The sequence below is a fragment of the Polypterus senegalus genome, chromosome 2 (assembly GCF_016835505.1).
Source record: "Polypterus senegalus isolate Bchr_013 chromosome 2, ASM1683550v1, whole genome shotgun sequence".
NCBI lineage: Eukaryota > Metazoa > Chordata > Cladistia > Polypteriformes > Polypteridae > Polypterus > Polypterus senegalus.
The window spans coordinates 102,906,556-103,050,734 of record NC_053155.1 but is presented as its reverse complement, the minus strand read 5'-3'; positions in this window follow the sequence as shown (position 1 = coordinate 103,050,734).

Sequence of the window (144,179 nt, the reverse complement as noted above, 5' to 3'; positions counted from 1 at the left end):
CACATCTTTGTCACTCACTAAAGGATTTTGCTTTGACTGAATAGTTTATGACCATAAAAACGAATTTAACAGATTTTAACACAGGGGTTCATTAGAATATTTACAACGGGTTTGTGTGGATACCATAAAATGAGTGAACTGTGCATCTGTTTGCAAATCTTGCAAATGGTATCTCTAATATATAAATAAAATCAGAAACAATTGATTATTCAGAAAAAAATATTTTAGTTGAAAAACAAATACATTATCCCACAAAATCGCAACATATTATCCATATAATCTGTAGTATAATACAACATATGATCCACGCGTGCTATTAATACATGTGGTCAAGGTTTAGATGACTTTTTAAGGTAATGAGTATTACTCAAAAAAAAAAAGCAAGCAAATTGACTTTCATAGTTTTTTAGTCATTTATAGTGTTAGAACAGATTCTGTCATTGCATTTTATAGTGTACTTGTATGATAATTTTCCAGTATGTATGTGTATAAATGTTATGGAACCAAGTAGTTTAACATTGTGTAAGGTGTTTAAATTAAATCACTGTATTAATCACTTTCTAAATATAAATGTTCTTTTGCATTAATATAGTTAAATGCAACAATTACAGTTTTAAGTGTGCATAATTAATCTGATTATGCAAGTAGTTAGAGTATAATTACTTTTATAGTGCAATTAGTCATCCACAGTATTCATTTTTCTTTAATTCAAGTATATGAACATACCAGGTTAACAATATTTGTTCCTTATAAAGAAGTAACTTAGGTTACTGAGTTAATGGCCAAAGCTGGATGGTAATAAATAAGAAACTGGTGAGATCTCAATAAAAGCCTATATTTTATATATTACATTGATTTACATTTGCATAAATTATATCAGTTACGGATTTAGTGCTCAGAAATTAAGTTATTACTTTCTTTCAAACACAATATTTCACTGTCTATGTTTTCATCAGATTCACTACTAATTATTTTACTTTAAGGTAACAGTTGTGTAAATACAGCCAAGGCACTTTTCTAATAAACACACTCAAGAAGAAGCTGGAAGTTTCCTTTTGAAAAAAAGTAGATAGATAGATAGATAGATAGATGTTATGATTATAAAATTTGCTTAAGTACACAGTGACACTCAAGTAAAGCACAAATGGTATTAGAAAGTCTTTTTCAGTAAAACGTTCCTCACAACATTACACTACGACCACCAGTGTGTACCATTGACAACAGGCATTATAGATCTACAATTCATGCTTTTGTATATTAAATTCTGACTCTGCTATCTACATATTAGTGCAGAAATTGAGATTTGTCACATCAGGCAACATGTTTAAAAATATTCTATTTTCCTTGTATTTTTATGTGCCCATTTTACCCAAATCTACCTGTTCTTAGCTGACAAGATTAGATTTCAATGTGGTTCTCTACTTCTATATCTCATTTGTTTCAAGATCCAATATGTCATGCGTTCAAAGTAGTGTTGATTGGTGAAATTCACCAAAGCATCTTTCACAGTCCCTGAACTTTCCCTGAAAATTTGCCGTGCGGCCGACTTAGGCAAACACTTTTTTCCCACTGCCTTTTGTGAGACTAGCATGACATTGCAGAGCTGTAGCAGCCAATGTTAGAAGGGACAGCCCTCTGAGTATTGTAAGAGATGGCCGGCAGTTCAACCCAGCCGGGACACCCCTGAAATGGGGGAAGGCAGGTTTTCCAGGACACTGCCTCCCCAAAGACACTAGATGGCAGCTTCCCTGGACGGCGGTGGTGCCCCGGATTCCCACAGGGCACTATGGGACATGGAGTTCGGCAACACAGCCCACCAGGGGACACTGTGGGAAGATGGTGGGAGACGAAGTTCTCACCTAGCCTGTAAGAACTAGGGGATCATGAGGACAGAAACTCTGAAGTACTTCCGGGCTAATCAAAGAACTTGAATTCTCCTTCTGACCCGGAAGTGCTGACAAGTTACGTGAATGGAAGAAGAGAAGCACTTCCAGGTCAAGGACTTTATAAGGGACTGCTGAAGACCCATCAGGCGAGCATGAGTCGGTAGGAGGTGGACAATGCTTGGCTGGAGGTGTGGAGGAGAAGAGAGAAGAATATTGTGATTGATTTAATTTTTTATTGTGGCTGTGGTGCTTATATGTGACATATTTTATCTCAGAGAGGCACAGTCAGTAGTGCAGAGGTTAGTACTGTTACATTTAAGCTCCGGTCCCCTTTTTTTGCCACAATAATGTCATGGAAAAGAAATTTTTCTATCTTCAATAAAGGCAGTCATGGGGCCCAGATGAGAATGCAGAACATTTCTTTCTTTCCCAGAGTTATGCACAGATGTCTCAGTCCATGGAGTGACTAATCAACTGAACAATTCATCAGTTTTTATATTTTATTTTGGTTACATCACTTCATCTAATATATCACATTATCCATCCATCCATTTTCCAACCCGTTGAATCTGAACACAGGGTCACGGGGGTCTGCTGGAGCCAATTCCAGCCAACACAGGGCACAAGGCAGGGACCAATCTTGGGCAGGGTGCCAACCCACCATATATTACATTATCTGACTTTTAATATGCAGACTTTTATTACCTCCTCCAATCAACACCACCAGTAATTTATAACTCATGCCAGCTCCTCCATTATTCTGAACAGCATTTTGTTAAGAGGGGTGTTTTGCGGATTATCGCTACTGAACTTAGCACTACTAGGAGGGGTGTTTGGGCTTTCCCATCAGATTATCCCCGCTTTCTGGAGGGGTATTGGTTACTCACATATCTCACTCTACCCTTGGAAAAATATGCTGGTATCCTCTTTAAGAACATGTGCTTTCAGCTTTAAGTTGCATTATTTAACCCTTGAGTTAAATTCAATCATTTTCTTGTGTTTAATAATTTATTCTGTAATGCTTCATATATACTTGTAATAAAATGTAAAAGATTATTATATACTAACTAAAAATTCAATAATAACCACTTCATCATATTGTGCAGATGCTTCCCTTACCCTCATGGACACTTAAAATACTGTTGTATCGTTACAATTCATTCAAACCTACTTCAATTTCTCCTTCTCTATTGACTTAAATGCACTTCACTGAGTTCGTTTAAATTACGGAAACCTTTTTTGATTTTGTCGAACTTGAGGAAAAGCACATTCAGCAGGGTTCACTCATCACTATCTCACTGCTGTTGTAAAGGATTGATATTTGAATATTTCTAGACTTCCTGTTGGCATGAAAGAAATTAACCTTACTCATTACGAAGGTATTTTTGACTGCAGAATTACTGATATTTTCTGTTGATTGCATCACTTTCTATAGTAAAGAAAATTCACAGGTGTAGAACTATTTCTGAGGTGTTAAAACCACCAACAACCTTTGTCGCAGTATTTTCAGAAAAAAATAAAATGATTTTAAAATGAAAGAATAGGAAAGATTAAAATGATACGTGGCAGTGAATATTTATTTATTTTGGTCTATTTTTTGCAGTTCGAGTTCACTGTGTGATTTATTGTATGTTGACTGATGGTTTAACACTAGAATTACCAGAGCCTATTAAAAAACATGTAGATCCGTCCCACCTTAAAACGCTTTGCACCTCTCCGTCAGCGTCTTTTGTCCTTTAAATGTGTTGATAAGCAGCAAACAGCAACAGCCTGCTATCACATCACCCACCCCACACAGTTTTCTCAGCTCAAGTCCGTTTACCTGTGTGTCAGTTGCTAAGAATTGTATAAAAGAGTGAGAAGTCAAGCAAAATGACACCTTTTATAAATACTACTAGCAAAATACCCGCGCTTCGCAGCGGAGAAGTAGTGTGTTAAAGCATTTTGAAAATAATGTAACATGATTGTCAATGTAATTGTTTTGTCACTGTTATGAGTGTTGCTGTGATATATTTTATATATATATATATACACACACATATATGCATATACATACATATCTACAGTACATATACACACACACACACATATATATATACAGTATATATATATATATACCCTTTGGGGTGCGAGCAGCTGTTGCTGGGGGTGCCAGAATCCATCAAGGAAGAAAAATGAAAAACATTTGTACAAAATCTTAATTTACCTATCCATTCCTAAATAATTAAATAGGCAGGCTATTTCATAGTGCAATACGCTGCTTGTTAAAACAGATGACTCCTGCTCTTACGTGCACTTAGTGCTGCATGGGTATTATGAACTATCGTATCTGTTCAAGTTCTATTTAAATTTTAAATATAAGTAATTTTTATTTAGTCGACAGAAACATGTTTGGTAGGAATGCAAGTTAAATTTAGTCATCATTGCATACATTTTTCTTCACCATAGAAATTTAAAGACTAAATTCAACTTACATTACTACCAAAGATATTTCTGTGGACTAAATAGAACCTACTTATATCCAAATAGAACTTGAAAAGATATATTTTTTCGAATCTGATTGCGTATTTTAGATTGACTTGACGCGCACTACATTGAGCCTGCGAGCTATTGAGCTGTCGCCTGCCTGCCTCAATAAGTGACTCTCACTTCGCTCTTACTTTTTTACCGTTCATTTAATCATGGCAAATAGTTTCACTGTCAAATAATGCAAACAGTACGCGGCACATGTTTCACCCTAATTCTGGGCTCATCAGGTGTACACACTTAATGCACCCCCTCTCGGGAATCGAACCTCGGACGTCAGCGCTAGAGGCAAAGCCTCTTGTGTTGCGCCACAGCGTGTGGTTCGTTTATTTGACAGTATGTAGATCGGGGTATATATATACAGTGCATCTGGAAAGTATTCACAGTGCATCACTTTTTCCACATTTTGTTATGTTACAGTCTTATTCCAAAATGGATTCAATTCATTTTCTTTCCTCAGAATTCTACACACAACACCCCATAATGACAATGTGAAAAAAGTCTACTTGAGGTTTTTGCAAATTTATTAAAAATAAAAAAACTGAGAAATCACATATACATAAGTATTCACAGCCTTTGCTCAATATTCTGTCGATGCACCTTTGGCAGCAATTACAGCTTCAAGTCTTTTTGAATATGATGCTACAAGCTTGGAACACCTATCCTTGGCCAGTTTCGCCCATTCCTCTTTGCAGCACCTCTCAAGCTCCGTCAGATTGAATGGGAAGCATCGGTGAACAGCCATTTTAAGATCTCTCCAGAGATGTTCAATCGGATTCAAGTCTAGGCTCTGGCTGGGCCACTCAAGGACATTCATAGAGTTGTCCTGAAGCCACTCCTTTGATATCTTGGCTGTGTGCTTAGGGTCATTGTCCTGCTGAATGATGAACCGTTGCCCCAGTCTGAGGTCAAGAGCGCTCTGGAGCAGGTTTTCATCCAGGATGTCTCTGTACATTGCTGCAGCCATCTTTCCCTTTATCCTGACTAGTCTCCCAGTTCCTGCCGCTGAAAACATCCCCACAGCATGATGCTGCCACCACCATGCTTCACTGTAGGGATGGTATTGGCCTGGTGATGAGCGGTGCCTGGTTTCTTCCAAACGGGACGCCTGGCATTCACACCAAAGAGTTCAATCCTTGTCTCATCAGACCAGAGAATTTTGTTTCTCATGGTCTCAGAGCCCTTCAGGTGCCTTTTGACACACTCTAGGTGGGCTGCCATGTGCCTTTTACTAAGGAGTGGCTTCCGTTTGGCCACTCTACCATACAGGCCTGATTGGTGGATTGCTGCAGAGATGGTTGTGCTTCTGGAAGGTTCTCCTCTCTCCACAGAGAACCTCTGGAGCTCTGACAGAGTGACAATCGGGTTCTTGGTCATCTCCCTGACTAAGGCCCGTCTCCCCCGATCGCTCAGTTAAGATGACCGGCCAGCTCTAGGAAGAGTCCTGGTGGTTTTGAACTTCTTCCACTTACAGATGATGGAAGCCACTGTGCTCATTGGGACCTTCAAAGCAGCAGAAATTTTTCTGTTACCTTCCCCAGATTTGTGCCTCAAGACAATCCTGTCTCGGAGGTCTACAGACAATTCCTTTGACTTCATGCTTGGTTTATGCTCTGACATGAACTGTCAACTGTGGGACCTTATATAGACAGGTGTGTGCCTTTCCAAATCATGTCCAATCAACTGAATTTACCACAGGTGGGCTCCAATTAAGCTGCAGAAACATCTCAAGGATGATCAGAGGAAACAGGAAGCACCTGAGCTCAATTTTGAGCTTCATAACAAAATGTGGAAAAAGTGATGCTCTGTGAAAACTTTCCGGATGCACTGTATATATAACTCCTGCAGCCACAACCACGACACACATAAAAAACATCAATAATAACCCATAAACTTGCAATATTATTTAGGAAAATTGCAAGATTTTACTCACCAAAAATTCAGATTATTTGTAAACAAAATCCATCCTCCTCTCTTTCCTCAAAAACAGTTCAATTACAGATTATCTGTGCGCTTCAGTTCCATCAAAATATCCCTTTCTATCGCCATCGAAGCTAATGCTGAAAGACGAATCCGCCCTATGGTATTTCTGGCATAAGTTTGAATTCGCTGTAGGGCTGAAAATGGCCGCTCGACAGAAGCAGTGTACACGGGAATGCTCACCGCCAAATATACCAATGTGAACAGCTGCCCCATGCTCTCATTCAGATTTTTCTGATGAAGGAAGTCAAGGAGATCAGTGGGAGATTTTCCTGCAAAATCATCCATGGCATACATTACAGTCACTTCTGTTTTTAGCTGAGACAGAACAAAAAGCACTCTGTGGCTCTTGTGTTAAACTGGAGAAGGCTGCATGCGTGAAATTTTTCTTGTATTCCCGAAACTTCTGGGGCTCGAGGAGCGTGACAAACATCAGGTTTTCGTGGTCTTGAAATGTGGTCTGTGTCTGGCAAATACTATTGTCCAGAATCCTGCCATGGAGTTGGCCGTAGTGCGCACGACAATCTTTCGCTTGGAGCGTTTGCGGTGCGTTCAGTGGCCTTGTAGAGTTCCTCATATCGGCTTCTATCCAATCAATGGGTCTGAATACGGCGACGTTGCCGTACGCCTGCTAGAGGGCCCTACTGACACCAACTCAAAATCTGATTGGTTGAAGCAACAGGTTAATCGACATTTATTCTGTGTTAGAGTGCCTGCACAACGGATTGTGAAAGCCTCTCTGCCTGGCAACAAATAAAGGCTGAAATGTGGTTGGTTAAATGCTTTAATACGAAACTCCGCCTCTCACGGCTATCGAGCTGCAGTCTATTCTCTCTGCCTGGCAACAAATGATGGCTGAAATGTGATTGGTTAAATACTGCACCCATCACATGACAAACCAACTCACGATTCAGATTAGGACCCGAGTGCAGCCATGCAATGGGTGACACCTCAGCACATTAGTTCAGATGGAGTGGAACAGTGTGAAGTTTTTTATGGTGGCTGGAGTGCCAATTCTGCCACCAACCCCCAGGTTTTCCCTGCAGGTTGGAGGACCTACATGCAGGGATGGATACAGATTAACGTCATACCCAGGATGGAGCAATTGCAGGTTAAGGGCCTTGCTCAAGGCATAGGAATATTCATAATTTTTTTCACCAATATGTTATTTTATTCTTTTAATCAGTGTTTCTCAATCTTTATGGTATCAGAAGCCAGTTTTTCCTCCCTAAATGTACTCATGACCCCAAAGGGTTAAACAAGCATGAATGTCATAGGTGGTGGGGAGTTGGTCCTTGTGAAACAGACATGAATGTCAGAGCAGGAGTTGGGGATAATCCTCAATCAATGCAGACATAAATATCAAGTGGTGACCCACTCATGACCAACTGCAACTAACTAGTGCACCCACCGATGACAACCTGAGACACATCACCATCAGCCTGTAACCCAGTGGTTGAGAAACACTGTACTAGATTGCAACAATACACTGTCCTAAATGTTATTTGGGCTTAATGCTGTACATTGGATCATAACAGCATATCTTTAGATACATTTGGTGTCCACTATTTTGACCCGCTCAGGATTAACGACAAGGAAGTTAGATACAATTTTTTGAAAATTGCATTGTGTTTTGTTTTTTATATAATGATACCTTGCATTTTATTTTAAATATCTTAAAAGTTGCATGTGTGTATAACGAGACCTTATAAATAAGAATACACTATATAAAAAAATAAATAAGAAATAAATCATACCATATTTATACATCTGGTTCCTTACCTGTCTTGGTCCAATGTTCCCCACTTAAGAGAATGTATTATTGGTGGATAAAAAAAGTATCAGTAAATAATATGGCAGTTTTAATTAAGGCTTTCCAAATGAGGCTGAAAGGGATAAACGCAACAATTCTAAAGAACACATAAAACGCAATGACTATATCCTGTTAATTTAAGAAGGGTATACAGTATAACACGGTTTTACAAAAATAACATGAGTTTGAAATAAAAATTAATCATGAGCATGTTTAAACAAATGAGATGCCAGCAAAGTTAATTGTGATTTTTTTTGTTTAAATTGAGTCCCTCGAGACATGATATCATCAAGCAAGACACATTAGTATACATTTTAATGAAACAACTCACATGCAAGATGATGTGAAGATTAAAATGCAGCTGAAAGTGTTGCTCACCCATGCTACTATATTAAGTTCAGTGTGACATTCAACTAATGAATTTCCTTGATGATTAAGTACCTGTTTACAAGGCCTTAGAAATAGAAATGCTGTGACCCACGAATGCTAAGGTTACCAAGACATATTCTGTAAATAACTGTTGGTAAAGTTGCTTTTTGATAATCTAACCATTTATAAAACAAGTTTCACAATATATGTGTAACAAGAAAGACTTATAAAAAAGTATTGATTCAAAAATGGTTAAATTAGGAAATGCAATGAGTAAGCTTTTTATGCAATGATGACAACAACATACATTGAACATACACTGATGCTTTTCAGAAGTACTGCAGAATTAGTATCAACAATCTTTGAGTCATGGCAACGAAGAAGACAGTAATGTTGGGTTTTGAACACATGGTGCTTGAACTTGTACTTTAGCAAAGATAGAGGAAAAAAATGAGATTCCTGGCATGGCCGATAAAAACATAAAGAGAATTTATTGAAATTCATACAAATAACACAGAAATGAGAATATGTTAGAGCTAAAGGAATCATACTTATCTGAATAAGTATAAAATAACCAATTTCACCAAACACTCAAACATATTCTTTGAACTAGTGCAAAAGAGTAAGGCTACGATTCTAAGTTAATGCATCTCATAGACCGTAGGTCAGTACTGTTATGAAACATGGTGATCCTATTCTTGATAGGACTAGGCCATTTACCAGACTGGAGAAGAATTTATAGAGGATAGGCAAGATGTGAAGTGTCAGATTAGATATTTAAGGCTTTATGTTTTAGTCTGGAAGAAAAAAAAAAATCATTCATATTGGATTGATTACTTCCTGTGACTTTAGATGCAGTGTCAACAATTTTCTCTAACTGTTTCATGTCCTTGGATCAGGAAGATCAAAACAGCTTTAATAAAAGATTTGTAGAACAGAATTGCTTTCTGCGACAGTCCAAATAACTGAAGAAATGCTTCAGTCAACTTATTTTTAACTGTAATAAATGCCTTCATTCCCCAGGTTAGAGTGTTTCACCATCTCCATAACCAAGTCATTTAAGGATAAACTTTATTTTTTTCTGCTTAATAACCACCATCACATTGTTTTGTTTCATTCAGATTTATTTCCAGGTTATTTAGGTCACACCATTTGATTAGCTGTTCAAATTCTGTTTCACACCCATTTTAATTTTAAAAGTTTCTTACAACAAAGGTGTCATCAACAAAGTTAATAATTCCTACAGAATCTACTAGTGACTTGAAATCATTCACTGACCTTTAATAAAGGATTTGTGCTGACATACCACTTTGTAGGGAACTGTGTTTAGGTTGAGGAGATTTGAGAGCATCCTTCAGGTTTACCAACTCCTTTCTGTGATACTTTAATAGCACAAAGACTGGTTGATGCACCTGCCTATCAATTTATTAAAGACTAAAAGGGCTTCGCTTCCTGCTTGCCTTCCTCGCCACCCCCCCCCCCCGGCCTGGGCTAAGCGCTAGCCACTTCACGTCTCTGCCGCTTGCGTATATGGATTTCATTTTCACCAAAAACAAATCTTTTAATTCTCGCAGATATTCCTGATGGCAACACGAATTAGACAATCTATAAGTCTTCGACTTAAAGTTTAAATCCAAACAATATATACGATCTGTTTTTACTGTTCCGTTATTTCACCGAGTAATAATTTCTGTTTGCGATCTTTACTATTATTTTTTAGAGACTTTCTAATTTTAGTACTTTTATTATCTCTAACCTGTTCTGCATGTGTATTGCGCCAATGTTTTTGAATTCTTTACGACGTTCTACTTTGTCATCTACTCTTTGTCTTTTATTTCCGGCCCCGGGTGTAGTTAAGTCTCTTGGCACAAAGTCTCGTTTTGCGGGACATGAAAGTATCTCTCTGAAAAAGTTAAGTCTCGTCCAAGGCTAAAAAGTCTTGTCTCATCCCAGGATTTATTTATTATAATAGAGGTACATTTCAGAGGGAAAACTAAATTACAAGCAGATCTATAATTTATAATGGGGATTTAGACATAAATGTCAATTTATTAAAATTTTTTAAATAAATTATTTTATCATACGGTACATTATATTACCTATTGGCAAACAGGTACAGATCCAAAGGCATTTTAGAATGAAAGGTGACCATGTATTGCAGAAGTACTCAAGTGTGATGAAGGTTGAGGTTTTAAATCTATTGTCACTGAGGCAGCACACAGTGGATGTTTTTGAATCAAGTATTACTGTAGCCATCTTAGATCACTGTGAAACATTTTTCTTATTATTTGAGAGATTAGAATAACTGTATCTGTTAGGATTATACGCAGTTGATTGGCACAAGACTTCCACAAGCTATTGAATTAAGGTCAGGCCCAAATGCTTGTCCACTAACACGCTGACAGACTAAATTAAAAAGAATATATGGTCATATTCAAATGTATGTCACTGACTCTGTTATGTTGCCCACAAAAAGAAATCACAAAATGTCAGCAAATTTAAATGAATTTGAATGGCTGGCTCTGTTCTGAACTCTTGGAGGCAGCTGCGTTGAGAAGGATGTTGGCTAAGTTAATGGCAAGTATGAACAACATTTCACACCCTCTGAACAATGTGATTGCAAATTAACATGATTAAGAAGGAACAGATTGTTCACAAAGTGGGAGAAATATGAGTTTCATAAAGCTGGTGGCACATTACACAACTTCTAGTCGAAGGGGATGTAAAACATGACAAATGATGTTGCTGATTTTGTTTCTTGTTCTTGTCAGGTTACATGACTACAAATTCCAGGACATGACAAACTACACACTTCTGAGACAACTTGCCAGAACAGCAAGAGTCATTCATACATTATGAATGCAAGTGAAATAGAATACCTTTGTTCTGCAGTGACTAGCCAAAAATCTATTTAAAGCTTATAGGAGAGACTCTAAAAAACAAATTGGCAATACAACATATTTTTACCAAAGTTTAAAATTTTTCATCTAAAGTCATTCGTGTTGTATCATCACCTTCTCTGTTTGCATGCAAAAGCTGTTATTTAACCTCCTAACCTTGTGATGAATAGGCAGGGGAACCTAAAAAGCTAAATATTTCCACTTCAACATGATACAAAAGAAATCTGATAATATCCTGGACATTTCTTATTTATTATTCAGCATATTATTGTTAACAAGCCAAATTTTTAAATCAAGACTTAAAACACACCTGTTTTCAATTGCTTTTAACTGTTGTGGCGGACGGCCGAGACCCATGCCCAGCCGGGATGACCCTTTGTCACTAGATCCGGGTTAACCATGGGAGCCATGCTACGTCCCTCGGAATCTTTGTTGGCAGCCCCCCTGGGTTGCGTCGGGACCACTTTCGTGGAACACCGGAGCTCGTCTTGTTTGGGCTCCGTGGCCTCCGCCAGGGGGAGCTACATAGATCTGCACAGCTTAACAAACCCGTCTGGACAGGAGCGCAGCTGGGAGTAGGTCAATGAGCACCTGCAGCACTTCCGGGTGGGCTATAAGAGGAGCCTGCAGCCACAACTCAGGGCGCCAGAGTCGGGAGGAGGACAAAGCTGCCCTGGAAGGAGTGGAGGAGAAAAGAGTGTGATTTGCGGTGTTTTGTTTGTGTTTTGGGACTGTGTTAAGGCTGGTGGGACAAGGGGAAGACGTGTCCCATGGCTGAAGAAGAAATTAAAAGTTCTTTTTGGTTTATTTTACACATGACTCCATTGTCAGTCTAAGTTGGGTCGGCACCAACCAAGTCTCAGTACAACACTGTAAATGAGTAACTCTGGTATCATTTTATTAATTTTTTATATTTACTGTTTTTCTGTTAATTGTTTATCTGCTAATTGGTTCCTTTAACTTATTTATTTTAGTATTTATGTAAATTGTTTTGTTTGTTTATTGTTTGTTTATTAATTTACTATTGATATTTTTTATTTTATTATACAGACCTTTATAAATTTGTTGCTTTTTAAACAACTCTTATCTTTTCCTATTGACATAGAAAAGGTGCTGTGTACAGTTTGTGGAGGAGATTTAAAAGTAGGAAACAGCAGGGTAGGAAAATGACCTTCTGTGATGTAGTAATTAAGGTTTTTTTCATGCTTTTTTATTATCCTGAAAAAATGCTGCATGCTTATTTTAATTTTTGAATTTGATGAAAAGTTTTTGTTCAGAGACTTATTACATATCTGAGATCTGCACTTGGGAACAGAATGTGAACTACAGTTCTAAGGTTTTGATGATTGTAATTCGCAATGAATGTCTCAAGTAACTGAGGGTAAACTAGCCTGATGTGATTTGGTCTCTGATTTAAACTATTTAAATTACAAGGTGTGACCAGGGAGAGCATCTTTCAGAAAAAAAGCAAGACTCTCTAGTACAATGTGTCTTGCATGGCAGATATTTAAAAACACTAAACAGAAATCACAGTTTAGAAGTAGAAAAGGTCAAATGATAAAGTGAACTTTTTGATTAGAAGGTGGACCAGAAATCAAGTGTGCATGGATAGTAATCTGAAATTCTCGTCAAAACCTTTCTTTTATGTCCTTCCCTTTATTTTGAAGTAAAGTAAAATAGTAGACAGTGTTTTATTGGAATGCTTGGCTCTTACATAGGTTGCATGTGATTCATCCAGCAGTTTTATAGCAAAACACTTCAACAAAGAAGTGTTTTTGGAAGTAAAATACAAGATGAAAAAAACAATGATATCAACATGTTAACAAAATAAGAAAAGAAACAGTAAATAAAAGCATTTTGCAAAGAAATAAAACATGGAACAAATCTCTGGAAAGCATCTTAATGTATTTAATTTTTTGGGGATCCTAATATTATGAGAGACAAAAAACACTGATGCAGATGGAAATCTCTCCTGTCAGGTTCTTAGTCTGAATATTCCAGTGATGCTATCTTAAATTGCAGGCAGTGTGGCATAATGGTTAAGACCCTGGGCTTCAAACCATAATGTTGTGGGATCAAATCCTAACACTGTGTGACCATGAGCAAGTCACTTAACCTGCTTATGCTCCAGGTGGGAAAACTAAAGAAATGAAGCCAATGGTATCTCAAAGGTTCTAAGTTGCCTTGGATAAAGTAGTTGCCAAATAAGTAAATGTAAGTGAATTTAAGTTTATATTCCAAAGAACTCATATAGAACAGGCATATTCCGCTTTATGCTTAAGAAGCATGGTGTTATCTTTATTGTTGTATAAAGCATCTTTTCATTCAGCTGACAGCATGCTTATACTTCAAGGCACAAAATCCCACTATTTCCTGCAATATTGTTTTGGGCCATGAAGATGTTATGATAGTCTTTTAATGAGCAACATGGTATTAACTTATATTAAGCAATAAGTTATATAATTTAATACTTGTGAGATAATGTCCGTGCAGATGCTTGTTGGTAACACTTTTGTTGTGAACAATTGATCTGAGAGACAACAGTGCTAACATACATAGCAACCTCTCAACAGTGTAAAAATACATTTTTATTTATTGCAGTCTCTTTCTCTCACAGGTATCCTAGGGTTTCCCCAGCTGTAAAACATTACCTCTTTTTTAGTTTTAATGCATATGTTAATACATTTATCTCTTGTATTCTGAACATTTGTATTAAGTTAATTTTCCGTGAACTCCACCTTTAGGTGTTATCACTTCCACTATGTTTATTTGAAAATATTGTAATGTATTAAATGTGGATATAAACTGCATGTTTTTGCACTTGTGTGTTACTCATTTATAATTGTAAATCAATTTAAGCACAAGAGCCTCTGCTCTGAGAATAATACAGCTATTTAAAATAATCGAACTGAATCATTTGTTGACCATCTACTTATGAAGTGTAGCTTGCTCGTAGAGTAGATCTTGCTTGTGGGATTAGAAGAAGTTTTTTTTAGGTAGCTCCTTTGGCGATGAGTATTTGTTAGACCAATGCAACTTCAATCCTGGAATGTATTTTCACATTCTGGTGTATACTGTACCCATATATTACTTTTTTTCAGAGGAATCTAGATTTATGTAGACTTCAAATGCAGGTGTTGAAGTGTGAACTAAGCAAACAGACACTATATAGTGCTTGGTCACATTAAAGGTTAAATTAAGAAATACCAAATTAAGTAGTTAAAAAGACTGTTTAAAATACGGGCAAATACAGTGCCCTCCATAGGTTTTGGGACAAAAACACATTTTTTCTTGATTTACCCCCTTGCTCCACAGTTTACAATTGAATATCAAACAATTCAGACATGATTAAAGTGCACATTGCTGACCTTTAATTTAAATTTATTGGCATACATTTCGGTCACACCATTTAGAAATGACAACACATTTTCTACATGGACCTCCCCATTTCAGGGCACCATAATGTTTAGAACATACTGTAGCAATGGTCAATATATTAATGCATTGATATTTATTACTTTATTGCATATCCCTTACATGCAATGACTACTTGAAGTTTGTCATTCATAGACTACACCAGGTGCTGAGTATCTGCTCTTATGATGCTCTGCCAAAACTCTAACTCAACCATCTTCAGCTCTTGCTTGTTTTGTGCACTTGTCCTCTTACCTTTTCTCTTCAGCATATAGAAGCCATGCTCATTTGGATTTAAATCGGGTGTCTGGCTTGGCCATTCAAGAATTTTCCATTTTTTATATTTGAAAAACTCCTGTGTTGCCTTAGCAGTATGTTTTGGATCATTATCTTATTGTAGGATAAAGCACCTTCCAAACAGTTTGTTGGGATTTACTGGAATTTGAGCAGATAAGATATTTCTGTACTCCGCAGAATTAATTCTGCAACTGCCATCATCAGTTATACCATCAATGAAGATAAGGATTCCAGTATCTGTTGCTGCCATAGAGTACATATCCAAGCTATAACACCCACACCACCATGTTTAACAGATGAGGTGGTATGCTTTGGATCTTGCAGTTCCTGCCTCTACACCAGGGCTGTCGAACTCCATGCCTGGAGGGCCGCAGTGGCTGCAGGTTTTCTTTCTAACCCTTTTCCTAATCAGTGACCAGTTTTCCCTGCTAATTAACTCCTGTTCCATTCATTTTAATAGCCCTGTCCTTAAGGATTTGTTCCTCTGAATTGATTCCTTTCGTCATTAAATGGAGGCCAAACAGAAATGAGGCATGAAACAAGCCAACAATTGACCAGCTAAATCGGGGCGTCAGACTCCAACCATTTTCACAATGAGAAGCAGATTCTTGCTGTTAATTAAACTCGTTATTTAATTCCATGGCTTGTTGGTGCTCTCATTCTGCCACAGCAGACATTTCCAGAACTGTTGATTTTTCTGTTTTTTCTAAGACCACCCTCACAATGTCACAATGGTGAGCTGAGAGATCAGCCTTACTGAGACCTCCATCTTTTTTTATTTTCACATATTTTGTGATGGGCACAGGTGAGCTGGTCATATGGATTCTTGTTTTGTGTCTCATTATTGTTTGGTTGCTAATTAAGAAAAAGGAGGCAACTAAGGGGTCTGAGTCAAGGTAATTAAAATTAAAGCAAAAGAAAGTAATTATCAGCAAAAACTGGTCACAAATTAAGAAAATGTTTAGAATGAAAACCTAAATCCTGCAGGACTGGAGTTCGACACCCGTGCTCTACAGTTTGCTCTTGCCATCACTCTGATGCAAGTTCATGTTTGTCTTGTCAATCCACAATTACTTTTTATAGAATTCTGCAAACTTTTAAGTACTTTTTTGCAAAATGTAATCTGACAAGCCTATTTTTGTGGCTAACTGGTGGTTTGCATCTTGCAGTGTGGACTTCTGTAGATAGTAGTCACTGACACATACACATCTACCTCCTGAAAACAGTTTCTGATCTGTCAGACTGGCGTTTGAAGATTTTTTTTATCATAGTGAGGGTTCTTCTATCATTAGTAATGGAGGTATTCCTTGGCCCACCAGACCCCTTTGCAATTACTGAGCTCACCAGTGTGCTCTTTCTTCTTAATGATATTCCAGACAGTTGACTGAGGAAATCCTAAGATTTTACAGATGCCTCTTATGGTTTTATTCTTGTTTTTCAGCCTCATAATGGCTTCTTTGACTTTCTTTGAAACAGCTCATGTTCTCATGTTGAACAGAGCAACTAGAGACTATAAAGGAAGTTTGTAAGAAGAAGCAAGCTTAGTTATGTTATGCCTGCTCTAATGAAGCAATGAAACACACCTGAGTAATCACAAACACCTATGACACCAATTGTCCCAAACATTATGGAGCGATGAAATGGGGGTGATCATGTATAACATGTTGTGATTTCTATGAGAGAGAGAAAGAGAGGTTAGGAGCACACACTGATACAGTGCATTGCCGCACCCACCACATGACAAACCAATACAGGATTCCAGATTAGGTGTGACCAAAATGCATGCCAGTGCCCTTACATGAAAGTCTGCAATGTGCACTTTAATCATGCATGAATTGTTTCATTTGTAATTTTATACTAACGTGCAGAGGGGTATAATCAAGAAAAAATGTGTCTTTGCTTCAAACATTATTGAGGGCACTGTAGTTATATAGCATTAATTGTAATGAAACAGAACACCGTTGGAGTGTTTGCAGACTTGACATTAGACATTCATCATTTTTGTCCTTGACAGAATCCTGTCACAGAAACTTTAGTTTTATACAAAGGACTCTGCAGTATTTTTCAGCTTACAAGAACTATGAAAAAAAAAACTGTATATGCATGCTGTTTTACACACAGTATGTCACTTTCGTGAAATCCAATATGTAATGACAATGACTTATCACACTCTGGGGAGATCAAATAGATTTGCCTTTTGTTTGCATACCTAGAAGAACTTGACATTATTTTAAAAACAAGTTGCATAGTGTTCTGCATTCAGTGCCTGTGGTGAACCACTGTTGCACCACTCACACTTACTTCTGGAATGAAAGCTATTATTTATTTCTAAATGACTGATTTAAAACATGCTGGTTTTGTTTACAGAGCATGCATTCATTGTAATGTATACTGCTTGAATCTCTCATTATGTTCACCTTATATGTAGGCCTAGTACATATAATATCTTAAAAATCTTAAAATATCTGTTGATGCATATACATTTCACCTTGGCATCAGATCCTGTTGTTCAGGGAATTTCCAATAATGAGCTAAATGTTACTCAGGATAGGCATTTTAATGTAATGTTATTGTTATAGTGGTTTTCTTTAGTCCATCAATCTATTTATTTTGAAATCTGCTGAATCCATTTCAGGGTTGAAGGGGGCCTGAGCCTCCCCTGGTGGAAACGGGAACAAACTACTGTAGCCCTGACAGGGTGACAGTCTCTACTGTTGTGATTAATATTTGTAAAATATATAATTACTGTACATCAAAATCATTCAAAGGTTAAGATGAATTTTGTTCATGAAGATCATAAAGTTCCATGATTCCCCTTCATCCATCATTTCTTCAATTTCACATTGACATTCCTTCTTCTTTCCTTTACTTTTAACCACAGCTTTGCTCAACTCTAAGTACCTGTGTGGTCTCACTCAGACCTTTAAAAGTTTCTTCTCCTTTCTCAGAAAGCCAGTTCAGGTTTTTATTCATCCATCCATCCATTTTCTAACCCGCTGAATCCAAATACAGGGTCACGGGGGGTCTGCTGGAGCCAATCCCAGCCAACACAGGGCACAAGGCAGGAACCAATCCTGGGCAGGGTGCCAACCCACCACAGGACACACACAAACACACCCACACACCAAGCACACACTAGGGACAATTTAGAATCGCCAATCCACTTAACCTGCATGTCTTTGGATTGTGGGAGGAAACCGGAGCGCCCGGAGGAAACCCATGCAGACACGGGGAGAACATGCAAACTCCACGCAGGGAGGACCCGGGAAGTGAACCCAGGTCTCCTAACTGCGAGGCAGCAGTGCTACCACTGCGCCACTGTGCCGCCCGATTTTTATTCAGGGCTACATATATTATGCTACAACATCGTCTTGTCTTTTTTGAGTAGTCTTATTCACCTCAACCTCTCGTCTTTGCGGTACCATCTTGAAAAATAATTGATATTCCTCAAGGAAACTCAGCCATCGGTTTACCCAGTTTTAATATGTGCATAGGCTTTTACCTCAACTCTTCCAAACTACACTTAAAAGGCCATTGCCTGGACCTTCTTTTCCATCTTCGCCCCATTGGTGTACCTGACACATTTATGAAAATGTACAGTATTTATCATGCTGTTGTGCCTCTTTGTTCTGTAATTTCACAGTCACTTTAATATTACGAGTTGTTATTCCTCATTTTCCATGGCTCTTTTCCCAATATATTCTACGTTTAACAAAAAGTGTTTTTCTCACAGAGGAGAGGCAACAAAAGTGCACTAGAGTTTACTACATTTACTAGAGTTACTGGTATATTAATTTTATTGGACCATAGTGCAGAATTAGATACTTTCAAGAATGATATTTTACTGCCATAATGGATACCAGTCTTGGTATCTCTGGCACTACCCACTAGTGATTTATGTCAGATAACCAATAAGCAAGAATTTGTTAGTCTTAGCAACAGCAGGATCAGCTCAGCACCAGTCACACAAGGAGCTCTTTATGAGTCTGTCCTCGGGCCTCTGCTCCTCTAGATGCTTGCCCTTGACCATATTATTCATAGCTTTGGACTCAGTTGTGATTTTTATGTTCATGATACTCAGATCCATTTCAGTGCTAAAAATGAAAGTCCCTCTGAGATTTCTTAGCTCACAGCATGCCTCATGTGAAATTAAAACCTGGAGGGAATCTAACTCTTTAAAATTAAACTGTAACAAAACTGAAGTCATGCTAATTGGTACTAAAGATCAGCTTAAGAAAGCCAAACCTTCCTACAGCAAGGGCTCTTTTTGTTCTTTTTGATTACTGTTTCGTATTGTACCCACATGTATCACTTTAAGAAACTTTCTTTCTTCCACTTCCATATCATATCCCAAGTTCAACCATTTGTCTCCTGTTCTAATGCTAAGAAATGTGTCTGTGCTTTTATTACATCCTACATCAACTACTGTAACCCCCTACTGGCAGGTGCCCCTTCTTATTTGTTAGCACAGCTCCAGTTAGTTCAAAAATCTGTGGCAAGCATCTTTACAAAAACCCACAACAGCAAATGCATAACCATTCTGCACCATCTTCACTTGCTCCCTGTGTCTTACAGGACTGAATATAAAATTCTGTTACTAATCAATAAAGCTTTAAATGGCCTCGCACTGGATTACATCAGTAAACTCCTCCATCACTAAGGTCCTGTCTCTCGACTAAGGTCCACTGATTCTGGTAACCATGTTGTGCCCCAAACTAACCAGATTTTGGAATTACCTCCATAAATTAATTAGATCAGCTGACTCAATTAATTCTTCCAAAAATAACTTAAAACACATTTGTACAGAAGGCATTTAACTTACCCTGACATTGTGACCCTTCTTTCAGTTTACCATCTATGTCCAGATGAATATGATGATTAGTATTTGTATCACAAAGTAAATTTTTTTTTCTGGGCTTTCTTGTAGTATTTAGTATATTTTGGATTTTTTATTATGATCTATTGTCTCTTATTCCTATAAAAAGCCTTATGTTTCCTGTATTAATATTTATTTAATGTTTTATGTGAATATTATTTATATCCAATGTTGCATATGTCCAGTTGTTCATTCTGAATTTCTGTGAGGAGCTTTGAGCATGGGAAAGTGAATGGGATTTCCCTAGACCACTCAGGCCTGACTCTGTCTGTGCACTGTTGCAGGTGTATCTACTTTGGCAAAATACTTGCTAAATTCCAGCTTGCTTCCATATGGAAGAACATTGAACTAATCACCTTGAAGATCTAGTAGTCCTCTCTGGTTGGTAGGTAGGTATGGATGTTGGATGCAATTAAGGTTTGATCATTCAAACGTTTTTTTGACCAACAGGAAATAGTAAGTTCAAATGTACTTCCATCTCTCTGATTGTCTCCATATTACTACTGGTATCCCTCAAGGCTGTATACTCCCTACTTTATTCCCTGTAATCAATAACTGTAGGCCCATTGACCCTTCAGTAAAAATCATTACATTTACAGATGACACAAACATCATTAGACTAATTACTATTGAAAATGAAAGACCATCCAGAAGGGATGTGACTTGACTTTTGTCTTGGTGCGCCACAAATAACATGGTATTCAATACCACCAAGACAGTGGAAATGGTAATTGACTTTCGCAAACAGCACTTACAGCCTCTCTTCTAGTAAGTAATGATTCTATAGTCAATATGGTGGAATCCTTCAAATTTTAGGGCACAATGATCTCAAGTCTACTGAAAAAATAATTGCCTGTGCTATTCCATCTGTTGCAGACCTGCATACATCTAGTATCATAAACAATGAAAAAGTATCAATACTTACTGATCTCACCTACATCACAGCACTTGTTCCAAAAACGCCCCTAAGGTAAACACTTTAGGTTAATTAAAATTAAAACTAGTAAACACCTAAACAGTTTCTTTTCCAGTTCAATAGCTATGAGAAACCATTCATTTAGCTTGTATTCCTTACTTTTTTGTGTGTTCTTTGATATATAAAGTTATGAGTGTGTGTATATGTATATGTACATATAAGTGTATGAGTATGCACATATACTAAACACACACACGCTATCATTTGCACATCTCCTTTGTAGCTGTTTATAATGTATATTGCTTAACTCATATTATTGTTTATCTGTATGTGATGAGTTATAAGCAGCTCCAATACTACCAAGCTAAATTCCTGAACACTAAATACTGGTAAATAAAAGTGATTATGCAGGTAGTTCAGAATGCAGCAGAAAATATTTTAACCAGTAAAACAAAATCTGAGCATGTCTCAACCGTTTTAGCATCATTGTCATATTAGTTGTCTGTGTCCATTAGAATCCACTTTAAAATACTATTAATAATATATAAATCTCTTCATAATCTTATATGACCACTAGTTTGCCACTTATCCCAAGAGCTAAGTGTAAAAGAAGTGGTGTAGCCTTTTGCTGTTTTGTATCATGAATCCATTGAACATTAAACAAAAATAAAATACTTTTTTTATTTTGACATTTTTATAGCTGAATTTTAGTTTCACTTCTAGTAGATTGTATACAGTATGTATTGAAACATTATACACTTTATGGATTTGCACTCATTTTTTACCGCAACTTTTCTCTGTTTCCTTTTTTGGTTTCCTGTGGTGACATTTTGTGCCACCATCACTTGATCAATGTACTTTGCAGCTGCCGGTGAAGTTGAAATTGATGTGGACACTCCGACTGTCTACAAGACCCACTGCATCATATCTTTTAGGACAAAAAAAAAAAACAATAAGGAATTACTTAAGTATGTGTGAGGTAGAATGTTCACTGTGGGGGCTGGGTGGGACTTTGACATTGGAACCCCTGCGGATTTTGTTTCTCCAGTATCTCACTGACAGACTTTTTTATATTCTGACCAACTGACCGTAGCATTGGATTGAGATATACATAATATCTATAATTAGACACACAATTTTAATACTTTTTTCTTTTTTTTGAAATTTTATTAATTTTATTGCAATCATTCCATACAAATCAATCAATTTTTACAAAAAGTAGGATTGAGAACAACTCGACCCCCACCCCTGACAAAAAGAGCAAGGCCAACGGAGTAAAACTTAAGGCTTGTAAACATATCTAAATTGATAAGTTTGATAAGCCAATAGAGATGAATGGAGAAGAAAAAGAAATACAGAAATAATTGCTTCCTCTGTGCTTTAAAAGCTTATTCTAAAATATTGCTGATTAGATCCTGCCTTGTTTTGAAAAAGATCTGTACAGATCCTCTAACTGAGTATTTGATTTTTTTCAATTTCAAATAGTATAAAACATCGGGTTCCCACTGATTAAAAGAGGAGAGTTAGGATTCTTCCAGTTTAGCAAAATAAGTCTGCGTGCCAAAACTGTAGTGAATGCAATCACAATTTGTTTGTCCTTCTCCACTTTAAACCCATCTGGAAGAGCCCCAAACACAGCTGTTAATGGGTTAGGAGGGATTGTGAGACCAAGGCTGTCTGAAAGGTGATTAAATATTTTGGTCCAGAATGATGTTAATTTGGTGCAGGCCCAAAACATGTGACCCAGTGAGGCTGAGACTTGATTGCAGAGTTCGCAGGTTGGATCTTGCTCTGGAAACATTTTGGAGAGTTTTAGGTGAGGCAGATGTGCTCAATATATAATTTTGAGTTGAATAATTGTATGCTTTGCGCATATGGAGCTCGAGTGAATTCTATGCATTGCTATTTTCCTCTCCTTTTCCGATATATATAGAAGTTTATGTTTGCTTGTGATATTTACCCCGAGGTATTTACACTGATCTGAAATGATAAAAGGTAGGGTGTCTAATCTAATATTATATGCTTGAGAATTCACTGGAAAGAGTACACTTTTATTCAGATAAATTCTGAGACCAGAGATCTTTTGAAATTCTGTAAGTGCTGTTAAGACTGCAGGCACAGAATTTTGTGGGTCTGATATATACAGTACCATATCATCTGCATAGAGAGAAATTTTCTGTTCCAGTCCCTCTCTGATAATCCCCTTTATTTGATCAGCATTTCGACAGTGTATTGCCAGTGGTCCAATGGCGATTGCAAACAGCAGCGGTGACAAGAGGCATCCTTGTCTGGTACCACGTTCTAGTTTAAAGTAGTCTGAACAAATGTTGATACAAATGGAAGCTTCTGGATTGGTATACAGTAGTTTGATCCATGCACAAATGTTCAGGCCAAACCCAAATTTCTCTAATGTAGTAAAAAGGTATTTCCATTCAATCATGTCAAATGCTTTTTCTGCATTCAATGATAATAATATTTCTGGGGTGTTTGACTCAGTTGGTGAGTATATTACATTAAATAGGCTTCGAAGATTTGAAGGTAAGTGTCAACCCTTGATAAATCCAGTTTGACACTTATCCCAAGAGCTAAGTGTAAAAGAAGTGGTGTAGCCTTTTGCTGTTTTGTATCATGAATCCATTGAACATTAAACAAAAATAAAATACTTTTTTATTTTGCCATTTTATAGCTGAATTTTAGTTTCACTTCTAGTAGATTGTATACGGTATGTATTGAAACATTATACACTTTATGGATTTGCACTCATTTTTTACCGCAAATTTGAAGGTAAGTGTCAACCCTTGATAAATCCAGTTTGATCTTGTGATATTACCAAAGGGAGTACTTTCTCCATCCTTCTAGCTATGATTTTTAGAGTATTTTAATGTCATTATTCAGAAGTGAAATTGGTCTGTATGATGCACATTGTAATAAGTCCTTGTTTTGTTTAGGAAAAACGTGATTAATGATTGGCGAAAAGTTTGAGGAAGAGTTTGATTGTCTCTGGCTTCTGTAAATGTTGTTAATAGGAGGGGAGCTAGCTGAGCCTAAGATTTCTTATAAAATTCTACAGGGTAGCCATCAGGGCCTGCTGCTTTCCCACCTTGTAGTGACTTTATAGCATCTAGTAATTCTGATAATGCCAGAGGTTTATCGAGTTCCTCCAGACTAAAAGTGTCTATTTGTGGTATCTGTAATGTATCCAGAAATGCATTACATTGTGTGTTGTCTTCTTTAAACTCAGTAGAATATAAGGATTTATAGTAGTCTCTAAATGTGTGCATTATATTTCTGTGGTCGATGATTTTGTCTCCATTCGTGTTGGTGATTACTGGGATTGCGTTGCGGACTTCTTGCTTGTGAATTTGTTGAGCTAAAAGCTTATTAGCTTTCTCTCCGTGTTCATAGTAATGATGTCTGGATTTATAAATTAGTTGTTCAGTTTCTTTAGTTGTCAAGAGGTTGAGTTCTGAATGCAGAGCCTGCATTTTCCTATGTAGAGCCTCGCTTGGAAGCCTGGCATGTTCTTCATCTATTCTAGTAATTTCGCTTCTTAGCTCTGATACTTTCTTGGTTTCTAATTTATTTCTGTGGGAAAGATATGAAATAATCTGTCCTCTTAAGAAGGCCTTAATAGTTTCCCAGAGTATTCCTGCAGAAATCTCTGAGGATGTATTTGTCTTTAGAAAGAAACTGATTTGTTTGGATATAAATTCTGTACAATTCTCATCTGCTAATAGAAGCGGGTTGTAACGCCATCTGTGAGGTGAGTGTGTGGGGCATAATGAGATCAGATGATGTGGCTCCAAGATCAGAGGGGCATGGTTAGAAATAACAATAGCATCGTATTTGCAAGATTTAATCATAGGCAAAAAATTATTATCTATAAAGAAATAATCAATTCTTGAGTAGCAATGATGTACTGGTGAGTAGAAAGAATATATTCTTGAGTTTGGGTTTAAAAACCTCCAGGGGTCTGATAAGTTGTGATCAGTTATAAACTTTGTAATTATCTTTGCAGTGTTAGATGTCATCCCCCTGTGATAGAAGTCCCATCTAAGAGTGAATTTAAAACAAAATTAATGTCCCCAGCCATTATAATTTTATGAGTGTTCACATTGGGAATGGATGCAAATAAATTTTGTATAAATTCCTTATCATCAACATTAGGTGCATAAACATTTATCAAAATCATTTTACAGTTAGATAAGTTACCCATGACCATCACATATCTCCCTTCAGGATCCAATACTACATCTGATGCTACAAATGAGACTGTTCTATGTATGAGAATTCCCACACCTCTAGTTTTCTTTGTAAAGCTAGAATGGAACATTTCACCAGTCCAGTCCTTTTGCAGCCGTAACTGATCCTTGCTTAGTAAGTGGGTCTCCTGTAAAAATACTATTTTAGCGTTTAAACATGTTAGGTGAGACAGTACTTTCTCTTTAATTCGTGATTCAGGCCTTTAACATTCCAGCTTACAAATTTAACTGTCCCATCATGGAGACATTGATTCTGAATTTTTTATGTCATTTTATAGTCTTAACTGGAAGTGAGACAGCTTTAACCTTAATTTCCTATTTCCCCAAGAGTTATTGTTATGCAGGCTATTGTTACGTTGGTAGTTATAATTATAAAGATTTTAAAGGATAGATTAGATATAGCCTGCTCTCTTTCTCTCCCCCCCTTAACCCCCCACCCTTCCATTTTGCCTCCCCAAGTGAGGCTAAAGCCCACTTCACACAGTTGCAGTCGTCTGAGATACCCAGAGACAGAGCACATCCAAAGTAAAACAAGCCCCCACGCAGTGGGGTTTTAGGATTAATAAAATAGAGATATCTATTGCCAATATAGTCTAAATACTAAATGCCTAAAATATAATTATTAACAAACTATGAACTTAAAATATATATAATCTTCAGCAATCTTAATGTATTAAGATAATAAACCCGTGGAATTGTCCAGAATAAGCATAGTAAATCTTAATGCAATAATAACAATAAACCAAAGGTATGATGTTAAACAGTCTCTTTTAGGGCAGAGAAAAAATAAATAAATAAGAAAAAAAAATTAAAAAAAAGAATTAAGCACAAACGTCTCTAACTGTAATTAAAACATAAACAGCATCCGAGTAATAAAGAGGATATATAATGATAAAAACCCGTATCTTAACAAATAGATCAGACAGTAGGTTATTTATCTTTGCCATGTCATGACAGGCTATGACTCACTATTGTGTTTCAAAATAATGTCGGAATCAGCTTTCTTAATTCCTTTTCTGCTTCTTCCTTGCTGGCGAAGACATAAAATTGACCGTGCAGTTCCACTTTCAGTTTGGCAGGATACAAGAGGCTGTATTTGATATTGGCTTGCCGTAACCGCTGTTTAATGTTGTAGAAGGCTGCATGTTTAGTAGCTGTTGCAGGAGAGAAATCAGGGAAGATACGAATGTGGTTATTTTCATATATAATCTCTTGCTTGTGTCTAAGGAGTGCCACCACCTCTAGCTTAAATAATAATCTCTTGAAGCGAATAATAAAAGATCTAGGCCTAACGGTATTTGATCCGCTTACGCGATAAGCCGCTGCTATCTCAGAATCTGCTTTAAAGTCCTCTCCAATTATTTTAGAAAATAGATCATCTGCAAATTTCGCTGGGTTTGGTCTTTCTCGATTCTCAGGTAGACCTTCGATTCTAATATTATTCCTTCTGCTTCCATCTTCCAAAGCAGCAAGTCTGTCTCCGAGTTTTTTGCACTCGAAGTTGGTAGTTGTTGCTTTTTCTTCAGCACTGGCAGCTAGATTTTCGGCTGTTTCAATCCGAGTCGTGAATGTCTCCTTGAAATCCTCCAGTAGATCAGCAGGTGCGCTCACTTTAGACGTGGTTTCCTGAATGTGCTCTTCAATTTTACCCACCATATCTTTAAAGACTGCCTCAAAGCGAATACATATGCGTTTCTCCAAGTCTTTATTATCCTGCTGCCGCGTCTGTCGCAGCTTCTCATTTGCATTTTTCCTTGCCTTCTCATTTGCCTTCTCGCTTTTATTTATATCTTTCTTTATCAATTGCTTGAGCTCTGATTGAGCTTGCTTGAGCTCAGCAATCATCACCTCCAGTTTAGACAGATCTTTTCTTCTTCCGTGCACCGTAGGTGAGGCAGTGGGCTCTATTGCAGCTAGTGTTCCTGGATCGTGTGGAGTAGTTGAAAGCGTGGACTGCAAGGCCTTTTCCAGTTTCAGATGATCTTCTCCAATCGGTGAGCTATCGTGACCTGTGTCAATCGTACTCGTACATTCGCTCCCCATTTCGCTCTCAGCCGGAGACGATGTAGAGGACCATGGTCCCGAGGCTGGGTTTTCGCCCATCTGACCCAGGTCAGTCTCTGAAAGGCTGTATCTTGAGCTTGAACTTGGGTTTGCCAATCTGAACTTGGATGTAGCTTTAGTTTTCATTTCTTTCGTTTCTTTCTGAGCCCCTTTCTTGTTGGCCATGTTTATATATGCTTGCATATACTGTGGTACTGCCCCTCAGGTTGGATAAATACAGGATATCTCAGGATAATAAGAAGATAATATGAAAAATAACACCGCTGCTAGCGGAGCTTATCTTCAGACATCCATCACTCGCAACGGACGAGACCAAATCTTCTAATACTTTTTCTTTAAATTCTTGTAAAATACTTTGAGCTACATGCCTTTTTTGTTTTTGTTGCTTTGTAATGTATTCTTGTACACTTAGTAAAGTACCTTCTCAAAAGATGTATTACAACTTCAGAGTTCTTGGTTTAAGCCTTGCAGCCAAGGCTACAGCCATGTGGATTCTACAATTTCCTTCTGTTTGTTTGGGTTTTTGCCATTGTACTTCAGTTTTTCTCCCACATGCAATATGTAATTTCAAATTAAAATTCATACAGCATTTATGCTTATGAGTATACTCTGTGGTGAACTGGTGATCTGTCCAAGGTTATTTCCAGCCTTGCAAGACAACTGTATACACATATATACATACAAAATACAGTATTTTGCGCACCATAAGGCGCACTGGATTTAAAGGCGCACTCTCAATTGCGGGACTTATTTCTGTACTTAAGCCATACATAAGGCGCACCGTATTATTGGGCGCATGAAAAAACAAGGTAACAGAAGCAAAACAATGAGTTTATTCTACTATGTATTTAAAAATACACTCACATTGTTTTTTGATCAGTCTGTTGTCACAAATCCATCGAAGTCCTCACCTTCTGTATCTGAATTGAACAGATGGGCAAGTTCGCCATCAAACATGCCGGGTTCCCTCTCGTCATTGTCGGAGTCAGTCTCGTTGCCGGGTGGCTGTTCAGCAATGATTCCAGCTTTCGCGTAAGCTCGGACAACAGTCAAAGCAGACACCTTAGCCCAGGCATCCACAATCCATTCACATATGGTGGCGTAACTCACTCGGTGCTGCCTCCCAGTCTTAGTAAAGGTGTGTTCGCCGTCTCTCATCCATCGCTCCCATGACGCTCGCAACTTCACTTTGAACGCCCTGTTTACGCCGATGTCCAGTGGCTGGAGTTCTTTTGTTAATCCTCCCGGAATGATGGCAATCTCCGTATTCATTTGCTTCACTTGTTTTTTCACAGTAGCGGTGATATGGGCACGCATGGAGTCGCAGATCAACAAAGACGGTGATGCATGGAAAAACCCGCCCGGTCTCTTCACATACACCTCTCTCAGCCACTCTCTCATTTTCTCCTCGTCCATCCAGCCCTTTGGATTGGCCTTAACGATGACTCCGGCTGGAAACTTTTCTTTTGGCAGCGTCTTCCTCTTAAAAATGACCATAGGTGGTAGTTTCTGTCCATTACCGTGGCAACCAAGAACAACAGTGAAAGCCGACTTCTCATGCCCGTGGTGCGTATGGATACAGTGCTGGTCCCTTTTTCTCCACAGTATGGTTCACGGGATGTCAAAAGTGAGAGGGACCTCGTCCATGTTGGTGATGTGGTTGGGCTGGATATTTTTGTCGGTAATCTTGTTGCTGCAGTAGGTGCGGAAGATGGTCAGCTTTTCTTTGTAATCCGCTGGCAGTTGCTGCGCCACGGTAGTCCGTGCGCGGATGGCGAGATGGCGCCTTTTCATAAAACGAAAGCACCAAGATGGACCTCCTTGAAAGTGTTCGAGCTTCATGTCTTGTGCTATCGTTATTGCCTTCAGTCGAATGGTGACTGTAGAGACGCTTCTCCCTGCTGCTCTTTGTTCAAGAATCCATTGTTCAAGTTGGTCTTCCAACTCTGGCCACCTCGCCTTGTTCCCGCGGAAACTCTGTTTTGTCTTTTTAACTTGGCGCAATTCATTCTCCTGCTTCCTCCACTTCCGAACCATAGATTCATTGATTTTGAATTCTCTCGCTGCTGCTCTATTCCCATTTACAACCGCGTAACTGATAGCCTGTAGTTTGAACTGTGCATCGTAAGCATGTCTCTTCTTTGATGCCATTTTCAGGGTCCTTAGCCAAACAAATGTTGTTTCACAGCGCACCAGTAGAACAATATACCTACCTGCCGTAGGCGTGGCGGAGGTAAGCGTACGTCTGTACGTGGCTTTACGTAATGTTCTGCAATTGGTTTATCGCTGCCAGCGTACGTACCGGTAGTGTATGTATTACTACGTTCCTATGTCGGCAGGAGCGTCAATCAAGCGGGCGCTTACTAAAATGCAACAATTTTGGAACTCAGTGCACACATAAGGCGCACCGGATTTAAAGGCGCACCATGGATTTTTGAGAAAATTAAAGGCTTTTAAGTGCGCCTTATAGTGCGCAAAATATGGTATACAAAATACATATATAAGCACAGGGTCCCTAATTTGCTTTATACAGCACTGCTCCAAATGGTTCTGCACTTGTTTCTTAGGACCAGTTAGCAGTGGTAGCTGACCGGCTCTTCAGCTGGTGAAATATCAATGTGTCTGAGTGTGATAAAAGAGATTTGTCTTTCAAACAATTGAGGCACAAGCCATGCAAGTCAGTCCTGTAGCATGTACAGCTTGTTGATTACTCAGCTAAGTATTTATTAACAAAACACACACATTGTTCACAATATGATACACAGAAACAATAGAAACAATTTCAGAATGATATTTTTATACTAATCAGTTGCAGATGTAACTGCTCTGCACCAGAGTTTTAGTAGAACTTTCTAACATTTTGAAAAACAGATCCCGCTAAACTTAATCTGAATTGCAGATCAATAAAGAAGAATCTGCTGTGAAAGGAGTGTTTTTTTCAGTACTAGGAACATATTCCTTTTTCATGTGTACAGCAGAGTGGCTGAGGTGACAAGTGTATTTGTGACACACACGTATTAAACAGATTGGAAAGTATTATTTTTTTGTACACCACAAAACTGGCAAGAGATATTGAGATTAGAGATTTATGCACATTTACCACATATTTCATACTGATACGTTTTAATTTAAAATATTATTTCTATGTTCTGTTTTTCTACAATATCCTGAAATTCTTTGAAAAAATATGTGATTGAAACTCAGGCTTCTTGGTAGAGTCCACTACAAATCAATTTTCTGTTAACTGCTTCTGTGATCATTCTTACATTCCCAATGCTCAGAGACAAATCCAGAATAAATAATCCTTCCACTGCCTTGCTGAGTAGAATAAAAGTAAGTGCACTGGCCATAAAACGCAGCAAGCGTTTCTTTTACAACTGAGATAATAAGTTGTTACTTTCATGTGGAGTGTCTCGAAGGTGAAACATTTAGAGCTGCTGTTATAAAGCTCCAGTGACCCTGTCAGTATGGAGTTTGTACTTTCTCCCTGTGCCTGGAAGGATTTTCTCTCGGTATTCTAGTTTCATCCCAAACACGTGCATGAGAGTGGTTGTTTGTCTGTGTGAATGGTTACTAAATACTTTTGAATTCAAACTTTAAACTCCTGATACATGAACACCCAATCAATTTTCACTATAATAGCCAAGCTATTGACAGTCTTTCTATGTGGTTTCCTGAACTCTCTTCTCTATTGATTCCAAAAACTGCTGTGTTTCTCTTCAGGTTTTAAATCTTGTCAAATGTCAGGGGGTCAGTTCAGCTGGCCTAACTGTTAACTCTGAGTATTTTTAATGCCTTTTAATATGTTTATGTAAACGGCAAAGAAGCTATCCCAAAGTATATATGAATGTAATTGCAGTTTTATGCTGCAGAAATTAACATCTTCAGCAAGTCTAGATCTCTATCAAAAATTGTGGTTATAGTAGTTGGGTTTTAATTTTATTTTCGCAAACACTACAATATAAGAAGCATTTTGATTAATGTGAAAATGCCTTTGGTAGCTTGTAAAATTAAAACAGACTATCTCTTTGAAACAATAGCATTCCTTACATTTTCAAGATGGCCTTAATTCTCATCTGGTTTTAATGTTAGTTGTGATTAAACAAGAAATTCAATTTTCTTCTGGTATTTTGGCTACCATTAAACTGTAATATCTTTCCTTTCTACAATGATTTTCTAAATCATTAAAACAACTAGCAGTCGGAATTATATACATACAGTGTATATAATACTAATAATAATTTAGTTTTTCTCAAAGATTGGATAACACAATTATAATAATATTACGCATATGAGCACAGAAATGTCTAAAATACTAATGATATAATTATGAAATGGAGCGACGATTTTAAACTCTCACCTAAACAGTTGTGTCAGACATGTGAACCAGTAAAGTAAAATGCAGGATTGATAGGGATGGCGCCAGTTTTAATTTTTTAAGGAACAATAATGATGCAATCAGTTTAAATTACAAAATATAGAAGACATCAGTGGAAAATGAAAATGTAATCAGTAAATGTCATTATGTTAGCAGACAATAAAAATGATTATTTTTATGGAAAAATTCAGGCTCTACAAAAAACTCCCCCCACTTTTTCACGTGAGGTCCATGCCCCATTGCATGTTCATTTTCTCAAACTCACTATTGCACACAAGGGTTTGAGGGAGAAATGCAAGCTTGCTGTACACTTACTTGTTCTAATCCACAATGAGAAAAATCAAAATCAAAGCAGTTGCCAAGTCTTAACCTAATCACTAAATTTCACATGAATGCTCTTATCAGGAACAAGCCGGATAATTTCAAATGATCAGACACAATTTTTTGTATGCATGCATGGCTGGGTGTCCTAAATAACAAAGAAAAGGAGAAATAATTCCAAAAATTAAACAGGATTAATCCAATCTAGACATGTTCAAACATGATTCTTGGTGACAAAAAAAAAATTACACAAAGAAATTAAGCATTGCAAACTCAGAAATGTATTAATAGAATCCTGACATGAGCATGCTGTCATACATGTGCGTCACAGGATCACTTTTCAGGCTCTTCGAAGGTATGTACTTCCTCTCCGGAACTGGATGGGATGATGTTTGCTAACAGTATTGTAGTCTTTTCTCATCCACAGTGTCGAAAAGACACCCCATGAGGCAATTGACTCTGCCCCTTCCAGTTGGAGTCCTGTAAAAGCTGACCATCCCAAAGGAAGGTGAAATAATTGTCTCATTGGACCAAACTTGACCACATGATGAAGCTCTGCCACACCAGACCTGCTGTACTGAGCAATGTTACTTATTCTGAGGCAGTCATTGCCTATTGTTTCAGTTGTTTTGTGCTATCATGCGCTTTTTTTTGTTGTTTTTTGTTTGTGCTAACAGCATCTTATTAAATGGGGCCAACCAGCTAGTTTCCCAACATTTTTTGAACTTCCCTGTGTCTTCCCTCAACCAAAATGCCTTATGCACATATGCATGGCTGGATAATTTTGAATGTTTGACTGTCAATATGCAAAAACAAACAAAATAAAAAAAAATACAAACAAAAATAATGTTAAAAAACCTGTTTGTCTCGACCAATACCAAATACTATATACTGTATATGGCAAGACCAATTACCAAAACCAAGAAAAAAGTATGAAACAATAGAAAAAAACTTATGGAAAGTGCTCTAGTGCTGTAGTCCAACTAATACCATGTATTTATTGTTTTTTGTTTGAAGTAGTATGTAATTTGTAAAATTTGTGTGAAATTTACATTTAATTAACTTCCACCTATGCCTGATGCTGTTACTGAAGAACAAATTTAAAAGTAATAGCATCAAATCTACTAACTTCCTGTTATCTTTTAATCTCTACTTGCTTAAAGCATAAAAATTCAGGAATGTTTTCCATATTTTATACCATGTAGCTCTGGTATCAGTATAAAAACTTTTCTTTTGATGCCAGCTTTTTATTATACATAGACCACCAAGCTGTACGCAATATTCTACATAAGGCCATACAACATTTTAGGGATAATCTGTCTTATCTTATATTAAAGATAGCGTGCTAAGTAAGCAACATCTTATTAGACTTATTACTCTGTTCTTTATAATGTGTGTAGAGATAGGCCACAGAGGTATTTTGAAGGGAGGGAGATAGGACAGGGACAGTAAAAAGATACTGGAGGAGGTCCAGGATGGAGTCAAAAGAAAAAAATAGCAACCCAGTCGCTGGTTAAGTAAGCTGTAAGGCATTATCCTGCAATAGACTGACATCTCCATACGATATATGCTCTTGGTCTATACAACCCAGTGTTGGATTAAATTCATGAATGTCTGAAAATTGCAGTACTTCTCCCTTGCACAGCAATTAATAGCTGAAAAGACATACTTTGATTGATCTGTTATAAAAATGAATCTCACATATAAAATTTTAAATTTAACATTAGCATGTTTACCAGAAATTAAAATAAATAGATCTTTGCTGTTTTAGAAAGTCCTATAAAAAGCAAATTTAAATAAGATATTTCAAAAACAACAGGAGATCATTCAGTCCATCAAGCACATTTGTTTAGCTAATAGATAAGCTGTCCCAATATCTCATCCAGATACTTCTTAAAGGTTATCAAGGTTTCTGTTTGAACTACATGGCTCGATAGTTTTTTTTTCCAGATTCTCACAACTCTATTTGTAAAGAAGTGCTTTCTGACTTCAATCCTAAATACACTTCCCCCTAATTTCCACTGGTGTTCTCAAGTTCATTGTGAACAGTGTAGTTTAATAAAATATCTAGAACGAGACTGAAGAGAAAAAAGTTTAGGACTGAGAATTACTGACACATTTCAGGCTACAAATTATTCAGAGGATATCCATTGACAGGAAAGTATCTACATAAGAATGGCCTGAAATCAAGGAAGGAAAACACTAACAAACTATAAAATTAAATATTCTAAATATTTCTAATTAAGCATTTGGATTGAAAGAAAAACCTGCAGCCACTACGACACCCTAGGACCAACATTAGTTAAGTAGTTTCACTTCTTAAAATAAGGGCTCTATATCAGGATAGACAACTCTGGCTCTGAAAATCTGAGCTAACTGATTTTCTTCATTTAAGTTCTATTCTTGCTGCTGATGTTCTCTTTTAATTAGATAGTGTGTCTCAGTTGTTGATATGCAGTGTGTGAAATAACAAAAAGTGCTGATTTCATTATTCTATGAAGTACAGTTCAGCTGAAAGTTATGTCAAACATAGATAGTGTAGGCAAATTGTTACTTAAATTTCTCCCATACACTTATTACACTAATAAACTACCAACAACATGAGGAAAAGGATAATGAATCTTATTTTGTACATTATATATACATTGGATGCTTAATGCTTTTACATTTTTTACTGTACAGAGGTTTATTCATTCTCCATATTTTTTTTCTCTTTTAGGTCTCAGTGTTGTTAACATTGTGCCCAGTAGTGGTCTCCTTGTGTTTGTAAGAATTTTCCTTCAGGTCCTCCATATTTTCTCCTACAAACCCCAAATATATGTTTGTAAGGCTGACTGGCTATTCTAATATGGCCCCGTTTGAGTGTGGGTATGTACTTCAGTGGGCTCTGCGATAGACCCTGTCCCAGTCAAATACTGTTTCCTCTTTTGTATCTAGTACTGCTGTACATGTCTACATCTCTGATGACCCTGAATTAGACAGGTTGGAAAATGTCATGTTGTTAACATCCTGATTTCTTAATTATTGTTGTTGAATTAATGCAAGTAAAAGTCAAACTGGTGATCTCCTGGCTTCGTATAGTGTTTGTCTATTATGGTAAATGGTAAAAATAAACATTTTGTTTTAATAAATAATTTGCTATGTATAATGTTGAAGACTGACAAACACTCTTTTGGTGATCTGTAACACAACTGAAAAGTTTTTTTCATCTTGATTTTGATCAAAATTGTTGTGTATCCTCCTGAGAAACATTAATGTGAGGATTCTTGGTTAATTAATATAAAATTAATAGCAGTAGGGTTAATTAATAATTAATAATAAGAGGAGTAAGAAATATACATTCTGAAAAAACAGTATATATTATAAAACTACTGGTACTCTGGTAACCAGGATTTCAGAGGTAAACATTGCTGCCTCACGGCACAAGAGACCTGGTTTCATATCTCATCTGGGCATTGCAGAGCAGCACAGTCTCCTTATGTATGCATGAGTTTTCTCGGTGTGGTCTGTTTTGCCGTCTAACCTAATATACTTTTATTGATGTATCAGTTGTGGAAAAAGCAAATATACATCTGTGGAGCTTGACTTATTATACTGGAATATCAAATTTATATCTCTCAGGTTTTTAAAAATATTTTTAATAATCATAGTACAATACAAATACAGCATTACTCGGTTGTAAGTATGATTACAGTTATTATTTAATATATAATGTCATCTGCCATATTTTCTATGGAGTAAAAAAGTTGGAATTTTTACCTAATGCATAATTATTAAATCCTCTTATAACTCCCAAGGTTACATAACATCTTTTCACGAAATATGTTAAAAGGGTGAGACTTTTCATGACCTTTCACAGAGCAACAATTCAGTGAATTTTATACAGATCTTTAGAAACATTAGTTTAATGTGCTTTACAAGATATCATCATCTCTAGGCAGCAGAAGGGTATTGTGTGTGAAGCATAAAGCATAAAATGTCTAATAAAGTATGCCTTTTAATCAACGACATTGGCAAACAGAGTTGTATTAAAATTCAATAAAGACACTCCCCATTTCTAATAAATGAAGCCAACAAAGGTAGGCTAATGCCTGCTATACATTAACTGAAGCTATTAGATCAACTCAACCATCCCACACTTTCTTTCTAAATGGTCATTCTGAGTGAGAGAGTGATTTATTTCCTGGTAGCTTATTTTACTGAAGTGTCAAGGGAAAAATATTAATAGTTACAGTTCAAAGGTCTCCAGTTTTATAGGGATGAGTTCAGTGGTAATAGCAGGGCCCTAGCAAGTAATACACTAATATGATCCTAATCATGGCTCATTTTGTCTTAGACCCATGAAGAAGTGGACACAAATAAAACTGATAAAATAAAAGACAAGTGAAGAAAATAAAACTTAGCCTAAGTAATGTACTTCCTCAGGAACAAAAATGATGTAAACTGTAAGAATAAAAATTACTAATTGTGTGTTTATGATTGAGCAGAATAATTTAGAAGAAAGCACTGAAGAAGTGCATTGACTGTTTCAGTGGTTATCTGCAGAATTAAATCAAATTTAATTTACTCTTACAAAGTAAACATTAGTTTATAATCTCAGCATGCTATGAAATAAGTACAAATATACTATTATAGAACCGGTGCCAAGTGACAGAATGGATCATTTTGCTTTTCACATGGCTTACGTATGTTGCTTGCTATCCTTAAAAGGAATATTTGCTGCTGCCGCATTAGATGGAGTTCAGTTTGTCACATTGCAGGCTTGCTGTTTTTATGGGCGTCCCTTCCACTGCTGATAGAATACCAGGTCATAACATTGCAAAACAAACACAAAACATATAGTGGTGTTTAACATAAACAGAGAAACATCTTGAAATGCCTTTAAAAATTAATGTGTATCCAGTGTCAGCAAAATTCGAAAGAGAACCATTCTACATGCAAACAAAGAGAATTTCATTTAGAAAGAAGACATATGAAAAATTATATATAATATATGTGATAATGCATTGACTCCAGGGCAGATTGAGTGCCACCACAAAGACAAAGAAAAGAAAGAAACTGGAACAGATTTAGTAATGGTAAAACTAAAACAAATGCAGAAAATAAAAAGCAATTCAAGAAAGCAAAATGAAATAACCTAAGTAGCTGCTCTAACAGCTAAATAATAAATTATTAGCCTTGACTTAAATGCTGACATGGACAGGACGTCTCTAATATTGATGGATAAATCAGAGATTGATTGATTATTCATTATTATATTTTCTATATACAATACAATACAATACAGTTTATTTTTGTATAGCCCAAAATCACACAGGAAGTGCCGCAATGGGCTTTAACAGGCCCTGCCTTTTGACAGCCCCCCAGCCTTGACTCTCTGAGAAGACAAGGAAAAACTCCCAATAAAACCTTGTAGGGAAAATGGAAGAAACCTCGGAAAGGCAGTTCAAAGAGAGACCCCTTTCCAGGTAGGTTGGGCGTGCAGTGGGTGTCAAAAGTAGGGGGTCAATACAATACAATATACACAACAGAACAATTCCTTAAGACAGCATAATAATAAAAATTTTAGAATTACGGTTTAACAGTAGATGATATGACATAATTAGGTTTGGATATTTTTAGAGTCCTGGAGACCTCATCCATCTAGCTGCCTCCCCATTTGGCCATGCCACGGCTGAAACGTTGCTCCGATGAAAGGACCCTCTTTCCCATGATTCCTGTGATCCTCCATCAGGGATGACTTTACCATAGGCAGGCAAACAACTTGGCAGGTGGGCGTGGCACCAATGGCCACATTTGGGTACCGAGAAAAGAAACAGAATAGGTGAGGGTTAGTATTCAAATATAATTATTCATGTTACTTATGTTATAGTGCTAATGACTAACAACAGAGATGCAGTATGTACAGTTAATCAGCAGCTCTAGTCAGGATATGCTAAACTGAAGTAGTGAGTCTTCAGCCGGGATTTAAAGGCTGAGACCGAGGGGGCATCTCTTATGGAAGCAGGAAGACCATTCCACAGTTTAGGGGCCCTGTAACTAAAAGCTCGACCTCCCACTGTTATTTTATTAATCCTTGGAATCCTAAGCAGACCGGCATCTTGAGATCTTAATGTGCTCAGGTTTGTAAGTCATGATAAGTTCAGACAAGTAAGCGGACCTTGGCCATTTAATGCTTTATATGTTAAAAGGAGGATTTTGAAGTCTGCCCTAAACTTAACTGGGAGCCAGTGTAAAGATTTAAGAACTGGGGTTATGTGTTCATATTTTCTTGTTCTTGTAATAATTCTTGCAGCGCATTTTGGATTAACTGGAGGCTGTATAGAGAACAGTTTGAACAGCCAGTGAACACCGCATTGCAGTAGTCAATCCTACTAGAGATAAATGCATGAATTAATTTCTCACAATCCTGTTTATTTAGAAAGCGCCTTAATTTCCTAATATTTTTAAGATGGAAAAACATGTTTTGGACGACTTTGTAATATGCTTTAAATGACATGCTAGAGTCAAAGATAACTCCTAGATTGCGGGCTGATTCAGTAAAATTAATTGGGATTCCAACTGAGTTAAATGACGACAAAATATTGCTGTGATCAGCGTCATTCCCTCCAACAATTAACATCTCTGTTTTATCTGTATTTAAAGACAAGTAGTTCTCATTCATCCATTCCTTTAATTCACTAACACAACTAATTAAAGACAACATCGGAGAAACTTCATTTGATTTAAATGAAAGGTATAACTGGGTGTCATCTGCATACAGTGAAAATTAACATTATGTTTCCTAATGAGAGATCCCAGTGGAAGCATGTAAAGTGAAAACAGTAAAGGTCCCAGTACTGAGCCCTGCGGACACCATATTGAACTTCTGTGTATAATGATGGAGTACTGTCAGCACATTTCTGTACATACTGGAATCGATTTGATAAATAAGAACTGAACCAAGCGAGCACGGGCCTGTAAGCCCAACATCGTTTTCTAGCCTGTGCAGTAAAATAGAATGGTCAATGGTGTCAAATGCTGCACTTAAGTCCAACAACATAATTACAGTGGAATTTCCTTCATCAGAGGATATCAGAATGTCATTTACAACCCGTGTTAGTGCCGTTTCTGTACTATGACCAGTGCGAAAGCCAGACTGGAATTTCTCAAATAAATTGTAATGCGTAAGGTGTGACTGAAGCTGACTGGCGACTACTTTCTCTAGTATTTTAGAGAGAAATGGTAAATTTGAAATAGGCCTATAGTTATTTAGTATGTGTGGGTCTAGGTCTGACTTTTTAAGTAAAGGTTTAATGACTGACACTTTTAGTGCATCAGGTACGTGCCATGCAGTAATGAACTATTGATAATGTTAGAATAGGCTGCAAGAACATCCATTGCACTTTTACTAGTTTTGTTGGCACTGGATCTAGGGAACAAGTAGTGGGCTTCATTTTAGTAATTAAAGTTAAGACTTCCTGGTGAGTTACAGGATTAAAATTATTAAAGTGCTGAATGCAATGTGCACAGGGTCTGCTAAGCTAGTATTTGGTTTGTACTGTGATGCTGAGATCTGGGATCTTATATTTTTAATTTTCTCATTGAAGAAGTTCATAAAGTCTGTACTGCTAATATCTGTTGGTATTTTGCACTGTTGATCTGAATTCCCATTTGTTAATTTAGCCACTGCTCTAAAAAGTACCCTAGGATTTTTATTATTGCTATCTATTAATGTAGAATAGTATTCTGAGCGAGCTTTAAAGAGGGCCTTTTATATTTATTACACTCTCTGTCCATGCAATTTGAAAGACATGTAGCTTTGTTGTTCTCCATCTGCGCTCCAGTTTTCGACACTCTAATTTAAGAGCTCGAGTATTTTCATTAAACCAGGGAGAGTTTCTATGTGCTTTGATCACTTTTGTTTTAGGGAGCCACTGTGTCCAGAGCATCTCTCAAGGTCACATTATAATGTGATATTAGCTGATCTAAATTGTTTTCCACGTTTACATTTGATGTTAACTGATCTAAATGGTTTTCCACAATTACACTCGACTTACTCAAGGTATCTATAAATTTTGAAGCAGAATTACAATCTAGATGTCGCACTGTCTTTGTTTTAATCTGCGAGTGCTGGCATGGGCAGAACTAAATCAAACGTAATTAAGAAGTGATCGGAAATAACTACATTTAATGGAGTAATATTTAAATTTTGAATTTCAACTTTGTAAGTTATAATTAAATCTAATGTATGGTTATGATTATGAGTTGGACCTTTGACAATCTGACAAAATCCTACTGAATTTAACAAATAAGTAAAACATTTGCTAAAAGTGTCAGTTTCCACATCAATGTGTACATTAAAATCCCCATCAGAACTACGTGATCATAATTTATAGCCAAATCAGACAGAAGGTTGCTAAATTCAGTCATGAACAATGAATATGGCCCTGGTGGTCTGTAGACTAGCACTATAATTGTGTTGGAATCTGTTTTAATATTTAAAATGAATGCCTCAAAGGATGTAAAGTTGCCTAAATTTTTAGGAGTGATTTGCATTTTGTTACAATGAATTATTCCAAGGCCTCCTCCTCGACCAGAATCTCTAGACTTATGAAGGAACGAGTATCCATCTGGTGACGCCTCAGCTAGGGAACAGTGTCACATTTACTAAGCCAGGTTTCAGTAAGAAGACACAGATCAGATTTTGTACTTAATATATATCATTTACCAAAACAGCTTTAGTGCCAAGAGAGCGAATGTTCAATAAACAGCATTTAAAACTGCATGGTTCTTTCTGAACTGCTGATATATTTTTTGTTTTAATTTGAATTAAATTTCTATTACAGATGCCCTGGTGGAGTGTCTGGTTTTATCCCTTGGTCTAATTATACACCTTATTTTTTGGTTATCAATTAATTTATGGTTTGTTTCAAGACTAAATTTACTGGATGCCCCACAACAGGGATTATGGGTAACAGCTTCAGGAAAATAACAGGTGGGATAAAAACAGCCTGTGATTTAAGATCACATGACTGCGGCCTGGATGGTGCTCTAATCAGTCAACCAGGCAGTTTTGCTGCCATATTTTGGGATAATACATAAGATCCCTCCAGTTAGGATGAAGACCATCTCTTCTGAAAAATCCAGGCCTTTCCCAAAAATCATCCCAATTGTTCACAAATGCTATGCTTTTATTTGCACACCAGGTTTCTAGCCAGCAGTGAAAGGAATGCAATCTGCTATAAATCACATCCCCTCTATACAATCTTGGTAAGGGACCAGATACAATTAAATTCCGACATTTTGTTTTAGCTTTGGTGCATAGAGATGAAGTTCCGCTTTAATACCTCAGATTGCTGTAAATAAATATCATTAGTGCCGACATGCAGCAATAAGGTAGATACTTCATCGTCGGCAACACGGTCCAATGCGGCCTTTATGCCAGAAATCTTGGCCCCTGCAAGGCACTTAACATTAACTGCTGGTTTAACATAGTTTGGAATTCTAACATTCCGCACTATGGAATCGCCAATTATGAGCACTTTATTATTCTCAGTTTCCACAGGCGCGCTGTGGAGAGCTGAGAACCTGTTCTGGGTCCGAATTGGTGACCTGGGTGCTGGGGGACTAAATTTTGGATTCTTAGACCCCCGTCTTACTGTTACCCACTCGCCCTGTGGCTGAATTGGTGCTGCTGATTTCGGCCTCGCACTGACTACAGTGGGACCTGGAGAGACTGAAGCCGAATCAGATGTAGCCGAATTGTCTAAACAAACCGAGTCGATCCAATTTTCGGTTTGCCTAATCGCTATCAGATTCCTAACGCGGTCCTCCAATTCGCGTATTTTCCCGACCAACTCTAAATTAACTAAACATTTTTGGCAGGTGAAGCTATCTGCACTGTCGGCCGGAAAACCTGAGCTGTACATACTGCAGGACACACAACATATAAACGTGCCCTCGATGGGCAGAGAGCAGATAGAACTTACATTAAATGTTGAAGTCATCTTTGCCGTTTTTATAGGTGCTTCTGCGCTTTCCGTGTTGAGCTGAATCACCGTCGCTTTAAGTTTCCACCACCCGCTGAGCGATCGACTTTAATTTCTCACTGCCGGTTATTTCTACTGGTCAGCTGCCGGCTTTACCTCAGGTGAACTTGCTCGTGTGCTTTCGAAGGGCTACGTGCCTGTGGGAGACGCCGCCGCTCTCTGCTTCCGCTCGCTGATCTTGCAATTTAAATTGCCTGTGTTTTATTGTATGTATTTCTCTTTAGGGTCATTAAACAAAAGCAATCTGTAAGAGTTGGAATAAATATAATGTTACATTGCTGCTAATGTGTACTATGTAGTTAGACATAGTCATTGTTGCGCTTGTATGAACAGGTACAAACTTTTTTCTTGTCATTATTCCCTAAATAATATAGTACAGCATAACAGCTATTTACATACCATTTATGTTGTACTGTATTAGGTATTATGAGTAGTCTAGATATGATTTAAAGTGTATAGGAGGATTTGTGTAGGTTAAATGCAAATACAGGGTGCACCAAAAAGGAGTACTACATTTCAAATGTTTATTCTACAAAATAAAGATAAAATAAATTTCTTTACGACACAAGAAAGGGTATACAGAACAATTTTTTTCACTGCGTTTTAAAAATAATGTCTTCAAGGCGATGGCCATCATTAGCTATACACTCTTCGAGACAATTTCTGAATGCTCGCATGACTCGTTCAGCCATTTCAAGGGGAATAGTGGTTATTTTGTGGTGAATAGCATCCTTGAGGACTTCAAAGTTTTGAGGTTGGTGTGTGTATACCTTCAACTTGAGATAGCCCCTCAAGAAGAAATCGCATCGGAGCATGATGATGCGAACATTGAGGCCACCCTTCACCACGCAGGGAGATCAGCTTCCCCGGAAATAACTCCCGCTTGCTCCATCCTGTTGAAAACAGGCATCCACCACATCCATTTCATCCAGTTGGGGCCGCAAAAGTTCTTTAGCATTTCAATGTAACATTTTGAAGTGACGGTGACCATTGCTTCTACTTCCTCAAAAAAGTAAGGATCTACAATGCCATATTCTGCAATGGCACATCAAACTGCAACACGACCACTGTGCAGGTGTCTCTAATGAATTTCACGAGGGTTGGTTTCAGCCCAATAGAAAAAGTTTTGCTTATTTATGCAACCTTTCAAACGGAAATGTGTTATTTATACAGTTTCTTTATTTTTACTACTCCTGTTTTTGGATTACTACTTTTGTATTGTGGATTGGACTTGGTTACCTCAGATTGCCTTTTTGCTCCTTTGAACACTTTTCCATGTTTTTCTAAATTTTGTTAACAATATTTTTAATTTATGAAGATACTTTGTTTGGGTTGTCTCTACAGTGTTCAGTTATTTTTGTATATTCTGGGGCTTTTATAATCTTTCTGAAGTTTCAAAACCAGCACATAGTGGTTAAGGGAGTAGCTGGTTTGGGGTGAGCCCCTTCTGTGTAGGCCAGTGAAGGTCCTGGCCTGCTTTTCTGGTTCATTTTGTTGGCCTCACACCCCAGTTCTCTGTGTTGGTAACTCCATTTCTCAACATTAGAACACTATGGTGGATTGAGCCAGACTTAGGTTGGTCCAGGACAACAGGTTATATCCGTTACATTTGCAATCAATGTCTTTTCCACAGCTGCCTCTAGTAAATCCATGGCTATTCCAAGAATGCAGTTGGCTTTCCTGATCAGTTTATTCGAGCTTTTGGCATCCCTTGGGCCCACATAGCAGATCACCCCACGGTACAGACCACAATGTATTAGAGAACACTAACCATTATGTGCAGATATAAACGTGAATGTAGGATGTCTTACAATACATAATTCTCCTTTTAAACAAGAATCTGCTTTGGGTTTTTTGCACCCCTAGGCATTATAAGTCTGCACCACCTTCACCTCCTCCCCCATGATAGTCAATGATTTCATGGTTTTCTTGGATTTACTGAGGTACACTATCAACTCTGTTGTGTTTTTAATGTTCAGTTCCAGTTATTTCTATTCAGGGGTGGGTAATGTCAGTCCTGGAAGACCTCAGTAGCTGCTGGCTTTTGTTCCAGTCCAATTTATTAAATAGAAATCAATCCTTGCCAATCTCAGACATATTTAATTTTATGGCTTGTTAATCTTCAATGTTAGGTTCTTTTATCATAGATTTTTTTCCTTTCTGAGGATATCATCCAAATGATTTGAAGCCTACACTGGATAATTTTCATTTTGTGACATTTTTCTATTAAGTAATTTATTAAACTGAATAGTGCATGATGGATTAACACAGGTATCAATAGAAAACTAGACATAGTACTGCTGGCTCCTTCGTCATTTGAATATTATTGCTAATAAGGAACCATTAAAACAGTGAATGCAAGTGTTTAAGACTTAAAAATAGCAATCAAGACTACTAAAATGAAGCATCAAAATGTCACTTCAGCAATAAGTGCTTCATCAGTAATAATTGAATTCTCATTAAGAAACTGCAGCCACTGTGGCCCTCCAGGACCGACATTGCCCACCCCTGTTTATTCATCTATACAAAAGTCAACAATGGGAGAGCCATTTACAAACTTCTGTAGATTACATTAATTTAAGTTGTACTTAGAATTTATGTAAAGGATTATAAGTAAGAGAGAAAGTGCAGTTTCATGGGTGGTCCTGTGTTGCCGAAGGCAATCTCTGATACACAGTCCTAGAGTCACTCAGACTGTCTCCTGTTAGATATTTAGTCCATTATCCAGGATGCTTAGTGTCCATTTCTCTGCATTCTGCTGACGTTACTCCCATGTCAGAGAGATTCGACAGATTTAAAGTACTGTATCAAAGAGTATGATCCTGACCTTAGCTCCAACTTTTTCCAACTGAAAATAGGCCCATTGGAACATGGCAATCACACCATCATCTTCTCCTGTATGTGCTTAGTAGGTAAAGTGTCAGAGATCCAAGTGGTCTGTAACCAAGTATTATAGTTGTTTAGTTGTTTAATAAGACATTTTGAAGACATTTGAAAAGCTGCTTATGTTGGAGCTACTGGACTATAGCCTTTAAAAACCCTGGGTTACCCATTTATAGGAATTGTGAGCACCAGGATGCCTTCATTAGTTGTGTCACCCACTTCAGGCTCAAAGGTAAGATGAGTGGGACCCCACTGAATTATGCGGCACATGGCATCTGCTGCTTTCTCCTTACCTGGTCAGCTAAGACAACCAGCTTAAAAAAGGGAGCGGAGTTGCAGATATCGGTGCATTGTCATTACATTGAAAGAACAAAAAATGTGGCACCAAAACGTTGTGGAGTATAGGATGGCCCTTACTGGTAGGTGGAAGGTAAATCTGCTGAGATACAGAATTAAATTAAAAATTTCAAGGTAAATTCCTATTTACCATTTGGTTGTTAAATGATTATTAAACAAAAATGATCTCTGACCAGACTATCAGTAAAACACTGTTTACAAAAGTTATCTCTGTCCACATTAAAACAACTAAAAATGCATATGACAGGCATTGTTCTACACTTTTGTCAAGAGCAGCGATGAGTACAGTTGGTGCTGTGGCTGATGCCTGGTCAGAACTATTTCTTGTACCGGCAATCAAGGATACGATGCCCCGTCACCGCTATCAGACTATCAGGTGGCATTTGCGCTTTGACAACAAAGATACCCATGCAGAACATGTGTAAAACAACAGATTTGCTGTAATTTCTGACATCTGGCAACGTTTTGTTGAGAACTGTGTTCTGAGTTACAGCCCAGGGCAACATATTACAGTTGATGAGCAACTGTTTCCAACCAAGGTTCGTTGTCCTTTCTTACAATGCATTGTGACCAAGCCTTAGAAATATGGCATAAAGTTTTGGATTGTGGCAGATTTGGAGACAAAGTACATGTGCAATGTCACTCCTTATTTAGGAAAAGGTCCCAGTCATCCCACAGGAGAAAAGGAGAAAAACATTCCGAGTCTGTGGTCATAAAGCTTATAGAGCCATTTCTGGACAATGGCAGAACCGTAACAACAGAGAACTTCTTCACGTCACTTTTGCTGGCTAATAGACTGCTGCACCGCAACACAACTCTGCTTGGCACCATGAATAAAGTGCAGTGGGAACTTCCACCTGCGGCTAAAGTCAGTTCAGTACACAAACAATTCTCCACACTGTTGTTTAGATCTCCCAGTGCCATGCTGACACCATGATGTGGAGATTGGGCAAGATCGAAAAAAAAAAACAAACTCGGTCAAAGACTACAACCACATGAAGGTATGCTAATGAAAATAATATTAGTGTGACAATGTTTTCTGGTACTATTCTGGTGATAAAATGATTTCTTCAAAATGTCACATATATTTGTCTTTCTTTTTTCCCCAGTGTGGCATTGACATCATGGACCAGAAGGCACGTGCTTATTCAGTGTGAACTGGAACATGCAGGTGGCCAGTTGCTGTGTTCTACAACATCCTTGACCGAGCAGCGATGAACACACACATACTGTACAAGGTATGCACGGGGTCCACTGAGAAAAGAAGAGTGTTTATGGCTCACCTTGCAGAGGAACTTCGGTGTCGCTTCTTACAGGAAAAGGCGATGGGAAAAAGAAAAGATGATGCAGCATCAACAAGCTTCAGTTCTAAGACCTCAGCTTCCCCCAGGGAAGAAAATACAGTGTCAGGTGCTCATTCAGTGTAATAGGAACCATAGCACAGAGAGGTGTGTACACTGCAACAAGTACACATGTCGTAAATGTAGGAAGGACGGTCCTTGGGTGTGTGGGAACTGTTAATATTTGAATGTGATGATTTTATATAGCACAGATTGGAAATCAGCAGTTCTTAGCATTGCACCAAGCAAGCTGTCGTATCAACCGCCTACTGTAACTTGCTTTCTTTTTTCTTCGGTTATAGTCTTGAATAAAAGTGCACTTGTTTTGTTATACTTGTACACCAACATATGTTCCTGTGTTTGAGGGGAAGGATCCTGAACACAACTGAGAGAAGGAAAAGTGAATAAAAAAAAACCCAAAGCTAACCTTTACAAGTATCTTAAATTACACTGGCTGTTACAGACTGAAATCAAATGTATGTTTTTATTCTAAAATAGTAAGAATAAGGGCAGTTCACTTCTCAAAACAGAGTTGTGTGGGATCAAACTCGTGACCTTTTGATTACCAGTCAGGAGTTGATACCATTATGCCAATGAGGCAGTTGTAGTAAATGTGTGTCAATGTGGCATGCTAATGCAGCTTTCTTTTCTGCAGTTATATTTTTGAATAGAAGCGCACTTGTTCTGTTATATTTGTACCTTTTGTGAAAGTGTTTCTTTGATATTTGGACTTCAGGCTTCACATATTATATAGTTTATGCCTACATTTTTTTCATTTACTACTAGAATATGAAAAATGTTTCTGTTTTAAAAATGTGTTTTACACAGATTACTGTAGAAACGGAACACACATGAAATGCGGATGTTCCAAACAACGATCTATTATTTCCATTCTAAAACTCCACTTCACTCCCATAATAATCAATCAAGTCATGAGCTGGGAGAAGTTTGTGCACGCTCTAAGTTGGTGGGGGGATGGAATAGCCGGCTACTTGCAGCTTGTCTTTATCGGCACATTTAGAGGAGAAAAAACTCTGGCGGAGAGGTGCGAATGGATTTAAGAAGCAATTTAAGGTGGGACGGATCTACGAGTTTTTTCATAGGCTTTGGTAATTCTAGTGTTAAGGCACCTGATTGCAATCATCCTGTACCAATCTAATGGTCCACAGAATGGCCAAACTATTCCAAATACCACAGCTGCTTTAGCGTTGTTACTTTCAGTGAACCACTATTCGAACTTCTCTCATTCAGCAAAAGCTTCAGAGCCTTCCTGCACAAAACGCATGGTTCAGAAACAGTTTCATTCCAAGAGCTATAAACACACTCAATCAGTCCATCAAGTGTTCCTGGTAGAACTGTTTGTACTTATAAATACAATTACCTCACTTTAAACTTGCATTACAGTTGTAATACTGCACAACATGAGCCACTATATGAACTATTTGCACTATGTGCACTATATACGTATATGGATATTGTACACATTGCTTTCAAAATGTGTATTTTTTATTGTTTATATCATATTATTATTATTATTATTATTATTCTATCATTATTTTATCATTTTATAGGAAAATGGGGGATTTGTGTATTGAATCTTATTATACCATAAAATAACAATAAAGGAATTCTGTTTAATTCAGTAGAAGACAGCATGTATTTACAGATGATGACGACTTACTTCTAAGTCAATTTAGATTTTGAAAAGCCATCTTCTTGGAGCTGTTCATATAATTTTTAAGATAAATGCATTAAAATATGTATATTACATTATACAGATAAATTGTTAATTTCATTTAAATAATGTATACTGTTAGTAATTAAATGTGTGGGCACAGTGGTGCAGCAGTATTGATGAGCTGGTGCCACATTCAAGGATTGGTTCTGCCTTGCACTGTATGCTTGTTGGGACTAGCGCGAGCCTGGATGGACAGATGGATAGAATAATTAAAAATTTATTACGAAGATATTTTAATGTTCCTTAAACGTTTACAAGAATCTGCGTTCTAAGCTTACAGATGGCTTGAAATTTATTACTGAACTTATTGTATGACGATTGGTTACTTGCAGAAAGAAAAGGAAGGGCAGTACTGCTGCAATAAATTATTTCATTGAGGGTCACGTCCATCCCAGCAAGCATCTTGCGGGAGCCAGGAACAATCTCTGGACGGGGAGCCAGCTCATCACTACCATTGCGCCACCGTGCCCCCTTGTTTAATATATGCTTTAATTAATTTCATATGAACATGATATCAAGTATACATCATAGTATTTAAACTGTTCAGAGAGCTGTAATATCATGAATGTAATGCATTATGTATCCTGTCAGTGTAAGAGAAAGCCCGTTTAAGAAGCACATACTGATTCACACACAAAGAGCACATAGAAGATCACATACAATATGAAGCATTTAACATGCTACTTTAGTTACGATGGGATCTAAGAAACTCTAGTAAATTAAACTTTGATTTTAAGATTAAGTTTACAACGTTCTACTTTAATGACAAAATAAACTATGAGACTGAAGTGGACATTTTGACCTTTTTTTTACTGTGTCCCTATATTCTTTTGTCTGTATCCTGATACGTTTCCATATGATACTCAGACGGTGGGCAACAACTCGCCTTTTTACGGTGAATTTGATATCTGTCTACTTCTTTTTTTATTTCGGGCACTGTGCAACTTTCTGAACTTGAACTTTCGAGTTTCTTCTCACTCTGTATCACTCGATCGACTTCCTTTAGTTGTTTATACCACTGCTTAAGTCAACAAATAGTAAATTTTTCCTTGACTCAACTTTATGTTTGCTGAAATTCTTTTTTTCACATGCTTTTTCCATTGTCTTTTAACCAAACACTGGATGGAAAAGACTATTTATATTGATTGACATATTAAAATATGTAAAATTCTAGCAGGAGTCAGGGTGGCATGGCAGGCGCATGCACGAGCATTAGTTTTCATGCTGATTGGGATTTATGTAGCGGATGAGCGTGGAAGTTGGCTTATGCACGGTTTTGTGCACCTGAATTTTTTTGTGTGTAGGCACATTTCCACTTTTGCCCATACGCCATGTTTTAGTGTAAATACTACACACGGCATTATGCATGAGGCCCCAGGACTGTAATTATGTCTGGCTTTGTCTTTGACTTTCTCTGTTACAATTCAACGGTTTATTTTCTCCAGAAATGATGCTCACTGGAATTTTTCTTTGCTGCTGTACTGTTGACAGCTGATCATAATTCCATAATTTAATTAATTGTCCAAACTTTGTTGGCTTTCATTTATGTTAATCAGTTTCTATTTGCTTCTCTGTGCATTTTAACAAATCTGTATCTTTTTGTGTACTAATTCTGTATTTGAAATTTGTAAAATCTATACTTGCATTTTCCCAAAGATGTTTTCACACCACTCTATGCCTGAAATCAGTGAAGATGGCTATACAAAAGTAAGAAAAAAAAAATGACTTACACGCATGCAGTCACCAGAAATCCTGCTGAAAATTTAACAAGTGATGCACCTGATGATATGAAGTCCATCATACTGTTCTCTCAATTTGAATCAGAATGCAAAAAGGCAGCATCTAATTTCTTAAGATTAATAATATTTTAACTTGCAATGTACAAGTCAAGTTTGATCATTTACAAGATGTTATGTGAAAGGCACTAATTAGTACTACAGACGGTCGTGGGTACAAAGTGCATATGCCCAGTTGATAAATACAAGCTTATTATTCCTTTCTCTTGAGATCTGTCATCCATTTATATAAGCACAGATATCCTGGGGATAAACATGAACAACTTAGTATTAAAAGTCATTTTTTAAATGAACCATTTTTTTCTTTTCTGTATATTGATATTTTAAAATGAAACAGAAAGGCCAGTGTTTTATTTATTTATTACTCTTTACATATTTCACAATCAACCATACACTGTGAGTTGTGAGTGACTATAATCTGCTTTTCAGCATGACAAGCTGTTGCTGACAACATTTGCAAGGATTTTCTTTTTGTGATGACTTATGTTATTTTTATAACAAACAAGCCTGCCAAAACATCTAATAACAGTGATATAACTATAATAAAACCCATACCATAGTTGTATTTGCCACACATCTGATGTCAAATAATAAACCGCAAAACCATACAAATTTCACCAAAACACAGGTCAGAGTTTTAGAAAACTTATACAAAAAAAGAACAAAACAAACAAAAAGGAAACAGAAAACTAAACTATTAGTATGTGTGTGTGTTTTACTCACAATAATCCATCACATCACTCCAACTCTCCCTCATCTAAGGGACATATGTATATAAATCAGGACATAAAGGATTTTAGAACTTCTGTGTCCATCCTGTACAGATTGACACTTCATTTGTTTTATTATACATATACATTAATCATAGTAGTAGATAGCTACAATTGGATCAAATGGGAGAAAGATAAACCCCAATGCTGAACAGTTGTCTATCTGAGAAATTGGGATCTTGACACTAGTAAAAACTAGGGAGTTACACCCCCTGCTTGCTTTGCTCATCCACCCTTTGGTGAGGGTGCTGGGTGCCTGCTATCTCAAGGCTGAGCTGCTCATAGGGCATCAGAACACTCCTCCATTAGAGAAAATGATTGCGTTTAAAGAGGTTTTATATAGAAGAGTATGTAGGGCATGGGAGGAAAACGGTTTGGAGCTTAGTTATTGTAGATAGAAAAGTTAAAGTTAAAAGGAGAGTTACTTGAGTATTTCACTACAGCTGTCTAATTTAAATACCAATGAATAATAAAATGTAGCAAAATGCAAAAATGTAAGAAGTAAAGGTAGAATTAAAAAGGTAAAATATAATAAAATGTATTAAATAGTAAATAAAAAATTAAATTACATTAATGCCTTGTCAAAAATATTATAAATTATTTTATTCTCTAACTTACCTTCTCTAAACATTGCTTTTTTGCATTTCTGTTTGTATATTGTTTGGGATATTTTTCACTTTTTCAAATATTGCACCATTTTCTTTGTTCTTGGTTTTTATTATATGCAGCTTTTTTGTTTATTATCTTTTTTCACTGTTCTTTATCAGCTCTTAACGCTATTTTGTAATTGCAATCTAAAATTCGATGTTCTTGAATAGATAATTTGCTTTTCTGCCTTTCCATTATAACATACTGAGTTGAGGGGTGAGTTAGCAGCATTGAGAGTGTCTCGAAGTGGCACGGAAAGAGGATTTGTGCAGTAGGAGTAATGATTGGGCATGGATTGGTGTGTAGGGAAGTGATCAAGGCTGAAAAATGCAGACACAATGGAAAACATTTTTAATATAATAGAGAGATAAAAACAAGACAGGAAAAAAGGAATTTTAAACTTTAATAAACTGGAGAGCAAACCAGAGAATTCAGAATAAAATGCAAAAGGTATTAAGGCAATTTCAGAACAGATACAGGAAATATCATGAAATATATATTTTTATTTATTCTGAAAGATGAGATTATGAATAACAATTCCAGTGTGGATAAATGGAGCATCAAATAGTGAACAGGACATGTATACAAATGCAAATAAATTCTTGGGCAAATTCTTTGCAGATGGAATGTAGTCTGTTTCTTCAACTAAATATCACATTCATTTTTTAACTGTCAAGATTTGTGATTCACATTTAGGTCATATACTAGAGCAAATATCCTCAAGTTTGGTCCTGGAGGGTCAGAATGGCTGCAGGCTCCAAACAAATTGCTTAATTGAAAGATTAAATTACTAATTACTACAAACTAACTTTTTCCATTACATTAAAATATATCATAAATGCTAACTTGTTGCTCTGTCAGCCATTCTCCCTAATGGCTGGTAAAATAAAATTTCAGAGTGAAAGCATTGTTTAAATAATGGTTGTTGAATCCAAACTTATTCTTAACAAGGAACCTAATTATTAAATTAACATCACAATGTGGAACAGGAAGCACAGACCATGAACTGATGAGCTTGATAACATGGAGAAACTTGGGTACATTTATCAGAAAGTTGAAATGCAGGCATGAAATTCACCTTAACAAATGTTTAATATACAGTAGAATGAAAACTTGTTGATCAACTTCTTTTGGCTTCTTAAGAATAAGTCATAAAGTCTATCATTTAGCTACTGTGCCCTTTTCAAATTAGGAAAGAAAGAAGATATTCCTTGTTAGCAAACTTCAAATTTTAATAGCAAGTATCAGAAAGGAGGTTTACAAATCAAAATCAAAGTATAAAACCACAAAGAACATGGCAAATATATAAACTTAAAACACATCAGCTAGACTGCAAGGTTCTTCAAGGAAAGTAAATGAAATTTGGTTTTAACCCAACAAAAACATATAGCCATAGTCAGATCATGCAAAGTACTAGCATGTTGTTTTTTGGAAGTAATACTGTATATACTATACAATATTCCTGATATTTATTCTCCTTCCATGTATCCATGCATCAATTAAATGGACCTTAAATCAGGTGGGGCCAGAAAAGGCACCAAAGCAAAAAATGGCTCCAATTCATCACAGACTCATAAAGACCCCCCATTACTCATTTAAATAGGGACATTTTTACTTATCAATTAACCAAACTTTCAAGTCTTTAGACTGTGGCAGGAAAATTGTAGATAATGTTGAAAAACCCATACAGACATACAAATACATATGAAAAAGTAAGTACACCCCAAGAAATGTTGATAAGATTTGCTATTCATGTAAACAGTATCTATAGATAGCTGATACAATATAATAAATATCATACCATATTTAAATTTTGTAGTCCATTGTATAATTTAAATAATTATAAAAACTAATTTTACATGTGGAAAAAGTAAGTTAATTTACCACTACCTCAAATACGTAAGGTGCACCAGATCAGGTGTAAAATCAGAATGTCATTAAATAGGATCTTGGAGGAACCTGTCTGATTTAAATATTTTGGTTTCTCTTTGTTGTTGAAGTGAATGTTATCACCATGTCTAGATTCAAAGAGCTCTCTGGGATATTTAGAAAGAAAGTTTTAGATACTTTTGAGTGTGGGAAGAGATTTATAGAGAACTCAGAACAACTGAAAATCCACCGTTCCTCTATCTGGAAGATCCTCTAAAACAAATGCCAACTTGTCCCATTTTCAGCCTGAGAGCAGAACACTAGAAACTGAAAGAAGTTTCTGACAACCTCAAAATTTTATAATGGGACTAACAGATAGCTCTTGCTACTGCTGATATCAAAGTGTTTGAGTCTTATATTAGAAAAAGACTGCAAAAAATTAGATCTGCATGGGTGGTGTGCCAGGAGAAAAACTTTGATGCCCAGGAAGAACATCAGGGCAAGACAAAAGTTTGTCCTTAAAAACCTGGGCAAAACCTAGAATGTGAGGAGCAATATGCTATGGACGTGCAAGGCAAAGGAAGAGTTATTGGGCCACAGTACCAGAAGACGTATTATCCTTTATTGGATAGACCTGCTGTAGATCACGTGATATGCTTATTACATTATTATATAACCAAGTTACTGTCCTTTTCCTATCATTGTTGATTTGATATGTTTAAAACATTGTTTATAGTGGTCTAATTAAGTAGTCTATGTGATTAGAGTGAAAGAAGACTTTGTTCTAATTATATGGAGTTGTCATATGAGTGAGCAGCATTAATGTGGTTGATACTCTGGGTAATATATTCTAATAGTCGCATCATAAAACTCTACTAACAACTTTTAAAACATGAAAAAAGAATGAAGCATCCCCCATTAAAAGTTAAGCTAGGAAGCCAATGACACAAATATCATAAAACTCCCCATATAGAGGAGAGTTCTACAAGAGCAAACATTTGCAGCATAGCAGCACTGATAATGAAAATTGGAAGAGCTTTTTCCACGGGAGAGATCATTACAGATTACTTTTTAGTGGCTGCACAGTGTAAGTGCCCTGATAAAACTAACATGTTTAAAAAAATACTCATTGTGAATCACTGAAAACCACTACACTAATGATATGTCACAGGACAAGACAGATCAGTAAAAGCAGAGCGCTTACTTGGCTGTGTAATGTGGTCTAAAGCTTACAGTGCTGACAGTGTTTTCTAATTCTCTAGTGGAACTAATGGTTGATTGTTTATCTTGCTTTAGTTTTTTTGTTATATAAAGCAGGCTTTGTATGGGCATGTACTATTTTCAATATACTTATTTACATTATAATACTCTGTTTTGACATTATATTCATAGGATTATTTAGAATACATAAATATACAGAACCATTGTAACAGGCAAATGTAATTTGCATTTTGGCCTACTAGAGCAGAAACTTTATAGTGAAATTTTTGTGCCACAGTAGTGGTGCTATATAAATACGAGGGGGGACCCAAAAATAATGAGAATTTTTTTCTGGAGGCTGGAGGGGCGTTAGTTCCGACGTTTGCTGGCTAGGTGCGTGTACTAGACTTCCCTCTGCATCATTTGGCCAAGCGGTGTCCTTGGGGAAAGGTCTGTAAGGTTAGTGTAATTTATTTTTATTGAGCCTCTGTTACTGTCTTCATTGGGTTTGTGATGGCAAACTTGAAAAAATAATGTTTTGGCATCAGGTTTGGTTTCCTTTTAGGGAAAACAGCAGCAGAAGCTGTCACAATGCCTCGAGAGGCTTTCATAGAAGAAGCTTTGAGTCAGGCAAGGGTTTTTACCTTGAAGTGCTCAAGTGATTGTGTGATTCAGTGCGGAGAAAACGACCCAAATTGCGGTGATCAGGTGAGTAGCTTCCGGATCACAACAATGTTGCCACCCACACAGCATTGAGTGTGTGTAGTTTGTCACAAAAAACAGAAAGACAACCCACTGATTTTTTCTAATTTTTAAGAATGAAACAGGACCTTAAAGGAAAGTGTTTTCAGGATGTAGGTAGTGGTAGGACAAGTGTATTGTGTCTCAGGGAGAATATTTTGTGGGTGATTACATTTTAAAAATGTTCAGAGAAATATATAGTTTTTTTTTTTAAAAATCTTGTTTTTTTGGAACCCCTCTCGTACATACAGTAAATAAATAAGAGTAGCTGAAGATAAATAAACAGCATAAATAGAGTAAATAAGAAAAGAGTTAAAAAACAGTACAATTACACATAAACCAGCAGGTGGGTACAGTACTCAGTGCAGGGCAAGTAGAATCAGTTCAGTGACTTTATGGGGCAGGGGAAAGGAAGAAGCTGTCCTAAAGTGTGTGGAGTGAGTGGTGAGGCTCTGGCAATCAGGATAGAATTCAGGGTTTAGAGGTGATTGAACTGCTAGGGTCAAGTGACTAAAATATATTACAATTCTCAGTATTTTGTTAACTTTAACTTTGATAGGCCAAATTTTTGAATACATTCAGTAAAGTCTAAGGAGGATAGACTGGGTTAAGCTTTTAAGTGCGGAGACAGTTGACAGCAGTGGAACAGGTTTAAAATGTTTTTTACTTATGATGAAGGAGAGGTACATACCTAAACTTGGATTTCAGAGGAAGTGTAAAAAGTGGGTTAATAAAGAGTTGAAAAGAAGCTGCAGAGGAAAAAACAGCTGTATAAGGTTTATAAGATACACCCCATGCAGTCAGATGAAAGCGTTGCCCCGGTGAAATCCTCACAGTTGAAGTCTATGTTGAAGTGTTTATCTGACAAAACGTTTGTAAGGAATTATATAGGTAATGAAATATCATAATTTGAAATACATACATTTCATGTGTGTTTTGTGTCTACAACAATCTGTGTAAATGCAGAATGACATAGGAAATGTGAGGCAAGAAATGCTGAACACAAAGGTAAAACAGAAAATGTTTTCATATTTTATAGTAATTGTAACATAATTTTGATGTGAAGAGTAAGACGTATAAAGCCCAAATATCGAAGAAACACTTTCACAAAAGGTGTAACAAAACAAGTATTTTTTTATTCAAGAATAAAACCAAAGAAAACTAAATTTCTCAATTGACATGTTGTTGAAGCCCAACTATCAGTCGGTACAAAATAAAAGACGTTTGCATATGTGTGTGTTTGTCACAGTGGTAACGCTGTTCTATCATGGATCTACACAGATGGTGCAGTGAATAAGTTACTGTTTAGTAATGGTAAGGTTTAAATCTCACATTGTCTCTGCTATATATTTAGTGCTTTGAGTAGTGAGCTATTATTATTATTATTATCATCATATAACAAAAACATACTTTTGATGTGAGTCTATAACATCCATTGTAAATTTATGGTATTTCTAAAAGATGGTGCTTTTATCAATATGTTCTTTGAATGATTTTTTTTTTGTATCAAGTTTTATTCTTGGATTCTTGAAAAAAAAAATTGTTCAAATGACAGGTTGATGTGAATGTCCGTATGTGAGGAAAAGTAACCTCTACCATAAACATTGTGGTGTCTGTTTGCTTAACAAGACACTACGAAGAAATTATTGAGCTGGGTTTATGTATCTGCTTTTATCCCTTCAGCGCTAAGTTTTACAAGTACCATAAATTTAAACCAGCTATTACAGACTCAAATCAAATGTATATTTTTATTATATAATAGTAACAATAATAGCAGATTACAACTCAAAATGGTAAACGCAAGGAGGACACATGATTGAACCTGCAACCTCTTGATTTTAGGGCGGCAGTCCTTACCTCTGCACCAGCCAAGTGGAGGTATTTAGTTTGTATTGATTGATAGTTGGGCTTCAGTTTTTACACATTAACAATAATATATAAATTGAACAATTTCTTTTTCTTCAGTTATATTCTTGCATAAAAGCACACTTGTTTTGTTACACCTTTTGTGAAAGTGTTTGTTTGATTTTTGGACTTCTGTCTTTACACATTATACACGTCACATCAACATTTTATCAATTATTACTAAAACATGAATAAAGTTACTGTATAAGTTATTTGTTCAGCATTTCTTGCCTTGCATCTCCTGTCATTGTACATTTACACAGATAGATGTAGAAACGGAACACACATGAAAATTATGGATTCCCAATTACGATATTATATTATTTACCCTAAACAATTCCAGACACCTAACTCCCAGATAAAGTGTCTTCAGCTCTGAGAATTTTGCATCTGACTTGACTTCAGCTGCCTCGCTGGGGGATGGGATAGCAGGCTGTTTGCTGCCAGTGTTGATTGACACATTTGCAAAACAAAGATACTGATGAGGAGAGGTGCAAAGAAATTTAAGGTGGCTCGACATTACGAATATATTTGTAGGCTTTAAGGATTCTAGTGTTAAGAAGGCTAACAGTATGTCAGGTTATGGTTATGCTCTAGCTTTATAACACACTGGTGATGATGCCTTATCTGAAGTTTTAGTCTCCTGGTTACAAAAAAGACCACACAGTGCTAGAAGAATTGCAGAGAAGAGTGACATAGCTCATTCCAGGTTTGCATGAGATGGGCTATGAGGAAAGATTAAAGAAGCTAAGCTTTCTCAGTTTAATCGAAACAAGATTAAGAGGTAACATGACTGCAGTGTTTAAAATTCTGAAGGGAATTAGTACAGTGCATCGAGACGGTTACTTTAAAATGACTTTATGAGCAGAAGACGGGGTAAATTTTGCATAGTAAACATTAAAACATTTTTTTTTGTTTTGCAAAAGAACCATTGATTCATGGAAGAAGATGCCAAGTACTGTGGTAGACTTTAGGTTTTTAGATACCTTCAAAGTTAGATATGATATTCTTTGGGAAGAATTCAGTGGATGAGGCTGGCAAGCTTTGTTGCGCTGAATGGCCTGTTTTTATCCAGGTTGTTCCAATGTTCCAAAAAAAAAAAAAAAAACCAGAAGGAGTTGCTCAGACCAAGGTTTCTGAGCTTCAGCAGGTAGCTGGAGGGCACAAAGGTGTTAATGGCAGTGCTATAGTTGTCAGGGAACAGCGTCCTGACATAGATGTATTTCCTTTCCAGATGTCTCATGGTACAGGGTGTGTGAGATATCATCCACAAATCTTTAACTGCGGCATGCAAACTGTAGTGGATACAGGGTTGTTGGGATGTCGTGGTTAATGTAAGTCATGACCAGTTTCTCCAGACAGTTCATTGTCAAGGAGGCTAATGCGATGAATCAATAGTAATTTAGGCAGAAAACAGCAGACTTCTTTGGCACCTGCACAATTGTTGTTTTCTTCAAAAACACTGCGGCATCATACATAAAATGCTGACAAATCGCAGCTAGTTAATACAAAACTTTTTAAGATCAGCTAAATGTTACTTACCAGCCATGACCAAAAACACATCCGGTTATATAGCACTGGGATGAAAATAAACTTTTCTATTGATTTTTTTATTAAAATTCATGTCTTACAAAAAGCATTATGCTGTTCCTAATTTGATCTAATGTCATTTGATCACTGTAACGTTACTGAAAGCAATCATTTTTTTCCCCTTAATAACAGTGTGGATTAATTTTATAATGCAAAGTACACATTAAAAAAGGAGTTGGAAAACCTCTTACAGAAAAAAAGACAATGTTGAAACAGTTGCACACAAGATATGGTTAGATGCTTCTGCCAAAATACCTAGTCAAAAACCATACACTCATCTAAATATTGTTTGACTTCTTTATCCAGTTCACTGTGGCAAAGAGTATTCCAGGTTATTCACCTGAAAAGTGTGTATGTTGCTAAATGATAAGGTTGAAATAAAAAGTACACTATACATTATTAAACCAAAAGTTTATTTGAAATTATTCATATAAATGTAAAAATTCCCGGCTTTTAGACTACATTTATGTGTGTCATGTCTGAGTCAGATTCTTAGATTCAACAATGCATTTTTATTTAAATAATTAAATAAGTAATATAAATGAACATTATTAATTTCATTATTATGCTACTACTAAAGTCTATTCATCAAAACCTGGGCTTTAGGCCCTGTCACACACATGCAACTAGGAGGGAGCTTAGTGGACCAATTGGAGGTAATTTCCCACCAGGCCAGCGGGTGGCAGGGTGCACTAAACCTACCTCTGTTACCTCTCCACTCCAAATACAGGAAATCCTGCCTGATACAATAACAACTTCCAGTTTCGGCACCCAGACTGACATCACTTGTGGTACCGTTGCCCAGACTGACGTCACTTCACTTCCACTTTCTTCTCCTAACATGATCGGTAGTTATAGGCCGGGGTTACTGTCAAAATCGCAATTAGAGCTGTCAATCATAATGATTAATGACTTTAAGCCACGCCCTCTGACGTCATACCGGAAGTCCGCCCGCTGACGCAAGACCGGAAGTCCCGCCCGTCGCCTCCTGATGACGCCACGCCGGAATTCCCCGCCCTCCACGTGACCTCTCTCCGCCCCGTTGGCGCCGCCCCCCGGCGTCGGATTGGTGTAAGGGCACCCAGTCCCCTCCCCGACTCCTCCTCGAACCCTCCCCCGGCCCCTGATTGGTTCCATAAACTGTCAAGGGTCCGTTTGACGGAGGCCTGACCGCTGGTTGAACCCGGATTGCACCTGCCGGGCGAAATAAACTGTCAAGGGTCCGTGTGATGGATGTCTGCCCCCTGTTTGAACCCGCTCCCACCCCACACCCACCTGCCTGCCCAGGAAACTGTCAAGGGCAGTTTGATGGATGTCTACCCCCTCCTTGAACTCCCCAACGCCCCCCTCTCCCGAAAGACAAGCCCGGGCATGCCCGGGGCCTGTCCTGACCAGCTCAGACATGCCCGGGGGCTGCCTCGGCCCCCGCCCTTTCTCCGGCACAAGCCCAGACAGGCCCTGGGGTCTGTCCTGACCGGCTCAGACCAGCCTAAAGTCGCCCCAGCACCGACCGAGGATGATGGACGGCCTCCCACACTGCCCGGTTCCCCCAGAATTCCCAGTCCCCCATACTTACCGGCCAGTTCTAAAAGGCCATATAAAAAGCTAAGCATTTTGTTCTATCTACGATTTTAAGACATGAAAATATCTCATCTTGGCTTCAAAACCTGCATTTTCCAGCTCACACACACAGATAACAAACTGTCAGATCAAAGACACGGTCTGAGTCAGGCCGCATTTAACCATAGGCGCCCCACACTTCCCGGTCCCCCACACCTCCCAGTCCCCCACATTTCCCTGCTGAAAGCCTAAAAAGCTAAGCATTTTGTTCTATCTACGATTTTAAGATGAGCACACCATTAAAACATCTCATCTTTGCTTCAAACTAAGTCAAGCTGCTTTTTTTTCCATCTCGCACACAGATAACAAATTGTGAGATCAAAGACACGGTCTGAGTCAGTCAGCGTGATCGCACCCTGTTTCTGGGCCCCGCTCCCACCACTTCCCAGCCACTTCTGAAAGTGCTGTATAAAAAAACAAAGCATTTTCTTCGGTTCTATCTATGATTTTAATATGAACACGCCATTAAAATATCTATCTCATCTTTGCTTTATCACTTACAGGTCCATCCTTTTCCATCTCACAGAAATTCCTCAACCAACATTGAGTCAGGTTCCCAGTGACAGACTCCCAGCAATGGAGCCGGTTTCTCAAAAGAAATCAAGCAGCCCCGCTTTTAGCAGACCCCCCTTGCAATCAGGCCTGTGTGCTCTGTCTGTCTCTCTCTCTCTCTGAGCGCAGACACGGGCTCGAGACCGCGCAGACCCTCTGCCCATGACGGATGGATCTTTTAAAGTTAAGGGATTTTTAAAGATTAGCTTGTAAAGCTTGAGATAACTGCTAGTTCAGCCCTTTAAAAATCACACCTAGTTAAATAATATGCCGCAGTTCCCTTTTTAATCACGTTTGAGACGTCTAGCCTGGGCTGATTGGTGGCTGATATCAAAAATGTTCTCTTATATACAGAGCTTAACCTTACGGACCCTCTCCATTGAGAATATTCAGGAGTGGCTTTAAAGCGCAGGCCGGTGGTGCAGTAACTCTGACCTAATAAAAGTATTCTGAACTACTTGCAGAAGGGACCCGCTTGTGAAATGCCTACTCTTTCGAAACGGCCTCTCTCTGTACGGAGCCGCCTGTTTTTAAAAGGTTGAGATAACAAAACATTTTTGCTTTATAAACTCTCATTTGGACAGCCGGTTAGAGACAGACTCCAGGAACTTACTGTAACGGTGTTTTCATTCATTCATTTCGCTAAATGTAATTATTTTAATACAGGATAGTAACCCAAAATCCGGGTGATTTTAGACGTGTGAGTAATATAATGAAGTTATTTTTAAAAGTAACCCCACACCGCACAAGAGACAGATTCCACGTGTGTTTTAGGATTTGCTGCGGTCAGTGATGAATTTTATTTTTTTTTGCTCAGCTCATTTCTATCACCTAGGAGCCTTTTGACAAAAGAAACCTCTCTAAATACACTTGTGCATTTCAACGGAGGTTTATAAGGAAGCAGGTTTTCTACCTTATCCCAGTTTTGTACATGCATGTAAAAGCACTTACTGTTACACTAGCACAAAAGTTTGATATTTTCTGTCTACTCAAAAAAACTGAAATTATTTCTATTAACACAGATGATAATTAGAAATCATTTTACTATTTTTAATTAAAAGTTAAAACAGAAAAGCCCAATTATGATTTTTGTTTTGTCATGGAGGGCCCTAGGGTGACACTTTTCCCCTTTATACTCTTACTTATGTAGACCTTAAAACATATTCTTACCAAAATAGTTCATCACTTCCCAATTCCTGTAACTTCAGGTAATTAGACAGAGCTCCATGACAGGCAAGAGAAGATTATAGGTCAAATACACAGTGTCATAAAATAAAATAAAGTGTGAACACCGCAGACCCTCTGCCCATGACGGATGGATTTTTAAAGTTAAGGGATTTTTAAAGATTAGCTTGTAAAGCTTGAGATAACTACTAGTTCAGCCCTTTAAAAATCACACCTAGTTAAATAATATACCGTAGTTCCCTTTTAAATCACTTTTGAGACGTCTAAAAAATCTAGCCTGGGCTGTATAATTTGTAATTATAATACTTAATATAATTTGTATAACAATCGATCTAAAACAAACCCCTTTTCTCTTCAAACTCACCCCACATTTTAAATACAGGTATCTTCAGTTGACCCTAAGGAAACATCTTGTGGAAGCAAGCGGCCCGCATGGCTCAGGGAGGGGCTGATGGTTCCAGCAGGGGCCGAATTCACACTTCCGCTAAATCAGGTTTCTCAGTGACAGACTCTGCAGTAAAAAACAGTTTTAGCAATGAAGCTGATTTCCCAGAGAGAAAGACCAAGCGGCAGACCCTGTCAGCTTTTAGCCGACCCCCCTGCTCTCTCTCTCTCTACCCACAGAAAGTAAAGTCAGGCTCTGCAAGCACCTCAATCGGGGGAAGGACTCTGTGAGTTCGCGTGCAAACAACTGAGGCCGCCGTTTCGAGCACCCACCCCACTGGGTGACCCTCGGAGAGATCACCGGCTGCTAGTCTCAGGAATTTGTTAGGATTATGTCATGTACAAACCTAAACTTTGATTTATCACCTTTAAAGACATGGAGCAGTCTCGTGCTACAAACGCCTTGTGTCTCTTTTTAACACTTCTGCCTGTAAAAGCTCTCTATTCCTTCTGTGGCCTCGGGTTTAATAGGGGCTTGCACCCAGGCTAATGAACAAGGTCCTGTACATGTCGAGATGCCGGCCCATGCCTGCCGTCCCTTACACTATATAACATGTTTGGTTATTCATTTTGTAAGTATAATATAATGAAGATATTTTTAAAAGTAACCCCACAGCACAAGAGAGACAGATTCCACGTGTGTTTTAGGATTTGCTGCGATCAGTGATTTTAGTGTTTTGCTGAGCTCATTTCTATCACCTAGGAGCCTTTGGACAAAGGAAAACTCTGTAAATACACTTGTGCGTTTAAACGGAGATTTATAAGAATGCACAGGAGGCCGTAGTGAGGTGTGCTGGTTTAACTATAGTCAGAGGATGTAAGTAGCCCTTTTTGCCCCTCCGAAGTTCATCGGAATAAAATCATGTTTTTAAAATCAGCAGCTTTAGCTCATGCTAGTGACCTCGTAAATGGGAGCCAACCGCTCAGCAGCTTGTATAGCTCACAAAATAGCAGAGCTAATTACTCTTTCTTCTTAAACTAATGATCAGATATTCGGGTAATTCTTAATGAAACACTAAAGCTAGTGAACAAAATACATGTTCAGTAGCCAAGTAAAACGACCGGTTGCTTTAACATGAAAATAAAGTATCTTTAGAAAATAAAGCGTCTAAAAGCATCTTTATAAAGTCCGATTTTAAAACGTTATAAGAAAAAGCCTTGTTTCCCAAAGAGTTCTTTGGAACCATCAGTGCCTTTCTGATCACATCCACCCCAAACATAGCATAGAACTTAATTTCTGTACTCCTTTTAAATGAGAATAGCCAGTATAAAGTCTCTAAAGGAACCGGAGACATCTGATATCTTTTACCCTAAATGTTTTCTTGCCGGCCCAAGTCATGCAGATTCTGCTTACAACACAAATGTGCGATTATTTATTCTCAAATGGCCAGTTCTTTGGCCTGCTAATCATGAAAAAAAAATCCTATTTAATTCTCCTGACACTTTATTTGCATATTTTATTATACCTACTTGTATCGACATTTATCTATCTCTATATTTATTTTTCTGTATCAGAAGGTAGTTTAAGTCAATTTGTTTTGGGTTCAATAGATGTATTTTTCATATATTTGATTCTTGTTTTCTTTTTTCACATCTTGAGTCCCCTTTTTGTTACTTCGCGCCCCCTAGCGTGGTCAGCCCAGAGTTTGAGAACCACTGTTGTAGGGTTTTATTGGTAAAACACTCTGCGGCATTTCAAGCTAAGTTAGATTCCCTTGTTTATTCAGCCGTCCATCGGTGTTCCATTTTCGTTATAAATTGTATTTAGTCTCTCTTTATTTACTAAGCATTTTATATGATGATTAGAAAACAGTTATCTTGTTCAGGCTTTACTTTAAATCAGCATTTTCATCAACAGGTTATAAACACTTTGGTACTCAGGGTCTTTGTATAATACAGCGTTTTAGAAATTCTGTGAATGCTTGGTAATAGCCTTCCATTTTACAGCAGTTATGAGACCCTGAAAATAAGAACGGTTATAGGAGGTTATAGGGGCCTATACACTGCAGGGCTGAGGATTAGGCTTTGGACACGTCAGGACAATCAGGATGGAAAATGTTTTTAGTGAATAGTTACATTATATCTATTATAGGCGTTAGCACAAGGATTATAATTTTACTAAAACTATGAGGATTTATTCTTTCTTTTAGGTAGTCCAGGTGACATAGGACGGCTGTTATGGAAAACTGCTTTTCCCCTCTGTTTGTGAAAAAGCATCCTTGGTTTTAGTAGCATTCAGGGTCAAGGGACGTAAGTTTGAACTGTGATTCCAAGAGTCAACAAGTGTCTGCAATCTTCTTGAATACGAGTCCAGGACCTGGGTTTGCGAGGATCATAGTCAGGGGCAGAGTTACGCTAGACATTATTATTCCAAAATGAAACATTGACTCGCCCTATCACAAAGATAAGACAGTAAAACTAAAATGTACAAATACTAAGTGACAGAGGAGATTAAAAACATCTTAAGACCGGATCACCCAAGCTCACGCACACTACAACAGAACCTAAGTGTTCTGCGGTATATTATCAGCTAAATGGTCATCTATGTAGGCAGTTCCACGGGATGGCAAAGAGTTGGGGAAAACATTATTGAACATCTGCTAGTATGAGGCTGATTAACATGAGCGGTTATTGTTAGAATCTTATCCGGCACTAAAAGTCAGGCTTGTGTTCCTCCTGATTCAGGAAGAACATTAAATATTGGAGTTTAGAATATGAACTAGACTGATAAGGACATGTGTGCCAAAATGAATAAATAAAGTAAATAACCACATGAAAAAGTGGAGTGATTACAATTTGAAAACTGCCGTGATGTATCAAAACATTTGAAATAAATAATAAGCTTTTTGACATGTGCAGTCCGGAATAGTCTGAATGTGTCTTAAAGAGTTCATTTTTAAATAAAACTTAAAAGGCAAATTAAAAATATTAAATCTGAATAAAACACAGAAGTATCATTTAATGATATCAATTAGGGTTAAGTATTATCAAGCACCGGGATCTATTTATCAGGTTTATTTAATTTAGTTATAAACAAAATGATTGTTGGCATTTTGCTTTGAAATGAACAATAGTCTGATAGAGCTTTAAGAATTAGAATGCAAGGGCTGACAAAGAGTATCTCGGATGTCTGTTTTATTTTAACCTTTTGACAAGAATCCCTGGTCTTGGAAATATACCACCTATGTTGAAATGAACATGCCGACATGCTAACTAAATAGATATAATCTAAGATATTTTAGAATATGACCCTAGGCGCTAACCCCCATGATTCTGACCAACTAAAGGGTCTTCACTTCATTGTCCAACTTCCTGCGGAAGCTATGGATCTTGTAATGGAGACTGCAAAAGATTCTCTAATCTTTACTCTGTAATGGTCCATATGATGGAGATCTAGCGCCTGGGTCCGCAGGGTTAACCGGTCATAGGACATGATGTTCAAAATTCAACTCGGGTTTTTTCAAATGAGAGAGGACGAGTGCGGCGTGTGTTCTGTATTCACTATTCACAACGACCATAACCCCGAGACCTTAGGTTTTTATGCGAAGTACCTTTCACTGACCCGAATAAGAGACATCCATCAAAAGACTCTTGACAGTTTCCTGAACCAATCAGGCCGGTGGGGCGGGAGTCGCTTTTCAAAGAGTATAAAAAACGTTTTCAACGACGTGTTTTGAACGGTTAACAATCAGCATCTCTCTGGCTATGTTCCTGATCAGCCACGACGGTCTACGGACCAGACGGCCTCCTACAATGGCCTGTTTTGACCTGAGGCTATCGTGCCCGACTCCGGTACTCTGCGCCTAACAGCTAGCCTGCAGACCGGCCTTCTCGGCCGGACCATCTTATGCCTTCAACTGCCCAGATCTAGGGGCCTGAGCCTCAGGTATCTGCCCCTGGTGATCTATATTGGTCGGATAGTTTCCTGGAGAACCGCGCAGTACCTGACATTTTTGTACCTGCTCATGATGTTCCGGGGTTCCTAGCAGGGGGGAGAGCCATTCAGGCCGTGCAACAAGAAGAGGCCGTGGACGACCCGGCAGAGGCTCCGGCCGTTTGGAACATATCACCCAAGGATGGGATTATGCGGGCATGGCCCTTGAACAAACGGATGGACCCTGGGTGAAACATTTCGAAAGGCACTGAAGCTGGGCAAGTGTTGGATGGCGGCTCTGCCGGATAGAATAACGGATCGGCACCTAAAAAGTACCGGCAGGGATGTTGTACAGACCGACCCAGCCAGACACAGCCTACGGGTCTGTTTGAGACTGATTGGTTCAGCAGCGACTGTCTGTTTTCCACAAACCGTGGCTCAGGAGTCCGGTTATCAAGACTCTGGGCGGTTTCCACATCTTTCTGCCATTTCACCAGCTTTTTACAAAATGCTGTTGACCAGAAAAATGAACATTCTATTCAGGAGTCGATCGTCCAAGCCTTTTATCACACGGACGTCGACTCTTATTCAAAAATACGTGAAATTGCCGAGGCTTTCTCTAAATGCCATTTTCTGGACCTGATAGGTTTGATGGACCTTAGGGGTATACGAACTGGAAAATCAGATGAAGTGTCTGAACTGAATGTTTCGGTGAGATCACATGTTTTTGTCGGCTTTTAATCACGCTGTTTAGTTGTAATGTTTTGAAGTGGTTGGTAAAACCTCTCTGAATTTTTAGATTGTTTTTGAAAATGACCAATAAAGGACCAGTTGATTTTAAACCCTAATTTCTTTCACCGTCGAGGATAGTGGGTCGTTGAAAACGTTTTTTATACTCTTTGAAAAGCGACTCCGCCCCACCGGCCTGATTGGTTCAGGAAACTGTCAAGAGTCTTTTGATGGATGTCTCTTATTCGGGTCAGTGAAAGGTACTTCGGCATAAAAAACCTAAGGTCTCGGGGTTATGGTCGTTGTGAATAGTGAATACAGAACACACGCCGCACTCGTCCTCTCTCATTTGAAAAACCCGAGTTGAATTTTGAACATCATGTCCTATGACCGGTTAACCCTGGACCCAGGCTAGATCTCCATCATATGGACCATTACAGAGTAAAGATTAGAGAATCTTTTGCAGTCTCCATTACAAGATCCATAGCTTCCGCAGGAAGTTGGACAATGAAGTGAAGACCCTTTAGTTGGTCAGAATCATGGGGGTTAGCGCCTAGGGTCATATTCTAAAATATCTTAGATTATATCTATTTAGTTAGCATGTCGGCACTGTTCATATTCAACATAGGTGGTATATTTCCCTGACCAGGGGATTCTTGTCAAAAGGTTAAAATAAAACAGACATCCGAGATACTCTTTGTCAGCCCTTGCATTCTAATTCTTAAAGCTCTATCAGACTATTGTTCATTTCAAAGCAAAATGCCAACAATCATTTTGTTTATAACTAAATTAAATAAACCTGATAAATAGATCCCGTGCTTGATAATACTTAACCCTAATTGATATCATTAAATGATACTTCTGTGTTTTATTCAGATTTAATATTTTTAATTTGCCTTTTAAGTTTTATTTAAAAATGAACTCTTTAAGACACATTCAGACTATTCGGACTGCATGTCAAAAAAGCTTATTATTTATTTCAAATGTTTTGATACATCACGGCAGTTTTTCAAATTGTAATCACTCCACTTTTTCATGTGGTTATTTACTTTATTTATTCATTTTGGCACAAATGTCCTTATCAGTCTAGTTCATATTCTAAACTCCAATATTTAATGTTCTTCCTGAATCAGGAGGAACACAAGCCTGACTTTTAGTGCCGGATAAGATTCTAACAATAACCGCTCATGTTAATCAGCCTCATACTAGCGATGTTCAATAATGTTTTCCCCAACTCTTTGCCATCCCGTGGAACTGCCTACATAGATGACCATTTAGCTGATAATATACCTAGAACACTTAGGTTCTGTTGTAGTGTCGGTGAGCTTGGGGTGATCCGGTCTTAAGATGTTTTTAATCTCCTCTGTCACTTAGTATTTGTACATTTTAGTTTTACTGTCTTATCTTTGTGATAGGGCGAGTCAATCAATGTTTCATTTTGGAATAATAATGTCTAGCGTAACTCTGCCCTGACTATGATCCCTGCAAAACCCTGGTCCTGGGACTCGTATTCAAGAAGATTGCAGACACTTGTTGACTCTTGGAATCACAGTTCAAACTTACGTCCCTTGACCCTGAATGCTACTAAAACCAAGGATGCTTTTTCACAAACAGAGGGGAAAAGCAGTTTTCCATAACAGCCGTCCTATGTCACCTGGACTACCTAAAAGAAAGAATAAATCCTCATAGTTTTAGTAAAATTTTAATCCTTGTGCTAACGCCTATAATAGATATATGTAACTATTCACTAAAAACATTTTCCATCCTGATTGGCCTAACGTGTCCAAAGCCTAATCCTCAGCCCTGCAGTGTATGGCCCCTATAACCTCCTATAACCGTTCTTATTTTCAGGGTCTCATAACTGCTGTAAAATGGAAGGCTATTACCAAGCATTCACAGAATTTCTAAAACGCTGTATTATACAAAGACCCTGAGTACCAAAGTGTTTATAACCTGTTGATGAAAATGCTGATTTAAAGTAAAGCCTGAACAAGATAACTGTTTTCTAATCATCATATAAAATGCTTAGTAAATAAAGAGAGACTAAATACAATTTATAACGAAAATGGAACACCGATGGACGGCTGAATAAACAAGGGAATCTAACTTAGCTTGAAATGCCGCAGAGTGTTTTACCAATAAAACCCTACAACAGTGGCTCTCAAACTCTGGGCTGACCACGCTAGGGGGCGCGAAGTAACAAAAAGGGGACTCGAAGATGTGAAAAAAAGAAAACAAGAATCAAATATATGAAAAATACATCTATTGAACCCAAAACAAATTGACTTAAACTACCTTCTGATACAGAAAAATAAATATAGAGATAGATAAATGTCGATACAAGTAGGTATAATAAAATATGCAAATAAAGTGTCAGGAGAATAAAATATGATTTTTTTCATGATTAGCAGGCCAAAGAACTGGCCATTTGAGAAAAATAATCGCACATTTGTGTTGTAAGCAGAATCTGAATGACTTGGGCGGCAAGAAAACATATAGGGTAAAAGATATCAGATGTCTCCGTTCCTTTAGGGACTTTATACTGGCTATTCTCATTTAAAAGGAGTACAGAAATTAAGTTCTGTGCTATGTTTGGGGTGGATGTGATCAGAAAGGCACTGATGGTTCCAAAGAACTCTTTGGGAAACAAGGATTTTTCTTATAACGTTTTACAATCGGACTTTTATAAAGATGCTTTTAGACGCTTTATTTTCTAAAGATACTTTATTTTCATGTTAAAGCAACCGGTCGTTTTACTTGGCTACTGAACATGTATTTTGTTCACTAGCTTTAGTGTTTCATTAAGAATTACCCGAATATCTGATCATTAGTTTGAAGAAAGAGTAATTAGCTCTGCTATTTTGTGAGCTATACAAGCGTGCTGAGCGGTTGGCTCCCATTTACGAGGTCACTAGCATGAGCTAAAGCTGCTGATTTTAAAAACATGATTTTAGTTCGATGAACTTCGGAGGGGCAAAAAAGGGCTACTTACATCCCCTGACTATAGTAAACCATCACACCTCACTACGGCCTCCTGTGCATTCTTATAAATCTCCGTTTAAACGCACAAGTGTATTTACAGAGTTTTCCTTTGTCCAAAGGCTCCTAGGTGATAGAAATGAGCTCAGCAAAACACTAAAAATCACTGATCGCAGCAAATCCTAAAACACACGTGGAATCTGTCTCTCTTGTGCTGTGGGGTTACTTTTAAAAATATCTTCATTATATTATACTTACAAAATGAATAACCAAACATGTTATATAGTGTAAGGGACGGCAGGCATGGGCCGGCATCTCGACATGTACAGGACCTTGTTCATTAGCCTGGGTGCAAGCCCCTATTAAACCCGAGGCCACAGAAGGAATAGAGAGCTTTACAGGCAGAAGTGTTAAAAGAGACACAAGGCGTTTGTAGCACGAGACTGCTCCATGTCTTTAAAGGTGATAATTCAAAGTTTAGGTTTGTACATGACATAATCCTAACAAATTCCTGAGACTAGCAGCCGGTGATCTCTCCGAGGGTCACCCAGTGGGGGTGGGTGCTCGAAACGGGCGGCCTCAGTTGTTTGCACGCGAACTCACAGAGTCCTTCCCCGATTGAGGTGCTTGCAGAGCCTGACTTTACTTTCTGTGGTAGAGAGAGAGAGCAGGGGGGTCGGCTAAAAGCTGACAGGGTCTGCCGCTTGGTCTTTCTCTCTGGGAAATCAGCTTCATTGCTAAAACTGTTTTTTACTGCAGAGTCTGTCACTGAGAAACCTGATTTAGCGGAAGTGTGAATTCGGCCCCTGCTGGAACCATCAGCCCCTCCCTGAGCCATGCGGGCCGCTTGCTTCCACAAGATGTTTCCTTAGGGTCAACTGAAGATACCTGTATTTAAAATGTGGGGTGAGTTTGAAGAGAAAAGGGTTTGTTTTAGATCGATTGTTATACAAATTATATTAAGTATTATAATTACAAATTATACAGCCCAGGCTAGATTTTTTAGACGTCTCAAAAGTGATTTAAAAGGGAACTACGGTATATTATTTAACTAGGTGTGATTTTTAAAGGGCTGAACTAGTAGTTATCTCAAGCTTTACAAGCTAATCTTTAAAAATCCCTTAACTTTAAAAATCCATCCGTCATGGGCAGAGGGTCTGCGCGGTGTTCACACTTTATTTTATTTTATGACACTGTGTATTTGACCTATAATCTTCTCTTGCCTGTCATGGAGCTCTGTCTAATTACCTGAAGTTACAGGAATTGGGAAGTGATGAACTATTTTGGTAAGAATATGTTTTAAGGTCTACATAAGTAAGAGTATAAAGGGGAAAAGTGTCACCCTAGGGCCCTCCATGACAAAACAAAAATCATAATTGGGCTTTTCTGTTTTTAACTTTTAATTAAAAATAGTAAAATGATTTCTAATTATCATCTGTGTTAATAGAAATAATTTCAGTTTTTGAGTAGACAGAAAATATCAAAATTTTGTGCTAGTGTAACAGTAAGTGCTTTTACATGCATGTACAAAACTGGGATAAGGTAGAAAACCTGCTTCCTTATAAACCTCCGTTTAAATGCACAAGTGTATTTAGAGAGGTTTCTTTTGTCAAAAGGCTCCTAGGTGATAGAAATGAGCTGAGCAAAAAAAAAATAAAATTCATCACTGACCGCAGCAAATCCTAAAACACACGTGGAATCTGTCTCTCTTGTGCGGTGTGGGGTTACTTTTAAAAATAACTTCATTATATTACTCACACGTCTAAAATCACCCGGATTTTGGGTTACTATCCTGTATTAAAATAATTACATTTAGCGAAATGAATGAATGAAAACACCGTTACAGTAAGTTCCTGGAGTCTGTCTCTAACCGGCTGTCCAAATGAGAGTTTATAAAGCAAAAATGTTTTGTTATCTCAACCTTTTAAAAACAGGCGGCTCCGTACAGAGAGAGGCCGTTTCGAAAGAGTAGGCATTTCACAAGCGGGTCCCTTCTGCAAGTAGTTCAGAATACTTTTATTAGGTCAGAGTTACTGCACCACCGGCCTGCGCTTTAAAGCCACTCCTGAATATTCTCAATGGAGAGGGTCCGTAAGGTTAAGCTCTGTATATAAGAGAACATTTTTGATATCAGCCACCAATCAGCCCAGGCTAGACGTCTCAAACGTGATTAAAAAGGGAACTGCGGCATATTATTTAACTAGGTGTGATTTTTAAAGGGCTGAACTAGCAGTTATCTCAAGCTTTACAAGCTAATCTTTAAAAATCCCTTAACTTTAAAAGATCCATCCGTCATGGGCAGAGGGTCTGCGCGGTCTCGAGCCCGTGTCTGCGCTCAGAGAGAGAGAGAGAGACAGAGCACACAGGCCTGATTGCAAGGGGGGTCTGCTAAAAGCGGGGCTGCTTGATTTCTTTTTGAGAAACCGGCTCCATTGCTGGGAGTCTGTCACTGGGAACCTGACTCAATGTTGGTTGAGGAATTTCTGTGAGATGGAAAAGGATGGACCTGTAAGTGATAAAGCAAAGATGAGATAGATATTTTAATGGCGTGTTCATATTAAAATCATAGATAGAACCGAAGAAAATGCTTTGTTTTTTTATACAGCACTTTCAGAAGTGGCTGGGGAGTGGTGGGGAGCCCGGGGCCCAGAAACAGGGTGCGATCACGCTGACTGACTCAGACCGTGTCTTTGATCTCACAATTTGTTATCTGTGTGCGAGATGGAAAAAAAAAAGCAGCTTGACTTAGTTTGAAGCAAAGATGAGATGTTTTAATGGTGTGCTCATCTTAAAATCGTAGATAGAACAAAATGCTTAGCTTTTTAGGCTTTCAGCAGGGAAATGTGGGGACTGGGAGGTGTGGGGACCGGGAAGTGTGGGGCCTATGGTTAAATGCGGCCTGACTCAGACCGTGTCTTTGATCTGACAGTTTGTTATCTGTGTGTGTGTGAGCTGGAAAATGCAGGTTTTTGAAGCCAAGATGAGATATTTTCATGTCTTAAAATCGTAGATAGAACAAAATGCTTAGCTTTTTATATGGCCTTTAGAACTGGCGGTAAGTATGGGGGACTGGGAATTCTGGGGGACCGGGCAGTGTGGGGAGGCCGTCCATCATCCTCGGTCGGTGCTGGGGCGACTTTAGGCTGGTCTGAGCGGTCAGGACAGACCCCAGGGCCTGTCTGGGCTTGTGCGGAGAAAGGGGGGGCGAGGCAGCCCCGGGCATGTCTGAGCTGGTCAGGACAGGCCCGGGCATGCCCGGCTTGTCTTTCGGGAGAGGGGCGTGGGGAGTTCAAGGAGGGTAGACATCCATCAAACTGCCCTTGACAGTTTCCTGGGCAGGCAGGTGGGTTTGGGGTGGGAGCGGGTTCAAACAGGGCGCAGACATCCATCACACGGACCCTTGACAGTTTATTTCGCCCGGCAGGTGCAATCCGGGTTCAACCAGCGGTCAGGCCTCCGTCGGCGTGGCTTAAAGTCATTAATCATTATGATTGACAGCTCTAATTGCGTTTTTGACAGTACCCCCCCGCCTATAACTACTATGATCGGTTCAGTTCAGGACTCAAAACAGTGCACATGAGTACTATTTCAAAACCCTTTTGCAGCCAGGGACAATATATGGGTGGCTGCCTCAAACCTTTTTGTGTGGGTCAAGGCTATTCATTTCACAGCCCCTCCCATGTCTGATACACAACTCCATCTCTCTTAGAAATTCAAATGACATTGTGCAGAGGTAGAATTTTTTTGCTGGCTCACAGAAAGTTGTAAAATCCTTCCAACTTTAAGCACTCCTTAGTATAGCAGCTTCAATATGTATGGACAGCTACTCAGAACTGCCTGACCTAATATGCATTACTAGAGTTCAGCTTTCTCTCATTATGGTTGCACCTCTAAAAATATAAAGACATACTGTATAATGGAAACCATACTTGTCGTCTCTTTGCATACAAAAGATTATTAAGTATTAAGTATTAAGCTTAAAGGCAGAAATCCCAACTTAACAGCTTATATCACTATGGATTCAGCAACATCATATTATCTAATTTCTCCGTAACTTGTTTCAAATGATCCCTGTTAAACATAAAATTACATTTTTCCATTTCCCATATAGTCAAGAAAATCATTTCCAGTTTTGAGTGCCCTGCCTAAACATACTGTACAAAACACAAAGAATACACTATGCCCCAACAACAGATCACATAAACCATTAAAGTCTATTGACTAGCATTGTTAAGACTGTGTAAAATAAGTACAGAAATACTACATTTTATAAATACAAAAATGGGGTTTGAGCAATTTATTGTCTGAAGTCAAATGGGTGCTGTGGCAAAAAGCATACAGTAGCTGTATGTCAGGCACAAATCTTTGTATCACGTTCTACGCTACCTACAATGTGTATCATATTATAACATTGAAGCCTTGCATTGTGTCCCAAGAAACTTAACATATACCTGAAAATATTGGAGAATTATAAAGACAATTTCCAAATCAAAAAATGACAAGCAGGAAAAAGGGCTGCAAAAAACTTAAGTGAATAAAAAATATACTAATATGCACTGCACAGAACTCTCATCTTTCTCCATACTGGTCACACTCCCTTACTGCCTAGCAACATCTATTACTAAACATCCTTTTTTGTATATACAGTATAATCATTCTGTAATTTTTCTTATGTAAATACATAAAACAGTATTAATATAGTAATTTGTACATACTCTTGAAATAAAGTCAACCAGTCACACATTATTTATTTTTTGACTTGATGAAACCACACTTACTACACTTCATGAAAGCATTTGTTTTGACCAATTTTACCTTGGCAATACCATTGCTTTCTCCTTCTTGCTGTAAATACAGGGTGCGTACAAAGTCCGTATACCCCCCTCTTTTAGAGGATTTTGAAAGCTAAAGGTTACCTCTTAGGAATCCAAAACATATTTATGGGTCCCTCCAAGATCTCTGCAAAGCCAAATGCGCAACCAGGTTCTCTTGCTCATGTTCTGCAACATTTGCGGGGTGACTTTCTGGAACGCTGCGCGAACCGCATGTTTCAGATGATCACGTGTGGTGGGTTATGCTCAATTTCTTTAAAGAAATGTGGATTTTCTTTTCCCCAGAAAAAAACACACGTTTCGATTGCGGGAGCTGTGATAAATCGTGCACTCATCAGAGAACATAATCTTTATCTTCTCAGCATTTGTTGGAAATTGGTGCAGCATCAGATCACAAGCTTCCTGACATCTGGCCAAGTCGGCATCTGATAAATCGTTAAAGTGCAATGGACGCCAACATTTCATTTGCAAGTCCTGTTTGATGTGTTTTCACATTGTCGATTCCGCTATTCCCAACTCAGCAGCACGTTTACGAGTGGATTTCATTGGGGATTGTTGGACAGGCTCTGCCACATCTGCACACGTTTCGTGCCTTGTGGATGGTCTTCCACTTTGCAGCTCATCTCGGACGCTGCCCGTTGCAAAAGCCTTCTTCTCCCACTGCAACAACGTCAACGTGCCTTCCCAAAACGCACAACAAAGTCATCCATGACATTTTTGATCGATTTCCCAGTAACAGGCTGCTCATGAACCCACACAGTGGCCACCAAGTGCTCCTTGATTGTGAAAACACTTGTGTCACCAATCGCTTCATCTTGGAATGACCGCCACGTTGTTGCGATTTCTTGAGTGGCAGCAGGTGGAAGCACCAGACTGGATGTCGGAAACACACCTCGAAATCCTGAGAAGACTTGGGCTGAAGTCCACAGGAACCAAATTGTCATGGTAATTCCGGTAATTGCTCCTAAAGATACGGGTATACGGACTTTTTGCGCACCCTGTACAGTGCATCCGGAAAGTATTCACAGTGCATCACTTTTTCCACATTTTGTTATGTTACAGCCTTATTCCAAAATGGATTCAATTCATTTTCTTTCCTCAGAATTCTACACACAACACCCCATAATGACAACGTGAAAAAAGTCTACTTGAGGTTTTTGCAAATTTATTAAAAATAAAAAAACTGAGAAGTCACATGTACATAAGTATTCACAGCCTTTGTTCAATACTTTGTTGATGCACCTTTGGCAGCAATTACAGCCTCAAGTCTTTTTGAATATGATGCCACAAGCTTGGAACACCTATCCTTGGCCAGTTTCGCCCATTCCTCTTTGCAGCACCTCTCAAACTCCGTCGGATTGGACGGGAAACATCGGTGAAAAGCCATTTTAAGATCTCTCCAGAGATGTTCAATCGGATTCAAGTCTGGGCTCTGGCTGGGCCACTCAAGGACATTCACAGAGTTGTCCTGAAGCCACTCCTTTGATATCTTGGCTGTGTGCTTAAGGTCGTTGTTCTGCTGAAAGATGAACCATTGCCCCAGTCTGAGGTCAAGAGCGCTCTGGAGCAGGTTTTCATCCAGGATGTCTCTGTACATTGCTACAGTCATCTTTCCCTTTATCCTGACTAGTCTCCCAGTTCCTGCCGCTGAAAAACATCCCCACAGCATGATGCTGCCACCACCATGCTTCACTGTAGGGATGGTATTGGCCAGGTGATGAGCGGTGCCTGGTTTCCTCCAAACGTGATGCCTGGCATTCACACCAAAGAGTTCAATCTTTGTCTCATCAGACCAGATAATTTTGTTTTTCATGGTCTCAGAATCCTTCAGGTGCCTTTTGGCAAACTCCAGGCGGGCTAGTATGTGCCTTTTACTAAGGAGTGGCTTCCGTTTGGCCACTCTACCATACAGGCCTGATTGGTGGATTGCTGCAGAGATGGTTGTGCTTCTGGAAGGTTCTCCTCTCTCCACAGAGGACCTCTGGAGCTCTGACATTTGACCATCGGGTTCTTGGTCACCTCCCTGACTAAGGCCCTTCTCCCCAGATCGCTCAGTTAAGATGGCCGGCCAGCTGTAGGAAGAGTCCAGGTGGTTTTGAACTTCTTCCACTTATGGATGATGGAGGCCACTGTGCTCTTTGGGACCTTCAAAGCAGCAGAAATTTTTCAGTTACCTTCCCCAGATTTGTGCCTCGAGACAATTCTGTCTCGGAGGTCTACAGACAATTCCTTTGACCTAATGCTTGGTTTGTGCTCTGACATGAACTGTCAACTGTGGGATCTTATATAGACAGGTGTGTGCCTTTCCAAATCATGTCCAATCAACTGAATTTACCACAGGTGGACTCCAATTAAGCTGCAGAAACATCTCAAGGATGATCAGGGGAAACAGGAAGCACCTGAGCTCAATTTTGAGCTTCATGGCAAAGGCTGTGAATACTTACTGTATGTACATGTGATTTCTCAGTTTTTTTATTTTTAATAAATTTGCAAAAATCTCAAGTAAACTTTTTTCACGTTCTCATTATGAGGTGTTGTGTGTAGAATTCTGAGGAAAAAATGAATTTAATCCATTTTGGAATAAGGCTGTAACATAACAAAATGTGGAAAAAGTGATCTATTGAATGACCACACTAATGAAATGCACTGAATATTCAAGCATGTACCTATATTTCTTTAAGTCTTTTTAATAGAATATATTCATATTTATTTTCTGAATATAAATTATTTAATATATTGCCCTGAACATTAAATCTAAATTGATCCTGACAGGTACCAGAAGTAACAGAGCAACTCGCAGCATCAGGGAATAGCTGATTGTCTTTCAGAAACATCATTTTAAAGAAAACCAACAACACCAAAATAATTCAAAATTTTAAACAGCATTTACTTATACTACCACCAAATTAGTTTTTAGGTCTATTAGTAGTGACTCCACTATGAAAACTAAAGTATTTTGATCCTTGTAACAATGTCAAATAAAAACACATATAGAAAAGAAAAATTAAAGTTGGTTTGATCTTCTTTTCTTCTTTTAAATTTGCTTTCCAATGCCCTGCTGTGCATCTAAAACTAAATTTACTGTCTTGTCAGCTCTTGGATAAAATCAATTTCTTTACTGTTGTTCTCCTATTTTTTCTCTCCTTTTATCTTCATGTTTACCATTATTCTTATACTTATGTTTTTGTGGCTAACAAAACTACATCACACAGTGTGCTACATACTAAAGTTAAAATGCATTCTGTACTTTCATAGTATCACATATGATGAAAGTGCACTGTTCCTTTTCAGCTTTCAATATTTTTTTATTAATCTTCAAATGAGACTAGGCTGTTACAATATTTCCTTATTTTATCTTTTTTCTTTGTATTTTTTGGTGACTATGTCCAAAAGCTAACAAGACAGCAATGTTATTTTCAGATACACAGCTGGGCAGAAGAAAGCAAAATAGGTTATTAGATGTGTATGTGCAGTACTAAGACACAGCTAGGCCATGATCATGTGTTCTTGAGATAATGCAAAGGGTGGAGTAGTGATAATAAATGGATGGGGGCATATATCCTGGAAATGGTCAAATAGCAATGATCTTGACCAACCTGAAACATGTCCAGGGCTTCACACCAGAAATGAGCACCATTTTCTGCCTGAGTCAATAAGTATCCAATAACCTGGAGAGTTTTGCCAATCATCATAAGCATTCCCTGTCCTCTAGAAGGTAGTGCTCCCCATGCTAGCCAGAGTTTCTTTCCAAGAGGTGTCCAGTGACGTTACTCTAAAAACAAAACCAAGTCAGCTAAAGGGCTTCAGTCCACTAAATGTCAGTCTACTTTTGCACATAGCTGATTTTATCAAATTTACTCCTCTCAGAACATAAAATGGTGAGTGAAATCAGAATTTCTTGCGTTCACTAATTTAAATTAGTAGATATAGTAAGCTGTACCAAATGTTATGTTTTAGCCACGGTTGTTCTCCTGGCTTAAGTTTATGTTTTATTTAATCTTTTAGTTGTTTTTCAAATATAATTTTGTAATATGTGATTAATTTTGTTTTTGCTTACTTTTTTCTCTTAGGCTGCCTTGGGTGAGGCCTATAGAGTGAGTGCGGATGTGATCTTTTGTGATATTTTTGGAAATCTGTGCCCCTTTTTGAACAACTTTTTGTAACAGGATCACAACAACAGCTAACACGACTGTAAAGTTAATTTCAGGCTCTTTCCAAATGCAGGAGGTTAAAGCAAAGTTTACTATCAAATATATTTATAGGGCAAAACTTTAAGTTAATGGTACTAAAAATGTGGTAAAACATTAGCAAATGGGGTTCCAGTGTTTGCCATTGCCAGTTGTTCTTCAATATGTGTCTTTGTTGACACTACAAAGGGTGGGTGGAGTAGTGATAATAAATGGATGGGGGCATACATCCTGGAAATGGTCAAATAGCAATGATCTTGACCAACCTGAAACATGTCCAGGGCTTCACACCAGAAATGAGCACCATTTTCTGCCTGAGTCAATAAGTATCCAATAACCTGGAGAGTTTTGTCAATCATCATAAGCATTCCCTGTCCTCTAAAAGGTAGTGCTTCCCATGCTAGCCAGAGTTTCTTTCCAAGAGGTGTCCAGTGACGTTACTCTAAAAAAAAAAAAAACAAGTCAGCTAAAGGGCTTCAGTCCACTAAATGTCAGCCTGCTTTTGCACATAGCTGATTTTATTGGATTTACTCTTCTCATAACATAAAATGGTGAGCGAATTCAGAATGTGTCAACAAAGACACATTTTGAAGAACAACTAGCAATGGCTGTGTTTGCCATTGCCAGCTGTTCTTCAAAATGTGTCTTTGTTGACACTGTTGGGAAATGTTTCTCAGTATGTATTCTTTGAAGTCCCAATCATTATACTTCTCTGAAAAGAAATATACTTGGTGGTTTCTTGCTACAACTCAACCAATCTAGCCTCATTCCTGTCCATCCACAAACATTTTACAGCCATGTGTGAAAAAGCATAAACACACAGTCACTTCCCAAATTGTCATGGCTTACATGATTTCTCACAAACAAAAAACCAAACTAATGATTAACTCAAGCTAACAAATTCAAGCCAACAGTGCCTGAATTTTTTGACATATCGAAAAACCATGCACTCAGATCATGTTGGACCATATCTCACACCTTTACAACTCTCAGCGACTTTCTAGTGACAATTTAATAAACCACCTGGGGGACTCAAGGTTAGGCTAAAATTGCATAGTTTATACATGCCTTTAGTGGGTGCACTAAAAAAAGAAAAAGTCTAGTTTTTTAAAAAACAATTTGGGACGGAGCACAGTTTTTGTGGTACAAACTGAGGCGGCATTAATCTATTATATAGTGGCTTTCACATCTATCTATCTATTATATAGTTCCTTTTATATCTCTCTATCTATTTATCTATCTATCTGGTCATTCCAGATGCTCTTGTGGTCCTCATCATAGTGCACAATGCACATCTTAACCTGTCTAGTACAAGACCCATAGGAGAAATCCAGGCTAAAATGTTTTATACCGTTTCCACCATGCTGACCAATCTGATGCCACCCTTTCCATTTCTACTGTGCTTAAAAACTTCAGTCCATGACATCCACAGTCTCCTTATTCTCCCCATAACTTGCCCCATAGACGAGGAAAGGAACATGTGCAACTGCCACCAACATTTTATATTACACCTTTCTCTAAATTCCTTAATCCTCTGCCAACTTTATCAGTACCCCTATCTGCCAAACCCCACACCATAACATCCACATCCCCACATCTGTAATCTTCCAATAACGTAAACTTCCGTCTGTCCTATAACACATCCACAGTCCTTGGCCATTTCCACTGTATTCCATAAATCCACATCATACAATCAGTAGTCCTCAGTGTTTCCCAAATATTGTTTTCTGTAGTGGCACACTTTTTGTAATCAAAACCTTCCCAAGGTACACCACTACTATCTTACTAACCACAAACACACTATATCTCATGCATGTGCTCAACTGCCCAAAGGGGTGGGACTACCAGAAAAGCCGTTAAAAAAGGCTGCTCAGAAATTAGCATTCACAGACACGGCACTTAGTAAGCACTTTGGTGGCATCTCCATCCGCCCTGGATGTGTGGTTGCCAACAAGTTTCACAGGGCTGGTGGATGGTGGGCATATAAGCTGCATCTGAGGAAGAGACTGGTGGGCAAAAGGGCAAAGCAGCTAACAGCTAGGAGGACTTCAGCCTGGAAGAGTACCAGTAGGTCCTCCAACCTGCCACCTACTCAACCCCTTCTAGTTTGAGAGTTATTTAAAACTTAGTGATCAACAAGATGATGTCTGCTTCAAACCGTACTTGAAGATGGCACACTGTTGTGATAGAAGAATGAGCTTGTTATTTATTTTCTCCAACCATTGTCAAATAAGCAGTAAATTCGGTTTTAATGTTGCATACATAGCCCTTTTTATTTCTTGTTGTGCTCTTCCTTTACAATACCTTAAATCTGGTGTGAAAATGGGAAGTGTTCGAGTGCCATCTACACACAGCAAGTCTCCATTCTGCCCTAATATGCCAGACTATTGAAACTGAACTTAAAGTTTGTACTTGCATAGAAAAAGTCACTAATTAGATATAAATATTAATTTTCATCTTGTTGGGTTTTAGTTTTGACAAGCATATTGTGGCAGTGAGGGGCACCTTATTACCATATATGCAATATATAATATTCAGCATGACTCAAAAATGAATAGTATAATTAGTTTTCTGCTGTACTGGCCATTCCTTAGCTTTACAGTTTTGTACAAAATGATCTACAGAAGTATAAAAATAGATGTATTTTTTGCTTGAGACATTAAATATTTAAGAGTAGATTAATGAGTTTCCACAAAGTCAATGTAACACTTGTACTTGAAGATTTACCAGTTCTATAAATTGAAGGTTAAGTTTGAAGGCAATAGTTCTGCAATACAGGAAACCTAATGTAACTTGCATCTATATGAATAATCAGCTAAACCATTTTCCAACATCATATACTGTATCATCAAGCACCATTAGTGTTAATGTGTACCAGTAGTTACTGTAGATATAAAAATATATTTAAAATTATTACATTTTTGCACTTTAAATACAGATTTGATTGTTTTTAATGTATGCAATGTGCAGTCCTTATGCAGAATACTTAACAACCTCTGTTTATTTTAGCATGCTATTTGTAAAAGATAATACAGAGATATGTGCAGATGACCCTCTTAAGAAAACAATGCTAGCCATTTTTCCTTTGCAAGATTAATGCAAACAGACTGTAATACTGTTTTACTGACCTGTTAATCTACAGAATAATGCAGAAGTGGAATTTTTTACACTCCCATATTGATTAGAAAGCATTCCATTTATCATATTCTGCCATTGGAAGATTCTACTTTATCTGTCTTCGTGTTCATAAGTTAACATAGATAATAAGGATAGTCTGAACACAGTGTACTTTTAGGATAACCTTCCTGTATTTATGTAGGGCTTTTAACTCAAACAAGAGAGGATGAAACATATTCAGTATATACTGTAGCTGTTTTTCCATTAACCAGATAACCACAGATCTTATTCTTCTACAAAGGTCTCGAAATATGCAGCTTCGTTATATTATATAAAATGCTGCATTACTTATTATAATTTTTAAAAGGAAAATATAAGGTTATTTAATCCAATAGCTATTTTTATAAATATCTTGTACTTTAGGGGAGACATCTTGCTCTGGAGATACAATCAGCTGTTTCACATACAGTACATTAAGTTGCCAGTTTATTAGGTTCCGTCAATCTAATATTGCATTGACTTTGGTTTTAGAAAAGCACTTAAATATGTTCATGAATTGTGCAAGAAGCTGAATGTATTGGTCAGAAATGTATTATGTGGAAATAACTATCAGGCAAAGTTGGTGCAGTTTTACTGTGAACAGTCCTTTCCACCTCAGCACATAGATGCTGAACTTAATTAACACTAGAATTACCAGAGCCAACAAAAAAACTCATAAATCCGGCCCACCTTAAATCCGTTCGCATCTCTCCGTCAGCCACTTTTGTCTTCTAAATGTGTCAATAAGCCCAAGCAGCAAGCAGCCTGCTATACCATCCCCACACCGCCTCAGAACGGGCAAGAAGTTCTTCCAGTTCTTGCCTTGATTGATTATCTGGGAATGAGCTATCCAGAATTGTAAGGGGAAAAAAATTAATGTGCGTTTTGTTTCTAAAACAATCTATGTAAAAACATTGTTAAAACAGAAACGTTTTTCATATTTTAGTAATAAACTAGCAGACCACGTGCGCTTCACTGCAGTCTCTGTAGTCGGAATAATTATGTATCTACATGCGACTTATAGAGCTTCTTTATATACAACATTTTTGATTTGTCCTCCTGGAGACAAAATATATAATTTTTCTCTATGACTAATTCGTGAACATGCTACATAAAAAATAGAAACGGAAAAAACGGCAACACCACCAGCAACAACAGTAAATGAGATAAAGTAAAAGTCTACCAAACACTATATGAGATAAAGTAAAAAAGGGCAACAGCGCCGGGAACAACAGTAAAAAACAATAGTAAATGAGATAAAGTAAAAGTTTACTGAACACGAATGTACAAAAACGAAGTAGAAAGTAACAGTAAACCGCAACAATGCCGGGAACACCAGCACACCGCGTCTACTAAACACTAAGAAACACTAAGTAGAAACACTAAAGGAAAAAATACTATTCAGTAAGTACTGCATCTAGTAAACAGTAAAGGAGAGAGGACTGAACACTAAGGAACAAGAATGGCAAGACCGCGTCAGCTGCGGCGCTCAGCTCAGAGCGAAATGAAGTGAATGAAATGAGGTGAATGGGAGGGGAGATGATCACGTGACTCCCCCACCCGCCTTAACTCTCCATCCCTCCATAAACACAGAAACACAGTCTCTCGGATCCCAACTCTCCTTTATATAAATCAGTAAAGGAGAGAGGACTAAACACTAAGGAAAAAGAACGGTAAGACCGTGTCAGCTGCTGAGCTCAGCTCGGAGTGAAATGAAATTAGGTGAATGGGAGGAGAGATGATCACGTGACTCCCCCACCCGCCTTAACTCTCAATCCCTCCATAAACACACAAACACAGTCTCTCGGATCCCAACTCTCCTTTACATGTATAGGTGACAAAATGTAGACATGAACTGTATAATGTGTGAAGGCTGATGGTCAAATAGTAGACCTTTACTACTGATAACAAATAGGATGACTAAACAGATACATGTTACTTGAACTATGCTCTGATCTCTCTATCATCACCCATCATGATCTTTGGTTGTTATAGTCTATTCTAGACAATCACATAAGTGGTGCTTTCTGAGATATTTGGCACACCAATTTTGAATTTGCCTGTAATGTGCTTTGTTACGACTTGGGCAGCTCTACAGTTTTTGTTTGTGTTCTTTCATAAGTTTTCAAAGAACAAAAGAAGAAGCAAAGGTCATTTTCAGCCTGAGGCCATATATTTCTCCAGGTCTCAATGACCAACTAACTTTTTAATCTCTCATCTTCTCAATGGCAGCTTTTTCTCATATACTGTCACCTTATCTCATTTCATCTGCCCTGGATTTGTTCCCTACTTTACCCTTTATGTGTTACCTACTTTTTCCTTTTCAATTGCACACCTGATCAATGCTATACAGCTAAAATATTGTGTTTTAACCTTCTTTCCTTTTCATCATGGGAATATTTTTTTTTTTATTATTATTTTACTTTGAAATTTTCTTCAGAAAAGGTTGTCACTATACATTACTTTAGCTTTAGTGATAAACCAACTCATTTCTACTCCCTATTATACAGTTGCACACGTGTCTGTAAATCTCTACAAATGGATAATTTTGGAAGTGAATTGCTTGTTGTGTGCAATATTTGTAATAGCATATTGTGTCTCAGGGCCAGATTTGTAAATATGTAACTTTGCTATTTGTGATCACAAGAAGAAGAAGGCCTGTTTGCGTTTCTAGAAAAAAAAATTACTGACACATGGTGACATTGCTACTTTAATGAAGTTGCTGCTGTTGATTTCGGAATTGACATTTGGTACAGGTATTATTGCTAATGATGAAACCATGTTTAGACCTTCATCAAATTCCACATTCCACATCATTGACATGTGCCTGTGCTATGGTGCATTGCAAAGTTATGCGAGGAGGCAGCGAGATCAGATGACTCAAGGTGGTTGGACATTGGAGCTAGTATTTTGTTTTCCTTTTCTCCACTATTGTTTAGCTATTGATATTTGAAAGGTTTATTATTCTAATATATATAAATTGTCACCTATTAGGTTCAGAGTTTCCCAAATAATACTTAGAAAGATCCTTTTAAACATACTTTATTTTGAATTTGAAGGAACAATCTATGAGTTTTTTAAAGGCACACAGAAAATGTGATAACTTTCTTCACTTATTTGACTCCAGTCCTGAGTTACTGTAGATGGAAAGAGTTCAAAGACATCTCCATCAGCGCTATCAGGCTCCATGAGCAGTCTTCAAGACAGAAAACCTAGCTGGGGAGTGAACTGTTTGTATTAGACAATTAATCAGATATAAAGGTTTTTTTATTACTGGTAGATATGAGACTATTGCAAAATTGCAAATGAATCAGAATTTAATAAACCACCATCTGTCTCAAAATGTGTTTTCTCTGTATTGATGTGGCTCTAAAAAGTCATAGCAGAGTCCACTGTATGATAATATATCATGTCAAGCATGTGAGCATTGTGTGTCTTGCACTGTTTTGGGTCTTACTGAAGTAGTTACGGAAAAAGATTTGAGTGAGACATTAGAACATTTGAACAATCTTGTCGAGAACAGGCCATTCAGCCCAACAAAGCTTGCCAGTCCTCACCACTTTATTGTTTCAAACTAACATCAAGCCTACTTTTAAAAATTCCTAAAGTCTTACTGTTTAACATACTACTTGGTAACTTATTTCATGTCACTATGGTTCTCTGCGTAAAGAAAAAATTCCTAATGTTTGTGCGATATTTTAGCTTTAACAAGTTTCCAACTGTGTCTCCGTGTTCTTGATAAACTCATTTTAAAGTGACAGTCTCAATCCATTGTACTAATACCTTCACAATTTAAAAAACTTCAGTCATATCTCTTCTTAATCATCTTTTGCTTAAACTGAAAAGGCTTATTTCTTTGAATCTTTCCTCATAATTCCTCACCTGTTCCCCTGGAATCAGCCTAGTCACTGATTCTCTTCTTTCTTATATCACTTCTCTGAACATTTTCCAGCGCTGCTGTGTCATTTTTATAGCATGGAGTCCAAAACTATACATAGTTCTCCAGATGAGGCCTCACCAGTGTGTTATAAAGCTTGAGCATAACTTCTTTGGACTTGTGCTCTATACATTGTGCTGTATAACTTAACATTCTGTTAGCTGTCTTAATGGCTTCTGAACACTGTCTGGGAATTGATAGTGTCGAGTCTACTATGATTTCTAAATCCTAATCTCTAAATCTCATAAGGTGTACTTTTGATTTTTAGACCTCCCATTATGTGTTTGAATCTTACATTTTTACTTCCTACATTTAGTACTTTACATTTACTTACATTGTATTTCATTTGCCACAAATCATCCCAAGCCTCTAAGTTGTCCATGCACCCCGGTAATGATTCAACAGATTCTACTTTATCTGACACAACTCTTAACATCAGCCAATTCTGAAAAGGTTCCATGTACCATAACCCTCTGCTTCATGTATTTTAGCCAATTGTGCACCCAGCTACACACAACACCCTGTACCCCCACATTTGTTACTTTGATGCTCAAACTCTCATGTGGAACCTTTTCAAATGCTTTCTGAAAGTCCCCCACTTCTTTGTCCTAGCGTTTTCCCCATGTAGGTGCAGGGTACACATATTTACTAGCCTTTCTCCACTTGACTCACTCAAATGCTTTCTGAAAGTCAAGTTAAATAATATCTGTGGGACCAGTGGTGTCCCAACCATTTATCTGTCCCTTAGCTTAATTTCATTATATATATATTGAGTATACAGTGAGGTGCATTTGTGGTTTCTTTTAGAGTTTTGCTTTAAAAGTAACTTAATGCTGTGACTAAACTCTGTTGGTACTAATACAAAACATACTAGACATAAAAGTCAAAGTGCACTTAATAAGAAGTAATTTAATTAAACTGAACTGAAAAGATCTCATGTACTGGTGTATTTGATGAATATCATTACTTACATTCATCTATCCATGCCTCTAGCCATGCCTACCACTGCTAATCACAGCTGCCATTTTACAGTGGCTACAATTACTCTGCAGTCACCTGAGGCCCTTTCTGCTCTAATTACTGATATATTTATGCAGGCTTATTACATTAATCAGGACTTGGCTATTCAGTCGATTCTCCTTGCTACTCGAGAACTCTGGTTTCTATTTTTGTTGACAATAGTTTTTTTTTTGTTTCACTTGTAACAGTCAGTTTTGCTTCATCATTTTGGCGAATTTTGTACCCAACCACGATTCTCTGGTCTCGAATTTTGCCTGGTCACTATTTTTGTCACTATTTTCAAATTTGCCTTAACATTTTATTACTACCAACTTTTATTTCCTTGCATTTGCAAAAGTTCGACATCATCTTTCCTGTTTTGATTCTACACAGAATGGTAATTTGAAAATATCCAAGAGAAAGCAAAGACCAATATGTATTCATATATTATGGGTGTCTGGCCATAAAAGGATATTCCCAAAATTTAGCTTTTGCACCCTTTTACTTTTTGCTTTTTCTTATTTTACTCTGATAACACATCTAAATTGCCAGAGAAAATGTGGCTTACTGAACACTCATTTTTGTTTGAGAATTCCTGGCAAAACTATCTCCTTTTACATTCTTACTGTTTTATCTTTATTTTCAATTTCTTTTGGTTAGTCAGTCCAGGTAGTGTGTGAATGAAGTGTAACAGTGTGGTTAGGGCAGCAGACTTTAAGCCATTAGTTTCCTTGTTCAGTCCTCAAAGTGATTCATACAATACCTGTCACTTAGCCCCAAACTCTGAACACAACTGACTTGGAACAGTCATGGCTTCATAATTTTATTTCATCCAAGTACTTTTACACAGCACTGTATATACAAAGACAGTGAATCTGACTCAGACTCCCCAAGGTGGGTACTTCAGGTGTTTCAAAGTTCAGAGGAGTTACTTCCGGGTCAGGTAGAAGTGTTATAAAGTAGGCATGTCGATCAAGGCAACTCCCTCAGGACACATCCAGCCTGCCCTGTGTTCTGGAAAATGGAATCAGTAACACATGGATGCTGCTATGTAGGATGTCAGGGGAGTATATATTCTGAACAGGCTAACTCACCCCAACCTTCCATAATTCCGGACTCCCTTCCAGGTAAGGGATCAATTTCCAACCTGGTCTTGACGCCAGTTCATTGCTGTCCTTCCGCTCCGGCCTCCCTTCTTGGTAAGGGACCACCTTTCTTCCTGGATGGGATGCCGGACAATCCCATATGGCACTTACACTGTATATTGTGCTGATGAAAGTGTATATTTTAAAAAAAGGTTAAATTGGTGAAATTACATTTTGTTAAATCTACTTGCTGTTGACAGTGCTCTAATTTTTGAAATGTCCTTTCTATAACCTTTGGACATTCCACACTATTTATACTATCCTGGGAAATGTAACTAACCTAACGTTACATTGCAGCTTTTCCAGAGGGCAAGGACTTTGACCAGAGGATACATTTCGAGAGGATACATATGTAAATATCTCAAATAGCAAAATATTTTTGAATACCCTTCTAACTGAATATAACATAAACCTTAATAGGATTTTCAAAAATGATCAATGGCTAAGTACTACTCATCTCCTGAACTCACTTTGTGGCTTCCTGTAAACATCAGAGTCATCTTCAGAACTATACTGGCATTGTAAACTACTGTATAAAGGTAAATGTCACTGAATACATGCCTACGCTGTTCATCCCACAGCAATATATTAAATTGCAAAATATCTTAAGTATAAAACTTTTTATTCCTAAGAACAACAGTATATAAATGTTTTTTAAATTTATCTTAGTGTTCTGCCCTATAGGCTGTTAGCTGTTACTGTTATTTGTTGAACTGTGCTCCCCCTTGTGCTCCCCCTTTGTCTTGTCATTCATTAACACACCTGCGGCCGCGTTGCACAGACAGCGTGGCGTGAGGCAGAAAACTTAGTGTTTCAATATCTATTTTCTCTTTGGTGACAGAACTATAGTACAAACATTTTGGTTTTCTTAGTGTATTTTACTGTATTCTTCACACATTCAATCTGAAACAATATATGGTGCAATCAACACAGAAAAAATCTAGTTTATTCTGTTTTATCTGCCATAATTTTAAAGCTTCTACCTTTAAACTTTACAAGTAATTTCATCGAACGGTAAGTAAATAAAACATTCCTCTGATTGAATGGTGTCCTGCCCAGACTTGGCTTTATCCTTGCACACTCTGCAGCCAAGCTAAGATCCAGCTACCTGAAAATCTCATGTGAGTGAAAGAACAGCATGGAGGAACAGACAAAAGGCAGAACTTTTAAAAATCCATAAGGATTGGTAGAATGAAGCGTAACTTACAAATTAAAGTCAGATTTTCTAAAGATGACTGCTCCCTCTGAAAGTTGCTTAAAACATTTCAGTTATTTTCTTTGTGATTGTGAGGACATTTTTATATGGTTCCCTTTAAAAGGAATTATATAAAACAAAAACTAACACATTCTGTTAGCAATATTTTTAAATGAAATGATTACTTTCCTTATACTCTTTAAAGTACTATATCAAGCTTGACTAAAATGATGCTAACTCTTAATACTTCCCAAAATGACAGTTCCCCTTAATCATGACTTCTGTAAAACAGCATATGATAAAGCTAGAGACATTTTTATACATTGTGAATTTATATCAGTGAAATATATACCTCCTTTTCCAGTCTTAATGATGCATTTTATACATGGGGAAGTTGCTAGAGGTAAACCCAGCAGAATCAGTGTGAAGGCAGAGACCAAATGCAATGTCATATTCATATATAAATTAGTCAGAATAAAACAAAAAAAATTCTAGCTTTCCTATTGAAGTTCAAGAAATTGCAGGGAGTCTGTGATATAGTATTGATCTTTACTCAATGTATAATGTACTAGATTAGGAAAGTCCTATTTTTCCTTGATTCCTGATATATTTTTATTAAAGTCAGAAGAACTGTAGTTATTATAAAGATCTACTGCAATCAATATTTGCTTTTTTATTTGTGTTCATCAGTTTAGCAGTCATTCTTTGGCAATTTACGTGCAAACTAAGATCCGAAGTATACCATTTCATTTTAGTTTTTCTAACAAGCTAGTACTTTAATCATGCCGTAGTACTGCAAAACTGTTTCCGATATTCTTTATAAAAGGCAAGAATTATTACATTCATTAGAAAGGAACATGGCAAAAACTGATTCACTGCAGATAATCTATTACCACTCAGGCCAACATGCATTTGCAAGTTCTGTGTAAACTAAACAGTAAAAAATGCACAAGATGATTTTTGACTGTAAAGCTGATACTTCTCGTTCTCAAAACATTCCGCTTATCTGACAAATAATGAAGCACATGTCTCTCCATCACTGTCCTGACCTGCTTGTGGAGCTTACATCCCATCCTTCTGATGTCAGTCATTGGAATTGCTTGACCTAGGACCTTCAGCTTAAAGACTTAAAAAATTATTCTCCTAAGGGCTCATACAGATTTGAAGTGATCAATCAATGTCTAATAGACGTTCAGCCTTAGTGACTTTGACACTTTGTGCTCAAGTCTATTTTTGCAACAGTTCTTTTGATTATCAAGCAATATATAAATAGATGTTGTTTTGACCACCAGGGATTCCTGATACTTGGTGATAGATAGATAGATAGATAGATAGATAGATAGATAGATAGATAGATAGATAGATAGATAGATAGATAGATAGATAGATAGATAGATAGATAGATAGATAGATAGATAGATAGATAGATAGATAGATAGATAGATAGATACTTTATTAATCCTAAGGGGAAATTCACATACTCCAGCAGCAGCATACTGATAAAGAACAGTATTAAATTAAATAGTGATAACAATGAAGGTATAACAGACAGACAATAATTTTGTATAATATTAACATTTACCTAAGGGTGGAATTGAAGAGTCACATAGTGTGGGGGAGGAACGATCTCCTCAGTCTGTCAGTCAAGCAGGACAGTGACAGCAGTCTGTCGCTGAAGCTGCTCCTCTGCCTGGAGATGACACTGTTCAGTGGATGCAGTGAATTTTCCATTATTGACAGGAGCCTGCTCAGTGCCCGTCGCTCTGCCACAGATGTCAAAATGTCCTTCTCTGTGCCTACAATTAAGCCTGCCTTCCTCACCAGTTTGTCCAGGCGTGAGGCATCCCTCTTCTTTATGCTGCCTCCCCAGCACACCACCATGTAGAAGAGGGCGCTCACCACAACCGTCTGATAGAACATCTGCAGCATCTTATTGCAGATGTTGAAGGACGCCAGCCTTCTAAGGGAGTATATTCGGCTCTGTCCTTTCTTACACAGAGCATCAGTATTGGCAATCCAGTCCAATTTATCATCCAGCTGCACTACCAGGTATTTATAGGTCTGCACCTTCTGCACACAGTCATCTCTGATGATCACAGGGTCCATGAGGGGCCTGGGCCTCCTATAATCCACCACCAGCTCCTTGTTTTTGCTGGTGTTCAGTTGTAGATGGTTTGAGTTGCACCATTTAACAAAGTCCTTGATTAGTTTCCTATTTTCTCCTCCTGCCCACTCCTGATGCAGCCCACGATAGCAGTGTCGCCTGCAAACATTTGCACGTGGCAGGACTCCAACTTGTATTGGAAGTCCGATGTATATAGGCTGAACAGGACCGGAGAAAGTACAGTCCCCTGTGGCGCTCCTGTGTTGCTGACCACAATGTCAGACCTGCAGTTCCCGAGACGCACATACTGAGGTCTGTCTTTAAGATAGTCCACGATCCATGCAACAAGGTATGAATCTACTCCCATCTCTGTTAGCTTTTCCCTAAGGAGCAGAGGTTGGATGGTGTTGAAGGTGCTTGAGAAGTCCAGAAACATAATTCTTACAGCACCACTGCCTCTGTCCAAGTGGGAGAGGGATCGGTGTAGCATATAGATGATGCCATCCTCCGCTTCCACCTTCTCCTGGTATGCAAACTGCAGAGGGTCAAGGGCGTGACGGACCTGTGGCCTCAGGAGGTGTAGCAGCAGCTGCTCCATGGTCTTCTTCACATGTGATATCAGAGCGACAGGCCGGAAGTCGTTCAGCTCACTAGGACGTGATACCTTTGGGACTGGGGTGATACAAGATGTTTTCCCAAGCCTCAGGACTCTCCCATGTTCCAGGCTCAGGTTGAAGATGCGCTGTAGAGGACTCCCCAGCTCCAACCCACAGGCCTTCAGCAGTCGTGGTGATACTCCATCTGGACCCACTGCTTTGCTGGCACAAAGTCTCTTCAGCTCTCTGCTTACCTGGGCTGCTGTAATTGTGGGTTGGGGGAAACTCTCTCCTATGCTGGTATCAGCAGAAGGATGGGTGGAGGGTGCAGTACTCCGAGGTGAGAGTGGGTTAGGGTGGTCAAACCTGTTGAAGAAGTTGTTCATCTGGTTTGCTCTCTCCACGTCTCTTTCAATGGTGGCACCCCGCTTCGAGCTGCAGCCAGTGATGATCTTCATCCCATCCCACACTTCCTTCACGCTGTTATTCTGCAACTTCTGCTCCAGCTTTCTGCTGTACTGCTCCTTTGCCGCCCTGAGCTGGACTTGGAGTTCTTTCTGCATGTGCTTGAGCTCATGCTGATCACTGCCTTTAAAAGCCCTTTTTTCTGGTTCAAAAGGCCCTTGATGTCACTTGTAATCCATGGCTTGTTGTTAGCATAGCAGTGTACTGTTCTTACTGGAACTACAATCTCCATACAGAGCTGGAATCACAATGTCCATACAGAAGTTGATGTAGTCAGTAGTGCAGTCAACAACCTCCTCAGTGTTCTCACTATGTGACTCCTGCAGGATATCCCAGTCCGTAGTTCCAAAGCAGTCTCTCAGAGCCTGCTTTGCCTCAGGGGACCACTTCCTGAATGAGCGTGTGGTTATAGGTAGCTCCCTCACTCTTGTTTTGTAGTGAGGCTGAAGCAGAACCAGGTTATGATCTGCTTTTCCAAGCGCAGGTAGCAGGGTGGCGCTGTATGCGTCTTTAATGTTTGCATACAGTAGGTCGATAGTCCTATTTCCCCGGGTGTTACAATCCATATACTGGGAGAAGGCAGGTAATGTTTTGTCCAGCGTCACATGGTTATAGTCTCCAGTGATTAGCACAAGCACCTCAGGGTGCTGTTTTTGTAACTTAGCAACAGCGGAATGGATGATGTCACCCGCTATCTCCACGTCCACCCGAGGAGGGATGTAAACAATAACAACGACGTGTCCAAACTCTCTGGGCAAGTAATAGGGATGCAAACTTACAGCCAACAGTTCGATGTCCCTGCAGCAAGTGGAGATTTTAACATTTACATGCCCAGAGTTTCACCACCTTGTACTGACATAGAGAGCGACTCCTCTTCCTTTCTGCTTCCTGCAGAATTCTGTTAACATAAAAAGAGTGTTAATTTTGAGTTGTTTTTAATATAATTTGTGGTACTAATTGTTTTCTCTCTCTAAGATAACTGAACCATTGTAAAAACTATTTTATAATATTACAGAATATTAGGTCATTTAAATCATCACAGAAAGAAAAAAATAAATTCAGAGCTGCTATAATTGCAAAAATATACTGTACAAACTGTACATTCAGTTTGGAAGCATTACCTGCCTTTCTTCATTTCATTAGCGAAAAACAGAACAATTGTTCAATATTAACGTTAAGTATCACATGTTTTTCATTTTTGCTCATCAGTAATATTTGAAGTTGAAAAAGTATCAGCAGATTTCTAATTAAGGGACACATTTTACGGTCAAGTGTGAAAAAAATGAGTAATTCAGAATATGAAGATATTTAATTATATCATATACAAAGCTGAACTTAGAAGAAAGTATCTAGTATTGTTGTAAAATGTATATGTGATAAAATTCAAGTTATATCACATATCTCACAAAGTTTGGATTTATAAAATAAATTTTAAATTATACAGCATTATGCCTACAGTGGAAACCTACCCAAGCACTATTCATAGTAGTTTCTAAACTGAAATTGCTCAGCATAGAATAACATTAACTTCGGCAATGATCAAACCGAGCAACTGAAGAGTTCTGAAGATTCCGAGGCAGTGTAAGCATTTATGTATTTGGTCCATTCTGCCTTCTCTGTAGTAGAAAATGTCAATGCAAAGGTGATACATTTTGATTTAAAGGCTTCTGAATACACATTATTTAATATAAATCAGGCTCTGCATAAACAATTGTCATATGGTAGCCTGAGTCTATCATCAAAATATGGCAATACCAACCCAAGCTTCTGGGTTGCTTACATATCTTCTTGTAGTGACTTCAATACCAACCCATGTTTCTAGAAAATTTGTCTTTCTTTTTGCTGTCCAGTTTTGTGATGTAAAATGACTACTATAAATCCAAGTGAAGTGGTGTCATGGAGCCAAACGCCAGAAACTCTGTATAGAATGCTGTACAGAATTTCAGTAGCAACAGTTAGCATTCACTGGTCACACTCCATAAGTAAATATGGACTGTTCGCTGATAAGCACATTCCCCAGAAGAAGGTCTTTGAGCCGGAAAATGTACATCTTATGTTAGCCTGTGGAGCACAAAAGGAGTTGTTGAAATCCTGGGCCAGCTTAGATCCTAGAGGCGTTTGCACTTTCTCTCTGTGTCTCTATGGGCAAATTCCAAACTCATTCAAGTCACATTAAATGGCAACTGTAAATGGGTTTCATGGGTATGTGCATTTGTGTGTTTGAATGCTGGTCTGTCTGATGCTGGTTCTTACCTGACATCCAGTGCTGCCAGAATATCTCTTAATATTTGAATAATAGATTTGTAGTAGATAGAGTACCTGTCATACTATTGCGTCCAAAACCAACTTTTTCCAGCTATTAAATATGCTATAAGATAAAAAAAAGTTATATTATTTATGATACAGAGAATGTAGTACATATTTTTTAAACATAATTTACTGCCATAATGCCTTATGTACAGCAATTCTACTTATAGCTTATTAATTAAGTATAATGATATAAGGGTCATTAACAGGCCTAAGAAGTATGACTATAAAACCACTTGGGTCTCCAACTAGACCTCTTTTTAAATTTGTAGAATCCAGATTATTTTTTAATAAAACACTGCATCACAACATGTTTAAAATAGTCTGGGACCTATTAAATGGGATAAAAAATAATTTTTTGATGGTAAGGGGAAAATATTTTGAAATTGTTTAGTGTTCCCTTGCAAACGTACTCCCAGTCTAATATTGGGAGCTTGAGATTTGAAAATATCTACTGCGAGAATGACTGGGACTAAGATACACAATCATTATTTTGGTCATTCAAAATAAAACTTTCATTGGTTGATATTCAGCATGGAATGAGTCTGGGTGTTATTATATTAAACAATCTCAGTCGTTCTCTCTACAAATGGTATGTTCACATGCTACTGTATATTTCAGTCAATCTGTTATGTTATTTTGCTGTGAGAATGATGGAGACTGTGATTGCGAGTCACCAACACCCTGCCCCGCTTCAAACATTAAGTCCCGCTCTGAGCTGCAGACTGACTCCAGGTGTACTTGAATTGACCATGAAGATAATCAGGTGTTAGGACAAGTGGCACAGTCTCAGTCATTCTCACAGCAGAGGTTGTATGTTCATGTGCTGTGTTTCAGTCAACTTGTCATTGGGTTGCACTCACGTATCTTCTCATAATAACTTCAAACCAAATATTAACAAAGAGTATGTAAATTTGTGAACCACTGGAATTGCAATATAGTCTATAAAAAGTGAAATAATCTGTCTGTAAACCTTGAAGGAAAAAATATTTTTGCTCTGAACAAAAAATAGATGTCTTCAACAATATCCTAAATTTATAGTTTGTTCGTATAAAAATAGTTTTAAAGAATTCACCCAAAGTGCATGTAACTTCTGACTTTGACAGTATATCACTTAATGAATTTTGCTAGTGAAGGGAAGGAAAGTTTTTCCAATATATATACAGTATATATATTTAAATTTTGTTTCAAAAGTAATATTTTTCAGAGAAAATATTTCTCTTTCATATCCTGATGAAAACTGATTTAAGAATGAATTTTTAAGTTTAAGTTTCAATTCCCAGTTCTATAAAGTAAATCATAACAATTATGAAAGAAAAAATATCTGATGTATACACCAGACACAGAATATTAAAAAATGGGTAGTGTTCCATGTATGAAATATTTCTTTAAATAGACATGAATACTTCTTACTGAATATGGACTGGTTCCTGTTTTGTACCCAGTGTTATTGGGATATCACTGGACTCCCTTTGGCCAGGTTAACTTGGTTTGATGATGATGTTTGTATGTATACATATTTTCCTTTGCCTCTATATGTGAATGAAAATTGTTAAGAAAACAAACGCATACCTATATGCAGATGCAGCACTTCAGTGTGACATTTTTTAATGTTCCATGACGAAGGAAAGACTCCCTAGTGCGTTGCAATCCCTTTTCAAATTAACATGAAAAAAGAATTAATCAGCTTACCTACTTATGAGTTGCACTTTCTCAGTTAATTCAGTAGCAGCCATTTCAATAAACTCACATATGCTATGAAAACGAGCAGATGAGAAGATATTCACATTTACTTGAATGATTTTATATAAAAATAATACTTATTGTTTACTTGAAAGTGTTATTATTATAGTGTGATACAGCCATCTTTTCATTAAGTCACTTTAGTTCCTAATTCTGTTACTCTAGCATAATTTAAGTAATGCAATCACTCTATGCAGTATGTTTAAAGCAGGTTTTCATAATTGTGTGTGTTTTTTTTTAAGTTAAACTATTAAAGGTTAAATTATTTCAAAGTAATAGGGAATTGGAGTTGTCACAAAGAAAAGACAAGAATTCAAGTACTTGCAGTAGTTCCATTTAACAAAAGTAGAAGCCGGTTTTCACTAAAAGTCTCTATGATTCATGGGAAAATGAACACTTCCAAACTGACAGGTAAAGATTCAACTACCCAAAGAGTATTTTCCAAAAATAGTGTAACAAACAAATGTTTGGAATTGTATAATCACTACAAATAAAATGTAAGTAAAAAATACATATAAATCTCTCCAGTGCAAAACAGTTCAGTCTGCCTCTGAAATATATTGATGAACATAAAGATAAGGACAATGACTGCTAATAAAATAAGACAATGAAGTAGGCCTAGTGTATGGAAAAACTGTTTACCTTAGAGAAAGTGGGGAACTTACTATTGGAATAACAAAGAACTGAAATAAACCAGAAATAAACATACAAATTGGAAAAACGATGGAAAATGAAATCTAAAAGCTGAGCAAACCACAAAGCCTAAACTTGCAAAGTGTACAATGTAGGTTTTTTAATTTGTTCATTCAAAAATTTGTTTTCAAGTTAGAAAGGAAATGCAACACTATAGTATTATTATGACATTTGACTTCGCCTGGAAAGCATTAAGGAAGCAGGCCTTATTTTAGAAGTGTATTATAGACTACCCAATGCAGAAAGTAATTTTAACACACATCTATTTAGTAATATTAAAAAAGCAAGTTTATAGGGGATATTATAGTAATAGGGAACTTTAACTATCCGAATATTAACTAGGATAACCTTGCAAATACTGGAGCAGAAGAGCAGAAGTTTTTAGAAGTAATCAGTAACTGTTTTTTAACTCAGTAATTTAAATTACCAATGTACAATGAAGCCTGTCTAGATTTAATTTTTCATAATAATCAGGATAGAATTGAGGGTATAGAGGTGATTGATCCACTAGGGTCAAGTGACCTTAGTATAATACAAGTCTTGTTGTTTTGTAACAGTGTGGATGCAAAGACTAAAACTGTTAACTTTAACTTTGGTAGGACAAATTTTGAGCAGATGCAGCAGTGTTTAAGGCCAGGTTTATACTTCATGCAACGCAATGCATGCTCCAGATGATGCTACTGTTGCGCAAGCATTTTACTGTTTATACTTGTGTGCGTACTTTACGTAAATCTGGAAGATTCCACCAGGTTGCAGTGCGAGATATCATCACGGTGAGAACATGTTCAGCTTCGCTGTGTTGTGAATTTCCTGAAACACCCATTAAATTCCGAAGACACCTTGCCCCAATATCTCTGAAAAGGATGTTTAATTATTAAATTCATCAATAAAGGGATGCCCCATTCCTGCAAGCATCGGGTGCAAGACATAAACAATCCCTAGACAGGGCATCAGCTCATCGCAAGGTGAACACAAGCACACACGTACACTAGAGTCATTTTAGTGTTACCAAATCCCCAAACCTTTATGTCTTTGGATGGAAACCGGAGCACACTGTGGACAACCACCAGGAAAACATGCAAACTCCAGGGGCCTCATGTATAACGCCGTGCGTAGAACTCGCACTATAACATGGCGTAAGCACAAAAGCCGAAATGTGCTTACACACAGAAAAATCCAGATGCAGGAATCTGTGCACTAACTTCCACGTTCTTCCGCTACATAAATCCCGATCAGCGTGAAAACTAACGCCGTGCACGCATTATGTAACGCCCCAAATCCTCCCAGAATTACGCCTATTTGAATATGCAAATCAATATAAATCGCCCTTAAGCGCAGCCTTCTGTGAAAAGACAATGGGAAAAGCACGGGGGAAAATATAAGAATTTCAGCGAATACCATTTTCAAAGCTACTATTTGTTCAAATAAACCGTGGTATAATCAACAAAAGGAAGTTGATCAAGTGACATAGCGTGTTGTAGAAACATGAAAGCTCACATTCACAAATCGCACAGTGCCGGAAATAAAAAGAAGTCACATATCAAAGTCGCCGTGAAAAGCCGAGTTGTAAGCCCACTGTCTGAGTGTCATATGAAAGCTTATTAGGGTACAGAGAAAAAAGGCACACAGTGAGGAAAAAGCACGAAATGTCAACTTCAATCTCGACATTTCCACTTTAATCACGTAGTTTATTTTGTCATTAAAGTAGAACATTATAAACTTCATCTTAAAATCGTTTAATTAACCAGTTTCTCAAATCACATCGTAATTAAAGTGGCACGCTTTGTTTTGTAAATGCTTTGTTTTGTATTTGATCTTCTACTCGTATGTGATCTATGTGTGTGAATTCACTACTTGCTTCTTAAACTGGCTCTCTTCCTCCAACTGGACACAGAGTCTATTACATTTGTGATATTACAGCTCTCTGAATAACTAAAATACTGAGATGTATACGTTGTGAACGATAGGGGCCACTCTCGCTCCCTTGAACCCCTGTCCACGACTCCAGACACCAGGTAAAAGTCCTCAAGTTGACTTTATTTTTATGCCACAGTGTACAAAGCACACTCTCCTCCACAATACTCATTAAATCACCAATAAATCAATCCTCCAGCTCCCAGACGCGTTGCCACCCTTCCACCCAGCTCAGCTCGTTGTCTGCGAGTTCCCAAAGTCCTTTATACTCCCTGACCCGAAGTGTTCTCAATCCCCAGTCCATGTGATCCTCAATCACTTCGGGTCAGGTAAAGCTCTTTTCTTCAACCCGAAGTCCATCGCTCTTCCTGTGACGAACCTCCGGGTCACAGGGCACGAAGAAGCCCTCGGTCCTCCCTGCAGCTCCCTCCTGTGGCCCCCACGGCATCCAGCAGGGCTTTGCATAAAAACTCCAATGTCCATGATGCCCTGCTGGTCTTCTGGGGACCTCCATGCTGCAAGGAGGGCTCCACCTGGCAGCTTGGGGGTATTGGCCAGGATAAATGGTCGGCCATCCATTACAGTATTCCCCCCCCAGCGACGAATTATTATTCGGAGCGGCCTGCCCCGAGAGGGAAGTCTTCCTCCAAGAGGATGTCCTGGTTGAGCCTTGATTAAAACGAACATCTTGGTCCCTGGAGAACCTAGGGGGAATATTATTCCAAATTGACATCTTGTCCCCCTCTCTCCAAGGACAGTTCCGCCAAATATGGCCCAACCTTCGGCACCCGTAACACTGCCTCTGTCCTCCTGGTATTCTTCCCCTACGGGACTGAAAACAATAAGGAACTGTTAGGTCCGCCCCTTTTGCTGGGAGAGAAACCCCTGCCGCCTCTACTGGTGCTTTTTCTCTTTTTGCTTCTTTCCCTTTCTTGTCAGGAGACCCCCGTTTTATTTTCGGGATCTCCTGCTTAATCTGGGGCTTGTCCACAGTCTGAGTCTCTCTATTAAGTAAAGAGAGACCCTTTACTGTTTGCACCCCTTTTGATTTACAAATTACCGGGCGGCGGCATCTTCAGGGCTGCCTCGCTCCGGGAGTCAGCACTGTCTAGCTGCCCCGGATCGATTAACCCTTCCGCCGACCACTCGGTTAACGTACCGACCTCTCTTGTAGGATACGCCGTGTATTGGCACCCGCAACTTATTAAATGCGGGCCCGGATCACACCGCGTCCCTCTATTATATACGATACGGGTCTCGCTTACCTGTATCGGCGCATCATTCATTACGGGAGGCTCCCCACCAAATCGCCGTACGTAGGCCCTCACCTTCTCCAACAGCTCTCTGGCTGCCGCTCCCAAATCCCCGAAGATCTTTTCAATGGTCGTCAGGACCTGCAAGACACTCGCTACGGGCTCGATTAGTTTTTCGAGCTCCTGTAAGTTTATATAATTATTCATTTCGACCGGCAGAACACTCACTTCCTCGTTCGTGTTACCTGCCGACCGGGAGCCAATGAGCACGCCCGCTTCAGGCACGTGCTCTGACGGGTCTCGCGGAGGCTTCTGGGATTTGGAGTTCTCAGAGGGTCGAGTTGCCTTCTTTGGCGAACTGCGGTCTGCCTTTAATATTTTTCGACATCCCGATCAGCTACTTCCCGACCCTCCTTACCTTCTTGTGTGTTGAGCGATGCCTCGCTCGCCTCCCCTTCCCCTTCGGAAAGACCAAGTCTGTTTCTTCGGGCTCGAAGGTGCAAACAGCAGGACGCGGAGCTCCTCCTTCCCAGAATGCACCGGGTTTGCTACCGTGTCCCTCGTCGGCTGCCATCATGCGGAAGTCGATTTCTAGGTGCTCTGGCTTCGACAGGAGAAGGCCGTCGTCGTCGGGGCAGTCTCCTTTTCCCCTCGGATACCTCAAGGTGGTCATCTCCAAGGTACATGCACGGGACAAGGTGAGAAACAATAAAAGGATTTTTAATGTCGTTCCCGGCACGTACCTTAGAGGGATCGTTGCTTCCTGGAGGTTTCTCCGGACTTGTAAGGCCTCTCCTTAACTTCTCCCGAGCGTCGGCCATTGCACCTACGGCACTCCCGCTGGCGTTGTCGTTTTGCTTGCCCTTCTTCTTTCCCATTTTGGACTCGGAATTTTCGGGTTCTGGCGATGCTGTGGTGATTCCTGACTCCGTTGTCTGTTCAGGGTTCGTTTCCCACAGAAATTTTTGATTCAGGTCCTCTGCAAACGACGCTAGAGTATCCTGCCGACTACGCCACTGTGAACGATAGGGGCCACTCTCGCTCCCTTGAACCCCTGTCCACGACTCCAGACACCAGGTAAAAGTCCTCAAGTTGACTTTATTTTTATGCCACAGTGTACAAAGCACACTCTTCTCCACAATACTCATTAAATCACCAATAAATCAATCCTCCAGCTCCCAGACGCGTTGCCACCCTTCCACCCAGCTCAGCTCGTTGTCTGCGAGTTCCCAAAGTCCTTTTATACTCCCTGACCCGGAAGTGTTCTCAATCCCCAGTCCATGTGATCCTCAATCACTTCCGGGTCAGGTAAAGCTCTTTCTTCAACCCGGAAGTCCGTTGCTCTTCCTGTGACGAACCTCCGGGTCACAGGGCACGAAGAAGCCCTCGGTCCTCCCTGCAGCTCCCTCCTGTGGCCCCACGGCATCCAGCAGGGCTTTGCATAAAACTCCAATGTCCATGATGCCCTGCTGGTCTTCTGGGGACCTCCACGCTGCAAGGAGGGCTTTCCACCTGGCGGCTTGGGGGTATTGGCCGGGATAAATGGCCGGCCATCCATTACAACGTGATGTCATTTTCATGATGATAGGAGCTAAAGCACATTATTAAACATGTGTTTCATGAGCCTCGTGCTCATGACAAGCATTTATCTTTTGTTGAAATTTGTCGCTGCGTTTTTAGTTGTGTTGTTATTTTCTCTTTCTGTTTTATATTCAATATATATTGGCGTGGCCGCCCCAAGAGTCCTTGCTTTTCTTTCCCAAGTAACCGATCGCCACACAATCAGCTCTGTAATAGACGCTAAGCCATCTGTAAGCTTAGCCCATTCTTCAAAACGTTTAAAGAACATTGAAATATCTTCGTAGTACATGTTTAATTATTCTATCCTTCACGACACTCCCAGTGAAGAATATAGATTATTTAAATGAAGTTAAAGTTTTATGTGTATAATTTAACAAACATATTTTGCTGCATTTCACCTTAAAAATGATATCGTCATCATATGTAAATACGCACTTAATAAAGTGGCCCAGGTTGTGAGATATTATAACTGTAGTGCAAGTTTACAGTGGGGTGATTGTACTTATAAGTACAAACCGTTCTACAAGGAGCAATTGATTGAGTGCATTTAAAGTTCTTGGGATTAAACTGTTTCTGAACCGCGAGGTCTGTACAGGAAAGGCTTTAAAACGTTTTGCAGTGGCTGAGACAGCGTGTCCTTAAAGCTGTATACCGATAATTCTCTTTCCGATCAGCTGCTGCTGTGATTCACACTCAGATACAGTGATATAAATACTCCGAGTCGTGCAGTGAGAGTAATATGGAAAAAGATGATCCGCTGTGGCAACTGAACGCTGAGAGCTGAAAGAAGAAGAAGACGAAGAAGAAGGAGAAGTGAGAGTAACAACGCTAAAGCAGTTATGGTATTTGGAATACTATGGCTATTCCCTGGACCATTATATTGTTACAAGTTAATTACAATCAGATGCATTACACTAATAAACAATATGCGGTTAGTTTCTGTGTATTTATAAAGCCGCGTCATGAAAATAATGAGTAATCACACAAGAACAGTACCATTGCTTTGACGCTGGTGCCGCCAGTTTGCAAAACCGAAAGGAGAACTTATGCGTCGACAAGGCATGAGGTACCGTGGAAAAGTGCGTGGCTTTACGCCAAGTGTAGGTTTTATACATCGCGATTTGAACGTGGAAAAGTTCTTACGCAACATTTCTGTGCGTACACACCGTTTATACATGAGGCCCCAGGAAGGGAACAAAAAGGACATGACTACCTACGAGGGAGACCGTACTGTCACAACATGTATAATTATTATTAGTATTCATTATTTAAATTAACGACTTAAGTGATATCAAGTATAAATCTAAGGATTCAAAATGTTTAGAGAGCTGAAATATCATAAATGTAACGTGTTCTGTGTGGTGATTGCTGCTGTCGAGTCAGGAGGAAGCCCCAGAAGCAAATAACGATTAACAATTGGTCGGTTTTAAGATAACATTTATGATGGTCTACTTTAATGATAAATTAAACTACAAGGCTATATTGGACATTTCAAGGTCAAAGCCAAAATATCCACTTTAATCACAAAATACACATTTTCACCATGTCCTTAATTTTTTTCTTTGCGGCTCAAATATGCTGCCATACATGCTGATGCTGTTGTGAAGGTGCAAAAAAAAATGTCAACATTAAAATGTATTGTGTCATTACGATGGGGAATATGCAACGCTTAAATATATAAGAACCAGAAATGCATTTGTATTCTGCATTTTACTTCACCACATCGAACCATTCATCAAACATCGAAGCATGCACATCGATCCCAGAAGATCCTCAAAGTGGCTTTCTGTCAAATGTAGATAGTAAACAGAAACTCTGATGTCACATTCCAACTTTTATCACACTGCGCCTCCCAACTTTTTGCTGGTATTGCAACTTGCGCACGTGTTGCGTTAATTTCATATAAGGAGGATAGACTGGGATAAGCTTTTAAGTGTGGAGACAGTTAAGGAGCAGTGGTACAGGTTTAAAATGTTTTACATGTAAGGCAGGACAGGTACTTACCTAAATTTGTAACTTTTAGGAAATTAAGAAAAACTCCACAGTGGGATAATAAAGATTTAAGAAAGAAACTGCAAAGGAAAAAACAGCTCTATAAGGTGTATAAGACTAATAATACCAAAGTGAATCGAAGGGCATATGAGAACATGAGGACATCCATTAAGAAGGATATTAGGGAGGCTAAAAGACAATTGTAGAGGAATATAGTAGATAAGGTGAAAGACGACCCTAAGAGATTCTTTTATTATTTTAGTAGTAAAGAACAGTCAATGAGGAGGTGAAGTACATCAGGAATAGTAAAGAGGAATTAAAAAATACAGACAGTGAAATAGCATATACTCTAAATAAGTATTTTTCTAAGGTCTTCACAAGTGAGGAAGTAGATAACCTCCTATGGGACTACAAAGGAGGTACTGATTGATTTGGAAACTACAGAGGGAGAAGTGCTGCTCAGATTAAATATGCTGAAATCAAACAAATCTCCAGGACTAGCTAATATTTACCCTCAAGTTCTTAAGGAGTTTAGTGAGTAAATATGTAAACATTTGATGCATATTTTTAGGAAGTCACTTGGAAAATTCCAAAGGACTTGAAAATGACAAATAATATCCCATTATATAAAAAGGGTTATATAAAAATGACCAGGCAGATCCAAGCATCTATAAGCCTCTAAGCTTAACAAGAATCACAGGAAAATTAATGAAAGGAATTATTAGGGTTAAGATTGAGCAGCACGTGGCAAGGACAGGTGTTATTCTGAACAGTCAGCATGGGTTTAGAAGAGAGAAATCATGTTTTACAAACATGCTGGAATTCTGTGAGGAAGAAACAAAAGAATACGATCAAAGTGGAGCATATGGTGTAATTTATCTGGACTTTCAGAAAGCATTTGATAAAGTGCCACATGAGAGGCTGGGCATAAGAGTGGTGTTCCACAAGGGTCAGTTCTAGGGTTGCTGCCATTTTTAATATACTGTATATGAATGAAATGCATAGGTAAATTTGCAGCTGATACCAAGATAGGTTGATTGGTAGATAATCTGAAATCTGTTAAATCATTACAGAGGGACTTGGACAGCATATAGGCCTGGGCAGACTTGTAGCAGATGAAGTTTAATATTAGTAAATGTAAAGTTTTAAACATTGGAAGTAAAAAATGTTAGGTTTGAATACACAATTGGTAATAATAATGAAAAATAATCTTTTTCCTATAACCACCAAATTTCAGTCTAATTACTGAAAACATTTTTGAAATTGTGGGGGCATTAATTTTTCTATTGTAGGTTTTTTTTTTTTAATACTGATATATCAAAATGGCCTTTCTTAGTTTATAAATGCTGACTTAGATGTGCCATCCTATCAAATCTAAGCTTTTTAACTAAATAGGAAATTTAACTAAACAGGAATTTATATTTCCTAGATGGCCTCGGAATACCTTGGGATTCCACAACATGAGTTGGCAAGTGTGGTTGTGGAAAGGGACATATGGGACTCACTGTTAAGACTGTTGCCCCTGTGACCCGGCTTTGGATAAGCAGTGGAAAATGAATGAAAAAACACATGAACCAAACAGGAAATAGCGTTTTTGTTGATGAATAAGTGAGTGAGTCAGTCAGTCACCCGGTCAGTCAGCCAAATTTGCATAATATACATTGTGGCACGTGGCTGGGGGTGGTACCCAGCCAGGACGCCCAAGAGGACCGGAGGAGGGCTTACGCCTCCTCCAGACCACGAGGGGGCAACCACCCTGGTTGCGTTGGGGACCACGGGTGCAGAGCTTTGAAGCTCAACCCTGTAGGGGCCCGTGGTCACCGCCAGGGGGCGCCCCAATGTCTGGAGAGCCCTGGACCTCAGCACTTCCGCCACACCCGGAAGTGCTGGGGGGAAGAGGACTGGGGATACCCAGAGTGCTTCTGGGTACACAGCCAATGCTTCCATCACACAGGGGAGTGCCGGCGGAAGATTACTGGAGGACACCTGGAGCACATCCGGGTGGATATAAAAGGGGCTGCCTCCCTCCATTTGATGGCTGAGTCGGGGTGGAAGAGGACGGAAGTTGAAGGAGAGGAGTGGAGGTGGTCCTGAGAGAGAAGGCATTTTATTGAGGGCCTGGACTGGGATGATTGGTGCTGCGCTGTGTTGTGTGCTTCGTACTATTTGTAAATATTGTAAATAAACGTGTGTTGGGTGACTTTAAACAATGTCCATCTGTCTGTGTCCAGACCAGGTTCCACAACATATATAGATTGAAGTAAGATATATTCTATTGGCTTACAAATAATGTCTTTAATTAGTACTGATCAAATCCGATTTTATAGTGTGCATCTTATCTTCCATTTTACTGTGTACTATTTGATTAAGACAGTAAAAACTGTTAGCGATCTTATGTTCTACAAAAGTTTCTTCTAATATTTTAGATTCTTGATTCCTAGTGTAATTTCCAGTACCTCTCTAGGATATAATATTCTTCCTCCATGACACTATTAATGCTCAGGCTATTTTATTAATTACTTTATTTGTTTGTTTTTAATTTAAATAAATAATTTAAAAATCAATATGTTAAAAATTTTAAGAAGCTGGCACTCTCAAGCAACTGTGTTGTGGAATACAAGGGAGAACAGCATATTCCAGCAAAGGATTTTATGTAATTAATGTTTAATTATCTGAGCATCTCAATGATGAAAACAGACCCAAGGATGATTTAAATTAAATTACAAACTTGATAATCTTTTTTTCCCACTTTCCCAGAGTGCAGGCAAAGGATAATATTCAGGGAGGATGCACACCAACAAACAAGGTTATTTTTTATGTAATTAGGGCAGATTTATGTAGACGTGGTTGTCATTTTAAAAATTGTACCTTACTCTTAAATTCAGAAATCCTAAATAGCATGTGAATAAAGAATGTTAACAGAATAACAATATATGATAATACATAACAGTGTGAAGCAGAGATGGAATTAAGAAGAGAAAGACAAGCAAAAACGTACACAGCATGCAATTCTAAATTTATTTGATTCCTGTAATGTGGATGAAACACAATTTTCTCTTTTTTAGCAAGACAGAAAAACATCTTTAACAAAAAGAAAAAGAACACAGAAAAAAGATATAAAATCCATTTATGATTCATGGGATTTTGTTTTCACTTCTAACTGTCATAGAATAAATTGAATGTGCATTTCAAACAATAACAAACCTCTTACTTATTAAACTTCATAACAACACACATACATTCATATTTGGTAATACAGTAAATACCTCTTGGAATATTTGGTTCTACAGGTAACATCAATATAAAACAAACCATATTTGAAGAGAACTGCCTGTATAAATCACAGTCTTCTTTTTAACAACTCTTAACGTTTAGTCCCTTCCATGCCCTGGCATAATGCTTGGAACGTCAATAATTGTTAACACAAAACACTTCACAGACAGCCATATTAAAAGGTTCGTGCAAAGCCCTGTGTAACAGTTGAACAGTTTGGTCTGGATTAAGTACTGTATAGCACAATGTTAAAAGGTAAATATTCACAAAACAATGTGAACAGTATCAAATAGCTCCAAACAGGACCATCCCTGCATATTTGGTCTGGTCTGTTAAATAATGCTGCCTGAAGCAAGGTGCATTGATTAAATAGGGATATTACATTCTTTGCCTACGTTAGCAATGATACAGTAAATAGGAATCATGGATAACTTTTTAAAAATAATCTGATATGTGAATTTTTTGAATTTTGCTAGCCAGTTTAATTCAATGACCTTAATGTTATCTATATGTTTATAGTATGTGAATCCATAGTAATATAAACATTTGTACTGTCACCATCACTGTAAGTCTAAAAAAGACTAGCGAGCCCTGTTAGGCTTGCAAATGTATTTTTCACTTATGTAATATAGATCTGATGCTTTTAAAAATGTGAAAAGCAAAATAAAAAAAACAACTTTCTAATACAGCCCAATTGCTACATGTTTTCTGAAATGTCACACCTTAAACGCTCAAACATGTATGTTTCCCAAAAGAATCTTAGAGGCAAATTCGACAGTAATGATTCCACTCAAAGCAAATTTGAGCACTTGCCGTTGCCAGTATTTATTAGGTTGCTCCTTTCGGATGAATTATTTTTATTAATTTTGTACAATTGGGATTGATGTCAGTACGAAAATCAAATCAGATTTGAAACACTACCAAAATTAATTAATTCATTAATTAAATGAACCTTCAAAATACGCATATACTGTTCTGACTCTTGGACGCTCACAGAATGACATGGAGTTGCGAACTTATGCAAAATCTGAAACTTGTTAAATGAAGTGAAAATTAAAATATTTCACATAATTTTTAAAGATGCTATATAAGTAGGGCACTGAATATGTTTGTAATTCTTAAGGCTCACACTTTTTATAAAAATTGCTATTTTGTGTTATTTCATAATATTAAAAAAATAGTTCCATGAAAATGCCGCCCTGACAAAAAAAAAAAACACCTGAGATTGCATGCCCCTGGCTCTTTACCCAATGCATTCTGAAATGCATTTCAGGATTAATCAATTACATTTTCAGAAATTTCAAAAGAACTACATGTGTATTTTAAGATTCCTCAATATCACTTCCTGTAAAATTCCCAATTATGTCTTTGGATTTCTTTTCTATTTTAAGATACCTTTAAATGGATCTGAAATATTTTAAAATGGGCAGAAGGTTATTTTGAGATATCTTGATGTATTTTAGATATCTCAAGCAACTGTGAATTTCAAGATATCTTAAATGCTTTTTAAGATCTTATTTATACATGAAGATATTTTAAAATAATTTCCTGTATGGCAAGCTGATTTAACTTTAGAACTCTCTCTCTCTCTCCGTCTCTCTCGCTGAGGGGACACCCTCAGTATGGAAGGAAGGCAGCTTACTCAGGGGCAGCCCCCCAGATTACGGCGCCCCCACTGATTGCAACAGGGCACATGGGGAATTGTAGTATGCTCCCTCAGCCCAGTTTGGTTTCGTGGCTGCCACAAGGGGGCAGAGAAAAGTCAGGCTCCAACCATACCAGGAAGTGCTCCCAGGCTAAATCTTTGGGACACTAGAAGTACTCCTGGATTTTACATAAAAGAAGATGCCTACCTCAACTCCAGGAGCCAGATTCGGGAAGAAGGAGGAGAGGGTGAAATAGAGAGAAGGCAACAGAGTTAAAAGAGTCACTGTCTATTGTTACTGTTACTGTGACTGTGATTGTGGTGTGGGAAACTATTACAATTGTAAAAACCGTTGCGTTTGCGAACTTGTGTCCAAGCCTGTGTGTGTCAGGTGTTTGGGGAGCTGCAGTGCCCCCTGGTGACCACTACATATACTGTATATATATATACAGTATATATATATATATTGTCACGCTTGGGTCACAGATTTGCACACAGACACTGGAGGTCGTAGAAACAAGAAGGATTTTTATTCAAACACTGCAAACACATGAGCTTAAACGTGCTCCATGACAAGTTAGAGATGAAAGTTCCGCTAGGAGCAGAGAGAGATAAAAGCAAACAATCAATTCCAAAACTGACAGGCGCTGCGCAAGGCTTATAAGTCGGCGGAGTACCGCGTGAGGCTTGTATTACGCTGCGTATAGTGCAAGGATAAGGAGCAATGTGAGGGTAGTCAGTGTTTCAGGGTTTGTGGTTTTCCCAGGGGTGTCTGTATCTATTTGGGGTGCAATCAGCCCTCCAGCTCACAATATATACATACTAATAAAAGGCAAAGCCCTCACTGACTCACTCACTCACTCACTGACTGACTGGCTCATCACTAATTCTCCAACTTCCCGTGTAGGTAGAAGGCTGAAATTTGGCAGGCTCATTCCTTACAGCTTACTTACAAAAGTTGGACAGGTTTCATTTCAAAATTCTATGCGTAATGGTCATAACTGGAACCTATTTTTTCTTCCATATACTGTAATAGACTGCAGCTCGATGGCCGTGGGAGGCGGAGTTGCGTGTCGCGTAATTGAGTGCCTGCCCATATAAGGTAAATATTCGCGGGTGAAGGACTGTGCTTAGCATATTCATAAGTAAAAATATCTGAATCACAAACTGATGTTAATTATATTTTGTCCATGAATACTTATTAAATAATTCCAAACAGTCTGTCCGCTTCCTTTCTTAGCTTTTCCGATGGTTGTGCTGCTTCCAGGCATGTATTTTCGTATTAAAGCATTTAACCAATTACATTTCAGCCATCATTTGTTGCCAGGCAGAGATGACTTTACAATCAGTTGTGCAGGCACTCTAACAAAGAATAAATGTCGATTAACCTGTTGCTTCAATCAATCAGATTTTGAGTTGGTGTCAGTACGGCCCTGTAGCAGGCGTGACGGCGACGCTCACTATATTCAGACCCATTGATTGGATAGAAGCCGCAGGTTCGATTTTCAGCATTAGCTTCGATGGCGATAGAAAGGGACTTTTTGATGGAACTGAGGCGCACGGATAATCCGTACGACAGAGTGATTGAACTGTTTTTGAGGAAAGAGAGGAGGATGGATTTTGTTTACAAATAATCCGAATTTTTGGTGAGTAAAATGTTGCGATTCTATCTGCGATGCAGCAGCTTTTTATACTGTTTTCTGCATATTAAGATGGTTTTTATAATCATAAATTAGTTTTTGAGGGGTGGGTTGATTCAGACGGAGCAGTACTGAAGGCCGAGGAATGAGATGCACGGTCCGCCAATGGACCAGATGATACGTAAATTTAATGAACAGTACAACCCGAAAATAAACAAAACTGTAGAGAGGCCCATGATTAAACGAAGTGTAAAAAAGTAAGAGCGAAGCGATGGTGACTTATTGAGGCAGGCAGGCCAGAGCACAATAGCATGGGGCTCGATGTAGTGCGCGTTAAGTTGATCTAAAATGCGAGCTCAGATTCAAAAAAATATATCTTTTCAAGTTCTATTTGGATATAAGTAGGTTTTATTTAGTCGACAGAAATATCTTTGGTAGGAATGTAAGTTGAATTTATTTTTTACATTTCTATGGTGAACAAAAATTTATGCAATGATGACTAAATTTAACTTACATTCCTACCAAAGATATTTCTGTCGACTAAATAAAAATTACTTATATTTAAAACTAGCAAAATACCCGCGCTTCGCAGCGGAGAAGTAGTGTGTTAAAGGAGTTATGAAAAAGAAAAGGAAACATTTTAAAAATAACGTAACATGATTGTCATAGTAATTGTTCTGTGTATTTGGCCGCAGCGTCACAAAGTTGTTTTCGTCTAGCTACATCAGAAAATGTACCACAACGTCTGACACACCTCCTTTTTAGTGTTTTCTCACAGCTTGGATTGCTGTTGTTATAATCGGTTTGAGTGTCCATATATATATATATATATATATATATATATATATATATATATATATATATATATATATATATATACATACATATACACATATATATATTGTCACGATTGGGTCACAGATTTGCACAGAGACACAGGAGGTCGTAGAAACAAGAAGGATTTTTATTCAAACACTGCAAACACATGAGCTTAAACGTGTTCCATGACAAGTCAGAGATGACAGTTCCGCTAGGAGCAGAGAGAGAGAGAGAGATAAAAGCAAACAATCAATTCCAAAACTGACAGGCGCTGCGCAAGGCTTTTAAGTTAGCGGAGTATCGCGTGAGGCTTGTATTACGCATTATAGTGCAAGTGAGAAGGTAAAGAGCAATGTGAGGGTAGTCTGTGTTTCAGGGTATTCCCAGGGGTGTCTTTGTCCTCTTGGGGTGCGATCACCCTCCAGCTCACACCCTCCCCTCAGCTTTATTCACATTCCTCGTGAATCAAGCGACTCTCTGTACCAGGTTCAGGTTCATGTAGTTGTGATAATACATCTGCGTTGACGTGTTCAGAGCCTGGTCGATGTTTCACTGTGAAGCTGTAAAGTTGTAAGCCCAGAAACCATCTCATGAGGCAGAGTTTGTATCTTTCTGTCGGTACAACCACTGAAGTGGAGCATGATCAGTTACCAAAGTGAAGTTTCGCCCCACAAGTAATAGCGAAGCCTTCCACAGCCCACCTAATTGCCAAGCATTCTTTCTCAATTGTAGAATAATTACTCTCCCTTGGAAGTAATTTCCTACTCAAATATGTGATTGGATGTTCTTCTCCATCAAAAATTTGTGACAGGACTGCGCCCACACCAAATGCACTTGCGCCTGTTTGCAAGATAAAATCTTTGTGAAATCCGGGTTCCTTAGAAGCGGTAAGAAGACAATGCTTTTTAAATCGCTGAAAGAACGTTCGCAATTTTCTGTCCACAAGATAGGTCGGTTTTTCTGCCTCTAGTAAGTTCTGTAAGAGGAGCAGCTCTATGTGCAAAATTTGGAATGAATTTTCTGTAGTAACCAGCAAGCCCCAAAAAGCGCGTACTTGTTTCTGTGTCTCAGGTCTCGGGTAAACAAGCATTTCTTCTATTTTCCTTAATTGTGGCCTAAGTAAACCCTTGCCCATAGAATAGCCTAAGTAATGAGTCTCGGACATGCCTAGTTTACATTTCTTAGGGTTAGCAGTAAGGCCAGCCTGTCTCAAGCTTTCAAGAACGGCTTGAAGCCGCTCTAAGTGTGTTTTCCAATCATTGCTAAAAATCACGACATCGCCAAGGTATGCCCCAGCATATTCAGATGAGGATGCAGGATCTGATCCATCATACGCTGAAAAGTTAGAGGTGCCCGTGAAGACCAAACGGAGTCTTGTAAATTCATAGAGTCCGTCAGGAGTCGCAAATGCCGTTTTCTCACAACTGCTAGCCTCTAAAGGCACCTGCCAATAGCCTTTCGTGAGATCTAGCGTGGAGATATAGCTCTCTGACCCAGTTTTTCCAACAGTTCATCGACACGGGGCATGGGATAAGCATCAATTTAGAGACCTTATTCAAGCGCCTGAAATCGATACAGAACCGAACCGAACCGCCTTGCTTTGGGACTAATACGACTGGGCTGCACCAGTCACTTTTACTTTCACGAATTACACCCAGTGTCAGCATCTTTTTACCTCTTCACACAATATTTCGCGCTTCCGTATCCGAACGCGGCGCATCTGTACGCGAACATCAGGTTCAGTGGTAATTTTATGTTTTGTAATGTTAGTCTTGCCTGGTAAATCTGAAAAGACATCAGTGTTCCGTTCTATCAAAGATAACAGTTCTGTCTTTTGCGTGTCAGTAAGATCGTTACCAATGGTAACATCGGTCTGAGAAACAGCAGCCAAGGAAGTGTTAACCTCTTGTCGGTCGTGCCATTCCTTCAAGAGGTTAATGTGTAAAATCTGGAATGGTTTGTGCCCGCCTGGTATTCTAACCTTGTAATTTACCGGACTCATACGCTCCTCAATAATGGCGGGCCCTGCCATTTAGCTAAGAATTTGTGTGGATCCGAGGGAACCAGTACCAAAACACGATCGCCAGGTTTGAACTCACGGAGCTTGCTGCCTATCGTAAAGACGCTTCTGAGTTTCCTGTTCTCGTTGTTGGTGTTCCACAGCAATAGAGGAAAGCATAGAAATTCTGTCTTGCAACGAAATTAGTCGATCTGCAAAGCTTGGACCTTAGCTGCTCTCTCGTTTCCCTATCCATTCCTCACATACCACATCCAGGATGCCTCGCGCCGCCGCCAATAACAACTCAAGGGACTCAAGCCAGTGGACGCCTGTGGTGATTCTCGCACCGCATACAAAACAAAAGGTAGGACAGTGTTCCATGTTGTGGGATCATTATGAGCAACTCGCCTGATCATCTGTTTCAATGTTTTGTTAAATCGCCGGTTAAACCATTCGCTTGAGGATGGTAAACAGTAGTACTCAATTTCTTAATAGCAAAGCTGTCACACAATTGTTTCATCACGAGAAGTGAAAGGTGTGCCTGATCAGTTAAGATTTCTCTAGGGATACCAATACGAGTAAAAGTTTCACATAGTGCTTTGGCTACAGTCGAAGAGTTGGCCTTTTTCAGCGCAATCATTTCTGGATATCGTGTCGCATAATCAACCAACACCAGCAAATATTGGTACCCATCCTTAGTCTTAGGTAATGGTCCCACAATATCTAATCCCACACGCTGAAAGGGAACTTCCAATATGGGCATAGGACAAAGGGGAGCCCGAGGAGGCTTATAAGCAGAGACGATCTGGCAGTCTGGACATGAAGTACAAAATCGTTCAACATCTTTTCCCATATTAAGCCAATAAAATCGTTTTGATAACCGGTCTCTAGTTTTGTCGGCACCGAGGTGCCCCCCCAAGATGTGTGAATGTGCCAGATGCAAAACAGTTTCCCTATGTGCTTCAGGTACCACCAGTTGTTCAATAAATTCCCCCTCCAAATGATCTGAGATCACTCTGAAAAGGCAACCGTCCTTTTCTATAAAGTGTGGGTTTTCACCCCCGAATTACGCTCTTGGTAATAAGAGTCATTAGCAGAGCGAGCCTGTTTAAATGCATATTCTAATGAGCTATCGGTATGCTGCAAACGCACAAAATCTGATTGTTCGTTAACTCGGTTTGTGTTCGAGGCGTTTGCAATCTGGGAAGATGTAGAAGGACCAGCCCATTCTGGAAGATTGTCGGGGTGACCTCCTCCGCCTCGCTGGAGAGATCGGGTTCAATATCTAAGTTGGGCTCTAGATTTTCCCCGGCCGCTACCAGTTCTTCGTCTTGGTTTTCTTCTTCCCCCCACTAAGTTCATTAGTGGACTGGACTACTGGTCCCTTACATTTATTAATCAGTTTCGGAAAAAGGGCATTTCTCCGTCCTATGAGTAATGGCCAAGGGCACGAGTCTGAAACGGCAGACCAAACCTTAAAGTGGCGACCCCTATAAGTTAAAGGAAGAAGTAAAGTCTGATAATCTTTAACATCACCATGTACACAGCGTATTTTTACAGTCTCACAGTCTCTAAGGCATTGTTCATTAAGACAGTCTCGTCTCACAATACAAAGGTCACTTCCGAGTCTAACAATGCTGAGATTTCTCTGCCCCCAATTTCACCGGATCAACAAGCCATCTTTTCCATCCGGATATGTAATAGTTGAGCAACAAATCTGGCCAGTCCAATCTCCATCGAATGAGCTGGAGACAAGCGACATTCTTGATCACACCGGAAACATCTACGGTCGGCTCTGCTTCCGAAATATCCTCTGCGACGTCCATCACGATGTCCTCTGTAGTGTCCACGGTTTCCTCAACCCGCTGTTGCTGCTGTCTCCCCAGAAACAGGTGTCTCATCTACGACTGGATTTCCCGGGGTCCTACCTGACCCCATTCGATTTTCAGGTCCTGCAGCTTGTCGATCGAGCGGCGAGAATGTCCTGGACTTCGTTCACAGGTTGCAAGCAGCACGAAATCCACCGCTCTTTCTCCAAGCGACTGTGAACCCTCTAATCGCCTGGACATAATCGTTAATGATTTAATATCATGGCGTAGAAATTCATCTCAAAGAACTTCAGGTATGCCGGCCAGTAATATATTCACGACAACTGTTTCCATCACGCCTCCTTCAAACCAACAGTGCACTTTATGTATCAAATCTTGAATTTGCACGGATTGGGTCATCCATGTTTAGTTTCCAGTCTTTAAGTGCATAATGTTTTAGACTCTGAAATAAGTCTTCGGCAGCATCCATCTGTGCAACCACTCCTGGTACCACTTGTCACGCTTGGGTCACAGATTTGCACAGAGACACATGAGGTCATAGAAACAAGAAGGATTTTTATTCAAACACTGCAAACACATGAGCTTAAACGTGCTCCATGACAAGTCAGAGATGACAGTTCCGCTAGGAGCAGAGAGAGATAAAAGCAAACAATCAATTCCAAAACTGACAGGCGCCAAGGCTTTTAAGTTAGCGGAGTATCGCGTGAGGCTTGTATTACGCATTATAGTGCAAGTGAGAAGGTAAAGAGCAATGTGAGGGTAGTCTGTGTTTCAGGGGTATTCCCGGGGGTGTCTTTGTCCTCTTGGGGTGCGATCACCCCTCCAGCTTACAATATATACACATACCTATCTACATCATATATACACACACATACATACATACACACACACAAATTATATATATATGTGTGTGTATGTATGTATGTATGTGTGTGTATATATAATGTAGATAGGTGTGTGTGTGTGTGTGTGTATATATATATATATATATATATATATATATATATATATATACATACATATATATACACATATATATACCTGTGTGCATGTAAGTATGTGTCTATATGTGTGTGTATAGCTTTGGTCACTGAGTGCAAGGGAAAAATAATAAAATGTAGTCTATAAGTTATTAAACAGTAAAACATTAACGTTTTAAGAAGTAAAGCTACATTGAGCACTACTTGAGTGGTTTCGGGTAATCTACATTTTAAAGACGGTGTAACACAACAGGTAAGTAGTACTAACAGCAGCTAAAATGTATATGGATGATCTCTCGGTAGTAGATCCCTTTTGAAAGGCGCTACATGACGGCTGTGGTATAGAAATTACATTTTCTATGTGAACGTCCAAATTTCTACCTCTGGTAATGTGCCTTACCGGCATTACCAGCAATTAAAGAAAATTAGTTTTGTGTCCTCTGCAGTGTTAAGATAAAAAGGCTTTGGTTTGTGAAAAAAGGAAAAAAGGTGTAAAGAAAGGAAAGTTGCCATTTTTTTATATAGTGTAGAGAAATGTCTTCACTGACAATATGAACGCCTTTTGGGGACAGTCACGGTGGGTCTCGTGTAGACTGGTGAGAGGGCCCTGCCATTAACTGTCCGGGATGGCACTTTCGGTCCTCCACTAATGTGCGTGTCTTCATAATTTCGACCTAAAAACCTCATAATCATATACAGGTAAAAGAAAGTGTGAAGTGCCTTAATATTAGTTTGCCACGGTCTAGAAATGGGATCCCGTGTTTACAGTTGTCTGGGCTATAGCTCACGGGAAGAGGAAAAAAAATTAAAAGTGTTTACTTTCACTTAAGGCAGAAGCGCAGTCAGCGTCTCAAAGGCCGGCACAACTACGTGCGCGCACCAGCTGCCCGACTTTTATAGTATTTTTGCAGTGCAGAAAAAGCCACTTTTTGCAGACACGTTCACGTGAGCAAAACTCTCTGCGCTCTTTAGAGGTTTTGCTTTCTCTGCGTACTGCGTTCATAGTCTGTTCACGTGAGCCGCTCAGAGTACATGCATCGAAGCTCCTGAGCTGTGCCTGTGCTATCTCGTGCGATCTCGCGATGTCCACGGCATTATTTAATGTTACCTAAGACCCAGCACTTAAAAGTTTCTCGCTACAGCAATTTTAACTCCGTTACAAAGTGATCCAAAGTCTCATTTATACCTTGTGTCTTCTCACTAAACTTGTCTCTCGCGAATAAAGTATTCTGCGTTTTTCTTCAGCGCTCTTTGGGAGCTCTTCCTTCTTTTCTACGTACTGTGGTCACAGTCAGTTCACGTGATTACGTGGGAGGCGTGATGATGTCACACACAGCTCCGCCCCCCCACAGGCATTGGGCTAATGTCCATTACAGTATATGGAGAAAAACAGGTTCCAGTTATGACCATTACGCGTAGAATTTCGAAATGAAACCTGCCCAACTTTTGTAAGTAAGCTGTAAGGAATGAGCCTGCCAAATTTAAGCCTTCTACCTACACGGGAAGTTGGAGAATTAGTGATGAGTGAGTCAGTGAGTGAGTGAGGGCTTTGTCTTTTATTAGTATAGATTTAAATAGAACTTGAACAGATATGATAGTTCATAATGCCCACGCAACACTACGTGCACGTAAGAGCAGAAGTCATTTGTTTTAACAAGCAACGTATTGCACTGATACGAAATAGCCTGCCCATTTAATTATTTAGCAATGGATAGATACATTAAGAATTTGTACAAATAATGTTTTTCTGCCTCACTCCGCACTATGCGGCCGCAGAGAGCTTAAACAACTCGGTACATCCACATAAAAAACGACAAGGGGTGAGCGAGCTATCTTGAAGGCTTTACTGGACGTGCCGTTGTAAACTGAAATATATACAAAAGAAACATACAGGCATTTACATGTGTACAATCAAAGACAATAAAGAATAATTTACAAAGCAATACATAGCAGACAGTGTACATTAAACAATAGAGCTTTAAAGACACTTACAAGGCGAGTGATTTCCACGGTTGGATCACGACGAAGAGAAGCACGTAGACAGAGGTTCAAATTGCTGCGTACCACAACTAACCAGACACAGGGGTTTATATACCCTAAGGATACGTTTTGGACGTGACCGAAACAAGAGATAAAGGGGTGCCTATGTGAGACACATGGGGTGTATTGTATTCAAATGTTTATTATGGGACCTACGTGCTTTACGTGAGTTTCATAGACTTTTATAGTACCACTGCGAGTATGGGACGTGACTGACAGGTGTGTTAATAAATGACAAGATGAAGGGGGAGCACAGTTCAACAAATAACAGTCTCAACTAACAAGATGTGGGGCAGAACACTCCCCGTCTGATATAATAACATTATATCACTAAACAGTACACTAAACACTAAACATTGTGTTAATTTAGAAGTGATCCATTTTCCAGTAGAAAGATTTTTGTGATATGTCTGATAGAGTTCCTAGAGATGCCTTGAGAGGCAGTCTTAACTTCTGTCTTTTGTTCGGTACCATCGCTGCTAGGGAATACCAAGATGACAAATCCCATAGGCCATTTATTGCGTGATAGTGGACTCTTCTTCAACAGCACAATGTCTCTTATTTGGCAAGTCCATTTGCGCCTGCTCTGCAAAGCGGAAAGGTATTTAAGTCTCCAGCATGTCCAGAATTCATTTGCCAAGGCTTGCACTTGTCTCCACTGGCTTTTAAAGAAAATTGTCAAAAATTGTGCTCAGCACATCATTATGCTCAGACTTGATCAAAGGGCCAATGGTGTTGGCTCCCTACGTAAGTCACCCTTTCTCTCAAGCAAAGGCGTTTGTAGTAAGGCGTGAAAAGTGAAGGTCGCCCATTTTCCAGCACACTTGTTTTGAAAGTACAAACTGCTGGTTTGTGAGCATTTCCATTCACAGCCTCTGTTTGGAAGCCAACTGCTTTCCTGACAATTGTGTCCATAACTCCAGCAAAGGTCCGTAGAGAGTTTGTGAATGGGCTACTCTTTAGAGGAGGGGTCTTGATGTGATGATCAAGCAGTCCTGCTTGGTGGGGCAGTCTTGGATAAATGGCACATGCTGACTGTGATGACACTCTTTGGACATCTCCACTTTCTCCAGCCTGCACCATTGTAGAAAATGGGTGGTCAGCTGAGATGCGTGAAGGACTCTTCATCATGATGTTCTGTTGTGCTGCAGGTGATGTTTCCATTTCTTTCTGACTGGGTGAGTTAGGCTGAGAGGTGACAGCGTCAAGGGTGAGCCATGCCGTCTGCTCCTGTACAAACTCTGCTGTCCTTCCCTCATGTGCTGATTGTGATGATGCTTTCTGGACATCTTCACTTCCTCCTGCCTGCACCTCTGTAGAAAATGGGTGATCACCTGACATGCGTGAAGGGCTCATCATGACGTCCTGTTGTGCTGCAGGTGATGTTTCTACTTCTTTGTGAGTAGGTGTGTTAGGCTGAGAGGTGACAGCGTCAAGGGTGAGCCATGCCATCTGCTCCTGTACACACTCTGCTGTCCTTCCCTCATGTGCTGATTGTGATGATACTCTCTGGACATCTTCACTTCCTCCTGCTTGCACCTCTGCAGAAAATGGGTGGTCACCTGAGATGTGTGAAGGACTCTTCATCATGACGTCCTGTTGTGCTACAGGTGATGTTTCCATTTCTTTCTGACTGGGTGAGTTAGGCTGAGAGGTGACAGCGTCAAGGGTGAGCCATGCCGTCTGCTCCTGTACAGACTCTGCTGTCCTTCCCTCATGTGCTGATTGTGATGATGCTTTCTGGACATCTTCACTTACTCCTGCCTGCACCTCTGTAGAAAATGGGTGGTCACCTGACATGCGTGAAGGGCTCATCATGACTTCCTGTTGTGCTGCAGGTGATGTTTCCATTTCTTTGCGTGTAGGTGAGTCAGGCTGAGGGGTGACAGCATCAAGAGTTACATACCCTGCTGTCCTTCTGTTAGCTTGATATGAGCTTCGCGGCTGCGAATCTCATGATTTAGTTGATTGGTCGCAGCTGCTAATATTCCAGCTTCAGCTACTGCGGCAGCAGCTTCTTTTTCGGACTGAAGAGCCTCTAGTGCTGCCTCCAGTGCAAGTCTATCTGCCTCCATTCTTGCTTGTTCTCTTTTAATCGTAAACTCTTTCATTGTGAGCCTGCCCGTGCAGGCGCAGCTTCAGCCATTGCACGAGCTTTGGTTGCGGGGCTGCTTGCAGACGCGTAAGAATAGCGGGTCTGTCTTGAACTGACCACAGAAGCAGCGTCAGTTTTGCATACCTTTCCATGTTGCGCTTCAACCGGTCAGTAGGCGGAGTCAGTTGATTTAAAAGAAGCCGTGAAGATGTTGCACTCCGATTGCGGTGTGAATACTGTCTTTCAGCCAAGTTGCCCAGAGATCCTCCCTTTGATCCCTGGCACGAACGTCCCTTTACTTAGCAAGTGAGGAGCAATGTTCTGCGGTTCTGTCCCACGCCGTGGAATTGCCCCTTTTCTAAGTTGCCGTAGGATCCTTCTTTGATCCGCGTGGCCAGAATGTTCCTTAACTTAGCTGTCTTAACGATTCTCTTGCAGTCTGTCCCGCGATGTGGATTCTTTTTACTTTTCTGCCTCACTCCGCACTATCGCGAGAGCTTAAACAACTCGGTACATCCACATAAAAAACGACAAGGGGTGAGCGAGCTATCTTGAAGGCTTTTACTGGACGTACTTCGTTGTAAACTGAAATATATACAAAAGAAACATACAGGCATTTACATGTGTACAATCAAAGACAATAAAGAATAATTTACAAAGCAATACATAGCAGACAGTGTACATTAAACAATAGAGCTTTAAAGACACTTACAAGGCGAGTGATTTCCACGGTTGGATCAAGACGAAGAGAAGCACGTAGACAGAGGTTCAAATTGCTGCGTACCACAACTAACCAGACACAGGGGTTTATATACCCTAAGGATACGTTTTGGACGTGACCGAAACAAGAGATAAAGGGGTGCCTATGTGAGACACATGGGGTGTATTGTATTCAAATGTTTATTATGGGACCTACGTGCTTTACGTGAGTTTCATAGACTTTTATAGTACCACTGCGAGTATGGGACGTGACTGACAGGTGTGTTAATAAATGACAAGATGAAGGGGGAGCACAGTTCAACAAATAACACTCTCAACTAACAAGATGTGGGGCAGAACAAATGTTTTTCTGTTTTCTTCCTCGATAGATTCTGGCACGCCCAGCAACAGCTGCTTGCACCCCAAAGGGTGTAATATATATATATATATGTGTGTGCGTGTGTGTGTATGTATGTGTGACTATATGTAGATATGTGTGTATATATATATGTATATATGTAGATATGTATGTATATGTATATGTATATGTGTATATGTATATATATGTTTATGTGTATGTATATTGTGGTCCCCGGCCGGGGCTGGAGCCTGGCCGGGACGCCCAGGAGGACCAGAGGAGGACTTGTGCCTCCTCCAGACCAAGAGGGGGCGTCCGTCCTGGTTATACTGGAGGCCTCGGGTAGAGGGCTTGGAAGCCCAGCCCTGTAGGGACCCGTGGCCACCGCCAGGCGGCACCCCAGTGCCTGATTATCCCAGGAGCCCGACACTTCCGCCACACCAGGAAGTGCCGGGGGGAAGACGACAGGGGACACCTGGACGGCTTCGGGTGCGCAGCCGGCACTTCCGCCACACGGGGGTATGTCTGCGGGAGATTGCCGGGAAGCAGCTGGAGCCCATCCGGGTTCCTATAAAAGGGGCCGCCTCCCTCCAGTCATTGACAAGAGTCGGGTGGAAGAGTGGCAACGTCTAGAGGAGGAAGGGGGCAGAAGAAAAGAGAGAGAGAGAAAGAAAGAGAAGGCATTGGAGTGGCCTGGACTGAGGGGGGTTGGTGAGCAGAGTTGTACAAAAAGATGGAAAATAAACCTGTGTTTGTGGGTGACATTAACGTGTCTGCCTGTCTGTGTCCAGGGCGAGGTTCACAATATATATATATGTACAGGTATGTGTGTATACAAAGTATATATATATATATATATATATATATATATATATATATATTTATATATATATGTATGTGTGTGTGTGTGTGTGTGTGTGTAGGTATGTATGTGTGTGTATATGTATGTAGATATGTATATATATATATATATGTATATATATATGTGGATGTATGTGTGTAACACAGTAAACCTTCCTCGATCGCGGGTGTTGCATTCCAGAACCCCCCGCGATAGATGAAAATCTGCGAAGTGGAAACCATATGTTTGTAGGGTTATTTTTATATATTTTAAGCCCTTAAAAACTCTTCCACACTGTTAACATTATTAGAGCCCTCTAGACATGAAATAACACCCTTTAGTCAAAAGTTTAAACTGTGCCCCATGACAAGACAGAGATGACAGTTCTTTCTCACAGTTAAAAGAATGCAAACATATCTTCTCTTCAAAGGAGCACCGTCAGGAGCAGAGAATGTCAGAGAGAGAGAGCGAGATAAAAGCAAACAATCAATACGTGCTTTTAAGTATGCCGAAGCACCACGATAAAGCAGCATTTTGCAGAGGAGCATCCGTATCCTCTAGGCAAACAGCCTCTGTGCAAACAGCCCCTCTGCTCACACCCCCTTCGTCAGGCACAGAGAATGTCAGAGAGGGTGAGAGAAAGAGAAAAGCAAACAATCAAGCACCGCTCGGGAAGCATATCTTATATCATTGAGGAGTTTTAGTTAATATGTAATACATGCTGTGATTGGGTAGCTTCTAAGCCATCCAACAATAGAGTCTCTTGTATTAAATCAACTGGGCAAACAAACTGAGGAAGCATGTACCATAAATTAAAAGACCCATTGTCCGCAGAAATCCGCGAACCAGCAAAAAATCCGTGATATATATTTAGATATGCTTACATTTAAAATCCGCGATAGAGTGAAGCCGCGAAAGTTGAAGGCGATATAGCGAGGGATTACTGTGTATATATATATGTGTATATGTATACATGTACATATGTATGTACAGTATATATGTATATGTGTATATGTATATATATGTTTATATGTGTGTGTGTATATATATATATATATACAGTATATATATGACAGCAACACTCATAACAGAGACAAAACAATTACATCGACAATCATGTTACGTTATTTTCAAAATGTTTCCTTTTCTTTTTCATTACTTCTTTAACACACTACTTCTCCGCTGCGAAGCACGGGTATTTTGCTAGTAAATATATATATATAGTGGCATATGGCCGGTCGTTCATCCCAGCCATTTCCCCCAGGCCGTCAGATGGAGCCCTCCCTGCAGCATGGAGGTGCCCCGAAGGCCAGCAGGGAATCCTGGAAAATGGAGTTTTTATCCACAGCCCTGCTGGATACCATGGGGGCCGCTAGAGGATGCTGCAGGGAGGAACAAGGAGTATTTTGCATACAGCACGGAAGTACGTCACAGTCACATGGACAGAGGAAATGACATGCTTCCGGGTTGAAGAAGAGGAGTTTTTACCTGACTGTGCTGGATAATCACATGGACTGAGGGCTCAGAAGCACTTCTGGGTCAAGGATTATAAAGGACTGTGGGAAATCCCAGAAAGACGAGCTGAGTTGGGAGGAAGGGAACAACGAGTCTGGGAGTGTGGAGGATTGATTATTGATTTATTGTGTATAGTTTGATTTATATGAGTATAGTGGAGTGGAGGGTGCTTTGTACACATTATCTGTACTAATAAATGGCAAAGCCCTCCCTGACTGAGTGACTGACTGACTCACTCATCACTAATTCTCCAACTTCCCGTGTAGGTAGAAGGCTAAAATTTGGCAGGCTCATTCCTTACAGGTTACTTACAAAAGTTAAGCAGGCTTCATTTCGAAATTCTACGCATAACGGTCATAATTGAATCCTACTTACGTACATATATACGTCCATAGCCTGCAGCCCGGTCGCCGTGAGGTGGCGTTGCGTTCCCCCATCACCACGCCTCCCACGTAATTGACTGCCTGCCCATATAAGGCAATCCGTCACTCTGATCTCTTCATTCCCTTCTTTGCTTCGCCACAGTATTCACGTCTCCCTGCTGATAACTGCATCTTTTTTATTTAATCCACGGCTTCACCGCTGTTTTATTGCTCATTTATTACGATGCAAAGTTATTGATGAAGGCGGCTGTATGCTTACAACGCTTGACAGATGCCGAATGTCACTTCAACACAAGTCCTGCAAATACTAACATAATTGAAACAAACCATGAAACTCAAACCGATTATGACAGCAGCAATCCAAGCTGTGAGAAAACAGCAAAAAGGAGGCGTGTCAGACGTTGTGGTACATTTTCTGATACGGCTAGATATAAACAACTTCATGACGCTGCCACCAAATACTCGCAGAAAAATCCACAAGTTAATAGACATGCTGTCGCTCAATACTCGCAGGCAAATCCACAACTTAATAGAGACGCTACCGCTAAATATTCACGGGAAAATCCACAAGTTAATATCAGGAATGCCTGTTAAACATCTTAGATTCACGAGTAGCGATTTGGGTAGTGAGATGTCTATCGAGGTGATCACCATCGATCAAAGAACTGTCACTTACCGAATGGTTTCCATGCCCGGAGATGCTGCCTGCCTTTTACATTCTCTGTGTAGCATATTGCATGGCCATATCAGGCTCACTCTTGATATCCGGAGGAACATTGTGTCTTGTGTATTGATTGACTGGGACAGGTTCAAGGTGTGGACTGATGACGGTACAGGAGATAATTATATTACACAGGAGCACTATAAGAGTGAAATGCTTAAGCCCTTCACCTATGCTTCTGCATGTGAGTTGATGGCTGCTGCTAAATTGTTCAGTTGTCACTTTCAAGTCTACTGAAATGTCCAAATATTTTACACCTTTGGAGAACTGCCAATGGCTCTTAAACATCTTAGATTCGCAGGTGACGATATAAGTAGTGGACTCTTTGATGTTTATGAATGTTTCAACTCTCAAAAACTGGATGCAAAGTTATCGATGAAACCGGTTGTATGCTTACAACGCTAGACAGATGCCGAATGTCACTTCAACACATCAAGTCATGCAAATACTAACATAATTGAAACAAACCATGAAACTCAAACCGATTATGACAGCAGCAGTCCAAGCTGTGTGATTTGAGGCAAGATTGCTTTTCACATGGCCAACTGTACGTTGCATGCTCAAGAGTAAGCTCAGCGTACAGCTTGGTCATATTACAACCAGAGGGCCGAACTGACAACGTGGCATACAAAGAGATCCTTAACAAATAATTATTGGTATATTTTCCCTCAGTTTAAAAAGGTTTACTTTTCTTCTTAATAAAAATTTTAAGGCAGTATTTCGCCGCTGCGAAGTACGGGTATTTTGCTAGTTGTAATAATAAAACTAATTATTGGACTTTTACCTGGTGTCTGGCGTCTGGTCTGAGGGTTCAAGGTGATGACAGCGCCCACTATCTATCACAGTGGCTTAGTCGGCAGGATTCTCTGGCCGTCGTTTTGGCAGATGACCTGATTAAAATTTCTGTGGACAGAGAACCCCAAGAAGACAGCGTCAAGGCATGCAGGAAAAATCGCCAGAACCCACAAGTTACCAAGTCCATCATGGGGAAGAAAAGGGGTAAGCAGAGCACCAGCGGAGAAGCCCCACTCATCATGGCCGACGCTCGGGATGAGCTTTGGAGCGGCTAGATGGGTTGGGAGATGCCTCCGGAGAAAGAAGACTACAACGAGGTATATGCTGAGGATATAATCGATAACATCTTTAAAATAACTCATTTTGTACCGTGCACATATCTCGGAGAAGGTCATCCAGAGGCTCTGTGGGAGGCAGGAGAAACTCCCGAAGACGGTGGTGTGCTCTCAGTCGAGCCGGTGAGGAAAACAAAGGACTTCCGCGTGTCGGGTGCCGGCGAGGAACATGTGACCTGCCCCGGGGGACTCTGGGAAGGAGAAGGTCAGTGTAACGCTGCTGACGACTTTGCCCACAAGAAGACGGAGTTGGGCTTTCCGAAGGGGAAGGGGGAGGCGAGCAAAGTACCGCTCACCCTGCGAGAAGGTAAGGCGGGCCGGGAAATGACTGATCGGTCTGCAGACAAATTAATAAAGGCAGATCGCAGTCTGCCAAAGATGGTGACCTGGTCCTCAGCCAAAGAGAACTCCAGTTCCCAGAAGCCTTTGCGCAACCCAAAAGATCACGTGACTGAAGCAGACGTGCTCATTGGCTCCCGGTCGGATGGCAAGGCAAGTGGTAATTTGAGTCTGCCTCTGGCCGAATTAATTAATGTTATGGATGTGCAGGAACTCAAAAAGCTAAGTGAGCCCGTACGGAGCTTTTTACAGATGTTTATAAGCGATCAAGAAGATCATCAAGGAACTGGGGGGGGGTGGCCAAAACGCCTTTGAGGAAGGGTAAACGAGTACCTGCAGTGGATCAGTCGGGAGTCTACAGTATTAAATAATGCGGCGGTACAGGTAAGCGAGACCCGTAACATACATAATAGAGGGACGCAGAGTGACACGGGCCCGCGATTTATACATAGCGGGTGCCAAGTAGCTGTGAGCCCTAAAAAGGAGTCAGGAACCTTGACCGAGTGGGCGGAGGAAAAACCGATCGAGCCGGAGCAGCTGAATAGTGCTGTCTCTCGGAGCGATACGGTTCTGAAGATCCCACCGCCGGTCAATCACAAATCTAAAGGGGTGCAGACAGGAAAGGGTCTCTCTTTATCACATAGAGAGACTCAGACTGTGGAAAAGCCCCAGAGTAAACAGGAGATCCCAAAAGTGAAACGGGAGTCTCCTGACAAACTAGAATAGGGAGCTGAAAGCTCAGGGCGGTCGTGGAATCCTCTTCAGAGGAGAAAAGGACGGAGCCAGATTTTCTGGAGTGCTTCCAGTCTCCCCGAGGGATAGAAACAGGGGGGCAAAGGCTGTGCTACGAATGCCAACGGCCGGGCCACGTATGGCAAAGTTGTCATAGGAGAACAGGGGATAAGATGACTCATTTATATAATGTTCCCCCTAGGTTCTCCAGGGACTATTTAAGACATTGCCAAGGCCTGACCAATAGCTCCTCCTGGAGGAAGACGTCTCTTGCGGGGCTGGTCGCTTTAAATCCTGATTCTTCGCTGGGGAGGGAGTACTATGGCATATGGCCGGTCATTCATACCCCCAGGCCGCCAGATGGAGTCCTCCCTGCAGCATAGAGGTGCCCCGAAGGCCAGCAGGGAATCCTGGACAATGGAGTTTTTATCCACAGCCCTGCTGGATACCATGCTTTGTGCACATTATTGTAATAATAAAAATAATTATTGGACTTTTACCTGGTGTCTGGCGTCTGGTCTGAGGTTTCAAGGGGACGACAGCGCCCCCTATCTGTCACAATATATATACCTCCTCCCCCCCACATAATTTTTTGCTATATATTGCCTTTGATTCTTGCGAGTCTAAGCATTAATCTTTGATGAAGACCCCTGGCAGGGGTTGAAAGCTCCGGAATAAAAAACTACTTTTGATACGTGATTCATTTTCTCCCTTTGTGGATCTCCAGCTGCAAATATGCAAACCATATCACAGACCTTCTCTTCCAATATATATATATATATATATATATATATATATATATATATATATATATATATATATATATATATATATATATATATATATATATACCCTGTATATATATTTAGATTTATTTATTTTAGCTGTTGCCATCTTCTTTTCAACTGGGTACTGTCACTTTGACTGTTAGTGTTTTAACACTAGAATTACCAGAGCCTACGAAAAAACTCGTAATTCCGTCCCACCTTAAACTGCTTCTTAAATCCCTTCACACCTCTCCGCCAGCGCCCTTTGTCTTCTAAATGTGCTGATAAAGAGCAGCCGGCTATTCCATCCCCCCACCAATTTAGAACGTGCATGAACTTCTCTCAGCTCATGCCTTGATTGAGTATCTGGGAGTGAAGTGGAGTTTTAGAGTGAAATAATAGATCGTTGTTTGGAACACACGTATTTCATGTCTGTTCGTTTCTACAGTAATCTGTGTCAACACATTGTTAAAACAGAAACTTTTTTATATTCTAGTAGTAGATGACAAAATGTAGGCATAAACTATATAATGTATGAAGCCTGAAGTCCAAATAGCAAAGAAACATTTTCACAAGAATAACACAATTGCACTTTTATTCAAACATATAACTGCAGAAACGAAAAGCCGCCTTAACATGCGACATTGACACCAGTTTACTGTAACTGACTCCGTGGTTCAATAGACACAGGCCCCGCTTGGGAATCAAGGGGTCAGGGTTCGATCCTGTGCCCCTCCGTTTTGAGAAGTAAACTGCTCTTATTCTTACTGTTTTAGAATAAAAGCATACATTTGATTTCAGTCTGTAACAGCCGGTGCAATGTATGATCTTTGTAAAGGTTAGCTTTTTTTTTTATTTTTAATTCACTTTTCACTCTCTCAGTCGCGTTCAGAATCAATCCATACAACCCCATCTGACACGGCTGTTTTCACTAAAGACGCGCTATAGCTCTGCAGTGTACCACGATGCATACTAACGCTTTTATTCAAGTGCACTTTTTCCATCGCCTTTTCCTGTAAGAAGCAATGTACACACTTCTCTCTATGCTGTGGTTTCTATTACACATCTGAAAGAAGGGGACAATACATGTGAAAATATCCAGCATACAGCAACATGCGGGGACTGGCAGGAACACTCAATAAAACTGAATAAAAAGAAAATCAAGTGACGGTGAGATACGAAGAAGGCAGCTTCGCCAGTGTTTGTGTGTCAGAACCGGGTGGGGGGGCGTTAGTATGCATCGTGGTACAGCACAGAGCTATATCGCGTCTGTATTCTGTTTCTTTTGTACTCCAGGGCACGCAGAGGAGAGAATAGTAAAGAGCTGTAAATTCGGCGCTATATGCAATCATCAGACACTCCCCATCTGCCCGTTGTTTTGTTATACTTTTCAATACTTTTTATACTGCTCAAACGGGCATGCTCAAAAAATACACGTGTAATGCCACGAAAAGTGCACGCAGACACTTCATTTCGCAAACAAAACAAGTGCACTTTTATTCAAAACTACCTGTATAACCGAAGAAAAAAGAAAGCAAGTTACAGTAGGTGATTGATACGACATCTTGCATGGTGCAATGCTAAGAAGTGCAGATTTTCATTCCGTGCTATATAAAATCATCACATTTAAATATTAACAGTTCCCACACACCCAAGGACCGTCCTTCCTACATTTACGACACGTGTACTTGTTGCCGTGTACACACCTCTCTGTGCTATGGTTTCTATTACACTGAATGAGCACCTGACACTGTACTTTCTTCCCTGGGGGAAGGTCCCGCATCAGAGAATTTCCAGTTCCTGCATAAATTCACACCGATCTGACGCTGTTCGTTTTCAAATAATATTGCATTAGTGCGATTATATTTTCACATATATTGTCTCTTTCTTTCAGGTGTGTAATAGAAACCACAGCATAGAGAGAAGTGTGTACACTGCTTCTTACAGGAAAAGGCGATGGAAAAAGTGCACTTGTGTTATACTTTTACACCAACATATGTCACTGTGTTTGAGTGACACGGGCAGATGGGGAGTGTCTGATGATTGCATATAGCGCCGAAGTTACAGGTCTTTACCATTCTTTCCTCTGCCTGTCCTGGAGTACAAAAGAAAAGCATACAGCAACATGCGGGGACTGGCAGGGAACACTCAATAAAACTGAATAAAAAGAAAAGCAAGTGACGGTGAGACACGAAGAAGGCAGCTTAGCCAGCGTTTGTGTGTCAGAACCATGGGTAGCGTTAGTATGCATCGTGGTACACTGCAGAGCTATAGCGCGTCTTTAGTGAAAACAGCCGTGTCAGATGGGGTTGTATGGATTGATTCTGAACGCGACTGAGAGAGTGAAAAGTGAATTAAAAAAAAAAAAAAAAGCTAACCTTTACAAAGATCATAAATTGCACCGGCTGTTACAGACTGAAATCAAATGTATGCTTTTATTCTAAAACAGTAAGACTAAGAGCAGTTTACTTCTCAAAATGGAGGGGCGCAGGATCGAACCCGTGACCCCTTGATTCGCAAGCGGGGGCTGAATCTATCGAACCACGGAGTCTGTTACAGTAAACTGGTGTCAATGTCGCATGTTAAGGCGGCTTTTTGTTTCTGCAGTTATATGTTTGAATAAAAGTGCAATTGTGTTATTCTTGTGAAAATGTTTCTTTGCTATTTGGACTTCAGGCTTCATACATTATATAGTTTATGCCTACATTTTGTCATCTACTACTAGAATATAAAAAAAGTTTCTGTTTTAACAATGTGTTGACACAGATTACTGTAGAAACGGAACAGACATGAAATGCGTGTGTTCCAAACAACGATCTATTATTTCCACTCTAAAACTCCACTTCACTCCCAGATACTCAATCAAGGCATGAGCTGAGAGAAGTTCGTGCACGTTCTAAATTGGTGGGGGATGGAATAGCCGACTGCTCCTAGCTTCTCTTTATCAGCACATTTAGAGAACAAAGGACGCTGGCGGAGAGGTGTGAAGGGATTTAAGAAGCAGTTTAAGGTGGGACGGAATTACGAGTTTTTTCGTAGGCTCTGGTAATTCTAGTGTTAAGTAATTCCAGGGAGTTAGATCCTTTAGTTAGTTATCCTTTGATTTTTGTTTTATGTATTGGTCTTTTGGTTTTGTCACACACGAGCGCATGGGGAGCAGCTTAAGGACCCCACGCACACCGTGACAAGTCGTGCCAGGGGACAACGGCAGGGTACTAACCTCTCTTTCTTTATTTCCTCAGAAAGAACAAAGCACTGCCACTGTGACTTTACCCGAACCAGTCACTTCCGGGTCCCTTTCTACCCTCTGGTCTCTTCCTGATGATGTAATTTTCCCAACCACCACCACGATTTTCCCAGCATCTCATCGTTTCACTTCCGGTCCCTCCTTATAAATTATCCATCTACCAACCATCATTTGTCTGTTGTATTTGAAATGAACACTGACCTTGAATTTTGCTTTACAGTATATGGGGCGACAAACCTCAAATCTTTATGATTGTTTTGTCGTTTCTTACAGTTTATTTTGCTTTTGACCACCCTTGTCCTTTTGAGTTTTTTCTGGGGCTTGAACTTTACATTTTTGCTTCTTTCAGTTCTCATTCTGTCATGTATCTTAATGCACATAGCTGTATTTCTGGTCCTTAGACTGTCGTGTTAAGAGTGCTCTAATAACATGAGATTCTGTTCCAACAACTGAAACACTGTAGATGCAAATAACAAGAGGAATGGAATCACTCAATCACTACACCTTTGGAATAAATTATCTTCAGTGTGGAAACATAAAATCAAACAGGTCGCCTGGAAACTAGCACTGTATTATAAGATTTATGATCAGAAATGGTCTGAGGTAGTGCATGCTATCATTGAGGCTACACTAAAAAAATCAAATTGTATAGAGCCTTCTGTTATATCTTGTGGGATTGTAAAAAAGTGTATCTAGAAAGTTTTTTCTTGTAAACAGCATGTTTTAATTTGGTATAAATTAATTTTTGTCTCGTTTAATCAGACTTCCTCACCTAGAAGAAAACATATGTGACACCACTTCTAATTAAACTGTCCTTTTTTGTTCACAAAAACATCTTGCTGACAATTACTTGCAAAGATACCATGGGGACTATGCAGATTCAAGCTTTTTTGAAATATTACTATTGCGTAAGAACATTGTGAAGTGTAAATATTTTATATATGTATTTAATATTCAAATGAAAATTGAGGACATGTGTTTTTGAAATTATTTTACACCCAAATATGATGTATTTTTTAAGAGCTACTGACCCAGGTGTCAGAGGTACCATTCCCTTAAATATTGTAAGTGTGAGCAGTTAAAATGATAACTGCGGTCTTTAAATGACGTCATTAACTTTGTGAAGGTATCTTTGTCACAGTTCTAATTAAAATATCTATATAATGTGTATAGTTTTGATGCTTTAAAGTTATAAGAGTTAAATAAACCTCATTTATACACTAATAAACTATCAGATTATCCCATATTATTTACACATTCAAAAATCAGTGCTGTCATACAAGATCTTTATACAATTTCTATGGTCATCTATGAAACATATACAATTTTTGTAAGTAAGGAATAAACTGTTTATGAACCAAAAAACTGATATAAAAATACATTTGAGTGTCTCTCTCTAAGGTGCTGTCAGTGTCTAACCAGATGAACCTGGCAGATGTGCTCAGCTTGTCTACTACCTTGATGCTTCAGTAATTCTCATTACAGTAATTGTTGCTTAATGTATCCATAATCAACTGCTTAGGGGAAACAGTTTTGCTTTCAATAATGCCATCACAGAAGCATGCAAATTCCCAGTTGATTCTTTTTCCCAATCCAGAATTATTTTGTGACTTAACCAGCTGCCCAGTCTCTTTGAAATAATGCTGCATCAGTGCCAAGGCACACAGGTACTGTATGTTACAGAAAAAAATGTTTTTGAGCAAAATGTGAGTCAGCAACAAAAATCACTGTCTTCAACCTAAGTATTCATTCATGAATTTACATGATGTTTGCAGTAACAAAACCCACATGTTAGAATAGTTAATAGTGGACCCCAGGTATCATCCAGACTCATCTTGATATTATGTTGTTTTTCTTTTTTTTTTGTTATTTTTTTCTGTCTCAAAAATTGCATACATACTAAATTTGCTAATCTAATAACAAATGTCATGGTGCTAAAAACATACATACAGTATAGTATTTATTGTTAATCTTATAAAGTTCTTAACTTGACATTTAATTCATTTGCCCCTATTGACATTTAATTCATTTGCCCCTATGTAGAATCATGAAAAATTCAGACACTAGAATTAACTGGAAACATTTTTTTACCACTCTTCATTAAAAATGTCTCCAAGTGTTTATACAGTGTTCATCCTCAATTACCAGGCCCACTTTCTGTTACCTCTTCAATACCAAGTGTAACTAACTATCTTTCTGAACTTAGGACCTCATGAAAGCTAGCCTGGGACAACCGCAAGACTGCAGAACTTGTGACTAAGTACTTTGCTGATAGAAAATGCAGGAACGCACCCATGTTATGGGTCCAATGTCATCATCTCCTGATGACGATGAATCCAATGTCATTGTCAACTTGGTGGATTATAAAATCTCACCACAGGCTAACAGCGCTGATACTTGCCTCCGTGACATGTGTAATAACTTCTATACACTTTTCAAGGCTCAAAACAACACTTGGGCATATACAACCACGGCCTCCCCTGAGGAACAGGAGCTGCATGTAGACCCTTCTGATGTAAGGGGAATACTTTCCAGTGTCAATCCATGGAAAGCTACAGGACCAGACTAAATTTTATGGTGTGTGCTTAGAGACTGTGCTGACCAACTGGCTGATGTCTTCAGAGACATCTTTAACACTAGAATTCTTGAAGCCCACAATAAACTCATAATCCCGGCCCACCATAAATCCCTTCACACCTCTCCATTTAGCATCTTTTGTTTTGTAAATGCGTCAATCAGCACATGCAACAAGCAGCCTGCTGTCCCATCCCCTGCCTTGACGAAGCTCAGCTCAGGCAAAAAGTTATCCCAGCTCAAGCCAAGGCTCTTTATTTGTGTGTGAGGTTCCTGGAGTTGTATAGGGAATAAGATAAGATAGATGCTGATGAGAGGTGCGAAGGAATTTAAGGTGGGCTGGGATTATGAGTTTTCTAGGCTTCAGGAATTCTAGTATTAACATGTCTCTGAGCCCGGCTATGGTCCCCATGAGCTTCAAAAAGAACAATATTCTAGTGTGAAACAAGTCAACGGTAGTATATCTTAATGACTACTACCCTGCAGCAGTGATTCCTACTGTGATGAAATGCTTCAAGCTATTGGTCAAAAGACTCATCAACTCCATCCTCACCACCTCTCTGGACCAACTCCAGTTTGTTTACCATTTGAACTGCTATACTGATGGTGCCACCTCCTATACCTTGCACGCCTGAACAACAGGGATGCATATTTCATAATGTTGTTTGTTAATTTCAGCTTAGCGTTTGACAAGATCATTCCCCAGCAGTTGGTGAGGAAACTCTCTCTGCTGGGCTTTGACACTGCACTGTGTAATTGGATTCTAGGTTTTTTGATAGAGAGTTCGCAGTCAGTGCACATTGGCAGCAGAACATCAAACACCATCAGGTTGAGCACAGGCACCCCAACATGGCTGCATGCTGTGCCCACTGTTGTTCACACTGTCAGTACATTGGAATGGTTATGGCCTGGAAGATTGCTTTTGGGAGCTCTATTATATTCTACATGTGCCTCATCATTTATTTAGCCATCATGCTTGTTTTCCTCATAAACAAGATGGGTGGGTTCAGAGACCATGATATAGACAGGGTGGCTATGTTATGACTTAAATTTCCCTCAAGATCAATAAAGTATCTATTATTATATTCAGATATTAACTTTTGTTGATTGTTTGTAGTATTTTTAAGAATGTGCCATACCCACTAAGGTTTTCAAAATTAAAGATTTACCATCTTTACTTGCCCCAAATTCATGTATTTAGAATTTGTTAATTTTGTATTGTTTCTAATCTCATTAGTTTTAGTAATGGGTACTGATATTTTATGTACTCACCATTAAGATGCATATTCCAGTTTCTAGGGGGCTTGTGACATTGATGTGTCAATGTGATGGGTTAAAAAGTCAGCAGTTCACATCATTTATTTATCCAAGATTGTGCACAACTTGAATATTTGTAAATGAATTTGTTTTCTAAAAATATATATTTTTTTGGTTTTAAACACATAATGTGTTTTTATTTTAAATAACAGTTTTTCTTTAAAATGTTGGTTTTATAATTTTTGATTCTTTTCACAGTTATGACTCTTGCTTTGTTATTTGATTAAATTGGTTGGTTGCGCTTTAAAATTTTTAATTTGATTGTAGCCTTAAGTTCACTTTATTTCTTCTTGCTGCTCCTTGCTAGTATAACAGATGTGTTGTTTAGGCACAAATGTCTGGGATAATCACGTAACATCACTGACTTATAACGCAAAGGCCGCTAAACGCCATTGTATATATACAATTTTAATTGACTTCTTTTAAATTTTTTTTTTATTTTATTGTAATCATTCCATACAAATCGATTAATTTTTACAAAAAGTAGGATTGAGAACAAGTTGACCCCCCACCCCTGAGAGAGAGAGACCCTGGCCAATGGGGTAAAACTGAAGGCTTGTAAACATACCTAAATTGATGAGTTTGATAAGCAATAGAGATGAATGGAGAAGAAAAAGAAATGCGGAAATAATTGCTTCCTCTGTGCTTTAAAAGCTTATTCTAAAATATTATTGATTAGATCCTGTCATGTTTTGAAAAAATCTGTACAGATCCTCTAACCGAGTATTTGATTTTTTCCAATTTCAGATAGTATAAAACATTGGTTTCCCAGTGACTCAAAAGAGGAGAGTTAGGATTTTTCCAGTTTAGCAAAATAAGTCTGCGTGCCAAAAGTGTAGTGAATGCAATCACAGTCTGTTTGTTCTTCTCCACTTTAAACCCATCTGGAAGAACCCCAGACACAGCTGTGGGTTAGGAGGGATTGTGACACCAATGCTGTCTGAGAGGTAATTAAAAATTTTGGTCCAGAATGATGTTAATTTGGTGCAGGCCCAAAACATGTGACCCAGTGAGGCTGGAACTTGATTGCAGTGTTTGCAGGTTGGATCCTGTCCTGGAAACATTTTGGAGAGTTTTATGTGAGACAGATAGTGTATGTTTTGCGCATATGGAGCTCAAGTGAATTCTCTGCATTGCTATTTTCCACTCCTTTTCTGATATATTGATTAAGAGATCTTTTTCCCAGTGTCCTCTTGGATCTTTGAAAGGGAGGGACTGTAAAATAATTTTATATATTGCAGAGATGGTATCTAAGTCCTTGAAATTGAGCAATATTTTTTCCAGCGTGGATGAGGGTGCAAGATGAGGAAAATCGGCAGGTTCTGTTTAACAAAGTTCCTAATTTGAAGATAGTGAAAGAAATGTGTAGCTGGAATGTTAAATTTGGAATGTAATTGTTCATAGGATGCAAAGACGTTGTCTAAATAAAGATCTCTAAGCAAGTTAATCCTAATTTTTTTCCAGATATTAAAAATTGCATATGTTTGCGAAGGTTGAAAGAGGTGGTTCTCTTGCAGAGGTGCCACAGATAAAAGCTTCTCCATCTTAAAATGCTTTCTACATTGGTTCCATATTCTGAGTGAGTGAAGCACAATTGGGTTATTAGTATATTGCCGATAACTTGCATTTATTGGGGCACAAAGTAGGGAATATAAAGAAGTACTGCAGGATTTTATTTCTATTGTGGACCAGGCCTGTGTATGTTCATCTATTTGTGTCCAGGTTTTATAGCTTGTATGTTTGCTGCCCAGTAATAAAACTGAAAGTTAGGTAGAGCCATGCCACCTTCTGCCTTTGGTCTTTGTAGGGTCGCTCTTTGGATACGTGGATGTTTTGAGTTCCAAATAAATGAGGTTATTGTTGAATCTAATTGCTTAAAAAATGATTTATTGATGTATATTGGAATGTTTTGAAATAAAAAGCTTAAGAAGAATATTCATCTTAACAGTGTTAATTCTTCCAGCTAGAGTGAGATGAAGGGTTGACCATCTATGCAAGCCTTGCTTAATTTTTTCCATGCAGATGGCAATATTTTGTTGATAAAGGGCTTTATGTTTATTTGTGATGTTTATATTTAAACTGTTCTGCAATGATAAAAGGTAGGGTGTCTAATCTAATATTATATACTTGAGAATTCACTGGAAAGAGTACACTTTTATTCAGATTAATTCTGAGACCAGAGATCTTTTGAAATTCTGTAAGTGCTGTTAAGACTGCAGGCACAGAATTTTGTGGGTCTGATATATACAGTACCATATCATCTGCATATAGAGAAATTTTCTGTTCCAGTCCTTCTCTGATAATCCCTTTATCTGATCAGCATTTCGACAGTGAACCAGTGGTTCAATGGCATTGCAAATACAGTGGTGACAAGGGGCATCCTTGTCTGGTACCACGTTCTAGTTTAAAGTAGTCTGAACACATGTTGTTGATACAAACTGAAGCTTCTGGATTGGTATACAGTAGTTTGATCCATGCACAAATGTTTTGTGCCAAACTCAAATTTCTCCAATGTAGTAAAAGGTATTTCCATTCAATCATGTCAAATGCTTTTTATGCATCCAATGATAATAATATTTCTGGGGTGTTTGAATTTGTTGGTGAGTATATTACATTAAACAGACATCGAAGATTGGAAGATAAGTGTCGACCCTTGATAAATCTAGTTTCGTCTTGTGACATTACTGAAGGGAGCACTTTCTCCATCCTTCTAGCTATGATTTTTGAGAGTATCTTAACGTCATTATTCAGAAGTGAAATTGGTCTGTATGATGCACATTGTAATAAGTCCTTATTTTGTTTAGGAAAATGGTGATTAATGCTTGACAAAAGTTTGAGGAAGAGTTTGATTGTCTCTAGCTTCTGTAAATGTTGCTAATAGGAGGGGAGCTAGCTGAGCGGAGAATTTCTTATAAAATTCTGCGGGGTAGCCATCAGGGCCTGCTGCTTTCCTGCCATTAAGTGACTTTATAGCATCTAGTAATTCTGATAGCCAGAGGTTTATCAGTTCCTCCGCACTAAAAGTATCTATTTGTGGTATCTGTAATGTATCCAGAAATGCATTAGATTGTGTGTGTCTTCTTTAAACTCAATAGAATATAAGGATTTATAGTAGTCTCTAAATGTGTGCATTATATTTTTATGGTCGATGATTTTGTCTCCGTTTGTGTTGGTGATTACTAGGATTGCGGTGCAACTTCTTGCTTGTGAGATTTGTTGAGCTAAAAGCTTATTAGCTTTCTCTCCATGTTCATAGTAATGATGTCTGGATTTATAAATTAGTTGTCAAGAGGTTGAGTTCTGAATGCAGTGCCTGCCTTTTCCTATGTAGAGCCTCGCTTGGAAGCCTGGCATGTTCTTCATCTATTCTAGCAATTTCGCTTTTTAGCTCTACTTTCTTGGTTTCTAATTTATTTCTGTGGGAAAGATAAGAAATAATCTGATCTCTTAAGAAGGCCTTAAGAGTTTCCCAGAGTATTCCTGCAGAAATCACTGAGGATGTATTTGTCTCCAGGAAGAAACTGATTTGGATATAAATTCTGTACAATTCTCATCTGCTAATAGAAGCGGGTTGAGATGCCATCTGCAAGGTGAGTGTGTGGGGCATAGTGACTTTAGCTCCAAGATCAGAGGTGCAGGGTCGGAAACAACAATAGCATTGTACTTGCAAGATTTAATCATAGGTAAAAAATTATTATATATAAAGAAATAATCAGTTCTTGAGTAGCAATGATGTACTGGTGAGTAGAAAGAATATGTTCTTGAATTTGGGTTTAGAAACCTCCAGGGTCTGATAAGTTGTGGTCAGTTATAAACTTTTAAATTATTTTTGCAGTGTTAGATATCATCCCCTGTGATAGAAGTCCTATCTAAAAGTGGATTTAAAACACAATTAAAGTCCCCAGCCATTATAATTTTATAAGTGTTCACATTGGGAATGGATGCATATACATTTTGTATAAATTCCTTATCATCAATATTAGGTGCATAAGCATTTATCAAAATCATTTTACAGTTAAATAAGTTGCCCATGACCATCACATATCTCCTTCAGGATCCGATACTACATCTGATGCTACAAATGAGACTGTTCTATGTATGAGAATTCCCACACCTCTAGTTTTCTTTGTAAAGAATGGAACATTTGGCCAGTCCAGTCCTTTTGCAGCCGGAACTGATCCTTGCTTTAGTAAGTGGGTCTCCTGTAAAAATACTGTTTTAGCATTTAAATTTTAATTGACTTCTAAACAGACTAGAGCTCTGGACGTCTGCAACTAGACTCAATGTGTATTGTCACATGTCAATCTACTCCACGATCCTGAAAAATAAATGTGACCACCATGTTAAAAAACCCTAGCACATATTACAGTTTCACAAAAGTCAATATCAGTTAGGCCTAGATATGCAGTTCTGAAAGACTTGTAATAGTAACATTATCTTGAAATCTACATAACTCTTTGAAAGGTGAAATAAACCACTGCTCATTTATGAATTCATTTTTATTTTTGCTTTTGAAGTGATGCTTCATAATTGAGGAACTTTTACAGATTCAACTTTCAAACTAAACTGTTATGTACAGTATGTTTATTATTGTTTTTTGTTATTGTTACTTTTCATTTCAGTATTAAAGTCTAATCCATGCTATCTTCATTAATTCTGTCTCAACTTTCATTTCCCACAAGAAAATGTGTTAAAATGAATTTAATTTAAAAACTAAGACTTCATTCTTATTTTCAGAAACTACATGACAAGTCGAATCACGTGATTTTTCTCTTTCAGTTTCTGGCTGTGAGTAATGCATGTGGTTGTTTGTGCTGGGGTGAATTGTTATTCACATACCTTATAACCTTATTTCAGGTATATCCTATTGAAAGCTCAATTGTGGAAATATTTATTTACAGTTTTTTTTTTACTCACTTTTGATCATTCCACTTTTGATCTGTCAAAGCTATGAACATCACTGACACTAGTGAGCAGTGGGCCTCTCTAAACAATAAAATGAATATTATAAACTGGTCTTAAGTACAAACTGTATACTGCATATTTTGAGTTGATGTAATTAAATGAATTGGGAATTCAGATAAACAAACTAAAGTAGGAGCTGCCAGCTGTTTTGGAGCACAGCACACACTTTGTTTGACTGGGGTGCAGAAGGTGGTTGGAAAGAAGATGAATGGAAGAAAATTAAACAGTAAAACAGGCTAAACAAGATGTAGGGAGTGCACTAAATTTTTTTTTTTTAAATCTACTGGAAATGGAATTGCTGTGTGACTCATCAATACTGGTATTTTTTCATGGAACTGTGTGTGCAGCTGACAGAAACAACACCAAGAATGGCACAGGGAAAAATAAAGAATAGTTAATGAACATCTGGGATTAGTGCAAGAACAGTGCAGTGGAGAAGAGAATTGCATCATCATGTGTAACATAATATCTGGAGGAAAACTAGAAGTGAAGGCTCAATCAAAAATGCAGATTACTCATAAAAGCCAAAGTACACCCAAATAAAGCAGACAGATTAAAAATCTCTACAATATAAGACATGAACATAATGTTTGCATCACTTAGATGCTGAGCAATTTCAAGTTGCATTTGAAGACTGTCATGCCCACTCAGTCAAAATGCAAAGTTGAGGATGTCATACCACAGTTATATGCTTTAATTAGAAAAAATCTGATTCTTTTTAATGGAATCTGCTTATCAAGCATGCTGGCACTTTAATTTCAAGGTGCAGCTGCCACAGGGAGCAATAGAAGGGAGAGAATAATCATTTCCCAATAAGTTAATGTCTTAGAAGTGATCTTCCTGCTGTCTACTTCCTTCTTTAAATGCTAAGCAAAGAATATTAAAATAATTTCTTTAATACCAAGAACAACTATCACTTGGACTACTACTCTTTCAAATAATGAGCTACAATAATTCACCAAGTTACAAATATTAATGAATGTTGTTGCTCTGTTTTGGGATGGGGCTAATTTTCTGAAATTATAATTTAACAATTCAGGCCCTGGTGAGAATTACGGGGTAAAGCCCTATCAGAAAGGCTAACAATTGGATGAAGAATGTGTCACAATCCAATAAAGGTAAACACACTAAAGGTGTGGACTAATATGTTCTCAATGGGTTAAAAAAAGACTGTGAAACTCTCAGCCAATTTCACAATCATCCTCATGTTTGGCAACACTTTAGTTTATGTACCGCAGAAATGCATCTATTACTCATTTTCTATTATGGAAAAAGACCTTAACAAAGGCATCTTTTCATCTTCACAACACTTATAAAACATCAGCAGATAGGTCATTCATCTCTGTGCAGTGTGACATTTTGACATGATGGTAAAATTACTTATTAGTTTGAAAGATTCACAGGTCTTATACTAAATATGTAATATCAAGCAAATGTGTTGTGAGTAGGTCACATTGCAGAGATGAAAAAACCCTTTACTGATTCTTTGTAAGTGTTATGAAGACCAAATTATGCCTTAATTAAGGTCTTGTTACAGAACAGTAAATGTGTAATAGATGCATTTTTTGCAGTATCCACAGTGTTGCCCAACTCTTAGTTCACAAACATCTCAATTTTTATTTATTAATGAGACCCTAAGGGTATTCAAGGTGTTCCTCTTAGGGTAGCTGCTCTGCTCTCATTGCATAAAACTCTATTCTAGGATAGAACTATAACTTGAAATTTTGAGGTGCTAAATGTTATCTTGTGGGAATGGACAACCCATAAGCATAATATTAAAAGCTGCGAGTCTTACAAGGCAATATTCTTTTTTCACTAATGCTCTTTTTTAAATTAAACAGAGAAGCCATGCATTAAAACATTAATTTAAGCTAATACATGTATAGTTAGCAAAAGAACTAATTAGCTGTAAATTATAAGAGGCTTTAAAACAGACACCCAATTAATTAGCCTCCAGTGATGTTAATTATTTCAGGGTTAATGCTTCTTTTAACTTTTGTTTTTGCAAATTGTTAATTTTTAATCATATAATTTTTTTTATAAAAAGTTACATGTTTGAAGGTTCTTTCTAAAATTGAAAATATGTTGCAATGCTCAAAGAGTTTTGAAAATGCTGAAGACAAATTTTAAGCAATGAATTCAAAAATTTCGGCAAATAATACAATAAGACATTTAGTATTTGGAAATGGAAAATTAAACTGACTATTTATTTATTTATATAATTTCCTATAATCATTTGGTAAGAATTATCAAAAGCAGCTAAATATGTAAATTTGTGTAGAACAGATTAAAACATAGGTATTTAAAAGGTCTAAAAACAAAACATTTTATGGTATGGAGACACTTTTCAGAAATAGTGTGCTCTACAATTACAATCACAAGCATCAGTTATGGTGCCAGGGCTCATTTTGATTTGTGAAGATAATTTTAAATAAGGATGTTCTTAATTAGTTACAATTGTTTACAATAAATTGTGAAAGTAAGGAGGCACAGAATTAATAAACTTATTTTTGAATATTATATTTAGACCATAGCAAAGATTTTTTTCAGAAAAGTAGGAAAACAAGTATTGCTAAATTAAGAGCTAATTTCAAAATCCAGCTTGGTCTCCTGTCCATGTAGAATGTGCCTTCTGTTTCTGTCTGGAATACTTTGGGTTTCCTCTTACATTTCAAATGTTAACCAGCAACTGACTAAGTATGAACAGGTGTGAGTATTTACATTAGTGTGCCATGCAGTCAATTGTGGGTTCCATCAACTGTGGAATTCTGTTTTTGCACTCAGTTTTGCTTCCTTTTTCCTAACAAGGAGTTCAAAACAAGGATGGACAGAATGGGATATCATTTTTAGGGACAGTTTTAGCCTTCCCTGTTTAAATTCCACTGACAATTAAAAAAAAAGAGAGATTTTGTTAAATTTAGAAAAGAAACATTTTAGATAATCAGAATCATACTCATCCTACTCAGCCATAACTCATTCCTTCAGTCCAGTTTTCATTCTAGCCCAAGCTTTCCTCATGGACACTTCTTGGGTTATTGACAATGAAACAGCGCTGACAAAAAACATCCTCCAGTTCATTTGCTTTGCTTCAGTTGTGGCCTGTTCATGTCTTAGTCACTTGTATTCCATCAGGCCAGCAGGCCAGAATTTCTGAGAATTTTACCTATAAGAAGTTTTAACCTGCATTGAAGTATTATTTTTTTCCAAGTACATCATTTTATCATAACATTATTACACTGATTTTTTGACAGTTACAGCAGCTTGTAACAAGCAAAGTGGACATCTTAAGGACATTTCATTACGAAAGCTCATCATCACCATTGTCAACCTTGCTAAGAAAACTTTTAGCTAACATTAGGCAGTCTGTTAGCTATCTGACATAACCTATTCAGAAATCATCATTAATGCTAATATAAATTGCTCACCACAAGCAGGCACGAGATGAGAGAGAGCAGCAGTAAAAAATATGCTAGGTGGAAATTGACTTTTAAAGCTTTGTATTATTGTAGAAGTGACAGTCATATTACAAAGTATTGAATTATGACTGACAATATGCATAATTTAGGGGGCATCTTTTATCACATGATTTAAGGTGAAAAATGGCTTCATTGGAAGGAATTTCCACCCTTTGCCCTGGATTACTTCCAATTCTTATCGGATAACCACTCAAACCATTGTTTGGATAGATATTTGGAAATGTGTTTTATATTTTAAAAATGGAAGGAAGTTAATTCACAATAATGAGTATTATTCACAAACCCTCTTCTTAATGTTATTTTGTAATTTTTTTGTGAATTGCAAAATCCTGGTACATTACACTGAAAACCTGCAGTAATTATAATAGTAAAATAGATAGATAGATAGATAGATAGATAGATAGATAGATAGATACTTTATTAATCCCAAAGGGAAATTCACA